Genomic DNA, 117577 nt, shown 5'->3' on the forward strand with positions numbered 1-117577 from the left:
AGGTCCATGAATAACCATAGTTTAGAGGTCCCAGGCCCTAAGGAAGCCAGACTATCCTCCACCAGGGCCAGGGCCTTTTCAGTGATGGCTCCGACCTGGTGGAATGCTCTGTCCCATGAGACCAGGGCCCTTTAGGATTTAACTTCCTTCCACAGAGCCTGTAAGACAGAGCTATTCTGCCTGGCCTTTAATTTGAAATCAGCCTGATCTTTTATTCCCCTTCCTTCCCTCCCCCTCCCCTTTTTATGAAGATTACCCGCTCTGGGATCCCACAGCTAATTCTCCCCTGGTCTCCTCGCTGGCCCAAATAGGACTAACCCTGGTGATCATCTAATGTTTATTGGATGGATTTCCCTCCTAAATTGATTATGAATTCTGAATTTATTGTTATTCACATTTTATGCTGTTTTTGTTGCATCAATTAAGTGTTTTAAATTTGTTGTTAGCTGCCGTGAGCCCAGTTTTCTGAACTGGGAAGGGCGGCGTATAAATAAAAATTTATTATTATTATTATTAGGAAGGGGAGCAAGGTATTCTGACCATTGCACAGCCGGTGGGGTGTTTCTCCTTCCAGGCTTAAGGTCTCTTAGCAACCTCAAGGTCTTGCAAAACCCACTTTGGTTGTGGAATTCATGACCTGTGATGAAGATGATAACTTTCGTTTTGCTCTTCCTGCAGGCCTGCAGCTCAGGCTAATGGGTGGCTTAACTGGGAAGAGAAGAACAGAAGGATCTCTGAGGAGGTTTTAACTTAACTGCTAGCTGAGAAGAGAATCCAGCTCCGGTTAAGTGAGGCCAAGCAGCTTCTATAAGCGCCAGCCTTGACTCTGAAAAAAGCAAACTGAGCAATTGGGAGTTAATACTTTATTAGCAAAAACGGGATCTGCGTAGGAGTGTCAGACCTAATGAGCGCAGCAACTCATCTCCAAGAAGTCTTGCTCCCATGAAGCAATTGCTGAGACTGAAGGGCCCCACCATAGCTGTCAACTTTTTCCTTTTCTTGCGAGGAATCCTATTCGGAATAAGGGAATTTCCCTTTTAAAAAAAGAAAACATTGACAGCTATGGGCCCCACCTCCCCACGGCTGCCTGTTTCTTCTTCTCCAGGGTATTTTCCAAGCAAACCACATTGCCCACTTCTCAACCCTTTTCATACCTCTCCTAGGAGACCAGTGGGGAGGGGAGCTGGTCTCAGAAGGAGGGGGAGACACCTGTGGCTCTGCCCCATCTCTGTCTCTTGGCCTCCCTCCTCCCCTGGCCTGCTTCAGCTTCTGCCACTGAGTCTGGTCTTCTCTCTGCCACAGAGTCTCCCCGCTCACTAAGCCCTGTTGCCTCCTCAGCTTCCGACACCACCTCTTCCCCCATCTTCTCCCTCTGACCACTTACGGTCTTCCCATTGCCAATCCCTGGGCTCTGAGCCCTCTTCCCTTGGGGTTTTTCCAGCTGGTTCCTCCCACTATTCCTGTGTGTCCAACCAGTCCATGAAATATGTCAGTTTGAGTCTAATATCTACATGATGCCTAGGGAACAAATTGCGCCTTAATATCAGCAAGACAAAGGAGATGGTGTTGGACTTTCGGAGGAAGAGAGGAGAACTAGCCGCACTGTACATCAGGGAGGGCTGTGTGGAGAGTGTCTCTTCCTTTAAATTCCTAGGAGTTTATCTCAGTGAAGACCTTACTTGGAAAATCAATACAACCCAGGTGGTTAAGAAAGCCCAACAGAGGCTCCATCTCCTCAGAGTATTGCGGAAGAACGATGTTAATCAACATTTGATGATCTCCTTCTACCGGTCCACAATAGAAAGTGTCCTTTCATACTGCATCACGGTGTGGTACGCTGGTTTGACATCAACGGATAGGAAGTGCCTACAGAGTGTGGTGAATACAGCACAAGATATTATGGGCTGTCCCGTGAATCCGCTGGATGAAATAGTGGAAGAACGTTGCTCAGGAGAGTGAGGAAAATTCTCAGCCATGATTCACACCCTGGCCGGCACTTTCTTGATCTCCTGCCCTCAGGCAGAAGATATAGAAGCATGATTAGTCGCACCAACAGGGTAAAGAACAGCTTCTATCCTGGGCTGTTAGGCTGCTGAAGGAAAAGATAACAACAGGGCAACTGACTTTTGGGTTTGGTGGGTGTGCGTTAGTAAACGAGGGGAATTAAGACTTAAGAGAGCTGAGTGGGAGGTACTCGTGTAATCTCACTGTATACAAGTTGTACAAGTGACAATAAAGTATTTCATTTCATTTCCCCACTCATCAGTTCCCAGCATTTCCAGTTTGCACATTCCTTCATTTATTGTGAAAATCCTCTTGAAAATTCACTAACATCCTGTTGTGAACCTCTCCCTAATATACACATTTTTGGCAAAGCAAAATCGGAAGGCATTTCTGTACGGTTTTCTTCAGTGCTATTATTCTTGAAAAAGAGGTGCCAGAACTCACCATGAACTCTTGTTCTTTTGTAATGGAAATGACATCCACCTGAAATGTGCTGGAGCTGAGTTCTGGTGAGTTCCAGCTGAGAAAAATCCCCGGTTATTTTCGCTAACAGTTGCTAGTATGTGCATCTCTGGCAAATCAGTGCACGTTAGGTAGGCTCACTTTTAAGGCTCATCGGATCAACTTTCTTTCTCCCTCCTCCCTAGCTGGCACCTGTCTGCAAACAGGCCACAATCTCTTCCTTCCTTCCTCTGGTCCCCAGGTTGCCGGTGTCAGTGAGATCCTCCGATCTCGTAGCGGTAGATGTAGATGTAGAACCGCAGCAGCTTACAGAGGGTATTGGGGCATATCTCTTTGACTTTGCGGAAGCCCATGCCCTCGTACGTCCGATGGGCCGCCACCTGCGCCATGGAGGTGCCCAGAACCACCTCCTTGTACCCGTGTTCCTGGGCGAAGAGGAGAACCGTCCTGGTGAGAGCCTTGCCAAGCCCGTGGCCCCGGTGCGCCTTTGCCACAGACATGCGCTTCAGCTCCAGTGCCCTGCCACGCAGGGATGGGTTTTCTGGGTGGGTGGCGGCGACGATGCCCGCCACTTCGCCTCCGGCCTCTGCCACCCAGAAGCTGCAGTCTTTGGGCACCAGGTAGGTCTGGCGGATGTCCTTCATGTCCGTGGCAAGGGCCTCGTGCACATAGTCCGCCCAGAGGCGCTTTGTGAAAATCCAGCCCACGGCCAACAGGGCAGCCATGGCACCGAGGGAAAGGAGAAGGGAAGAGGTGCCCAGGTAGGTTGCGAGGAGCACGCCCAGGAGCAACAGGTGGGTCTGGGGGGAAGAGAGAACATGCCGGAAACCTGCAGGAGCATGTTCGTTGATCCCCTGGGAGAATATCGTGCGGGCGGCTTCGTAGTCCCGATCTTCATACCTGCGAATGTGGTACTCGCCCATCTTGAATTTGCCTTCCTCGTCTCCCTGGAAAACAGAACAAATGGCTTGTCAGATTTCCTGGGGTGGGACTAATTGCTCCTTTCAAGCGGATAGGGGGAGCCTCTAAATTGGCAGTCCCTCTTGGGGGCAGTGGGACTACTGTAATTCACTCTCCGCGGGGCTGCCCTTGAAGCTGTCCCAGAAACTCCAGCAGGTGCAGAATGCTGCAGCAAGGCTCCTCACGGGGTCTCTGCCATGGGAGCATATTCACCCAGTGCTTTTCCAGCTGCACTGGCTCCCGGTGGAGTACAGGGTCAGGTTTAAGGTGCTGGTTTTGACCTTTAAAGCCCTTCATGGCCTAGGACCCTCATACCTACAGGACTGCCTCTCCCGGTCTGCCCCAAGGAGGACCTTACGGTCCATAAATAGCAACACCCTAGAGGTCCCGGGCCCTAAGGAAATCAGATTAGCCTCAACCAGAGGCAGGGCCTTTTCAACACTGGCCCCGGCCTGGTGGAACGCTCTGTCTCATGAGACCAGGGCCCTGCAGGATCTGATTTCTTTCTGTAGGGCCTGTAAGACAGAGTTGTTCCACCTGGCTTTTGGATTGGAATCAACTTGATCCCCTCCCCCTCTTTCCTTTCTCCTTCTGTGATGGAACTCCTATTTGGGGACTTCCCTGGCTTTTTTCTGGCCCACATAGGACCAGTCTGGATAGTTGGCCTTGGTGAAGATTTGACGTTTTCATCCCCAAAATTTGTTTGATTTGAGTTTCTACTGAAATGAGGCTGCATTTTAATGTTGTACTAAATCTTGTTTTAAGTTGTATTTTAATCAATTGTTTCTATACCTGGTGTTAGCCGCCCTGGTCTTGGCTGGGGAGGGCGGGGTATAAATAAATATTATTATTATTATTATTATTATTATTATTATTATTATTATTGTTATTATTATTATTACCACCTAGGGGGGCAGAAAGAGACAAGGGGGACGTTGGAGGCATAAATTACTTTTTCCAATTGTATTTTATTAAGTTTCAACATTTTTAGCACAAACGGTCATAACATAATTTCATCTTTTATTTTTGTCGACTTCCCACGCATTTTCCCAGAGCTGTTGTTTCTCCCCTTCGGCTGCACCCTATTTTCGATCTACCGAATCATAACCACAATTTTATAATCTAATTACTTCTGTTGCTCATAGCTCAAATCCTGCTCACGAGTTCATTGTACTATTATAATTCTTCAAAATAGTCTGAAAAAGCAACCAATTCTTCCATAAAACACTCATCATTAGATTCTCTTAATTTTGCTGTAAATTTTGCCAGTTCTACATATCTTATTTATCCATTTTAGTTGGAACTTCTTTGTTCCATTTCTGCAAGTATAAATTCCTAGCTGCTATTCTTACATACATAAATAACTTCAACATTTTTATTTTGATGGGGGTGGGATTTCTGCCTCTATAATCCCTAACAGAAATGCTTTGGGCCGTTTTGATAAACTCATTTTAAACATCTTTTTTATCTTGTCATGTATCATGGAGGCATAAATGACTATCAGACTTTGAAAAGCTGGCATCCCTGGATCAAGTTCACCAGTTTTGTTGAACTAATTAAACTAATGAGCTTCAATTGGATTTTGAACAAAGGAAGGGTTGCCATATTTCAAAGAGTGAAAAAATCCGGACACAAGAGTTGTTGAGCTATTTTTTTTTTTTGCCCAAAGTTTTAAATGAACTTCAAAAAATTGGCAGCAAATACGACACTGCAGACATGGGTTGCCATACATCCAGATTTCCCCGGACATTTAACTGATTTCTGCCCAGACACTGCTTTCGACTGCAGTATTCTGTGTATGTCCGGGAAATTCTGGATGTATCACAACCCTAACACAGGTGCAATTAGCTGTGACAACTTTGAACTTTATTGGGTTATTCTCTTAGTGTGCTGTGCAAGCCGCTATTCAGAATAATGCTTTTGACAGGGTCGGGTGGGAGGCCACTGGGGGTGGGTTTTAGTATTCCCAAATACATTGAGAAGCACTGCTCTAAAGCCAGATATCTAAAAACAGCACACTCCTCCATCATCACCCAAAACAGACAGATACCAATAGGACAGTCTATTCTGGGAGTGGGTAGACTTTTGGGGGCTTGGGACGACCAAGACCCATGGCAAACTCTTGAGTGGAGGGCAAGTTCATGTCAAAGTAGCCCAAGTGATGAGCAAAACTGGGTAGGGCAATAACTCCAGTTCTTAAAGTTGCTTTGCTAAAGACCTTCCAATCACCTCCAGTATTTTCAATCCCTTAAAAGAAAAAGGGGGGGGGGAGAGGACACACACATTTTGGGTGGTGTCACAAAACTCATTTTTTACGGATACATTTTGGTGAGGGGGGGACCGCTAAAAAGTTTTTGGTGGGGTAGCAGTCGGAGCCTGACCCCCCTCCCTAAAAGCAAACTATTAATTTTAAAATAGATGATGGTGATTATTTGAAATGGAAACAAACTGGCGGTGCTTTGAGAGCGGTCAACAAGAAACCTTTTGACACAGCCCAGAAGGAGACCCAGAGGAGCAGTTGGTTAAATATTAAACTTTATTTACTGGCAGGGGGGGAGGTACCCAAAGTAATCTGTTGGTGGTATGCAAGACAAGAAACTAAGATGGGTAGGGAGGACACCCTTCCCCCCCCCTTCATCCCCATCAAGGTCAGATTACTCTTGCATTCCATTGCAGCTACAAGACTTTGCTCCCTACGCTCCCCCCCCCCCATTTGCCAGGATTAGGCTGGGCGGCTTTGAGTCTTCTTGTGGTTGGTTTATTGCTGGGTCATTTGCAATTCCAGAAGCTTTACCCCTTTTGTGCAGTGGAGGCCAGGCTGTGTTGCAGCCAAGTTTCTCTCGCTTGGGATGCCACAGGCATGAAACAAGGGACCCTAAGCATGCAAAGCGCGTCTCTGGTCACTGTATTGCATTTATATCTCGCCTTTTTATTAGGAGACTCGGGATTTGAACCTGAGGCCGCCTTAGGGTTTCCTACTCCTCCTACGGGCATCTGGTTGGCCACGTGGGATGCTGGCCCATAGCTGTCAACTTTCAGATTTAAAAATAAGGGACCAGCAGCCTTGAAAATAGAGGGACCCGAGTGGCGCTGTGGGTTAAACCACAGAGCCTAGGATTTGCCGATCAGAAGGTCAGCGGTTCGAATCCCCGCGATGGGGTGAGCTCCCATTCCTCGGTCCCTGCTCCTGCCAACCTAGCAGTTTGAAAGCACACCAGTGCAAGTAGATAAATAGGTACCGCTCTGGCGGGAAGGTAATCGGCGTTTCCGTGCGCTGCTCTGGTTCGCCAGAAGTGGCTTAGTCCTGCTGGCCACATGACCCGGAAGCTGTACGCCGGCTCCCTCGGCCAGGAAAGCGAGATGAGCGCCGCAACCCCAGAGTCGGCCACAACTGGACCTAATGGTCAGGGGTCCCTTTACCTTTACACTCGAAAATAAGGGATCAGTAGCCTCACTTGTCCCTACGGGACAGTCTACGGGATATCTAACAATCCAGGATAGCAGCGGGAAGCGGCGGGAAATGGCGCTGGAATAAGGGAATTTCCCGCAAAAAAGGGAAGGTTGACAGCTATGTGCTGGCCTGGTCCAGCAGTCTTTGCTTATGTGGAACACTCTCAGCCCTGATACCTCCAGTGCACACCTCTCTCTCTCTCTCTTACCTGCTGCCAGGTGTGTGAGCAGTCCTGATCGCAGGACCTCCAATCCGCCTTCTCCCTTCTCCCTTAACCTGCCTGCAGCTTGGTTTTGCAAGCTGGGCAGCTGCCAGTGAGCGATTCTCCTCCTCTTCCTCCTCCTCTGGGAGCAGCCAACCAGAAAGCAGGCTGCACGCAAGCTCAAAGCAGAGATCCAGCCTTCTCCTCCAGGCAAGCAGGGATCCTTCCCCGCACATCAGCCCCTGCAGGGTGCTCTGATGCCAGATCCCACCCACTGCACACATCACAGCAGACGCGTCATCAAGAGGATGTGGAAGTCCCTCCCTTGAAGCTTTTAAGGAGGAAAAAGCCCATCTGGGTGCCTTCGTTTGCTCAAAGCTCACAGAGGTCTGCACTGATGGTCTGTCTGTTTGCTACCTGGCCAAGCTCAAGGTGTTACAACTGTTGCAGGAATTTATGTATAGGTTGGGGGTGGGAGGGTGTTTGCCCCTCCAGCAGATATCATGCACATGAAGCCCACTACAAAATCAGCACAATCACTTTTGTGATTTGTCCCCACAAAACAATTCATCACAGTTTCTTCCTATCTACTCAAAGGGCCTTTGCTGCACAATACCAAATGTAAAAATTCACTGATCAATGTCTCTATGTACTGGCTCACAGGGAAAACTTCAGAAATTCATATAGACCTGTGAGCTCAGCTACTCAGCAGCCCCTCTGCCTGAGGGATAATCCCTGGCATCCTGATACCTGAGTGCCAGACAGGTAGCCATTCCAGAAATAACAAACCCAGATGAAGACAAAAGGGTGTGATTAACTTGGCTGGGAAACAGGGAAATGTAAATATCTCTTTTGTTACACTTGATGGGTGTTTGGTGGAGGGCAAGGGGAACCATGGGGCAGGGTCCAGGATGCTCAGATTACTTCCACCAGACCTCCCCTTTCATGATGTAACCGTGATGTATTAGTGATGTAGTTTGGGGGGGGTGTAACATGGGGATTAGCAGCTAATAAAAGTTTGGGGACTCTTTTGTTCAGGGCTTCCATCTTGTTCCACCTGGTGGCAGGTGGGAGTCCTGTCACTGTTAGTTCTGTTGGTGCAAAATGTAAGTGTATAGAAAGGAGAATTCCTGGCTGGCAAGAACAAGGTTTGGCGGAAGTATTCGCTGGTGAGAGAAGCGAGGCAGAGATTTAGAATCACAAAACATACAGCAAAATGTGGAAATATAGGCTCTTAGATCTTTAAAATACAGGTGGCGACCATTTTACTTGCGTCCGATTGATGCACATCTCTCTCTCTCTCTCTCTTACACACACACACACACACACACACACACACACAGCCTTCCCCTTGCCCTGAAACACAGTTATGACAGGAAGGCACTTGGCTCAGTGGTGGAACATCTGCATTTCATGCAAAAGGTCCCGGTGTCATCTCTAGGTAGGGCTAGGCAAGGCTCCTTTCTGAAATAATGAAGAACCCCTGCCAGTCAGTGTAGACTGTATTGAGATAAAGGGACCACATAGTAGAGGGATCAAGCTTGTTTTCTCCTGCTCTGGAGGGTAAGACTTGGACCAACGGCTTCAAGAAACCAAGAGATTCCGACTAAACATAAGGAAGAACATTCTAACAGCAAGAGCTGCTTGACAGTAGAATGGACTCCCTCTCCTTCCTTGGTTTTTAAGCAGAGGTTGGCTGGCCATCTGCAGTGGATGCTTTAGTTGAGATTCCTGCACTGCAGGGGGTTGGTCTAGATGACCCTTGGGGTCCCCTCCAACTCTACAGTTCTTGTTTCTTGCTCTTTTTCTAGAGCAACCACAAGGCTAACAGAAGTGTCTTGCTTTTTCGAGAATTCACTGCGCTCTACATGGGGCTACCTTTGAAGGCGACTACAACTAATCCAGAATGTGGCAGCTAGACTGGCGACTGGGAGCACCCGCAGGAACTATATAACACCAGTCCTAAAAGAACTACATTGGCTCCTAGTGTGTTTCCGAGCACAAACTGAAGTGTTGATGCTGACCTTTAAAGCCCTAAATGGCTTTGGCCATGTATACCTAAAAGAGCATCTCCACCCCAATCGTCCAGCCTGGACACTGAGATCCAGCTCCAAGGGCCTTCTGGTGGTTCCCTCTTTGCAAGAGATGAGGTTGCAGGGAACCAGGCAAAGGGCCTTGTCATTAGTTGCACCTGCCGTGTGGAACACCCTCTCTGCAGATGTGAAACAGATAAACAGCTATGTGATTTTTAGAAGACATCTGAAGGCAGCCCTGTTCAGAGAAGTTTTTAGTGCGTAATGTTGTACAGTGCTACCTTGGTTCTCAAATGCCTTGGTACTCAAACAACTTGGAACCCAAACACTGCAAACCCAGTAGTAAGTGTTCCGGTTTGCAAGCCTTTTTTGGAAGCCAAACGTGCTCAGTTTTGAGTGTTACACTTCTGATCTGAGTGCCACACTTCCGTTCTGTGTGTTACAGTAACCCTGACCCTAACCCTAGCGTTTTTGCTATTTATTTTGCATTTTTCTTTTTGCCTGGAACCCGGTTTTTGTTCTCTGTGGAACCCAGTTCAGCTGCTGATTGTGTGACTGCTGTACATTGTTTATTGTTTTCATTTTATGAATCAGTAGTCTTGTTAGAGAGGTTTTGGAACGGAATGGATTAAGTTTGAGAACCAAGGTACCACTGTATTGTGCTTTTACTGTTTTTTTTGTTGGAAGCCACCCAGAGTGGCTGGGGCAACCCAGTCAGATGGGCAGCATATAAATGATAAATTACTGCTATTATTGTTTTGGCAGAAAAACTTGCGAGAACATTCCCCTGTACAAATGTATCGGAGAGATTTATTCTTGGCCCTTGATTTATAGAAACAGTAGTCATAATTTTGCGACCATAATGTAGGGAACGCAAAGAAGGAAAAGCATTATCTCCTCAGGTAGGATCACATCTCAAAGGACACACCAGAGACACAGATCTCTGCCAGACAACTGCTGGAGTTATTAAGCTAGTTCAAATGAATGTAGTTAAGAGGTTATGTTCCATCTGAAAACAGCAGCATTTGGGTTGCATTGGAGAGCACGAAGAATGAATTTCCTGCACATTTAGTCGGACGCAGAGCTCAATGTGCTGTATGCCCTGAGGAAACAAACAGAAATCTTTGCATCAAGGTGATGTGATGGAAGGGCCTCTGAGGCCTGAGCCCATCCCAGAAGGCAAAAAAGAAAAGAACAAAGGCCCTTGTGACAGCAGCAATGGTCTCTTCTGGCACTCTGGCTCTTGGGCCGGTCGCTTGCCACTTGGGCCAGCAACAGTCCTCTCAAGGAACAAGGCAAAGAGCGGCTTCTGTGCAAGTTCAGAAGTGCTGAGATGAGGCCACCAGAGAAGCCCACTTTCTCCAGCAATGAAAACTCAGTCCTGTAAAGCCACACACCCCTTCCAAACCAGGACTCCCATTTTCTTACAAGCACCTTGGAAGCAAAAAGGAAAGGATCCTTCTGGAAATATTACTAGTTACGGTTTCCTTCATTACTAGAATTCTTTGAAACTTGGCTGTCAAGTGCCCTCTGCAGCAAACTGGAAAAGTCCGAAAGGAAACACCCCTTTGCTCAGCACCAGAACAAACCACTTCCAATTCTCTTGGCACCACGTAATCAACAGCACCAAATGCCCAAGGGACAAATGGGATGAAAGACCAGACCCAGGCAGACACCACCGACCACTCCTCGGTTTCCCTCCTCAGTCCACGGAGGGGATATCATAGCGATACTTGGAAACGGTGCAGTTGGCCAACCTGCCGTAGATGGTGGGCAGGACATAGTGGTGGTACATGCGGAAGCCGACGCCCTCGTACATGGCGCGGGCCTCATGCTGCACCATGAGGGTGTTCAGCACCACAGACTGGTAGCCATGCTCTCGGGCAAAGGAGATCACTGTCCTGCAGAGGGCCTTGGCAATACCAAGGCCACGATAGTCCTTCCGAACTGACATGCGCTTCAACATGAGCTCTCCCAGGTGTTCCTCAGAGGGCCTGGCACCCACAATGGCCACCACACACTCATCTGCCTCAGCCACCCAGAAACAGGAGCCCTTGTCTCCTAGGTAAGCAGCTTTGATGTCCAGCAGGTCCTCCTGCAAGCAGTGGTCGATGTACATGGACCAGATGTAGCCTAGGAGTTGCCGGCCGACGGCCAGGAGCAGGGTGACGGCCAGGATGGGCAGCAGGAGCGATTTGGAGCTGGTCAGCAGCAAGCAGAAGGTGCAGGCCAGAAGCAGGATTAGCCAGGGCTGCTTCAGCATGTGCACGCACAGGGTGGGCACATATTCGCTCATCCCTGTGGCAAACAAGTCACGCGCCGTCTCGTAGTCCTCGGGGCGGTACTCGCGGATGTGGTAACGCGCCATGGTGCACCGGCCAGAGATGGGCACCACTGGAGGAGGCAGGCTAGTGGGAGAACACTAGAATCAACAAACAGAAAGGAAAGGTTGTTACCACACAAACACACATATGAGAGAGAGATATGTGAGTGTTGGACAAGGACCTGGAAGAGAACAGCACTGGAATCCCCACTTGGCCACAAAGCTCACTGGGTGACCCTGGGAGCTGGTTGTTGCCTCTCAGCCTAACCTACCAAACAGTCAACAATCAGTCAACAATTTATTTGTATGCCTCCTTTCCAAAGTTCAAACCTTGCTCAAGGCAGCTTACAATATAAAATGTTAGTAAAGGTAAAGGGACCCATGACCATTAGGTGCAGTCATGGCCGACTCTGGGGTTGTGGCGCGCATCTCGCCTTATTGGCCGAGGGAGCCGGCGTACAGCTTCCGGGTCATGTGGCCAGCATGACTAAGCCGCTTCTGGCGAACCAGAGCAGCGCACGGAAATGCTGTTTACCTTCCCGCTGGAGCGGTACCTATTTATCTACTTGCACTTTAACGTGCGTTTGAACTACTAGGTTGGCAGGAGCAGGGACCGAGCAACTGGAGCTCACTCTGTCGTGGGGATTCAAACCGCCAACCTTCTGATCAGCAAATACTAGGCTCTGTGGTTCAACCCACAGCGCCACCGGCATCCCTAATATAAAGCATCTAGATCAGGAGTTGTCAACCTGGTCCCTACCACGCACTTAAGGATTCTAGGTGGGCTGAAGGGGGTTCTACGGCACAAGCTGAATCTTCCTTCCATCGAGCGCTGGTGGGCGGTAAGGAAATTTTACCATCAAGTAAGATGCATTAGTGGCCGGTAGGTATAAAAAGGTTGACTACCCCTGATCTAGATAGATGAATGGTCTTAATTAAGAAGTACCTCAAGCAAGTGCCAGCATTAGGGTGTGGTCCTACTGCTGGTTTTTTGTTTTGTTTTGTTGGCACAATCATCATTAGGTTATCCATGTTAATCCTGCAGTTCCCATTTGGAATAGCAACAAATCACATGAAGCTTACAGGTGAAAGATGTGCTGATAGACACCAGCTTGGGATAGCTTTAGAAGAGGACTGGACAAACTGAGGGAGCGCATAACCCCAACACTTTTTGCATTTTTTACTTTAGTCAGCTTGCTTTTAATTAATTCGCATACCGCCCTTTACCCTTAACTCTCAGGGCAGTTCGCAACATAAAAACCCATTTTTTAAAAACACACACACCACAAAACACATAACAAGAGCAAGAACAAAAAACCCCCAATAATCCCCACTTCCCCTCCCACAAACACATTTAAAAGCAGAGCTGCGTTTGTTTGTTTTTTGTGTTGTCCATTTTTTAAAATAAAAAACCTGGTTTTAATATACACATGCATTGGCTTGCTTAAAATACTGCACATCATGCACAAGGTGTGGCTAATAACTATAATGCAATAACAAACAAACAAATAAAATAGAAATAGTGATAGTAATAATAATATTATATAATGCGATTTTGGTTTTAAAGGCAGTGTAAGGTAGTCTCTGTGGGAATATATTGTATTTAATTATTGGGTATCTGAGTTTTTAGGGGGCTAACCAGGCTGGGATAGCTGGCTTGTTGGTTTTTGAATGCCTGATGTAGATTTTTTTCAGTTTTGTTTTTCTGTATGGGACAATGACAGTAAAGATTATCGTATCGTATAATAATAATAATAATAATGGCAGCAGCCAGGAAGGCTATGCTGTGTTTCCACTTTTGGAGTCGACGAAACTCCTCTGGGAATGGGAAGAGGGGGCAGCGCTGCTGTTGCTGCTGCTCTCAGGCCCTGCCTTTTGGGGGGGGGCTCCCCATTATTTTGGGGGTCCACCTGGCCGGCCACTTCGCTTCGCTGCCTGAGGGGCTCCCTCCGCCCTGACCCTCCAGGCGGCCTCCCTCGCCCACCCCCGTCGCCATAGCAACCCCCGCGGCCCCGCCGCCTCACCTTCTCCCCCGGCAGCGACGCCCCACGCCACCCTGCGCCTGGCGATGACGTCGCTTCCGGAGACGGGCCTCCCCGCACCACGTGACCTTAGGGGGCGGGGGGAAAACACCCGACCACAGAACGGCGCAGGGAGGCGGAGGCTTATAAGGAGGGGGAAGGGGAGGAGCCTCGTCTCTCCGCGCGGTGGGCGGGCTCTCCCGACTCCGCCGCCAATCAGCGCGCAATTGGGGGGGGGGAAAGGAAGGGCTCGGCCCTCTCTATGGTGGGAACCATAGAGTTTAAGAGACCTACTGTATTATATATCTTTATATATGAAGTGTGCGTATCTCTATCTATATAGATATGAACTATAAATATATCTGGAAGTATACATACAAATACCTATGAGGATTTTTTAATGTATATATAATATATGTATATTGTGTGTTTATGAATATATATATATATATATATATATGAATATATTGTTTAGTCGTATCCGACTCTTCATTACCCCAAGGACCAGAGCACACCAGAGCACGAAATATCTGGTCCACCCCATGGACCAGAGCATGAAATATATATATATATATATATATATATATATATGAAATATATAAATGCACATATAGATTTGTCTGAAATGAGCTATAAATCTATATAGAAATATATATATATATGTAATATGTATATGTGTGTGTATATGTGATATAAATAACTGAAATATATAGATTCAGATATATAGTTCGTGTGTGTGTGTGTGTGTGTATATATATATATATATATATATATATATATATAAACACACATACATACACACAATATATGTTTGTGTGTGTGTGTGTATAAATATATATATATATATATATATATATATATATATATTACAGGATTGAAAGCAAGCTGAACATGCAGCACATATCTCTCTCTCTGTGTGTGTGAATGAAGTGTGTTTGTGTGCACACAAAATCTATTTAAGTGCCTTGGCAGGAAAGCCATGACTCCAGAGTAGACCTATAGAACCTAGTGGACTTTGAGCCACAGCTGAAGGGGAACAGTTAGGGTTCCCCCCAAAAAACCCTAAAAACTGTTTGTGAATTCCCCCCCAGCCAGGCCTCGCCTTAAGCATTTTAAAACTGCATTTTCCTCTAAGACAAAAAGCATTAGCTAAGCATTCCGCCGCTTGCTGTAACTAAAAAAGATTGCAACAAGGTAGAGAACAGAGCCCATTGTCTTCTCAGGCCTTTCTCAGAGCCTTTGGCCTTGCTAAAGAACCACACTGCAACTTGCTTTCTGTCCGGGAACCATGCCAAAGCACAAGAATGAAACAACGGGAACACTCTGAAAACCCTCTCACCCCTTTCCTGGGAAAAGTCCAAAAATGGTCCTAAGACAGCTTTCTGTTCATGCTCAGAGGAACTCATGGGCAGGACTCGTGAAGAAGGGGGAGGGAACTGGAAGGGGATATAAAAACTATGTGCAATGGCTGTGAACTTCGTGCTTGTTTGTGACTTATCACACTTGCTCCTCTGCCCACCCGGGTCAAAACTCTTTCTCTGGATTTAACCCCTTGGTGTCGTTTGGCTCCTTTTGTCTCTGCTCGGGTGCAACATTTTTCCTACCCATGGTTTAAAGGGCCTAGAAAGGCTACACAGCCATGGCGAGCTCGGTGTCCCATTCATCTCAACATTCATCTGCTTCAAGAAGGAGGAAGGTTTTACTCAGGTGTTGATTTAGCAGGGCATATAGTGGGATGAAGAGCTCCCTCTTTCGCCTCCCTCAGCTCCCTCACCTGTCACCCTTAAATCCTTTCTTGTGAGGCCAAAACACCATCTTCTTCTACAACAGCAGCAAGAATACTTATTGCAAAGTATTGGAAGACACAAGATTTACCCACCCGGGAAGAATGGCAGATGAAGCTGATGGACTACATGGAACTGGCGGAAATGACTGGCAGAATCCGAGACCAGGGAGAAGAGTTGGTGGAAGAAGATTGGAAAAAATTTAAAGACTATTTACAGAAACACTGTAAAATTAATGAATGCTAGAAGGATGCTGGAATGAAGTTATATGGCTTTAGCAGAAATGTTATAAAGAATTAAGTAAAAATAGACTCTTAATAGGCTAAAGGGGAAAAAATAAGGTCAGATTGTGTTAAGATAAATTATGGGACAAAAACTGAGAAAGATGGAAATGATTTGCTGAAATAGCTAATTGAACTAGAATACAAAAAAGGGAGGTGTGAGGAGGTCGTCGAAACAAGTAAATGAAAGATAAGATATGGAAATATTGGATGCGTCTTTAATTGTTTCAGTTTTTGTTTTTGTTTCGGTAAGATAAGTAGTGTTTTCTGTTTTATATGTATTGTATTGTTTTGCTTTGTTTAACTTTTTTTCTTTTTTCTGTAATTTCTAAACTCTTAATGAACATTATTTTAAAAAAACCAAAAACAAAACACCATCTTCTTCAAGCCCTACCTTAAGGGCAGCCCTGGGCATCCTTACCTGAACTTGGCAGATTTACATCTGAGTAGACCAGCGCAGGAGGAGACTGCACAGTCATGGTATAAACTATTATTTGCATCGCTGCTCTTTGAAATATCCGGTCATTTCTGTAGTCCCCCCTCTCCCCATTCAAAGTGCTCTTAGGAGTCCTTGTTGTTTTTTGTTGTTTTTTAAAATGTATTTTTCTTAAAGATTTTATTGGTTTACAAAACTACTGTATGTGCAATGTCTCTCTCTCATTTTCCCCCCTCCAAGAAACATTTTTTACAGGTCAGTTTCATTTGTTGAGACATTAGGAAGTTTTTATGTCCGTTACTTAAGTTGCTTTTATTCTGCTTTTGTTATGTACTGAGTTGAATAGGATCCAAACTGAAGCAGTCTGATTGGTCCTAGAACAATAGGATTCAGAATGCAGCAGTCTGATTGGTCCTAGAACAATGCAGCAGTATGATTGGTTGGCAGGAACCACCCAATCCTGCTCCAGATAGAAGTGAATCCACAACCTGATTGGCTTACAGTAGAATTCCAGAATTAGCCAATCATGTGCAGCCCATTGTGTAAATAATGTATATAAAGCAGATACTGTGAGGGGACATTTATTCATTCCTCCTCACCACTATGAGCTGAATAAAGAGCATGAAATCACTTTGCGACTCTGAGTATATTTCACTGGCGACGAGGATGGGATCCCGCTGAGCTGACTGCCACACACAGCACCGCAGCACCGCCAACTGCCGCACCGCTGCCTCGCACCGTGTATCCAGGCTTCAGCTCCGGGGCACAAGGAACTCAGAATGGCAGCCAACAGCAGCTTCTCGCCATTCAACCCAGCATCTGGAGACTGGGAAGCGTACGCCTCCCGTTTCACCTTCCTCCTAGAAGCCAAAGGGGTCACCGACGAAGAAGACGCCAAGAAGAGGGCGATATTCTTCAGCGTCTGCGGAGAGGAGACGTTTGAAATTGCCCGGGCTCTCCTTGCGCCTGAAGACGTCGCTACTGTTCCATACAAAACAATAATGGAACAGCTGAAGGGGCACTTTTCGCCGCAGCCCTCAGTGGTGGCTCGTCGAAATGCCTTCTACGCAAAGCGGCAAGCCCCTGGGGAAACCATAACTGGGTTTGTGACCTCTCTCCGCCAAGCCGCCCGGTTCTGCAACTTCTCAGAGCTGGAGAACATGCTTCGTGACCGCCTCGTCGGTGGCCTGAAGGATGAGAAGCTGCAACGACGCCTCTACGCTAAGAAGGACCTAACGTTCCAGGTCGCTCTGGAGGAGGCCCTGGCAACAGAAGCTGCCGAGAGGTCGACCCAAGAGGCACGGCCGAGCCTGCCATCCCAACCGAGGGTCCACCATGAAGACCTCACCGACGACTCAGGATCCGACAGGGAGGAGGTGCACCGAGTACAGCAGCGCACTCAAGCAGCGCACAGACCACAGCTGCCTCGACGAGAAGGAGGGAACTGCGCAAGCTGCGGGGAGAGTCACGAGAGGAGGACCTGCCGTTTCCGCAACGCAGAGTGCAGGCAGTGCAGAAAATCGGGACACATCGCCCGGGTGTGTCGGGCTCGGCCCACCCGACACCAGGCATCAGATGACCAATCCAAGAGCCCCAGGTCCCGGGGCCCAACGCACCAAGGCAACTCGACGGAGCTCACGGACTTCCAGGTATACCAGTTGCCCCACCCCAACGTAGAGAAAATTTATGTAGAGGTACAGATAGAGGGGGCCCCATGCCGCATGGAGCTTGACACGGGTTCAACTCTATCCATAATCTCGGCAAGGACCTTAAGGAAACTGTGTCCCACTGGGGGTCCCAAACTCAGGCCGGCCCCATTCACCCTCCGGGACTTCCAGAAACGTAAGGTCCCCACAATGGGGGTGGGGACCTTCAGGGTGCAATACCGAGGGCGGACGCGGCAACTGGACTTGCTTGTGGTCAAGGGCCCCTACATTAGCTTACTGGGATTGGCATGGTTTGGACCACTGGGGCTAGCTGTCACCGGGGTGAACCACACTAGCTTACAAGTGGACGTGGACGCCATATGCAAGGAATTTCCAGGGGTTTTCGATGGGAAATTGGGACAGTATACGGGCCCCCCCATTGCGCTACAGCTTGACCCCGCAGTACGACCGGTCAGGCTCAAGGCCCGCCGGGTCCCGTTCGCCTTGAAACCCCGTATAGACGAGGAATTGGACCGACTCGTAGAGCAAGGAGTGCTGGAGCCGGTGCCTAATGCTCCCTGGGAAACCCCAATCGTCACACCCGTCAAGCCTAATGGTTCGGTCCGCATCTGCGCAGACTACAAATGTACCATAAACAAGGCCCTCACGGCCCACGCATACCCAGTGCCAGTGGTCAGCCATGTCCTTGCCACCCTGGCTGGGTCGAAAATTTTTGGCAAGCTGGACTTGGCCCAAGCATATCAACAGCTGCCAGTAGATGAGGCCACAGCAGAGGCACAGACGATTGTGACGCACAGAGGAGCGTTCAGGGTAAAGCGGCTGCAATTCGGTGTCAGCGTGGCACCAGGCATATTCCAGAATATAATGGACTCTCTCCTTAAAGGGATTCCTGGCGTCACCCCCTTCTTCGATGATGTGTTGATTGCCGGCCCCACACCAGAGGAGTTTGAGGACCGCCTCCGCACCGTTCTGCACCGTTTCCAGACGGCGGGTCTCAAGGTGAAGCGGGAAAAATGTCTACTAGGAGTGCCTCAGGTGGACTTTCTGGGATTTATGGTGGACGCAGAAGGGGTCCACCCGACTGGGGACAAGGTACGGGCCATTTGTGATGCCCCAGCGCCCAAGAGCAAGACTGAACTTCAGGCCTTCTTGGGACTATTGAACTTTTACCATTCCTTCCTTCCCCACAAGGCGGCGGTAGCGGAGCCCCTACACAGACTCCTGGACAAGCGGGCCCCTTGGGTGTGGGGCCAGCGCCAGGAGGCCGCATTCCAGGCAGTCAAGGACTTGCTTGTCTCAAACTCGGTCTTGGCACACTTCGACGAGAGGCTGCCGGTGGTGCTAGCATGCGACGCCTCACCCTATGGCATTGGAGCTGTCCTGGGGCACCAACTCCCGGATGGAAGAGAGGTACCGGTGGCGTACTTTTCCCAGACACTCAACACAACCGAGCGGAACTACTCGCAAATCGACAAGGAGGGTCTGGCAATCGTAAAGGGAGTAAAAAAATTCCATGATTTCTTGTACGGGCGGCCCTTCACCGTGGTGACTGACCACAAGCCGTTGCTTGGCTTGTTTGCCCCCGAAAAGCAGACCCCCCAAGTGCTGTCTCCTCGCGTCCTCAGGTGGTCAATTTTCCTTGCCAGCTACCAGTATGCACTGATTCACCGACCTGGGAAGGCGATGGGCCATGCGGACGCCCTCAGCAGGCTACCACTACCGGAAACAGGCCCTGACCCAGCACCTGCACAAGAGGTTATGAGCCTGGAGCTGCTTCCCGACCGCCCCATTCAGGCACAAGAAGTTGCACACCATTCCAAGAAAGATAGGGTCATCTCCCGGGTCCTGGACTGGGTGTGGAGGGGATGGCCCAGCAGCAGCCCCGGGCCAGAATTCGCCGGCTACACAACCCGCAAACATGAACTGTCGGCCCACAAGGGGTGCCTGTTATGGGGAAGCAGAGTCGTTGTTCCCCAGCCCCTCTGCAAAAGGGTCCTCACAGCCCTACACGAGACACATCCAGGGGTAGTAAGAATGAAGGCCCTTGCCAGGAGTTATGTGTGGTGGCCGGGGATCGATGGAGAGATAGAGGCCTGGGTCAAACACTGCCAGGCCTGCCAAGAATCCCGCCCAGATCCCCCAAGGGCCCCAGTCCAGTCCTGGGAGTCCGCCCGAGCACCATGGTCACGCCTGCATGTGGATTTCGCTGGCCCCTTTCAGGGGAAAACATTCTTCATAGTGGTGGACTCCTACACCAAATGGCTGGAAGTCGCACTGGTACCGTCCACTTCCACGTCCGCAGCCATCCGGGTACTACGCAGGCTGTTTGCAACCCACGGGCTCCCTGACACTCTCGTCTCAGACAACGGGACTGCATTTACGTCAGGAGAATTCCAAACCTTCACAGCGCAGAACGCCATCCGCCACATCCGTTCGGCGCCGTTCCACCCTGCCACCAATGGCCAAGCAGAACGCATGGTGCGGACCACCAAGGACACCCTTCGCCGCATGACGCAAGGGGACTGGGAGTACCGCCTTGCCACATTCCTTCTAGCACAGCACAGCACCCCCAGCTCAACGACTGGCCGGAGCCCCGCTGAACTACTAATGGGTCGGCGCCTTGCAATCAGATTGGACCGCCTTCACCCCGATAGAGCTCAGGATGAGGTAGTGGTGGGGGAAGGCAGGAACCCCCGGACCTTCGAGGCCCAGGACCCAGTGTACGCAAAGAATTTTGGGGCAGGCCCAGCATGGGTACCCGCCACAATCACCAGGGTCACTGGCCCCGTGTCGTACGAGGTGCTAACGGATGGGGGGCAATGCTGGCGCCGCCACTGCGACCAGATACGGCGACGATTCCCGGGAGAAAACCAGGAGGAGGACAGGTCAGAGGAGTCCCAAGGGAACAGCGGGGCAGTGAGGCCCATAGAGCAGGAGGGGCCAGCAGGAGAGGCAGAATCAGTAAATACAGAGAGGACCCGTGAGGCCGAAAGGACACCGGAACCAGAACCACGACTGAGCGAGCCGGTTGCACCAGACCAAACAGCCGCATCACAGCCAGCATCCTTGGAACACGAGCCAGAACCCGGAGCCCGGACCAGGGAACACCCCAGGCCACAACGCACACGTAGGCCGCCGGCATACCTTGAGGACTATGAATGCGACCTCCCGGGCAGGACTGGAACTTAGAGGGGAGGGGTGTTATGTACTGAGTTGAATAGGATCCAAACTGAAGCAGTCTGATTGGTCCTAGAACAATAGGATTCAGAATGCAGCAGTCTGATTGGTCCTAGAACAATGCAGCAGTATGATTGGTTGGCAGGAACCACCCAATCCTGCTCCAGATAGAAGTGAATCCACAACCTGATTGGCTTACAGTAGAATTCCAGAATTAGCCAATCATGTGCAGCCCATTGTGTAAATAATGTATATAAAGCAGATACTGTGAGGGGACATTTATTCATTCCTCCTCACCACTATGAGCTGAATAAAGAGCATGAAATCACTTTGCGACTCTGAGTATATTTCAGCTTTTAAAAAGAAAAAAGAAAAAGAAAAAGGGGGGAAAAGCCAAATGTGGAGAAGACCAACTGCGGAAAAGAATGAAAGCTTGGAGAAAGGATTGCAGTTTGGAGAAGACTTAAGCAGCAGGAATCCCCAGAGGCTCTTCCTTCTGTCAGGCATCACATTTCCCCCAGTTTTGCTTGTTGTAAGGACCCCTAGCCTGAGTCTCTTGCATGTGTGAATATCCCCCATCCTTGGTTTGTGTGTGCATTGGGGTTAATCCTGCCAGGTAGAATAATTCCTTCACTCCAGCTTCTATTCCACTTTTGCAGGGTGGCTCTTCATTAGAGAGAAAACGGCCTTGATGTCGCATTTGGTTGGGAAACATTGTTTCAAGCTATTAATTTTGATCCAGTTTTTAAAATCCTGGTATCCTTGTATTTGCTTATGCAAAGAAAAGATCCTGCACTGCGTGTCTCAGGCCTGATCGATCAACTTTGGCAGACGCAGCAAGGCTGTTGTTTGAAGAGAAAGTAAGCAGAGAAGCAACTCCACACAAGGCAGGCTTTGGAAGGTTAAATAGCAAAAGGTTTATTTGGTAACGCTCTGTCGGAATGCCACTTGACTCGCAAGGGCACGTCAATGCCAGCATTTTCGTTTTAAACAGTTCTCTCAAAGTGAGGCTCCACTTTCCCAAATGCCCCTGCGAGGCAAGGACAACCACCCACCCACCCACCAGCCTGGGGAAACCAAGGCTATGGACCACAGCATGTTCTGGTCAGGGCCTGCCTGTCAAGAGCCAGCGTCACATGCCATTGGTTTGCCTGGGTGTCGAGGAAATACCCATCCATCTGCAGCCCTTGTATGCAAGAAAATGACTCAGGTGATAGAGAAAATTCTCAGGGAGAAATATCCATTGTTCAAGGCACAACCTGCCTGCATCCTTCACTTTCCTAAGTTTGTCTATGGGGGCCGCCATTTTCAAGGGTTGCCCAACTGAGTTGCTGAGCAGAGATGAGTCGGAAGGCTTGGTGGTTTCTGTTTCGAAACATAGAATGATAGAATTGTAGAGTTGGAAGGGACCATTAGAGTCATCTAGTCCAACCCCCTGAAATGCAGGAATCTTTTGCCCAACATGAGGCTTGAACCCATGACCCTGAGATTAAGGGTCTCATGCCCTACCAACTGGGCTTTGAAGACACTTGAACTCAGGATGCAAGGAAGAAACATGCTAAGAGGAAGGCACACTTGGCAAATCCACACTGTGATCAACTCCTGCCCGGAAACCTATGTCCCCACTGTGGAAGGATGTGTGGATCAGAATTGGCCTCCACAGTCACTTACGGACTCATTGTTAAAACCATGTTTATGGAAGACAATCTTACTTGGCTACGAGTGATTGCCAAAGAAGAAGAAGAAGAAATTTTGGGGCTGGCGGTCCTTTAGTCTTGATTACCTATGTCAGCTTTCCTCAACTTAGTGCCCTCCAGACTCCAGCTCCCATCTTCTTCCCAAAGTTCAGGGATGGTGGGAGTTGCAACCCAAAACATCTGGAAGGCAACAAGGTTGAGGAAGGCTGTTCTTGAAGGGAAGCCAGCACTGTTTGTGTGAATCTGGTCCTTAGAAGGAAGACAACGCCCTCAGCAGCAAGGCACCCACTGAACTCAGAAGCTAGGAGCCCAGATAACAACATTTATTTATTGTGGCGCTGGGCTATCAAGAAACCATTTTGTTAGCACCAATGTGGTGAACCTTTCGCCCTCCAGACATTGATGAACCACAACTCCCATCAGCCCCAGGAAGCAGAGCCAGTGACCAGGGATGATGGGAGTTGTAGTGCAGTAACATGAGGAGGTTCCCCATTCCTGAGTTCAGGGATGTTCTTGATGGATTTCATCATTTTATTAAGGGGTGTCCTTGTGGGGTTTTCTCTTGCTTGCCGTTTTTGGATCCCTTGACTAGCTTGTCAGTCCTTGAGAGTGTTCCTGCCCTTTTAAGAGTTATATGGAAGGAAGTTTTCTTTCCTGGGATAGGTGAGGCTTTACCCAGAAGAATGCTGCAGTCATGGAAGAAGCCACAGCTAATGGCCTGACTTCCTCCATGTCCATCATAAAGGGACAGCAGCTCTCTAAAGTTCTGGTCCTATTGATGGGATTTATCCCCACCCCTATGTTCAGCTTTCCTTCAACTGACACCAACTCCTGACAAATCATGGAAAATCCACATGCAGGTTAGTCCTTTGGTAACTCAATTCATACACTAAATATTGGCTGATAATCAAGAGGAAGGAAAAACTGACTTGCTCGCCTCTGGGCAGATGGCATTGCTTTGAACCGTGATTTCATGTGACTTCAGGACTCAGCCAGAACCATTTTTTTCAGTGTCAGGGTTTGACCCTGGGACATGTGAAGGAATGAGGAATGAGTGTTTCTTTGTGCATGAGCAGAGTGCTGAATGGCTACAACCAGCCTCTGCACATCTGAGCTTAAAGGGAACGGCTTCCAGGAGAGGCATGTACAGGTGCGCTTAAACCAAAATTCAGCACCATTTCTGACATGTTCATAATAAGTAGAACTTAAAAATATACAGATCTTGATGAGTGCCAAGATGGCAAACATTGTGCCGAAACAATGATGACGATGATAATATTGTCACAATTGCTTGAGGGGCTGGGAACAAATTCTGGAGCTGATTTATATCTAATTTCCCCAAAGGCCCAGAAATCACAAGATAGTTTGAAGGCCAACGGCATGGAGGTCTGTGTCTAGAAACTCAAAACCTTCAGGCTTAAGAAAGAATCCACTAAGATCAGAAGAAGGCGGCAATGGGAGTCTGAGAAGCAGCTTTCCGTCCAGGAAGAGGTTGGAGACAGTCAAAGGGTCCCCCTCACTGAGCCCGTTTCTGGGACCGCAGTTTGTGCAGCCGCAGCTGGCGAAGGCGCAAGGCGAGATCCTTGGGGACCTTGCCCCCTTTGGCCAGGATCTCCCTCAGCCGTTGCTTGGGTGTCTTTGTCAGGCGGAATTCACACAGGGTGGGGTTGTCCTCGTAAGAGACGCGGCAACTCCGGGTGACGGAATGGTAGCCCTCAGCAGCAGCAGTGACCTCGTACTCACCAGGGTTTAGCAGGCGCCAGTAGTCCCCGTCAAAAGCTAATGGGGTGAGAAGAAAAGGGGAGTTAAGGGAAGCATTGAGCTTCAGGTGGATAAGGCGGTGGTTCCCAATTTTTTTGGACAACCCCCATCCCCTTCCATAAACTCATCCCCAGTGCCCCTGTGGGATGTAGCATCACTGAAGCAGTCAAATATAACATTCCCTGCTTGCCCAGAGTGGACACACAGGGGAATGTTGCTCCAGCCAGAAGGACTTCCTGTCACGCCTGGTCTGGAGCATCCTCCCTCTGTCTGTGACCGCATAGATTGGCGTGACCCTGGCAGGCCCTATAAAAGGGCCAGTCATGCAGCCATCTTCCTCTTGACTCTCTTGATCCCATCTCTTCTTGATGCCTTTTGCTGTCTGCTGGCTCTCAGCCAGGAGCACATGGGCTCATCCTTCACAGAGGATGAACCCACGCTTTTCTCTGTAACTGTAACTACAAGCTAAAGCCTGCCTTCAGGACCATACTGTGAACTGAATGTAAATAAACCTTATCATTACTCTTAAAAGAAGACTGTTGTGTCATTATTGTTTTTAAGATTGAACTAAAGGGGACGCGGGTGGCGCTGTGGGTTAAACCACAGAGCCTAGGACTTGCCGATCAGAAGGTTGGCGGTTTGAATCCCCGCAATGGGGTGAGCTCCCATTGCTCGGTCCCTGCTCCTGCCAACCTAGCAGTTCGAAAGCACGCCAGTGCAGGTAGATAAATAGGTACCGCTCTGGCGGGAAGGTAAACGGCGTTTCCGTGCACTGCTCTGGTTCGCCAGAAGTGGCTTAGTCATGCTGGCCACATGACCCAGAAGCTGTACACCAGCTCCCTCGGCCAGTAAAGCGAGATGAGCGCCGCAACCCCAGAGTCGGCCACGACTGGACCTAATGGTTAGGGGTCCCTTTACCTTTAAAGGGGATTGACCAGAAACAAGCCAATCTGGACAAACCAAACTGGATTGCTTAACTTAAATGATTCTCATGAATCCATCAACTAGCTTCCAGCAATGTGCAAAGGCATCTGCCCTGCTACAAGCTCTCTACTGTGAGTGAGGAAGGATAGTATTTAATCAATATATCTTCTCCTACTATCCTCAACATTTCCTCACTGGCCCAGGCATGACCAAAGTCCGTTTCAGGGGCCTAATCTGGTCGGTTTTATCTTGCCCCTGTGGCAATTTATTTCCTGTAGTAAAATCCTAAAAAAGCCCTCAACAACTTCAATCCTAAAAAAAGCTCAACAAAAAAAGCTTTGGTTGGCCCTCGCGGCCCTTCTCTTCATCAAATCTGGCCCTCTTTGAAAAAAGTTTGGACACCACCGCATGAGAAGCATTATCCAGAATAGCAGTTTGCACGACCCACTAAAGAAGATAATAGCACAATAAAATTCAAAAGAGTAACAATTAATTGCACATTTCTGCAAAAGCCATTTACTGTAATACTATTTCATTTGACTGCTTGGAACACCCTAAGGGAGTCCACCTCTCGAACCTTGATATGCAACTAGAGCTGGAAGGAACATAGGAAGCCAACTCATCATTGAATTTTAGAGCTGGAAGAGACCCCAAGGGTCATCTAGCTGAACCCCCTGAACCAGACCTTTGCTCCATTCAGCTCAGTACAGTCTGCACTGACTGGCAGCAGCTCTCCAAGGTTTCAGGCCAAGGACATTTCCTGCCCTAGTTGGAGATGCTGTTGAGGATTGAACCTTCTGAATGCCAAACAGGTGCTCTACCACAGCTACAGCCCTTAACCAAGGAATCCATCAGTTTTGGTCCTCTCATTTTCTCATCCCTCCCCCTGCCCCCCATTTTAGATTCTGTTCTCCACATTTCTGCAGCGATTTGCAAATTTTTTAAATCATGGAAATTCTTGTGCATTTCAATGCAAATTTCTCCCAATAAGAGCATTTGAGAGCCAGTGTGGTGTAGTGGTTAAGAGCGGTAGTCTCGTAATCTGGGGAACCGGGTTCGCGTCTCCGCTCCTCCACATGCAGCTGCTGGGTGACCTTGGGCCAGTCACAGAGAAGTCTCTCAGCCCCACTTACCTCACAGAGTGTTTGTTGTGGGGGAGGAAGGGAAAGGAGATTGTTAGCCGCTTTGAGACTCCTTAAAGGGAGTGAAAGGCAGGATATCAAATCCAAACTCTTCTTCTTCTTCTACGCAGTTTTGACTAACGTGCACCTTTTTGAAAGCAGTTTCTCGTAATGTTGTACATTTTTGTATGCTCATTTCACTAATGTACTCATTTTTTTGCACACTTTCTCCTGTCACTTGCATTTCTGTAAGCATCCTTTGGTTGGAGAGGTTGCATGGCACATTTCGGCTAAGTGCGGGTTTCAAAGGATGTTTTACTATACGATATGATATCTTTATTGTCATTGTCCCATACAGAACAATGAAATTGAAAAACCTACATAAGACATTCAAAAACCCCTAAAAACTCTGAAACCCCATTTTAAAATACAATATACAACCATAGAGACTCCTTATACTGCGTTTAAAACCAGAATTGCATTTGGATAGAAACTGTTTCTCAGGCGGCTAGTCCTAGCCTTTATAACCCTGTACCTTCTTCCAGAAGGCAGAAGCTGGGAGATCATTTCCGGGGTGCGCACTATCCTGCACTATCTCTGCAGCTTTCATATGACACCTGGAAGCATAGATTTGATCCAAGGTGGGAAGAGTGCACCCAATTATTCTCTCTGCAGTCTTTACAACCCTGGACAGCATTGTTTTTTCCCGACGGTGCAGCTCCCAAACCACACACACAGACCATAAGTTAATACACTCTCAACAGTACAATGGTAAAATGCCATCACCAGGTCCTTTTAGAGATTGTTTTTCCTCGTGCTGTTTCATAGAGTGAGATTTGGGTGGATCTGCCTTCAGATGTGAACTGTACCTGTCCGAATATCATGGTTGATGCCATCCACCGAAATGATGGCGTCCGCGATGCCCTGCTCCGTGTCTTTGTCTCGGACGATGCCTTTGATGCCCCTTCGGGTCTGTAACGAGACGCCTGGTTAGCACCACATCTACTGAAAGGACCTGGCCTTTGAGACTGAGCAACCCATGTGCCCAGCAGCAAAGCGCAAAGAAAGAAATCAATGGGGCGCCACCTGGTCCTGCCTTCCCCCGTGGGAGACGCCTTCTTCTTACCTGCTCCATGTAGACCAGCAAGGACTCCTTGTTGTTCTCCCATTCCCGGGGCAGCTCCGACTCGTGTGGGAACTTGTCACAGGACAATTCGATGGTGATCTCAAAGCAGTTGGTGTGAAGGTAACTGAAGTCGTTCATACCTGCAGGTGGAAAGATGCAAGGCCAGAGGGCTTTTTTAATTTTTATTTTACTAACATATAAAACACATACATATACATTTAAACAATACACATACACAACACACTACCTTATTTTCATAACATAAAACATACCTACATTACTCTATATAATACCTACCTATACTGTACATCTCAACATACCTACACACCTACCCTTCACGGAAACCCACCAAGTGACTTGACTTCCAGCCGTTCTTGTTACGCTACTTTATTTTTCTAACTAGCTTAAACACATTTCATTATTTCTTCAATCTCTTCTTCTATCTTGACTTTACTCTCCTTTCAAAGTGTTGGTGCTGACCTTTAAAGCCCTAAACGGCCTCGGTCCAGTATATCTGAAGGAGCGTCTCCACCCCCACCGTTCTGCCTGGACACTGAGGTCCAGCTCCGAGAGCCTTCTGGCGGTTCCCTCGCTGCGAGAAGCCAAGTTACAGGGAACCAGAGGGAGGGCCTTCTCGGTAGTGGCACCTGCCCTGTGGAACGCCCTCCCACCAGATGTCAAAGAGAACAACAACTACCAGACTTTTAGAAGACATCTGAAGGTAGCCCTGTTTAGGGAAGCTTTTAATGTTTGATGTATTACAGTATTTTAATATTTTTTGGAAGCCGCCCAGAGTGGCTGGGGACGCCCAGCCAGATGGGCGGGGTATAAATAATAAATTATTATTATTATTATTATTATTATTATTATTATTATTTCACTTTAATCATTTTCTGGATTCACTCAATATCTGTAAGAAATTCTACTTTTCCCACATAAATTTTGATGTATCCCATAAAGATAGCCCACTCCTTATTCACTTTTTGTACCATATCTCCTCTTATCCTCCCTGTTAGTTTGGCAATATGGAAGTATAAGGAAGCATTAACTGAAATATGGCACACTGGTGTCCACAAACAATCCCATCCCACTGGGGACAGTGGGGTTCTGAGATAACATATGGGATCCTTGCCCCAAATCCACTCACTTCCAGGCACCGTGTGCCAGTTCGCCCCGTTGATGATGTTGCCTTCCCTCATGAAGTCATCGTAGTGGCAGAGGCGCCGGTCGTCGTCCACCATGGCCAAGTTGGAGGTGGCGTAGACTGTTGCCAGCCACCGGAAGACAGCGTCGTCAGCTGTGGGCGTCAGCTCCTGGGCCTTCCAGTAGGTGCGCGTCATGTCGAAGGGGTAGGTGACCACCAGCTCCCCTCCATGCAGGTTGGCGCTGAGCATGAAAGGGTAGCGCTGCATCCAGTTGATGACTGCCCGAGTCTCTGGGGCCACCTGTTGCGGCAGAAACAGGGTTAGTATGCTTGGCGCTGTGGGTTAAACCACAGAGCCTAAGACTTGCCGATCAGAAGGTCGGCGGTTCGAATCCCTGCGACGGAGTGAGCTCCCGTTGCTCGGTCCCTGCTCCTGCCCACCTAGCAGTTCTAAAGCATGTCAAAGTACAAGTAGATAAATAGGTACCACTCCGGCGGGAAGGTAAATGGCATTTCCGTGCGCTGCTCTGGTTCACCAGAAGCGGCTTAGTCATGCTGGCCACATGACCCGGAAGCTGTACACGGGCTCCCTCGGCCAATAAAGCGAAATGAGCGCCGCAACCCCAGAGCCGGCCACGACTGGACCTAATGGTCAGGGGTCCCTTTACCTTTACCTTTTACTTCATGTTGCGTCCACTTCAGGTTGCATTTTTTGGGGTTGCGGACTGCCAAAACCTGGAAGTACCAGAACGGGTTACTTCCGGGTTTTGGCAGTCGCGCATGTGCAGAAACACTAAATCACGCTTTGCGCAGAAGCACCGAATCGCAAGGCGCAGGTTTCGAATGCTGCCGGTTGTGAACATGCACCCCGCCCGGATCACGTTCACAACCCGAGCATCCACTGTACGTCCCTGGTTACAGGTAGCCCAGTCACGGGGATTCAGGCATGGCGTTTGCAACTGCGCCGATGCTGCTTGTGCACGATGGGGTTTCATGCCTGAGGAGCGGTGCAAGGATGGCCCTACTATGAGGCAGAGTGAAGCAGCTGCCTCGGGCGGCAGATGCTGAAGTGCAGGGAGGAGATGGAGACAGGAGTGCCCTGTACCCCCTTTGCTTTTCTGCTGAAGAATACAATGAAATTAATGAACTCTTTCAGAAGACCATGGAAGGTTCTGTAATCCACAGACTCCAAAGGATTCAGAATCCTTCTCTCTGGCAAGTCTTCCAGTGGTTCGTACAGAGGAACCTTGGTTGTCAAATGTACAGTGGTACCTCTGGATGCGAATGGGATCCGTTCCGGAGCCCCATTCGCATCCTGAGTAGAACGTAATACGCGTCTGCACGTGCGTGGGTCGCGTTTTGCCGCTTCCGCGCATGCGCGTGACGTCATTTTGAGCGGATAGGAAGTTCCTACAGAGGGTGGTGAATACAGCACAAGATATTATGGGCTGTCCCATGAATCCACTGGATGAAATAGCGGAAGAACGTTGCCTCAGGAGAGTGAGGAAAATTCTCAGGGATGATTCACACCCGGCCGGCACTTTCTTGATCTCCTGCCCTTGGGCAGAAGATATAGAAGCATGATTAGTCGCACCAACAGGGTAGAGAACAGCTTCTATCCGTGGGCTGTTAGGTGGCTGAATGAAAAGATGAAAACAACAGGGCAACTGACTTTCGGGTTTGGTGGGTGTGCGTCAGTAAACAAGGGGAATTAAGACTAAGAGAGCTGAGTGGGAGGTACTCGTGTAATCTCACTGTATACAAGTTGTACAAGTGACAATAAAGTATTTCAATATTTCAATTTCTGTATGTGAGAAGACGCCATCTTGCCCTTCACCTCTGGCAATGAAATCTCTTGAGCCGGCCCTGCCGCTGAAGGCTTGCAGAAGGCACGCAGACTGATGTGGGGCAGATGTGAGCTGTGCTGGCCTTAAATATGACGCCAACCAGGACTCATCTGCCCATACCCGGGGGTCAGAGGGATGGGGGCAGATCCGTGATGAGGCTCACCGTGGCATTGGGGAAAGTGTAATACTCTGGGATGGGGATGTAGTGGTTGGGGAACTTGTGTGGCACCATCTCGTTGTCCTCTGCATCCCACAGGGCCGTGTTGAGGTCAGCAAAGTTGTGGTTGAGGTCGAAGCCTTCGTATGTCCACCGGCCCATCGCCCAACCGGAGAGCTCAGAGCCCTATGCAGAAGGAAGGGAAGAACATCAGGGCATGGCTTTGCGTGATAACCCCTTTCTGCCTTCTCTACTCAGTTTCTAGGGATACGGGTGGCGCTGTGGTCTAAACCACCGAAGAAGAAGAGTTTGGATTTGATATCCCGCTTTATCACTACCCGAAGGAGTCTCAAAGCGGCTCACATTCTCCTTTCCCTTCCTCCCCCACAACAAACACTCTGTGAGGTGAGTGGGGCTGAGAGACTTCAGAGAAGTGTGACTAGCCCAAGGTCACCCAGCAGCTGCATGTGGAGGAGCGTGGACGCGAACCCGGTTCACCAGATTATGAGCCTACCGCTCTTAACCACTACACCACACTGGCACACCGAGCCTCCTGGGCTTGCCGATCAGAAGGTCGGCGGTTCGAATCCCTGTGACGGGGTGAGCTCCCGTTGCTCGGTCCCTGCTCCTGCCAACCTAGCCATTCGAAAGCACGCCAGTGCAAGTAGATAAATAGGTACCGCTGTGGCGGGAAGGTAACCTTCCCACTGGAGCGGTACCTACTTAACTACTTGCACCTATTTATCTACTTGCACTTTGACGTGCTTTCGAACTGCTAGGTGGGCAGGAGCAGGGACCGAGCAACGGGAGCTCACCCCGTCGCGGGGATTCGAACTACCGACCTTCTGATCGGCAAGTCCTAGGCTCTGTGGTTTAACCCACAGTGCCACCCGCGTCCCACCTTCCGTCTTAGCCAGGTTTTAAACTGCCCCGCACCTGACATCCCAGATGCCCTTGGAGCACCAGTGCAGAGACCCAGAGGTCAAGCTGACTGAGAGAGGCACATCTACCATCATGCCGCACCCATAGGTTGACCATAGCATTTTCTTGCACTCTCCTGCCAACATCCCTGCGCCAGTGCCTCTGCGCCACCCACCAGTTTGTAGGCCGTCTCGTAGCCGTCCGGGTTCATGGAGGGCAGCAGGTGGATTCGGGTCTCGGTGACCAGGCGTACGATGCGAGGGTTGCCCTGCTTGTACTCGTGGCAGAGGTATTCCATCAGGTTAAGTAGCAGCTCCCGGCCCAGAGCCTCGTTGCCGTGCATGCCAGCGACGTAGCGGAACTCGGGCTCCCCTGGAGAAGAGCGCAAGAGAGCATGTCAAGAAGGCTTTCCAGAAGGGGATATTGAAATCAGAAGAGAGCGGGTTGTGATGCCTTTCCAGGAAGGTATACTGAATTGAGAAGAGCTTTCCCCCATCCCCCCAGATTTTATTAAAGTTTGAAAAAGGGTATTCAAAAGGTTGGGATCGAAGGGTGCACGGCTGTTGTGTCCGCCTCATGCCACCCTGTCACAACGGGCTGGAAGTGCGCCCTGAGGAGGTACAGTGCACGCTTGGGTTGCGAATGTGATCCGTGCAGGAGGCACGTTCTCAATCCGCAGCATTCACAACCTGCAGCGGCGCGTCTGTGCATGCGTGGGTTGCGATTCGGCGCTTCTGCACATGCGCAAAGCACGATTTAGTGCTTCTGCGCATGCGCGACTGCTGAAACCCGGAAGTAACCTGTTCCGGTACTTCCGGGTTTCGGCGGGTCTGTAACCCGAAAAAACGCAACCTGAAGCATCTGTAACCCAAGGTATGACTGTATATGGGCAATCTTTCTGGAAGATATTTGTATTTTGTGGTGTTAGTGATCTGACATGGTTATCCTTCCTTTCCCCTATCTTTTATTAAGCTCTTTGACGGCATCAGAACAGCCTCTAACGTCCTAATCTGTTGGAAGGGATAGTGATGAGTACCTTTGATGTTGGACATTGTTTTGAGAAAGTGAGGCATTGGGAGAAGGTGGTTAATGAATAATCTGCACGGAGCTAGTGATCTGCAAGCCACACAGGTTTGCTATCTGAGGTCCAGCTCCGAGGGCCTTCTGGCGGTTCCCTCACTGCGAGAAGCAAGTTACAGGGAACCAGGCAGAGGGCCTTCTCGGTGGTGGCACCAGCCCTAGTGGAACGCCCTCCCACCAGATGTCAAAGAGAACAACAACTACCAGACTTTTAGAAGACATCTGAAGGCAGCCCTGTTTAGGGAAGCTTTTAATGTTTAATGTTCTTGTTGTTTAGTCGTGTCCAACTCTTCGTGACTCCATGGACCAGAGCACGCCAGGCACTCCTGTCTTCCACTGCCTCCCGCAGTTTGGTCAAACTCATGCTGGTAGTTTCGAGAACACTGTCCAACCATCTCGTCCTCTGTCGTCCCCTTCTCCTTGTGCCCTCCATCTTTCCCAACATCAGGGTCTTTTCCAGGGAGTCTTCTCTCCTCATGAGGTGGCCAAAGTCTTGGAGCCTCAGCTTCAGGATCTGTCCTTCCAGGGAGCACTCAGGGCTGATTTCCTTCAGAATGGAGAGGTTTGATCTTCTTGCAGTCCATGGGACTCTCAAGAGTCTCCTCCAACACCATAATTCAAAAGCATCAATTTTTAATTCTTAATGTTTAATTGACTATTGTATTTTAATACTCTGTTGGAAGCCACCCAGAGTGGCTGGGGAAACACAGCCAGATGGGCGGGGCGGGGTGTAAATAATAAATTTGAAGGGTGTATGCCTGTTATGTCCTCCTCATGCTACCCAGCTGGTGCCCCCCCGATAAATGTGCCCAGGGCCATCGCTCCAGCAGCGCCCCAAGATACACCCCTGCCTTGAAGTAGCAGACAAGTCAGATAAGAGTGGCAGATCAGGATGCTTGCAAAGGCTTGTCTGAACACAGAGTCATTCTAAGCTGCTATGAAATTGGCTTGGATGAGGCTCAACTCCTTCACTCACCAACTTCATGCTGCCCGGGATTGTCAGAAATCTCCATGACGTACATTTTCAGTCCTAGGTAGCTCTTCCCGATGCTGTATACCCGGGTGATGTTGGGACAGGCGTCGTTCACCTTCTTCATCAGCTGCGCGGGGGAAAATGTCACATGTCATTCTCCCAGTTCTGGTCGCCGCCATCAAGGCCAGCACAAGACATTTTGCTGCCTGAGGCAAAGGGCGAAATGGCGCCAACAATGGCCCACACCCATTCCACATACTGTAATGGATTGCCACGGTGCCGGATTTAGGATGGGGCAGGCAATTACCCCGAACAGGGCACCAGTCCAACAGGGTGCATAATTATAACGATAATACGGCAAAAGTATCGTTAGCCCAGAAATGGAAACAAGAAGAAATCCCGATGAAAGAAGAATGGCAGACGAAATTAATGGACTATGCAGAATTGGACAAAATGACAGGAAGGATTCAAAACCTGCGGGACCAGAGATTTACAGAAGATTGGAAGAAGTATAGGAATTATTTGAAGAGCAACTGTAATCAACAAATTACGCTAGGAGGACTACAAGAAGTTTTGTAAGGAGAAATATACGAAGTGTTACAAAGTAGAAAAAGATAGAGATATTGGTTATGAGTTTGAAATGTAATAGGGAAAATAAGAAATGCATACTAAGAGATTAGACTGGAAAATTTTCAGACCAGACTGATGGAAGTCAAAAAAACTGAGTAAGATGTAAAAGTATGTTTAATTACTGTTGAAAACGATATGTAAAAAAACTAATAAAAATTTATATAATAATAAAAAAACATAATTTTAATGATAATAATACCTACCTTTATACAGGTACCTACTCAAAGTTAGGCCCCTGGTCAGACAAGTGATTGGGTTGTAGCTTCCAGATCAAGTTAGGGGGAACCAAGCAGAGGGCCTTCTCGTTAGTGGCACCTGCCCTGTGGAACGCCCTCCCATCAGATGTCAAGGAAATAAACAACTATCTGACTTTTAGAAGACATCTGAAGGCAGCCCTGCATTGGGAAGCTTTTAATGTTTAATGTATTGCAGTATTTTAATATTTTTTGGAAGCCGCCCAGAGTGGCTGGGGAAGCCCAGCCAGATGGGCGGGGTATAAATAATAAATTATTATTATTATTATTATTATTATAAGTATATGGGAAGCCCCACACAGAGTGCATTGCAAGCTTTTCACAGCCCTAGAGATGTTTCTTTCTCTGCGTCTTGCAACCCACCTTCCTCATGTCCTTGTAGTTGTGGTGCCTGAAGTCCAATTTGTCTGTGGTCACAGGCGCCGCGTCCCACGAGTAGATGTTGTTGGGGTCTGGAAAGACAAGAGGGAGAAGGATGACAAAGCTTTGGGTAACACATTTCACTGGCTGCCAAGCTGTTTTGGCGACAGGGCGGGGGCAACTAGAGCGGTTGGTTGGATGGCAGGAAGAAAGCACTTTTTGGTAAAGTGAGCAACTCGGCCCCAACCAACCAATACAGACATAGCCAGGTCCCAGGACATAGGGGGGAAATTGGTTGCCTTTGCTTTTCGAGGCGATCCTCACTTGCTTTTCCTAAACAAATATGCAAAGCAATCAAAGAGCTATCTTTAACTCTGAAAACTCTGTTCATTCCTCCTCTTGCTCTGGGCACCATAAGGATGTAAGAAGAGGCTGCTGGATCAGACCAACGTCCCATCCAGTCCAGCGTCCTGTTCTCACAGTGGCCAGCCAGATGCCTGTGGCAACCCATAAGAAGGATTCAAATGCTGCTGCCTCTAGCTGTGGAGGGCAGAGCGTACAGTGGTACCTCAGGTTAAGAACTTAATTGGTTCTGGAAGTCCGTTCTTAACCTGAAATTGTTCTTAACCTGAAGCACCACTTTAGTTAATGGAGCCTCCTGCTGCTGCCGCACTGCTGCTGTGCGATTTCTGTTCTCATCCTGAAGCAAAGTTCTTAACCTGAAGCACTATTTCTGGGTTAGTGGAGTCTGTAACCTGAAGCGTATGTAACCTGAGGTACCACTGTAGTTACTGTGGCTAGCAGCCTTTGATAGCCCTCTCCTCTGTGAATTTCTCTACTTCTCTTTTAAAGCCATCTAATTCAGAAAACAGCAGCTAGACTGGTGACTGGGAGCGGCCGCCAAGACCATATAACACCGGTCCTGAAAGACCTACATTGGCTCCCAGTACGTTTCCGAGCACAATTCAAAGTGCTGACTTTTAAAGCCCTAAATGGCCTTGGGCCAGTATACCTGAAGGAGCGTCTCCACCCCCATCGTTCAGCCCAGACACTGAGGTCCGGCTCCAAGCCTGGAGCCAGGAATGCCCACGAGATTCGAACCCAGGACCCTCACCTGGCACTATGCAACCCAGGACCTCCAGCCTCAGGCAGATGGTCCCATTCTCAAACCACGTTTGGGGGTTGATGCGGATGTATCGGGCCACCACTGAAGTGGGGAAGAGGCCGAGGACCGGTGTCTCGGGGTCCTTGTTTCCGGCGAAGACCTAGAGCGGGTGAGAGAGAGGGAGTCATTTTGAGGCTACCCATCCAGCAAAATAGAATCATAGCATTGTAGAGTTGGAAGGGATCCCGAGGGTCATCTAGTCCAACCCCCCGCAATGAAGGAATCTCAAGCATCCCTGACAGATGGCCACCCAACCTTTGCTTAAAAGCCTCCAAGGAAGGAGAGTCTGGACAGCTCTTGCTGTCAGAAAGTTCTTCCTGATGTTTAGTTGGAATCTCCTTCCTTGTAACTTGAAGCCATGGGTTCGAGTCCTACCCTCCAGGGCTGGAGAAAACAAACTTGCTCCATCTTCCATATGACAGCCCTTCAGATATTTGATGATGCCTCTCATATCTCCTCTCAGTCTCCTCTTTTCACTGGCTCCCAGTGGAGTACAGGGTCAGGTTTAAGGTGCTGGTTTTGACCTTTAAAGCCCTATGTGGCCTAGGACCCACGTACCTACGGGACTGCCTCTCCTGGTATGCACTGTGGAGGATCTTAAGGTCCACAAATAACAACACTTTGGAGGTCCCGAGCCTCAAGGAGGTTAGATTGGTCTCAACTAGGGCCAGGGCCTTTTCAGCACTAGCCCCAACGTGGTGGAACCCTCTGTCACAAGAGACTAGGGCCCTGCGGGACTTGACATCTTTCCACAGGGTCTGCAAGACGGAGCTGTTCTGCCTGGCCTTTGGTTTGGACTCAGTCTGACCCTTCTGTTTCCCTCCCCTTATGGTTTTGATCTATGGGCTACTTTCAAAATGAGGCTGCATCTTAAATTGTTTTTTTTTACCTGTCTTTTAAATTGGGCTTGTTTTCCTTTTACTCCCACCCTCCTTCCCCCTATTATGTTTTTACTGTGATTTTATTGGTGTTAGCCGCCCTGAGCCCGACTCTGGCTGGGGAGGGTGGGGTATAAATAAATTATTTTATTATTATTATTATTATTATTATTATTATTATTATTTTCCAGGTTAAACATACCCAACTCCTTCAACCATTCCTCATAAGGCTTGGTTTCAAGCCCCTTGATCATCTTGGTTGCCCTCCTCTGTACACATTCCAGCTTCTGAATATTCTCCTTAAATTGTGGTGCCCAGAACTGGACACAGGACTCCAGGTGTGGTCTGACCAGGGCAGAATAGAGTGGGACTATTCCTTCCCTTGATCTCATTTTCTTCTTCTTTTAATTGCAATGGGAGCTGCAATACTCAGAATCCCATAACCTGTCCAGATTCTGGCACTTCTTCTTCAAGGCTGGCAATGCACACATTCCCGTGTTCACATAACCTGATCTGAGGTTGAATCCTGACAAGACAGAAGGAGTGTTCTTGGGGGAACAGGAGGGCAGGTGTGGAGGACTCCCTGGTCCTGAATGGGGTAACTGTGCCCCTGAAGGACCAGGTGCGCACCGTGGGAGTCATTCTGGACTCACAGCTGTCCATGGGGGCGCAGGTCAATTCTGTGTCCTTGACAGCTGTCTACCAGCTCCATCTGGTGCACAGGCTGAGACCCTCCCTGCCCGCAGACTGTGTCGCCAGAGTGGTGCATGCTCTGGTTATCTTCCGCTTGGACTACTGCAATGCGCTCCATGTGAAGGTGACCCAGAAACTACAATTAATCCAGAAAGGGGCGGCTAGACTGGTGACTGGGAGTGGCCGCTGAGACCATATAACACTGATCTTGAAAGACCCACATTGGCTCCCAGTATGTTTCCGAGCACAATTCAAAGTGTTGGTGCTGACATTTAAAGCCCTAAACAGCCTTGGCCCAGTATACCTGAAGGAGCGTCTCTACCCCCATCGTTCTGAGGTCCAGCTCCGAGGGCCTTTTGGCGGTTCCCTCACTGCGAGACGCCAAGTTACAAGGAACCAGGCAGAGGGCCGTCTCGGTGGTGGCACCCGCCCTATGGAACACCCTCCCACCAGATGTCAAAGAGAAAAACAACTACCAAACTTTTAGAAGACATCTGAAGGCAGCCCTGTTTAGGGAAGCTTTTAATGTTTAATAGCTTATTGCATTTTAGTGTTCTGTTGGAAGCCACCCAGAGTGGCTGTGGAAACCCAGCCAGATGGGCCGGGTATAAATAATAAATTATTATTATTATTATTGATCTGGACACTACACTTCTGTTGATGCAACCTAGAATAGCATTAGGTTTTTTTTGTTGCTGCATCACACAGTGGACTCATGTTAAGCCTGTGGTCCGACGAAGACCCCTAGAAATTAAGCAACGAGTCTGGATCTCTGGAACAGCTTTGTAGTTCAACACAGCTGGAGGGCACCAGGTCAGGGAAAGCAGCAATGTGTGATCGTATCTTGAACCCGGGACCTTGTGCATGCAAGGGGAGGTGCTCCTGCACATTTCCAGGGCTTCAGCCAGGTGTCCCTGTATTTCAGCATTTCCTACACTGACTGGCAGCAGCTCTCCAAGATTTTGGGCAGGACTCTCTCTGCCGAAGATGCCAGTGGGGAATGAACTTGAGATGTTCCGCATGCCAAGCGGATGTTCTGCCGCTGAGCTACTGATCCCTCCCTAAAGGGAGGCAGTGAGGCCCCTGGTTTCCTTTGGCAAAAGGGCACAGAGGCCCTTGATTTCCCTTTGGTTGGCTTGGCACATCCTCCTGGCACAAGACCCAGGTTTGGATCTCTGCTGCTGCCCTGGTGCCAAGACCCAGCTCAGTCAAACTATTGTTCATTTGCTTCTTAAGGAAGGAGGGTAGCTCTTAATGCTGAAAAGGCCACGTGGAACACTTCAGGTTATGTGTACACGGCGATGTGTGCATTGCCAGCCTTGCAGAAGAAGTGCCAGAATTTGGACAGGGTAAGGGATTCTGAGAATCGCAGCTCCCACTGCAATTATAAGGAGAAGAAAAGGAGTTTCTATCCCGTATGACCTCCAAGGAAAGCTTGACAAAGTTCAGGCAGTGCCCTGAGGGCATCTTGGTTAGAAAGAAAAGACATAGAACTGGAAGCAACCATGAGGGTCATCTAGTCCAACCCGCTGCAATGTGGGACTCTTGTCCAACTTGGGACTTGAACCCACGACTTTAAGAGTCTCATGCTGTACTATTAAAACAGCACACAAGAACTAAGATAGCAAGCAAGCAAGCAAGCAAGCAGATCCTTAACTCAGAGCCCCACCAATTTAATCAACCAAAGCTTTTGAGTTGATTAATCTACTGATTCAGACTCACAGCTTTTCTGGCTTGGGATTTAGGTTTTCTCAAGGCTGCCTGCTCCTAGGCCAGTCTGCCGATTTATGAGGGTTGTAATCTATAAAGCCCATTCTTTGGCTGCTCACTGCTCTCTGCAGTTAAAGTGGGTGATGGTGGCTGAGAGCCAGGTCTTCTTTGTGGTGGCACCCAAACTCTTGGATACTCAACTGATACCAGAGAAACTGGCATCGTAAGTCCAGCCAATCGAAGAGCCCGGCACCCCAGGTCCAGCCAATTAGAGACCCTGGCATCACCAAGTCCAGCCAATCAGAGAGAACCAGGGATTCTAGGCCCAGGCAATCGGAGAGCCTGGCATCTCATCCAGGACCCCTGAGGACCCGAGTGGACTCACCATCTCCTCACTCCCATTCATGCACGGCTGCCAGCTGTGAGTGTCGTTGCTGAACTGGATCTTATATGACGTCACCCAGTCATATCTGGGGGAAGAAAAGCAGACTGAACAGGCGAATGCACAAAGGTAAATCAATTAGGGGCTGGGAAATCTAATGAACCCCTAGGAATCCCTTTCAGCCCATGGTCCACATTCGCTCATGGGGAAACATCCCGGGGCTTACGTCCAAATGGAGTTCAGGCCTTGTGTGATGACCCCGGTGAAACGGGTCGGCTGCCAGGCATCCACCTCCAGCCATTGGTTCTTGTTTTCATGCCCAGCGCACCAGCCGCCGTCGTAGAAATCGCCATCGTTGATGCCGGACTAGAACAGAGGAAAGCAGAGAGGACTTGGGGTTTTGGCTGAGGATGCAGGACACAAAGGAGTCGTCTGCTGAGAGCAGAGATTGGGTTCTGGTAGCTGCATTGGCAGGGAGGGTGCATGTGTGACAGAGGCCAGCCATACAATTGCAACAACACATTTAGTGGCACCACTGGAACTGAGAGGCGCACTCCGGGTTCCTCTGCAATCTTGCAAGCAATGTTGCAAATGCACACTGTGTTGCGAGCCAGGATGCTCTAGACTGGTGCAATATTCCTGGGTTACCCTGAGTCATCCCATGGGTTCATCTGGCCTGGCATCATCTATAAGTAGCCAAACAATTAAACCCCTGTGTTGCAAACAATTAGCAGTAATATCCAAGGCAACACCATGACCAAGTACAACAATGCAATATCAATATAAACTCTTTATATAATCTATACGGAACATTGAGCAATATGAAAAACCAAATAAACAGAAATCTTATAAATCTCTGAAAGTCACAAAATGTGCACTCTTGATGGATTCTCTTGAAAACATAGAACCAAATAAATATAAGTCTTATAAGTTTTTGGAAGTCTTTGTAGACTATGCAAGTCTCTGAAAGAAGCAATGGGTCAGATTCTTATCTGATGAAAACAAGCTGTAAAGCTTTGTTTTATGACGTCCAACACTGCCGAAGTGGTCCGCAAAGAGATGTAGTGAACAGTGATTCCAGATATACCAACTGTTTCGTAGAATTCTTCTTCAGCACAGCAGAAGGATTCAGAAATGCTTCATAAATCCGTCTATGCTATGGAGCAGTGGTCATAAAATTATGTAACCACTTGGGTCATCGTATTGCCTTGGATGTTACTGATAATTGTTTGCAACACAGGGGTTTAATTGTTTGGCATCATCTATGGCAGTGGTCCCCAAACTTTCTCGGGCCACCGCCCCCTTGGTTCCACAAACTCATCCCCAGTGCCCCCAACCCTATAAAAAGCATTATTCAAAACTGCAGTACACACAACACACTAAGGAAAATAACACCAGGGATCCGTGGGAAGCTCGGAAGCAGGACCCAAAACAGTGGCATAGCATTGTTTGCTGGCACCTGGGGTGGATGCACAAGCACCGGGCAGGGAGGGGCATCAGTCCATCCCTCTCTGCCAATGTGGCCCCACCCCCACGGGAGCAAAGCAGAGCCATGCTGGGAGAGATCATCAGGGGGTTTGGGTTGGGTGTTCATCAATATGCAGATGATACCCAGCTCTACCTCTCTTTCAAATCAGAACCAGTGAAGGCAGTGAAGGTCCTGTGTGAGTGTCTGGAGGCGGTTGGAGGATGGATGGCAGCTAACAGATTGAGGTTGACAAGACAGAAGTCCTCTTTTGGGGGGACAGGAGGCAGGCGGGTGTGGAGGACTCCCTGGTCCTGAATGGGGTAACTGTGCCCCTGAAGGACCAGGTGCGCAGCCTGGGAGTCATTCTGGACTCACAGCTGTCCACGGAGGTGCAGGTCCATTCTGTGTCCAGGGCAGCTGTTTACCAGCTCCATTTGGTACACAGGCTGAGCCCCTACCTGGCCACAGACTGTCTCGCCAGAGTGGTGCATGCTCTGGTTATCTCCCGCTTGGGCTACTGCAATGCACTCTACATGAGGCTACCTTTGAAGGTGACCCGGAAACTACAACTAATCCAGAATGCGGCAGCTAGACTGGTGACTGGGAGCGGCCGCCGAGACCACATAACACCAATCTTGAAAGACCTACATTGGCTCCCAGTACGGTTCTGAGCACAATTCAAAATGTTGGTGCTGACCTTTAAAGCCCTAAACGGCCTCTGCCCAGTATACCTGAAGGAGCGTCTCCACCCCTATCGTTCTGCCCAGACACTGAGATCCAGCGCCGAGGGCCTTCTGGCGGTTCCCTCGCTGCGAGAAGCGAAGTTACAGGGAACCAGGCAGAGGGCCTTCTCTGTAGTGGCACCCACCCTGTGGAACACCCTCCCATCAGATGTCAAAGAGAAAAACAACTACCAGATTTTTAGAAGACATCTGAAGGCAGCCCTGTTTAGGGAAGCTTTTAATGTTTAACGGACTACTGTATTTTAATACTTTGTTGGAAGCTGCCCAGAGTGGCTGGGGAAACCCAGCCAGATGGGCGGGGTATAAATAATAAATTCTGTTCTATTCTATTCTATTTTTCCTGCCTGCCTGCCTGCACAAGAGGAAGCCCGGCTGGCCGACACGGCCCTTGGTGGGTGGGAGGGAGCACCAGGTGTGTGTGGGCACCTGGTTTGTGCCCGCTCAAAAATTGTGCGCCCGGGGCATGCTACACCCCTGTCCCAAACACAAGAGCAACTCTGCCCTCCTGCGATCAGTGATGTCACAAGCCAGAGTCCTGCACCCAGCCCACCTTGATCTTCCCCAACTGCTCCTCCTGTTGGTGGGTGAGGGCACTGCAAGCTGTGTGCGTTTACCTGTATGTTGAGTCTCCCACGATGGGGTCCGAGGCCCATTCGCTTGTAGCTAGAAGCCCGGAGCTGGAAGTCTTTCACCCTCAGAGACTCGAGGCCCAGCGGGGGGCATTCTGGTTAGAAATGGGAGAGGAAGAGGAGGAGGAGAGTGAGATGGGGGGGGGGGGGAATCAACAAGATTCTTGAGATATGAGGATTTCCCCCAATGACCCCCCACTTTGCTGGTGCCTGCTAGATGCCAAACATATCTTGGGAACGGTGGTCTGTTGGTGGTGCTGGGAATGGTAACTCTGTGAAGGGTTCTCCACAGTTCCCAGGATTCTTTGCGGGAGGGCATTGATGTGCTATAAATGTTTGGTGTGTCGTCTTCTTCTTCTTTGGCGATCACTCATAGCCGAGAAAGACTTTCTTCCATAGAGTATTGTTAGACCAGAAATGGAAGTAAGAAGAAATTCCGACAAAAGAAGAATGGCAGACGAAATTAATGGGCTATGCAGAATTGGACAAAATGACAGGAAGGATTCAAAACCTGTGGGACCAGAGATTTACAGAAGATTGGAAGAAGTATATGAATTATTTGAAGAGCAACTGCAATCAACAAATTACACTAGTAGGAATTCAAGAAGTTTTGTAAGGAGAAAAAAATACGAAGTGTTACAAAGTAGAAAAACAGAGATATTGGTTATGAGTTTGAAATGTAATAGGGAAAATAAGAAATGCATACTAAGAGATTAGATTGGAAAGTTTTCAGACAGGACTGATGGAAGCCAAAAAAATTGAATAAGATGTAAAAGTATGTTTAATTACTGTTGAAAATAATATGTTAAAAAACTAATAAAAATTTGTGTGTGTGTGCGTGTATTGTCTTCCATAAACATGGTCTTAACAGTGAGTCTGTAAGTGACTGTGGTGGCCAATTCTGGATCCACACGTCCTTCCACAGTGGGGACATAGGTTTTCGGGCGGGAGTTGATCACGGTGAGGGTTTGCCAAATGTGCCTTCCTCTTAGCGCATTTCTCCCTTTCGTCCTGAGTTCGAGTGTCTTCAAAACCCATGACACCTTTGGTAAAGGCCGTTCTCCAATTGGAGCGCTCACAGGCCAGTGTCTGAAATTGGTACAGAGGATGTCTCTCCATGGGGAAGAGAAAGAAGTTGAAATCCAAGCCCATGCGAAAGAAATTGAGCAGAGGGGTTTGCTCCTGCCTGTCTCTGTGGGAGCCTGCAATTGTAAGGGGCCGCCGAAACCGCACTGCTGTTTCTTCTACGAGTCTCTTGGATGAGTCAAAAGCACCAGAGCACAGCCTAGGCTTAAGCTGATGAGAAGTCTGACCGCACTCTTTGAAAGTGGGTCTCTCCCCCCTCCTTGCGCTTCTCCACAGCAGCCAGGAGATTATTGTGCAGAACAAGCAGACTGAAGCAATCAAGAGGCATGTGGGGGCCAGGATTTGGGGTGTGAGTGTGCATGGATGTGTTATAGAAAAAACCCTCTCCTTTTCCCTTATGGGTTATCCAAGAGCCCCTACAGAGTCCTTAAGTGGGTTCTCTATTGGTAGGAGAAAATAACAGAGGCCAACCAGAGAATATCGAGAAGCAAAGCAGCTAGGAAGCCTGATCTTTATTAAACTGTTGCAAGGGTCCCCCGCTTACCCCACTCAGGGAGGGAGGAGAGGAACCCCAAACAATGGTGTGCAAGCCCTTATATAGACTTTTGAAACTGCCCACCCTGTAGCCCAAGACCACCCCCTCAAAACATCATGCATGCATCACAGAAGGAGGCGGTCTACAGCAGAAATCCTGCCTGCCAGGATACCTGATAATGGTCACTGATTGCATTACCTGGGCAGCCTGGCCAAGATGCTAAATACACCCTTGAGACAGGATTTGTGAGCAAAAAGACAATGGGAAGGCTTTCCACATTTGCCTCCCCATTTGCAGTGGTGTCCAAACTTTTTTTAAAGAGGGCCAGATTTGATGAAGTGAAGGGCCGTGAGGGCAGACCAAAGGGCTGACGAAAGTTATTAACCTGTTTTTAGGATTGCAGTCGTTGAACTTTTTTTTAATGATTTTACACCAAAGTTGTTGAGCTGAAGTTGTTGAGGGATTGTTGTAGTTGTTTAGTCGTTGACCTGTGATCTCAGGATCCTTGTCCTCTACCAGGGATTTCAGACACTGAAATTCGGATTCATTTGGAGATTTTTGCATATCAGGGGTAATAAATACCGAGCGTATATCCCCGTAGAAACGGCAGAACAAGGCATGAGAGACAGTTTCTACCTCCATCAAGCCTCGGGGGCAGACTCATTCTGCATATGGTTTAGCCTCAAATCTGCCCTGCAATAAGGCAGATAGCAGCACGTAGAATCTAGCAAGGGCAAATGACCGTCTGTATTTAGGTATTTGTAATTTTGACAAATAATTTGCTGGGGTAAATCCTCTCCCATTATCTTTTATTGCTGGGTGTTTATTCATCTCGCTCACATGGCACTTTTAAAAGCTATACTAACTTTTATTATTATTCTATTTCACCTCTCACTGGTGTTTTCTCCAAACTGAAAAGCCTCAAAATGCTGAAACTTTCCCCCTTTTCTGAAACTCTTCCAAATGCCAAAACCGGAGGGGAAATAGGTTCACGCACCCCTCTCTCCTCCCCCATTCCCAGTCTGCCTCTGACACCGATAAAATGAAATCCAAATTCTGCCGCGCAGTCTGCGCTCGGAGCCAATTGTGCAGTCAGCTGACCTTTCCAGCTGGCAAGGAATCCTGCACCCTGAGCAGCCCAGTCACATGAGCAGATGTTCCTTGGGCAAAGCCATGCACAGCTCTGGGTGTTGCGCAACTCTTAAAGGCGCAGGAGCCTTGTCGTCCATCTGTCCCCGCATCTGCTATAGGAATTCTAAGGTCTCATATATATAATTCATATGTTCATAAAGTTACAAGGCAAACACATACATAAGTATATAAACCACGTGTCTGAAATAGTACAGGAGAGCAATCCTGAAGCTATTTTGACTCTTCCAGTGACTTCAAATATTCATCTGCAGCAGGCATATCCAAAGTCTGTTTTGGGGGCCTTCTTTATGGTCCAGCTCTCACTTCCATACATCACTACTGGGAAAACCATAGCTTTAACTATACGGACCTTTGTTGGCAAGGTGATGTCTTAAAAAGGAGAGACATCACCTTGCCAACAAAGGTCCGTACAGTGGTACCTCAGGTTACATACGCTTCAGGTTACATACGCTTCAGGTTACATACGCTTCAGGTTACAGACTCCGCTAACCCAGAAATAGTGCTTCAGGTTAAGGACTTTGCTTCAGGATGACAGGATGAGAACAGAAATCGGGCTCCGGCGCAGCAGCAGCAGGAGGCCCCATTAGCTAAAGTGGTGCTTCAGGTTAACAACAGTTTCAGGTTAAGTACAGACCTCCGGAACGAATTAAGTAATTAACCTGAGGTACCACTGTATAGTTAAAGCTATGGTTTTCCCAGTAGTGATGTATGGAAGTGAGAGCTGGACCATCAAGAAGGCTGATCGCCAAAGAATTGATGCTTTTCAATTCTGGTGCTGGAGGAGACTCTTGAGAGTCCCATGGACTGCAAGAAGATCAAACCTCTCCATTCTGAAGGAAATCAGCCCTGAGTGCTCACTGGAAGGACAGATCCTGAAGCTGAGGCTCCAAGACTTTGGCCACCTCATGAGAAGAGAAGACTCCCTGGAAAAGACCCTGGTGTTGGGAAAGATGGAGGGCACAAGGAGAAGGGGATGACAGAGGACGAGATGGTTGGACAGTGTTCTCGAAGCTACAAACATGAGTCTGACCAAACTGCGGGAGGCAGTGGAAGACAGGAGTGCCTGGCGTGCTCTGGTCCATGGGGTCACAAAGAGTCGGACACGACTAAACGACTAAAGAACAACAACAAATTTCTACCCTGACATGGGTGTCTTGGGATTGTGTGAATGGTCCCTTTTCTCTTTGCTCCAAGCTCAACAAGAACCCTTCCCCTTTCCTGGCCAACTTGGCATGTGCACATCTACAGAGGCGATGCCAGGGAGCAGGGAGGGTGCATTCCCTGCCAGTGTTTCGCCTGGCACGGCCAAACACACATGAGCTCTCAATGCCAAACGAAGCCTCCAAACCTCCCCGAGGCAAAGAATAACAGAGGTGGCTTTCCAAGGATAACTTGAGGGAGCCTGAGCCGGCCGGCCTCTAAAACTTAGGAAATCCAAAGCCATCTTTATGTAAGAAGTTTTAAAGTCAGGGCGAATGCACTTGCCAGAGTGCCTTAAAGGGACGGCTGCTGTTTTCTATGGATGTGTGTTGAGTGTGTTCAGGTGGGAGTCTGTTTGCCTGACCTATATGCGCAAGATTTGTGTTGTGTGAGGTTCTGGGCTCCACCAACAAGCCGCAGCCGTTGGCCTTGTGGCTGCTCTGGAAAAAGGGCTAGAAACTATGTTGCAGGAATTTATGTATAGGTTGGGGGTGGGAGGGTGTTTGCCCCTCCAGCAGATATCATGCACATGCAGCCCACTACCAAAATCAGCACAATCGCTTTTTTGACTTTTGTGATTTGTCCCCACAAAACACTTCATCACAATTTCTTCCTATCTGTTCAAAGGGCCTCTGCTGCACAATACCAAATGTAAGAATTCACTGATAAATGTATCTATGTACTGGCTTACAGGGAAAACTTCAGAAATTCATATAGACCTGTGAGCTCAGCTACTCAGCAGCCCCTCTGCCTGAGTGATAATCCCTGGCATCCTGATACCTGAGTTCCAGACATAACAAACATTCCAGAAATAACAAACCCAGATGAAGACAAAAGGGTGTGATTAATTTGGCTGGGAAACAGGGAAATGTAAATATCTTTTTTGTTACACTTGATGGGTGTTTGGTGGAGGGCAAGGAGAACCATGGGGCAGGGTCCAGGATGCTCAGATTACTGCCACCAGGCCTCCCCTTTCATGATGTAACCATGATGTATTAGTGATGTAGTTTGGGGGGGGGGGTGTAACATGGGGATTAAGGTAAAGGGACCCCTGACCATTAGGTCCAGTCGTGACCGACTCTGGCGTACAGCTTCCGAGTCATGTGGCCAGCATGACTAAGCTGCTTCTGGCGAACCAGAGCAGCGCATGGAAACGCTGTTTACCTTCCTGCCGGAGAGGTACATATTTATCTACTTGCACTTTGACGTGCTTTCGAACTGTTAAGTTGGCAGGAGCAGGGACCGAGCAACAGGAGCTCACCCCGTGGCGGGGATTCGAACCGCCGACCTTCTGATCGGCAAGTCCTAGGCTCTGTGGTTTAACCCACAGCGCCACCCGTGTCCCAACATGGGGATTAGCAGCTAATAAAAGTTTGGGGGCTCTTTTGTTCGGGGCTTCCATCTTGTTCCACCTGGTGGCAGGTGGGAGTCCTGTGGCGACAGTCTTCAATAAAGGCCAAGCCTACTGGCTGCTGTTTTGCTCTGGTATTCCTGGCTGGTGTCCTTGTTTTTTGTCCAATGGAGCCCTCAGTTTTCTCCGCTAACAATCTAGTCTAACCCCCTGCAATACAGGAATCCCAACTAAAGCATCCATGGCAGATGGCTTACCTGAGGCTTCTTTGGCAGCTCTTTCCTGGGGGGAAAGTTTGACTTTCTTCTTCACGACCTTCTTCTTCACAACCTTCTTCACAACTGGAGAAAGACAAAGCCATACGTTTTTGTTTGTTTAGTTGCTGTTTTATGCTGTTTTTAAGTCGCATTTTAATCAATGTTTTATATTTGCTGTTAGCTGCCCTGAGCCCAGTTTTTAAACCAGGAAGGGTGTGGTATAAATAATATTTATTTATATTATTATTATTATTATTATTATTATTATTTCAAAATATTTATGCACCGCTTCATTGTAGAAAAAGAAGAAAAAAGACAGAAACCATCTGTTAGAACAGTTTACAAAAAAAAAAAAAAGATAAAACGACATTATCAATAAGAAGAAAAATAAGAGCAGCAATTTAAGTTGAAATAACAACGGGCTAAAAAGAGTTTAAAACTCACACCGACTTTTTAAACATCTGGACTGGTTTGCTGAAGCAAGGATGTCTTTAGCAGGCACCAAAAAGAATACAGTGAAGGTACCTGCCTGATATCAAGTGGCAGGGAGTTCCCAGGTGTAGGTGCTGCCACACTTTAAAGTATCGAATTCTTGCCAATGTGGAATGGTAGGAAGTGCCACCTTTTGGAGATTGGAATGGCACTTTGGGCACATGCTGGGCACAGCAATCACACAGGTAAACTGGCCCTAGGTTGTTAAGGGCTTCATATACAGTGGTAGCCATTTGTTTGAATCCCACCCTCTGGAGAAGGAGGAAATAAGCTTGTTCCCTCTTCCATGTGACAGCTCTTCAGATATTTGATGCCTCTCCTAACTCCTCCCAGTCTCATCTATTCCAGGCTAAACATCTCCAACTCCCTCAATTATTCCTCCTAAGGCTTGGTTTCCAGACCCTTGATCATCTTGGTTGCCCTCCTTTACACGCCTTCCAGCTTGTCAATATCCTTCTTAAATTGTGGCGCCCAGAACTGGACACAGGACTCCAGGTGTGGTCTGAGCAAGGCAGAATAGAGCGGGACTATTCCTTCCCTTGATCTGGACATTACACTTCTGTTGATGCAACCTAGAATAACATTAGCTTTTTTTGTTGCTGCATCACACTGTGGACTCATGTTAAGCCTGTGGTCCGACTAAGACCCTGAGAAACTGAGCAATGAGTCTGGTTCTCTGGAACAGCTTTGTAGTTCGACACAGCTGGAGGGCACCAGGTCAGTGAAAGCAGCAATGTGTGATCATATCTTGAACCCGGGACCTTGTGCATGCAAGGGGAGGTGCTCTCGCATATTTCCAGGGCTTCAGTCAGGACTCCTGTAATTCAGCATTTCCTACACTGACTGGCAGCGGCTCTCCTGGACACAGTATTCCAGGTGGGGTCTGACCAAGGCAGGATAGAGTGGGACTATTGCTGGACCATAAAGAAGGCTGAGCGCTGAAGAATTGATGCTTTTGAATTATGGTGCTGGAGGAGACTCTTGAGAGTCCCATGGGGACGACAGAGAACGAGATGGTTGGACAGTGTTCTTGAAGCTACTAACATGAGTTTGACCAAACTGCGGGAGGCAGTGGAAGACAGGAGTGCCTGGTGTGCTCTGGTCCAGGGGGTCACAAAGAGTCGGACACGACCAAATGACTTGACAACAAACAACAACATTAGTTCCCTTGATCTGGACCCTAAACTTCTGTTGATGCTGTCTAGAATACCATTAGCTTTTTTTGCTGCTGCATCACACAGCTGACTCATGTTTAGCTTGTGGTCTACTAAAACCCCTCAATCCTTGTCCCATGTCCTGCCGTCAAGCCAGGAGTGTCCGTCCCCCCCAAAATAGACTATATATTTTTGCAGCTGATTCTTCCTGCGTAAGTGTGGAACCTTGAAATCCTGTGCAGGAAGTTTTCCCCCTTGCATGCATGCGAATGAAAAGGGTTTCCTTTCTTACTTTGGCAAAACCTTCCCTCCCACACCCCCAGCAGCCTTGCAGCCCCACGCTGTGGAACAGGATGCAGGAGGCCCCCACAAACAGTGCCTGCTCTGTGCAAGCTCAGCTCTCTGGCTCAGCTCCATCAGATCCAGCCGCGTTCCTTCAACCAACCCCCTTCGGAGAGGCGAAGCGAAGCGAGGAAGCCAGCTTGCATCCGCAGCACCAGGCGCGGCGTGGGAGCCTGGAGCGGAGAAAGCCAACCAGCCAGCCAGCTCTCAGGCAGGGAAGAAAGCCTTTCGAGGAATGCAGGCTCCCTTCTGTGACACAGTTGGTCAGTTAGTTACCCAAAAAACCACGCACCCACTGTTCCGTGGGGCCGCAATGGCGCAAAAACGTGGTTACAAAGCACGGATCCACATGGATCCTCAGGATTATTGCATTGGGTTACCCCAAACTCACCGTCAAATCACATATCATGTCTGTGGCCACAGCATGAACCACAAAAATCATACATCCACTGTTTCATTCAGAATATTTTTGTTCTTGTTTTCCTCCTCTAAAAACTAGGTGCGTCTTATGGTCAGGTGTGTCTTATGGAGCGAAAAATACGTAAGTATTTTTATTTATTTATTTGATTTGGGGAAGGCAGCTGCCCCCCCCCCCCGCTCCTGGCTACGCCCATGTCTGTTTTGCATATGAAAAAAAATATTTAGGGTCATATATATGGGATCAAGTCAGAAACCGGGATGGCTTCTGTAATTCCTGGAAAATGGGGGCACTTGGAGGGTACGTTAGTGGTAGATCATTTGCTCTGCATGCAGAAGGTGCCAGGTTCAATGCCCAGCATCTTCCTGTCTGAAAAACCACTGCCAGTCAGTGTAGACATTATTGGGCTAGATAGGCCAATGGTTCAGTGTAAGGCAGCTTCCAGGCGTGGAGAGTAGCAGCTGCTACATCAGAAGGCTCCTTGTGGCAGCTTCACCTTCTGTTCTCATGCCAAGCTTGCAAATGCAGAGTCAGCAGAAGGGTGGCATCCCCTGGCACCGCGATGCCTGCAGCTCTTGGCGGCCTGCCACGACCCCCCTCCTAGCACTGCCAGGAATTGCAAAGTAGGCAGCAGGTAGGTCGGCTCGAAACACTGCAAAGCCACCTGCGGTTTGTGCAAAGGAGCCCCACATAACACGGAGACCCCTTGCGTAACACCATAAAGGCATGCCGGTCATGCCAATACATTAGCATCGTTGGTGAGGCTCATTTGACAACACCGAAAAATGAGGGCTTTGGTGCAATTGACCCAGTCCTGTGGAACTCTCTGCCACTGGAGATTCAGTGGGCAACTTCTGCGCCCAATTTTAAACACTATTGAAAGAGCTTCTGTTCCTCCAGGCAATTCAGAAGACATCCTTCCCCAGTGGTGAATTTAATGTTTGTTTATAACTCTTCAATATACGGCATGGCTTATGGCTTTTTTTTCCACGGAAGAGCGGTCTGTAAATATTCTTGTAAATATAGATGAATGAAGTGCAAACGGTGTCACAGAGGTCCATAAAGCGCAGGACACGCGGAAACGGTTAGCGGTTGAACGCAAATATATGTGAATGACGCTGCAAAACAACACACCCCAGTGTGGTTACACTGCAAAACAAACCACACGGCACGTGCCATGACCCAGAACTGCAAAATGCCCAACTCAGGTCTGCAAAACTCAACACTGGTTTTGCACACCACAATTCCTTCCCAGTAGCAAAGTACCATCCAGACAACACGCTGACCACCACAACAAGCCACACGCTAACAACGCAAAGCTCTCATCATGTGAGGAACTCTTTATATAAAGAAACTTCTGGTCAGTTATTGTGATGACTGAATCCATTATGTTCCATGTTCCATGTTTGTGGTATACAAGAATCTGGTATGTAAATCTATTGTTTAATGTTTATGTTATGTTACTTAGTTTTGCATAAAATTACATTACATTATGTTCGTTTATATAATCCAGAGTATGCACAGCCGATGAAGCCATTTGGGCGAAACAAGGAATTATCCTGGAATCCTTGTCTTATTTTCTGCATGTGCCATACTTTCAAGTTTTTCATCTGATACCTACTTACAAGGAATGCTAGAATTCTCAAAAGCATCGACAAGTGGAGCTCTACAAGATTGATATAAGCATTCCACCTCGTGGTTATTGCTAATATAAGAACTGAATAGACTGCATCTCCTGATCAATCCGCTGGAATATGTTCTGCTCATATGATAATTTGGTCTATGGAATTACATATTGTGACATGATATGTTGAATTGTTTCTTGAAATAGAGGTTATACTGTTACATACAGCCTGTTACTTTGTGTGTGTCATTACCAGAACTGGAACTATTTGCGTCAAATGGCAGCACGTTCCGTACTCAAAATAAATAAGTAAATGGGATTGCCTAGCGCTGCACAATGTAAGCCTCCCAACGCCTCACCCTCGCATGATTGACGTCCAGCCCTGCAGAACTTGCGCATGAGGCCCCCCAAGGATGGCAAAACATCCAGAGGTCACTGCATTCCCCCCCCCCCAGCACAATGCACACCACAACAATCCACACACACACACACCCAGAGTGGTAATCATACAGTTGGAAGGGACCCGAGGGTCATCTAACTCAACCCCCTGCAATGCAGGAATCTTTTGCTCAACGTGGACTCGAACCCACAACCCTGAGATTAAGAATCTCCTGCTCTACCGACTGAGCCATCTCATCTGAAGTACACACACACAGTCATTTGCTTCACACTTTTGACAGTGGGACGGACTACCTCTGAAGGTGGCAAACTCTCCTTCACCGGAGGTTTTTGAACAAGAGATGAGATGGCCATCTGGCAGGGATTCTTTGATTCCTGCACTGTAAGATGTTCCTTCCAACTCTACAATTCTATGGTTCTGCGCCTCTTAATTGTTCTCCTGTGGCACTGGTGTGACAAGCTGTACAGCTAGTATCTCTGGCCTGAACCCTGTGTAGAAATTAATTCTCGCAGGGGGTTATACTAGAGAATCCTTGGGGGTCCGCCCCCCCCCCCCCAGCTCTACAGTTCTAGGAAGTTGTTTCCCAACACGGAGCTCAACACAGGTAAATTCTAACCTGCGAACGACCCTACCCTTGCATTTGCAAGGAGATCATCTGACACGGCCAGGGGGACTCTTTCTGACACCCAAACAGCCATTCACACGTTCTCTGGGCTCCTCCCGGATGTTGTGGCAGAGTGATGATAATTCCAGAAAGCTGGATTCTAACCAGCTTTTCATTTTCCTTGCTGGGGGCGGCTCACCAACAAAGACCAGTTACATAAATCTCCCAGAGGAATCTCTGCACCCTCAAACTGTCCGCTGGACTTTGAGAAAACACCCGTGTCTTTGCAAAATCCTTGCAGTGGCACGGACCATCGCCTGACTTTCCCCTCTTCCAAACCTTGCACCCAACAAACTTCTCTCCGCATCCACAATCTCCCTTTCAGAAAGACCCCCCTCCTGTGCGTAAAGAGGCAATGAATACCCGTACCTTTCTTCCCAAGAACCGGCTTCTCCGTGGCCACCGTGGTCTTCTTGGCTTGGCTGGTGGTAGCAAAGGGCGCTTCCTTGCCCTGACTGCCAGCTGTGACTGTGGTCCTGAGGTTAGCGGACGAGGTGAGCTCCGGGCGGGCTGTCCCCCTCACCTGCTTGCTCCTGGAGGGCACAGGTGATGTGGAAGGTGCCCTGGAGAGCGCTGCTGTCACCTGGCTTGCTGCGGTGGGGCTCTTGCTGGGCTTCCGTTGCAGGAGGGTGGGGGCGACCGTGCGGGGGGCCCCATCCACCACGCTGGGGGCCCAGGCTGCCAGACAGATGGCGAGGAGAGGCAGAGAGAAACGGAGCATTTTCCCCTCTGCAAACTAAACACTTCCCAGACTTATAATCTCCAAACTCTGTCTCTCCTTCTCTCTTTTGATGCTGCTCCCCGCTTTCCCTTTTGTCAGATTACCTCCCCCTCTGCACATTCCTTTTTATTTCCATACATGTACCGCATTGTCAGGAATAGCCGGGACCCGCAAAAAGCCCTCGGCACTCCACGCCCCCTCCTCCCCCTCGGCGCCTCCAAACTTTCCAATTCACCCGGGCTTGGCATTCCTCTCTGGAGTTCCTCCTTCATGCAACGGTGTAGTTAAGACTATGGAACTGGCTCCCACAAGAGGCCACCAACTGATGGCCACCAACTTGGAAAGAGGATTAGACAGATTCATGGAGGAAAAGACTGACAATCCAGGATGACTCTCCTCTGCCCTGCACAGTTATTATTAAAGATTATCTTGATTTACAAATGTGTGCAAAGTCTCTCTCTCGTATTTCCCCCCCATGTAACATTTTTACAAGTCAGTTTCATTTGTTGAGACATTGGTAAGAAAAGGGGGAAAGAGGTGGTTTGTTGTTTAGTCATTTAGTTGTGTCCAACTCTTTGTGACCCCCTGGACCTGAGCACGCCAGGCACTCCTGTCTTCCACTGCCTCCTGCAGTTTGGTCAAACTCATGTTTGTAGCTTCGAGAACACTGTCCAACCATCTCGTCCTCTGTCGTCCCCTTCTCCTTGTGCCCTCCATCTTTCCCAACATTAGGGTCTTTTCCAGGTAGTCTTCTCTTCTCATGAGGTGGCCAAAGTCTTGGAGCCTCAGCTTCAGGATCTGTCCTTCCAGTGAGCACTCAGGGCTGATTTCCTTCAGAATGGAGAGGTTTGATCTTCTTGCAGTCCATGGGACTCTCAAGAGTCTCCTCCAGCACCAGAATTCAAAAGCATCAATTCTTTGGCGATCAGCCTTCTTTATGGTCCAGCTCTCACTTCCATACATCTCTACTGGGGAAACCATAGCTTTAACTATACGGGCCTGCTTCTGTTAAGGAAGCCTTAATACTGGGAAAACCATAGCTTTAGAAAGAGGTGGAGTGGGGGGGGGGGAGATGGGTCGGGTGGCGATGTTTCTATTTTACTTACTATATGTAGGGTTTGGTGTCAGTGTTGCTTGTGCAGGTTCTTTGCTATTCACTTGTGTTCCTTTGGTGGTGAGAGAGGTTGGGGTTGGCCTAGGGTGTGGTTATTCATTTGTGGTTGGCTGTGATGGTCTTTGTTTTCATGTGTGAGTGGGATGGGTGTGTGTTTTGGATCAGGTTAGCCATAATGATTTGTATGCTGTTGGTGGATTCTTGTCATTGTCTTGTTGGGCTGTGTATGTGATGAAGGGGAGCCATACCGGGGTGAAGGCGTCTTCTTCTGTTTGTCCCCGTGTCAGTTTCAGTTTATTGGTTAATTTTTCTAGTAAGGCTGTTTCCCATACTATTTGGTACCATTGGTCCATGCTTCCTCCTGACAGGTCTCTCCAGTGTTTGGCTATGATGCTTCTGGCTGCTGAGAGTAGGGGGGTTATTGTCTTGTAAGATGTTTAATAAGGCCAATTCTGGGATGATTTCTAATACTTGCTTGGTTATTTTACTTATTTCTCATATGGTTGTTGTCCAGAATAGTTGGATTTTGGGGCACTCCCACCACATGTGGAGGTATGTGCCTGTAGAGGTGCACCCTCTCCAGCATTTTGGTGCGGTTCCTGGCGTATTAGTGCTAGTTTTATTGGTGTTAGGTACCACCTGTAGATGAGTTTCAGAGTGAGTTCTTTTCTTTTCAGTGATATGGATTTAAAGGGGGGTTTAGACCGTATTCTGGTCCATTGAGTGGGGTTAATCTCATAGCCTATGTCATCCTCCCATTCTTTTTTGATTCCGTCTAGGGAGTTTGTGGGATTTTGGAGTAGTATTTTGTATATTGCGGATACCATCCTTCTACCATGTTGGAGGCAGCAGTGCTTCTGAGTGGCAGTTGCTGGAAACAGCGGGAGGCGAGAGATGCTTTTGTGCTTGCAGGTTTCTCAGAAGAGGCATCTGGTTACAGTGGCGTAGTGGGAGGGACAGGGGGGACATGGCCCCGGGCGCAAAATTCTGAGGGGGCGCAGCAATGCGCCTCCAAGCATGTTTCTGTGGGGATACCTGTCAGGGGGCAGTTGGAGCTCATCAATCTGGGAAGGGAGCCCATCTAGGAGAAGGAAAACTCTGACCCTAAACCTCTACTGCCTTGTGGCTAACCTTTCATGGGAGGAAACCCCAAAGGAACAATCTGTACCCAGTGCCTTGTGGGATATCTTCGGCAGAAGGAAAGGCTAAACCCTACACAAATCCGGAGTCCCTAAGACGCTCGGATGGTGCCTTGTACGCCTCCTTGTATCGTATCGTAAAACCTTTTATTGGCATCACATACAACATCCAAAACAAATCAGTACAGAATTACCACTTCCCCAGAGGCACAAAACATCTGCTAAAAGAAAGGAGGCAGAGCAGTCTATCGTCACATCTCTTGGTCTCCAGGGAGATCAGATGTCTGCAGCGTATTTCGACCACAAAAAACCAAATAGAGATATTTAGCCACTAACTTGGTGAGCTCCTGATCATTCCCCAGTAATAGAAAATGTATGACCTCCGACTCTGGTTTCCATTTGGGGATACAGAGTTGATCTAGAAATTGCTGGCGGAGATCAGCATATAGTTTACAACTGAGAAGCATATGTGTGAGGGTTTCCACCAGGTGGTCTTCACCTGGGCAAGTTCTTTCTCCTTCCACCCTGCCTGAGAACCTTTCCCAAAGGAGGTTTGATGGATTTGAATTAAACCTGGCCAGCAAAAATGCCCTTCTTTCTTGAGAGTTAAGCAGAGGTTCAAGGTAATTGTGGTTAGTTTCATGTGCTCAAGAAAGTTGAAAATAAAGTGGGGAACATGTTTTCTCTGCTGCTACTGTTAGTTCTTGGCGTTCAATGTCCCACAACCTAGTTTTTATCATAGCCTTGGCAGATGGAGGGACATCGATTGCAAAAGTTCCACTGACAGCCCGAGTTGCTGTACCTTCTTGTTAAACTGTTGTAGCCCTGAGGAAAGAAAGGGGTGTAACAAAACTTTGCTGAGGAGAGGATCTTTATCTGATGTAAGGCAGATGTTTAACCAGCATAGAAGAAATCTCGCCTAGGCAACAGTCTTTACCTTGTGTTGACCTCCCTCTAGACACAAGGCCATATGCTTCCTTCTGGCTACCCCGGCAGCCAAGCTGGTGACCAACATATTGTTTTGCTTTCCTTCAGACGGTGCCTTCTCTGCAGTGGCTCCTCACTGTGGATGCTCTCTCCAGGGAGGTTCAGCTGGGGCCTTCAAAAATGCACCAGGCAAAAATGTTCCAAAGGTTTGGTTGATATCCAATGCCCTTTTAAATATGTTTGTGGGAGAGGGGAACTATCGGTTTGTTTTTGTTTTATGATGCATTTTATGTTCTTATTTTGCATTTCCCCCCCTGTCGTGGGCTATCCTGTGAACTTTGGATGAAGGGCAGCACACCAATTAAAACAAACAAACAAACAAACACATTCATACCTCATGTTGTGTCCGCTTCAGGTTGCGTTTTTTTGGGTTGCGGACTGTACCGGAATGGGTTACTTCCGGGTTTTGGCAGTTGCGCATGCTCAGAAGCGCTAAATCGCACTTTGCACATGCACAGAAGTGCCGAATCACAACCCACGCATGCGGGAGACGCGGGTTGCGAATGCTGCGGGTTGTAAGTGTGCATCCTGCACAGATCACGTTCGCAACCCGAGCGTCCACTGCAGACAATACTGCCTATGATTGTGTAGTTTACATCTCACTGTACTACAATTCCCAGCACCCTCAACAAACTGCAACCAACTCCCAGGATTCATTGGGGGCAAGTCATGTGCTTGCAATGTAAGGCATATACAGTACACAGCTACAGCTTCCAAGCCTGTCCACCTCACTTCCTGTTCAAACCAGCAGATGGTGACAAAGAGGAAGCATCTTCTTCTTCCAAGGAATTCTCACTTCTTGTTCTTCCAAGGAATTCTCACTTCTTCGGGGAAGGACTTTCCTATCTGACAGTGTGAACATGGAAAGCCTCTTAAAAAGCAAGCTGTAAAATAAGGACCATGCCTCTGGCGACTTATGGGGCGTTTGGAAAATGAGGTCATCTTAGGTCTGTCTCGGCTCCAGGAACAGATCTGGGTTATTGGGTTCTTTGTGCTCTTATTAAGGGTTTTCTTTTAGCTCTGCGGTTTTAGCTGTTAAAGGGATTGAGCCAGTTCTTAAGAACTGGAAGATTGTCTCAAGTTGACTTGCTAGAAAAGAAAATTGTAGGGGAATTCTGGAACTTTTTGAGATTCAGGAAGGAAGACGGTGTGGTGAGAGGGAAATGCTAAAATATTCTGCGTTGCATAAGGGGAGAGAAAAGGATATTGTTTTGCATGGTGAAGGGAGGGCAAGGAAACAGGAAGGCTCAACACCAAATGACTTCCAGATGCCTCTTCTGTTATCTGCTTGGAGGAGAGCGGAAATAACCCTCTCCTTGCTGCATATCTGCCCTGAAACCATATCCCAACTCTGTGATAGCTAAAATCTGAGTCCTCCTTGGTGATCAGCAATGTAGATTCATTCACCACCCAGCGAATCCTTCACAAGTTAGGAACTCAGGAAGCTCCCTTATAAACAAGCAGAGAATCAGTTCATTTAGCTCCATGTTGTCTAAACTGACTGGCAGCCCTTCTCCAACGTTCCAGGCATGAGTCCCACCAAGTCCTACCTGGAGATCCATTGGGCATTGAACCTGGCACTTTCTGGTAGGGAATCACAGAATCATAGAACTGTAGAGTTATGTGATAGGAATTTTATGGTTTTAGATATATGGCAACGTTCATAACCACACGTACATAGATCAACACAGGAAGACCAATCTGGAACCATTTTGATTCCTAAACTGACCAAATCCTGGAAAAGCCTCCCCATTGTCTCTTTCCTCACAAATCCTGTCTCAAGGATATGTCTGTTTGAATAAGGTGTGAGCCTGTGACCTGGCCCAGGAAAATAAGTATTTTACCACTACAAAAGAATGGCCAGGCTCCCCAGGAAATCCAATCGGGTGACCTGCTAGACAGGAGATAAACAACAACAGGAGAAAAACAATATTTAAATTTCTGTGATGTAGGGGGATGTATCTGAGGGGTGGTCTTGGGTTGCACCCCTTCTGTGATGTATGCATAATGTTTCTGGGGGTGGTCCTGATCTGGAGAATGGGAATTTCAAAAGTCTTTATAAGGCCTTGCAGGCCATTGTTCTGGGTCCTCTTCCTCTCCTGCGTGTGAGGGGAGTACCCTGTTGCAACAGATCAATAAAGATCAAGCTTACTAGCTGCTTTGCTTCTCAATATTCTCTGGTTGGCCTCTGTTATTTTCTCCTACCAATAGGGAACCTATGTAAGGACTCTATATGGGCTCTTGGATACCCCATAAGGGAAAAGGGCATATTTTTATTTACAACAGATGGCGACCACGCACGAAGGGACTTTTGGTTACCCGGATTCTGGAAACGAGGAAGGACTGGTTATCCAGCGCGCACCAGGCAGTTTGCCAGGAGGAATAACCAGTCTTCCATCGGTCCCAGGGTCTGGAAATAACTGGAGTTTCAGCGGGGCTAACCAGAGGAAGCAACGCTTGATCAGGCCGGCCTTAAACAACCAGTCAAGACATCGTGGGATCACCAGGAACAGCGCATGCGGAAGTGAGTATTAAGTAGGAAACACGGGTAGTGGGTTGGGGTCTCTAAACCACAGCAACCAAAATTCTTTAATTCTTCCTTTTCCCTTCAAATCTAAAATTTCTACTTTTTTCCTCATCTAAAAATTGCCTTCTCCTTTCTGTCCCCTCGATCTCAACACCAGCCCTAGCCCTTCGGAGTATGCCCAGGCAAAAGTTGTGTGTGACTTCTTTCATTTCCCTTCTACAGTCTATATGCCGACCTATTCCTTCGGAGTTTTGCCCAGAAAAAGGTCGTGCTTTTTCTTCTGTACTGAAAACTATAATTCCCAGGTGCAGCCGCACCTCTGCCATGGCGATCTTTGTTAGAGATGACCTGTGAGCAGAGAAAGCAAGGGCACCTGATTCCTTTCCTTCTTTGTCATTTCTGAGTCCCAATCTGGCACTGCGCTACGCAAGCGTCCAGTAGGGAACTCTCAGGTTAGATTGTAAGAGGCAGGAGGTTGCTGTGGGCTCCCTGGCTGAGTAATGACCAAAGGGGGGAGGTTTGAGATCGCTGACCGCACTGTTAGCTTAGTAGCCAGGAAAGGCCAACAGCTGTACCAGCCTAGTAAGTCAGGCCAGACGAACGGCGGTGTGTCACAGTACTAATTCTCGGAGTTGTCCAAATTGAGTGTACTGTGGGTTATTTATTGTGTTTCCTGAAAAGTGGGGATAAAACCCCGACTGCAGTATAAAAGCAAAAGCTAGCGCTATTAAAAATTCTTAAAATGGGTGCACCTCAATCAAAAGAAATGAACCCGCAGACTCCTGATGGGAAAGAAGCCCAGTTGGTGCTTAATTCCCACCTGGACTCTGACAGTCCCCTTCAATTTGTGTTTAAGAAACGTTTTTCCAGTGTTTAAATTGTACTTAGGTAACATCCAGCAGCTGCTTAACTTAAATGTTTGTTATTTGAGAGAGGCTCCAAAAGAGTTTTCCTCCCAAGTGGTAGAATCTTGTATACGTGCTTGTTCCAGTCTATTCTGGGAATGTGAAGTTAACCCAATGTTTCTGCTGCAAAAGCCTAGTTGAGCCAACTGCTCTCTCAAGCTAAAATGCAGTGTATGTATTTCATTAAGCATATGCCTATGAAAGTAAGGTGTTCCTTCTAAGAAAAATATGTGAGTCCAGTTTTAACTTTGATTTGGTTGGACAGAAGAGTTATTGTAAGGCATTGTATTACATTGATATCAGTCTCTATAAGACTTCCTGACCTCTTTTCTTAGAAAATACCCCCCCCCCCCTTGTTTCATTCTGTCTCTTTCAGGTTTTTTTTCCCTTCTCCTTATTCTGTGCCAGGTACATTTACTCCCGAGTAAGCTTCCTTTAAAGGAAACTGCAAGGGGGGGGGGGCATAGATTAGGCTTAGTATTCCTCTGCAAGTTCAGGAAAAATTGTTCACTTTTGTATTCCTTTTAAATCAAATCTATGGCTGATTTAATTATTTGTGAGTGGTTATATCAATTGAATTAACTATGCTTTATAAAAGATTCGCTCCCTATCTTAGGAAAAATGTTCACTTCAATCTTCCTTTAAAGATCATTTCTATAGGAACTTGCACTCTCTAGTCTAAGGAAGTAAACTCTCACTCAAACTAGCTTCAAGATCTGCTAAAAGGGTTCTGTATAAAGTTGGGTACTTTTATTTTCCTCTTCCTTAGTACATGATAGGCGCATGGCTTGTGATAGGCGCATGGCTTGTGATCTCTTCCCCAGTTGTGTCTGTGTACATAAGTATGTGTGTGTTTCTGGTAGTACAAATCTTGCTATGAACCCTGTATTTTAGGGTTGGACTAGATGACCCCAGGTCCCTTTCAACTTTCCCAATTTGTAGCTGATGTGTTGAAATTCAGCCCAGATTTGCTCTTTGTTTTTTAAAAGGTGTGAGGTGAAGCCATGATGTTTGAAGCAGAACTGGTGATATCAGGCATTTAAGTGATTACAGTGTTTATCGTTTTGTCTATTATTTACAAAAATCAGACTTAAAGGTCTACTCAAAGTTTAAGCACATACAAATGAATAATCAAGTAGAATTAGCCTTGACCAATCCTGTAAATAAAGGGCAGGAAAATATTGTCTGCAAATGGTAAGGCTGAAATGACTGAGAATGTTAAAAAAATCCTATGAATTCTGATTCTGGCCATTTTTACTCATAAATAAGAGAGCGGTTGATTGTTCCGCGAATGACCAGATAAAATGACCAATAATGATAGCCCTTTCCTGTACATAAAGGAAGCACTCCTTTTGCTTGGGCTGAAATTGCTAGCTTTAGTGAATACTTAAATTGCTGAGTTTCTCTTTTTTGTTTTAAAATCTAACCCTATTTTTAAAATCTACTCCTTACCTTTCCCTTCCTTATTCTAATTGAGCCAAAAGATGCAACATTTTCAATGGTATAAAAGGTTTGCTGAGACATGAACTCTGCACATGCACAGAGGCTAGATCAGCTTACAAAAAAGAGAGAGCGAGAGAAAGGAGGGGGGGGGGAGAGAGAAGGTTTGGAGAGCGTGAAACCTATACAAATTTCCTTATGTAAAACTTGGAACCATTGAGGGAAATCGCCCTTAATGTGTTTTGCTCCAGGGGCTACTTAAGACAAAAGAGTTAAGTACTGGACATGCCAAATTCTTTTCACAGGTAAATATCAAAGCACTCCCACTGTGAGTTCCTCTCTTGAGTAGTTTCTCCTCCCCCCATGCCCCCCCCCATGGGATTTAAATTTTATAAGTTTTTTTTTGGTGTGTGTGTGTATATGCCTATGCATTTTAGGAACAGCATTTCCTGACAGACCTCTCACATGAAATAATTTTCCCTTTTAACAGAGTGTCCTTTCTTTTCTCCCACAGCACAAATGATAATGAGGGGATGCAAACAGTGATTTAAATACTCTATAAAAAGTAATTGCATTTGTTTTTCTTTTTGTCTTTCTTCCCTTAAAGCCAAACAGTCACTTTCTTTCTGTTCAGCAAAAGAAGTCTGAATCCCTGCTATAGTAGTGACTTCCCTCTATCTCTTTGTGGCTTTGACATTTTTTTTAGGTTACAAATAATCTGTTTTTCTTTATCAAGTTCGTTTTATCAGTTCTTCCATTATATATATGAAATTAATCGAAGCACAACCAAACATTGTTTGTGGAATGGTATTTGTTTACCTTTTTGCCTGAGCATTTCTTAATTCTGTCATTTTGGCTAGTGCAAGGTACTTGCACAACTTTAAATTGCCATTCATTTTTCTTGGTATTAACTCATTTCCCAGTATTCCGCTATTAACATTACAGCCGATGTTGTCACATCAAGAAACACTCTTTTATTTTCATTTGGGATGTTAGAATGCCAAAACAGATTACTTCAGGTTACTTCAGGTTGCTTATTAATTGTGTGTCTTAGCATTTATTTATTTTTGGTTCCTCATAGCTCATTTTGTGTGTGTGTGTTTTACCTTGGGGACATGTTCATCACATGTTGAAAGTCAGTTTCATGAAGTTCTTTTATCAGATAGCACATGGTGAATTTTAAGTTTCCCCCCCATTGTTTTCCCATTTTTTTTTTAGTCCAGTAGTAATCTGTGTGGTTTTGATAATATCTTTGTACTATTTAATAATGGTTCTTTTCTTAATCTGATGTCTTTGTGTCAAGTCCGTTTTCATCTAACTGGTAATCTAATTTTTTGCTTTCTTTTAATTTTTAACCTTTCTTGTATTTTTTACAGTTCTCTTTCTCTACATGTGGAGTAAGTTTTTATTAAGTGAAGGAAAGCAAACAAACTTAGCAGATAATAACAGTAATTATATGGAAATGTGATAATGAATAAAATGTTTAATCCACTAAGATTGTTATTATTTGCAGCTTCCCATAGAAACTGGAGGACATCCTTTTTGCCTTTTGCCCCTTCCTTGTCTAACTGTGTTTTTAAGTCGCCCCAAAAACCCTGCCCCTTACAGGATATCACTTCTACAGATGTGCAATGATGAAAAGCAGCAACAACCCCTCAACTCAGTTCTTCGCCATCACAAGACCTGCAACACCAGAGTTTTCAAAGTGCCCACAGCTATCTCTTTCAAAGGATATAGACTGATGGGGGAGTGGGGCTGACAAAGGGGGGAGGACTTGAATTGCAAGGACATTTTCTCACTTTTGAAACTCAAGCCTCTGTGCTCCAGGATTCAAAAGATACATACGTAAAAGATCACAATTGTGTCAAGATATGCAACTGATATTTAATTAGTTTGTTTTGTATTATGTGTTATTATGTAAGAATGTTGAAATGTGTCTGACAGTGTGATTTCCACAAAGGGGGCAATTTTTGTGTGTAATTGTTTTTATGTTTAATGTCTTATTGCTTACACACCAATGGAGAATTCTCATGCATTTTATACTTTCTAATAGCTCACACTATTGTGTAGTCCAATGTTTAGCTCAATTTATAACCACATTTCATTGTTCCACCTGGCACTCTGCCAACTTTCCCTATCCATTTTAAAATGTGTTAAACCTCGTTTTGCCAAGGACAAGCTTCTGGATCCATAAAACACCAGGTACATGAAGGTGCAAATGCTTTGGTTTAGCAGGAATGATCCCTTATAGAGTTAAATTGACTTATTTGGACAAAGTGCCCTTTTAAGAATGGTTTTCTTTTAACAGATTGGTTTGAAAAGTTGAACCATGGGGCAAGATAAATTCAAATTGGACTCAGTTTGAATTGGGCAAGTGTATCCAGGCTGCAATTAGCTTTTTGGTCCTTTAAGTGCAAGTGAGCAACTTCCCATGAGTGCAAGACCACAGCCTATAATAAAATCTCATAGAAAGGCCAAGGCCAAGGCATCTCCCTCACGAGATGCCCAAACCTGTGCCAGCTATGGTGAATGCCAGGCGACATGGTTAATTGAAAGCCCTGAGGGGATTCAACAGACAGGATGTGTTGCTGTAGCACTATGCCGGTGTGAGACCACAGAAGAGCTAGCTTGACACCTGAGAACACACAAAAATGGCGAAGGACAAAACACCAACTGCATTTTTCAGTCATTAGTGGACCTTCCTGCTAGGTGTAAAGCATAGAACACTATTGAGTAAATGGTCTGTCCCAAAGTGTTAGAATGCCACAAGTAATTTAGTAGCAAAACACATGTGTTATTTTTATATGATATATTTATACAAAGACATCCATTTACAACATATGATGTTATTATTTGTGGGGCAAAAATTTTTAAGAAAAATTCTAGCCCCAAAGGGGGGAATAATGTGATAGGAATTTTATGGTTTTAGATATATGGCAACGTTCATAACCACACGTACATAGATCAACACAGGAAGACCAATCTGGAACCATTTTGATTCCTAAACTGACCAAATCCTGGAAAAGCCTCCCCATTGTCTCTTTCCTCACAAATCCTGTCTCAAGGATATGTCTGTTTGAATAAGGTGTGAGCCTGTGACCTGGCCCAGGAAATAAGTATTTTACCACTACAAAAGAATGGCCAGGCTCCCCAGGAAATCCAATCGGGTGACCTGCTAGACAGGAGATAAACAACAACAGGAGAAAAACAATATTTAAATTTCTGTGATGTAGGGGGATGTATCTGAGGGGTGGTCTTGGGTTGCACCCCTTCTGTGATGTATGCATAATGTTTCTGGGGGTGGTCCTGATCTGGAGAATGGGAATTTCAAAAGTCTTTATAAGGCCTTGCAGGCCATTGTTCTGGGTCCTCTTCCTCTCCTGCGTGTGAGGGGAGTACCCTGTTGCAACAGATCAATAAAGATCAAGCTTACTAGCTGCTTTGCTTCTCAATATTCTCTGGTTGGCCTCTGTTATTTTCTCCTACCAATAGGGAACCTATGTAAGGACTCTATATGGGCTCTTGGATACCCCATAAGGGAAAAGGGCATATTTTTATTTACAACAGTTGAAAGGGACCCCGAGGGTCATCCATTCCAACCCCCTGCAAAACAGGAATCTCAACTAAAGCATCCCTGACAGATGACCATCCAACCTCTGCTTAAAAACCTCCAAGGAAGGAGAGCCCACAACCTTCCGAGAGAGACCATTCCCCTGCTGAACAGCTCTTACTGTAAAAAAGTTCTTCCTGATGTTTAGTTAGAATCTCCTCTCTTGTAACTTGAAGCCATGGGTTCGAGTCCTACCCTCTAGAGCAGGAGAAAACAAGCTTGCTCCATCTTCCATATGACAGCCCTTCAGATATTTGAAGACGCCTCTCATATCTCCACTCAGTCTCTTTTCCAGACTAAACATTCCCAGCTCCTTCAACCGTTCCTCATAAGGCTTGGTTTCCTTGATCATCTTGGTTGCCCTCCTTTACACACCTTCCAGCTTGTCAATATCCTTCTTAAATTGTGGCGCCCAGAACTGGACACAGGACTCCAGGTATGGTTTGACCAAGGCAGAATAAAGTGGGACTATTCCTTCCCTTGATCTGGACACTAAACTTCTGTTGATGCAACCTAGAATAACATTAGCTTTTTTTGTTGATGTATCACACTGTGGACTCATGTTAAGCCTGTGGTCCGACTAAGACCCCTGGATCCTTTTCACATGTACTACTGGCCAGCCAGGTATCCCCATGTTATTTTTGTGCATCTGATTCTTCCTGCCTAAGTGTGGAACCTGTTGAAATTCGTTTTGTCACTTAGTCTCCTCTTTTCCAGTTTTCCCCAGCCCCACCAGGAGATGCTGGGGATGAACCTAGGACCTTCTGTATGCAAAGCAGATGTTCTACCCTTCCCCTTAGCTGAACTTTTCTGCTCTAATTTTCATAGGACGCAGGACCATCCAATGAACAGGAGGAAATCCAGGATAAGTTTTTTCCCCATTGCTAAAAGGTCCAGTCCCCAGAGATGAAAGGAAACTGTGTGGTTTTTTTCCTTTTGTTTCCCCACAAATAAATCCTATTAAGTTAGACCAAATCTCCAAGCTTCCAGATGAATGCAGGAGACTCTCTAACAGATTTTAAACAGTCAACTTCAAACAAAGGAACTGCAAAGGAAGAAGGCAAATTGTAACCGCTGAATTGCAATTCCTCAAGTGGTACAATGCCATCAACTGTGAACTGAATCTGAATCTGAACAAAAACAAAGATTTTTTGTTTTCTTTTCATCGTTCAGGAAGAATTATCGCCCAATCTTTGGGAATGCCCACTGTTAATAATTATCATTATGTTCTCTCTGCATTTCATTTCCTTCACACTGTTCAGAATCACTGCCCCCCCGTTTATAAATATTCCCGTAACTCAATCATTTGAGAAAGCCGACTGTAATCCACGAAAACTTTTGCCGCAACAAACAAAGTTTTTAAAGCGCTGCAAGACTCAAAGATGTTTTGTTTTACCTTTCAGTTATGAAACCTACCATTTGCATGCTCTGCTTTCACAGTACTCCAGGCAACACACAAACCAGGATCGGCCAAGCTGTAATGATCTGTGGGGAGACCCACCACCAAGGAATGTTGATGCCCCAACCACAGGGATGTCTGTAACAGCAATGGGCATCCTAGCGTAGCATTAACATTCTCCTGACCTCCTAGAATCATAGAATTGTAGAGTTGGAAGGGACCATGAAGGCCGTCTAGTCCAAACCCCTGCGATGCAGGAATCTTTTGACCCAACAGCTGAATCTCTGCTGCTTACCAGGAGGGACAATGGCTTACCAGGAGGTCAGCATGGTGCAAATGCGTCCCTGCAGCTAATCCATTGCTTCAGCACCGCACTGATCTCCTTGCCAACTTGCGCCTCTCGTTCCTGGTAAGCGGCAGCGACTTGGTGGTCAGGAGGTCAACTGAGCATTGCTGCCACTTGTAGTTTTGTTCCCCAGGTAGGCAGGAGAACAATGGACCTTGGAGGGAGGAGAAGGTGTGGTTTCAGGCTACAGATTGTTCTCCATAAGCTTAGACCAAACATCCTGGTTGCTTCAGCAAGGTCCTCCTCCTCCTCCTTGTCTATATTTGACACTGCCACCCCAACCTCCCCATCCTCTTTATTTGACCCATGATCAAATCTAGCTGCTCAGGTTCAGCAGAGTTTGATAAGGTGAAAGGGGTACAAAGGAAGGTGGCCAAGATGATCAAAGGTCTGGGAACCAAGCCTTCTGAGAAATGGTTCAAGGAGTTGGGTATGTTTAGCCTGGAGAAGCTATGGTTTTCCCAGTACAGTGGTACCTCGGGTTAAGAACTTAATTCTCGAGGTCCGTTCTTAACCTGAAACTGTTCTTAACCTGAAGCACCACTTTAGCTAATGGGGCCTCCCGTTGCTGCTGCGCCACTGGAGCACGATTTCTGTTCTCATCCTAAAGCAAAGTTCTTAAGCCAAGGTACTATTTCTGGGTTAGCGGAGTCTGTAATCTGAAGTGTCTGTAACCTGAAGCGTCTGTAACCTGAGGTGCCACAGTAGTGATGTATGGAAGTGAGAGCTGGACCATAAAGAAGGCTAATCACTGAAGAATTGATGCTTTTGAATTCTGGTGCTGGAGGAGACTCTTGAGAGTCCCATGGACTGCAAGAAGATCAAACCTATCCATTCTGAAGGAAATCAGCCCTGAGTGCTCACTGGAAGGACAGATCCTGAAGCTGAGGCTCCAATACAAGCAAAAGGAGAAGGGGACGACAGAGGGCGAGAAGGTTGGACGGTGTTCTTGAAGCTACCAACATGAGTTTGACCAAGCTGCGGGAGGCAGTGGAAGACAGGAGTGCCTGGTGTGCTCTGGTCCATGGGGTCATGAAGAGTCGGACACGACTAAATGACTAAACAACAACAACAAAAGCCTGGAGAAGAGGAGACTGAGAGATCTTCAAATATCTAAAGGGCTGTCACATGCTGGATGCAGCAAGCTTGTTTTCTCCTGCTCTGGAGAGTAGGACTTGAACCCATGGCTTCAGGTTACAAGAGAGGAGATTCAAACTAAACATCAGGAAGGACTTTAGGACAGTAAGAGCTGTTTGCCAGTGGAGCAGACTCCCACAAGAGGTGGTGGACTCTCCTTCCTTGGAGGTTTGTAAGCAGAGGTTGGATGGCCATCTGTCATGGATGCTTTGGTTGTGTTGCCTTTGCAGGGAGTTGAACTAGATGACCCTCGGGGTCCCTTCCAACTCTATCATTCTATGAGGGTTTGCCTAAGTGGCAAATGAACAGCTGTCTGAAAGACCATTAGTTTGCAGGAGAGCTGCAAACTGTTTCTTGGAAAGTGCTTTGTTTAGATTTGACAAGCTCAGCTCTTGGCTGAAGTGCCAAACTGAGTCATCTTGAGAATGCCAGACTGAAGCCAGAAGAAACAACCACAACAACACGCAGAACAAAATAAAGGGACGATGACAAGGATCGATCCCAAACTCCGCAAAGTTCAGCCAGTTTGAAGCTGTCAGTTTTTATGAAGCTCTGATTTGATCTTCTGAGAATTTATGGGTCATCTCTTCCTCCTTGTGGCCAATTTCACTGCTGAATTTGCCAAAGTGTTTAGTCATTCTGCTTTAGCTTGAGAGGCACGGCGTTCCTACTCTAGATTCTATCAGCTCACCCAGTAAATCGTATGCACTTTTGCTTCCTTCCTAGTCCACAACCAAAGGAGATTAGACCTGGACCACTGTCTTTTTATTTGCACATCTCAAAATCCCTTTGTCTTAGAATAATAGAAGCATCTATGACAGATGGTCTCTGCTTTAAAACTTCCAAGGAAGGAGAGTCTACAACCTCCTGAGGGCATCCGTTCCCCTGTCAAAAACCTATTACCATCAGAAGGTTCTTCCTCATGTTCAGCTGGAATCCCATTTCGTGTAACTTGAAGCCATGGGTTCGAGTCCTACCCTCCAGAGCAGGAGAAAACAAGCTTGTTCCTCCTTCCATGCGACAACCTTTGAGATATTTGAAGATGGCTATCATATCTCCTCTCCAGGCTAAACATACCCAGCTCCTTCAATCACTCCTCATAAGGCTTAATTTCCAGACCCTTGATCATCTTGGTCGCCCTCCTCTGCACATGTTCCAGCTTATCAAGATCCTTCTTAAATTGGACACAGTATGTGAGAGCTGGACCATAAAGAAGGCTGATCGCCGAAGAATGGATGCTTTTGAATTCTGGTGCTGGAGGAGACTCTTGAGAGTCCCATGGACTGCAAGAAGATCAAACCAATCCAGTCTGAAGGAAATCAGCCCTGAGTGCTCACTGGAAGGACAGATCCTGAAGCTGAGGCTCCAATACTTTGGCCACCTCATGAGAAGAGAAGACTCCCTGGAAAAGACCCTGATGTTGGGAAAGATGGAGGGCACAAGGAGAAGGGGACGACAGAGGACGAGATGGTTGGACAGTGTCCTCGAAGCTACCAGCATGAGATTGACCAAACTGCGGGAGGCAGTGGAAGACAGGAGGGCCTGGCGTGCTCTGGTCCATGGTGTCACGAAGAGGGGTCACTACTGGGAAAACCATAGCTTTGACTATATGAACCTTTGTTGGCAAGGTGATGTCTCTGCTTTTTAAGATGCTGTCTAAGTTTGTCATTGCTTTTCTCCCAAGAAGCAGGCGTCTTTTAATTTCGTGACTGCTGTCACCATCTGCAGTGATCACGGAGCCCAAGAAAGTCAAATCTCTCACTGCCTCCATTTCTTCCCCTTCTATTTGCCAGGAAGTGATGGGCCCAGTGGCCATGATCTTCGTTTTTTTGACATTGAACTTCAAACCATATTTTGCGCTCTCCTCTTTCACCTTCATTAAAAGGTTCTTTAATTCCTCCACATTTTTGCCATCAAGGTTGTGTCATCTGCATATCTGAGGTTGTTGATATTTCTTCCAGCAATCTTAATTATGGCTTGGGATTCATCCAGCCCAGCCTTTTGCATGATGAATTCTGCATTTAAGTTAAATAAGCAGGGAGACAATATACAGCCTTGTCGGCCTCCGTCCTCTGTTGCAGCTCCCCCTCTTGCCCCAAATATTAAGCCACAACATCTGGGAAGCTTGTTCTCAGCTGCAAAACATGATCTTCAGTAAGTTGTGCAGAATTAAGATGACTCAGGACATACTGGGAATTTAGGTTTGCACAATTATAAAGCACCCTGTCACATGGGGCAGGCATTGCCAACCTGGTGTCGTCCAGATGTTGTGGAACTACAACTCCCATCAGTCCTAGCCAGTTCTGCTAAATAGTCAAGGACCATGGGATCTTGAGGTCAGCCATATCTGGTGGCCAGCAGGCTCCCTAGCTTCCTTTTAGAGGTTAAACCCTTTAAAATTGGGTCTGGAGAGGAAGCCATGTTCAATGCAGCTGCTGCTCAAAAGTTGATCTGAGTTATTCACCCTCCGTAATAGGAACCAGATGCGATTTCCCACAGGGATTATTCAGCCTCAAGCACAATAGGTCAATTCCTTGCTCTTGGATCCTGTCCAGGATTCCCAGCCTTTAGCAAAGTCATCTACAGCCTCTTAGTGCTTCAGATGGACTTCCCTCCTGAAACTAACTTTCTGGATCTTGGGAAATTTCCTAAGGGTTTCGTGGTTTGTCCTAGATAGCTGCAGGACAGGAGGAAATTCAAATTTGGGGATAGGCGCAAGTCAATAGGTATTCGATGTTTGGACTTCTCTTATTATAAAACTCTGAAGCATAATAGATGGGCTTTGCTGCTGCTTTAGATGGCACAGGGGTCTTACTGGGGTGTAGGGAGTGCCCCCCTTCATCTTCAATACCCGGCAACCTGTCACGATCCCTTGTCCACAGCAAACGTGCGCCACCTGACAGTTGCGTGTTCTGTCCTGGCCATTTTAGACACGTGAAGACCTGGAATCTATTTCTGGGTACGAGAATGTACCTCTGAAACACACAGAATAATAATAGAACAGCAGTGCTTTTGAGCATGTGCAGAGTGCAAATCTTTGCCTGCTAAGCAACAAGCCTCTCTCTCTCAGGGCTGGGGGAAACCACTAGCCAGAGAGTGGTAATAATAGACCCAGAATCTACTTTTGGGTACTAAGGCATCATTCTGAAGGACATGGAATAACAATAAAGCAGTGCTTCTGGGGAAGTGCAAAGTGAAGATTCTAAGACCCTGCGATAAGGAGGAATGAGGGAGAAATTTGGTTTGATTTGATTTTTACACAAAGCTACCCAATTCAGTTTCCAAACCACGCGTGAACTGAAACACAGCTGTCCGTTAAACCTGCCCGTTTCTGAATTTGTTGAAGCTGTTCTCCCACACCAAATAAAGCACACACAAAAATCTCTCTGTATTAGGAGAAAGCGTGCATAAAAATGCACATATTAGCGACACCAACGTATAAAATGCATTATATTGGGGAAACTCTTGCAAAAATGTGTACATCTGGCAAATCGTCACGAGGATTTCTTTGTATGTAAATTTTTTTTGCAGAAACGGGGAGAACTGAACTCAAGCCTGGAAAAAGTGAGAAACCAAGAGGAAATGGAATCGGCGGAGACACCCCCTTCCCTAGTCCCAGGGTTAGGGGAAAACAGCAGCCAGAGAGCCCAGATTCCAAGTTGACTCTTGACCCTCTGCTCCTCATTAACTTTCTGACCACTCTACTGATGCTGGCTGTTGGCTTCTTTTACCGCCTTGGCCTCTGGCCAGTTCCAGCGATTAGAGAACTTCTGAGTGCCCCTTGGAGGACGTCCAGCCTGGCAACCATCACAGCACCACAAGTGTGTTGAGTGGCATCCGAGGCCACAGGGCCCTCTCCAAAACAAACACGTTGGCAGGAGGCTCGGTGACCACAGGGTGTCTTGCCCAGGGAAGACTTGCCAGCCTGGACTCTTCCATTCAGAGGCACCCAGGGGACCACCGGCTGTTGCCATAGCAAGTTTGGAGAGGAAGAGATCAAAGGGGGGATCATGCAGTGGGTGTGATTCTGATGGCTGAAGGATGCCCTGGCAAGCTTTCGCATCCCACCAAGTTCTTTTGCACCGTGCAGAAACATATTCAACAGAACTGTGTGGTTTTTAATTTTAATTTTAATTTTTATTGGAAATTTTATTTACAACATAACATAAACCCCCACCCCCCCAGTACAGAAATACAATAAGCATAACATACAACAATACAAACAACCAAATAAAAAACTTCCTTTATCCTGTACCTGGCTTCCTTATTTACTTCTTATAAGCTGTTTCCTTTATGAATAATTATGAAGATTTTTCTAATTATAACTTAAATATCCACAAAGTCTCCTGCAGACATTAGTTGAAACAAGTCCAGGTATGTATTTTAGGGTACTGTTTTGTGAAGTATTCTCTACATTTCCCCCGTGCTTTTTGAAACTCTTGTCTAGTGTGATCTCTAATTGCCTCTGTTAATCTAGGCAGTTCAATATACTCTAACAGTTTGTCTTGCCATTCCTTTTTTGTTGGCACAGTTTCTTTTTTTCAGTTTTTAGCAATTAGGATCCTTGCCGCTCCTGTGGCATAGAGGAATATTTTCTTATCTTCTCTTGCTATACCTATGTCTGTTATCCCTAGTAGAAAAACTTCTGTATTTTTCATAAAGTTATACTTAAACATTTTTTTAAGCTTAGAACTGTGTGGTTTTTGATCAGATTTTGAGCATCGTTTTTACTCCATCTCCCTCTCTCTGCAGTCTCCTCTGCCTCTCATGCTCCTCTCCGAATCTCTCCAAACAACTGTCTTCAAACAGAAGCCCATACCCACCAACATTCCTCCAATGAAAATGAGGACATCCTGGAGAAGGCAGGGTCCAAAGGAAAGCAGAACAATACAATGGGCACCAGCTTGGCTGCAGGAGTTGCCAGAAGGAGGCGTACAAGGCGCCACTCAGGGACTCTGGATTTGTGTGGTGACTCCTCCTGAGACTCTTCTTCTCCTGAAGATATCCTGGGTGATTGCTGTGGGATGTGAAACACAAGAGTAGTCAAGTACAACATTCCTAGAGTGAACATGTTTACACATGGGGAGGAATGTTTGTCCAGCCATGGAAGGAATGTTTGTTTCCTTCTGGGCTGGGACAGACTTTCTCTGCATGTGACTAGAGGTGGGCGTGGCCTCACCTGTGCAGGTAACGACAAAAGCACAGGGCAGGACAGTCACCTCTCTCTTTTTGACTACATGCATTGAAGAAGCAACATCTGCTTAGCCAAAGATGCTCTCTTGGCCAAGAGAGGACAAAGGGACTGTCTCCTTATGAGATAGTTTCCAAGTGTATGTTACTTTTCTAAGATAAGTCTGCCTTCTGGGATCCGATTGTGAACAGAATGTGAGTAAACTCATTTTATACTTTTATAGAAGACTGTGTTGTCTCTTATCTTTTATGAGGGAATAAGGGAAAAATACCAGAACAGTTATTATAGAGGCTTTAGCGAGCCTGAGCAAATGCATCCGCTGTGAGTTTAAAAAAGGGGAATGTTACTCTGCTAAATTGTGACCTTGTTAACGCGAGTTGGAAAGGCTATAATCAGACAATATATCCTTCTCCTGCATCCCTGAACATTCCCAGAATTGCCCAGAGCGAAGCCTCCAGAGGGCCACCATTGAGGCTCCCAGCCTGGGTGTGCCAAACTGGGTCTTTGACCAGAGTAAAATAAAGCTTCGTTTCCGCCCTGTGCAAAGCAAAGGAGGTTTAGGATCAGAGTTTTGCTTCTCCTAGCAAAACACCCCCTGACACGAACACTTTCAGAGAAAGAAAAAAGATTTGGGGGATTGTCCTGCATCACAGGCTGAGCCAGGGACGTTCTTCCTGAGTCCAAACCAAACCTGTCTTTTTAAGGACAGAAGTGGAGATGCGTTGCCCATGATGCAATTCCTCCAGTTTATGACATCAGAGGCAGACTCCCCACCCAATGCAGTCATGTTTCAAGGGGAAGGTTCACAGAACAGGCAGCCCCTGCCAGGGAATCCTGGGTGTGGCTGATGCTCAGCTTGGCTTGTTTATGCCAAATCTGGTCTTATTGCGGGGTCTTTTCTGCTCTATGAAGCCCGGAAGGTGGAGAGGGGTGCAAATGCTGAACTATCTTCTGCTCAAAGCAACCCAGTGCATTATCTCTCTGGGAGTCACCCAGAACCTGCTCTGGCACCCTTAAAATAAAGGCAACAAAACCTAAGGAAAGGAGGGGGTGATGAAGGAGTGGGCATGAGGCCAACTTGGCGGTGCAGGAGTTAAGGAAGGCACAGAGAAGATGCCCGGTTTCTGAAGGAGGTAAGCCCTGGGTGCTAGGCAGGCCCACAGATCCTAACTGCAAATATTTTAGAGCAAGCTGCAGCTAGCAGGCGGAGAGTCAAAAGCACTCTGCATGTGTTTAGATGCCCTCTTTGTATTTGTTGTTGTTGTTTAGTTGTTTAGTCGTGTCCGACTCTTCGTGGCCCCATGGACCAGAGCATGCCAGGCACTCCTGTCTTCCACTGCCTTTCGCAGTTTGGTCAAACTCATGCTGGTAGCTTCGAGAACACTGTCCCACCATCTCATCCTCTGTCGTCCCCTTCTCCTTGTGCCCTCCGTCTTTCCCAGCATCAGGGTCTTTTCCAGGGAGTCTTCTCTTCTCATGAGGTAGCCAAAGTCTTGGAGCCTCAGCTTCAGGATCTGTCCTTCCAGTGAGCACTCAGGGCTGATTCCCTTCAGAATGGAGAGGTTTGATCTTCTTGCAGTCCATGGGACTCTCAAGAGTCTCCTCCAGCACCAGAATTCAAAAGCATCAATTCTTCAGCGATCAGCCTTCTTTATGGTCCAGCTCTCACTTCCATATACCACTACTGGGGAAACCATAGCTTTAGATGCTCTCTTACTAATTTATCTCGCAAAATTTATATGCCGCTTAGTTGTAAATAAAAATAAAATAAAAACCTTAAAGCGGTTTAAAAAAAGAAAGAAAGATCAAAGAATAAGACAGGTTTGGTGCGATGGGTTAGTGCTGTTAACCAGAAGGTTGGTGGTTTAAGCCTATGAGAAGTAAAACACTGGTTCCTAAGATTTAAAATCCCAGGACCTTTTAAAATAAATTCTGGGTAAAATTGGTGAAACAGCAATATGTTATTGAGAATATACACTTTCAAGTGGGTGACCCGAAAAAGCAGGCACACCCAATTTAATCAAAACATGAATATTTATTCCCTGTCTCCAAGCGCAATAAATAAGAGCAACATTTATTCTGAAAAGGCAATCAAAAAGCAACATAAATTATTCCTCTCAGAGCCCAACCTGGGACAGCTCTGAGCAGGTTTCCTGCATTTCAGGGGGCTGGACTAGATTACTCTTAGGGCCCCATCCAACTCTACAACCCTATGAATAAAACTATCAATAAGAAAAATCGACAGCAATAATCTAAAACAGTCGAAAAGGTGAAATATCAGCAGACTAGAAATAGATCACAACTCACAGCACCAACTTTCTTAACTTCTGGGTAGGCTGGTTTAAACAAAAGGGCTTTTTGCAGGTGCTGAAATGAGTACAGCCAAGGCACCTGCCTGATTTCGATAGGCAGGGAGTTCCTGTGGGAATGTTGTGTAAAGTAGGAGAGGATACATTGATTAAATGTTATCTTTCCTCACTCACGCTAGTGAGTCATGTAGCAGAGCAGATTCCCCTCAATATAGCAGGAAGCTAGCTTGCAGGTTCGTTTGAATCTCTTTAGTTAAGCAATCCAGTCTGGCTTGCCCAGGTTGGATTATTCCTGGTAAATCCCCTTTTGATTCTTATATTCTTGTAAAGAAGCTGGTAAAATGCGGTCTTGACTATGCTACCACTCAGTGGATTTGTAACTGGCTGACTGACCGAACCCAAAGGGTGCTCATCAATGGTTCCTCTTCATCCTGGAGAAGAGTGACTAGTGGGGTGCCACAGGGTTCTGTCTTGGGCCCGGTCTTATTCAACATCTTTATCAACAACTTGGATGATGGACTCAAGGGCATCCTGATCAAATTTGCAGATGACACCATACTGGGAGGGGTGGCTAACACTCCAGAGGACAGGATCACACTTCAAAACGACCTTGACAGATTAGAGAACTGGGCCAAAACAAACAAGATGAATTTTAACAGGGAGAAATGTAAAGTATTGCACTTGGGCAAAAAAAATGAGAGGCACAAATACAAGATGGGTGACACCTGGCTTGAGAGCAGTACATGTGAAAAGGATCTAGGAGTCTTGGTTGACCACAAACTTGACATGAGCCAACAGTGTGACGCGGCAGCTAAAAAAGCCAATGCAATTCTGGGCTGCATCAATAGGAGTATAGCATCTAGATCAAGGGAAGTAATAGTGCCACTGTATTCTGCTCTGGTCAGACCTCACCTGGAGTACTGTGTCCAGTTCTGAGGAACGGCTAAGGGAGCTGGGCATGTTTAGCCTGGAGAAGAGGAGGTTAAGGGGTGATATGATAGCCATGTTCAAATATATAAAAGGATGTCACATAGAGGAGGGAGAAAGGTTGTTTTCTGCTGCTCCAGAGAAGCGGACACGGAGCAATGGATCCAAACTACAAGAAAGAAGATTCCACCTAAACATTAAGAAGAACTTCCTGACAGTAAGAGCTGTTCGACAGTGGAATTTGCTGCCAAGGAGTGTGGTGGAGTCTCCTTCTTTGGAGGTCTTTAAGCAGAGGCTTGACAACCATATGTCAGGAGTGCTCTGATGGTGTTTCCTGCTTGGCAGGGGGTTGGACTCGATGGCCCTTGTGGTCTCTTCCAACTCTATGATTCTATGATTCTATGATCCCTCTCAAAAGAATAAAGACACAGCAGTCTTTCTTTGAAAGTAACAAGAAGTTTCCTTATATTTAGTTCCAGTATGATCCCTGAAGGCAGGCTTTGGCTTGTTCAGTGGCACCTTGGGTTAATAATAATAATAATAATAATAATAATAATAATAATAATAATAATTTATTTATACCCCGCCCTTCTGGCTGGGTTTCCCCGGCTACTCTGGGCGGCTTCCAACTGAATATTAAAAACAATACAGCATCACAGACGCTTCAGGTTACAGACGCTTCAGGTTACAGACTCCACTAACCCATAGTTAAGACCTCGGGTTAAGAACTTTGCTTCAGGATGAGAACAGAAATCACGCGGTGGCAGCAGCAGGAGGCCCCATTAGCTAAAGTGGTATCTCAGGTTAAGAACAGCTTCAGGTTAAGAACAGACCTCCAGAACGAATTAAGTTCTTAACCCGAGGTACCACTGTATTCAGCTTGAAGTGTGGGGATTTGGGAGCAGGTGGCAGGATGCTATGTGCATGCCAGGAAGGAAATGATGAGAATTCTGCCCAGATACGGGCTGAAAACTGCAACTTGTGCATGCATCCTGCAAGGGCTGGGTGAGGGTCCAAAGCTCTCCGAGGCAGACTGGTGGGCAGTGTGATTGTGATAGGAATTTTTTTTTTTCCCCTTTCAAATAATTTTTAATTAAAGTTTTTAAACAAAGAAAACAGAAAAACAACACACAAAAAACAATACAAAACTTAACAATGAAAACATAAAACATAACAATTAAAAACAAACTCTCTTTTCCATTTCCAATTTTAAATTACTTATTTTCTGGACTTCCTCATACCTCCCTCTTTTGTATTCCGATTCACCTTATTTGTCCAGCAGTTTCTTTTCCACTTTTTTATCCCAATCTTTAATTTAATAAAATGTTAAAATATATAACTTCAACTTTTTTAAACCTAATCCTTACTCTTAATGTCATATAGCTTTAAATTTTTCCCTTTTATTATCAAATTTCCATTTCTTTAGACATTTTTAATCTTAATCTTTAATCTTAATCTATCCTTAACTTTAACCTGTACAGCTGGAAACCACTTATTTTCAATCCAACATCACTCTAACATTCCTTAATTTTGCAGTGTTTCTGAAGATAGTCTTTGAATTTCTTCCAATCTTCCTCCATCAACTCTTCTCCCTGGTCACGGATTCTGCCAGTCATTTCCGCTAATTCCATATAGTCCATAAATTTCATCTGCCATTCCTCCAGCGTGGGAAGTTCTTGTGTCTTCCAATACTTTGCGATAAGTATTCTTGCTGCTGTTGTTGCATACATAAAGAAAGTTCTATCCTTTTTTAACACCATTTGGCCCACTATGCCCAGGAGAAAGGCCTCTGGTTTCTTGGGGAAGGTATACTTAAATACCTTTTTTAATTCATTATATATCATTTCCCAGAAAGCCTTAATCTTTGGGCACGTCCACCAAAGGTGAAAAAATGTACCTTCAGTTTCTTTACATTTCCAACATTTGTTATCGGGCAAGTGATAGATTTTCGCAAGCTTGACTGGGGTTATGTACCACCTGTATATCATTTTCATAATATTCTCTCTTAAGGCATTACATGCCGTAAATTTCATACCTGTGGTCCATAACTGTTCCCAGTCAGCAAACATAATATTATGTCCAATGTCCTGTGCCCATTTAATCATAGCCGATTTTACCGTTTCATCCTGAGTATTCCGTTTCAGCAGCAAGTTATACATTCTTGACAAATTCTTAATTTTGGGTTCTAACAATTCTGTTTCTAATTTGGATCTTTCCACCTGGAAGCCAATTTTCCTGTCCAATTTAAATGCCTCCATTATCTGATAATAATGAAGCCAGTCTCGCACTTTGTTTTTTAGCTTTTCAAAACTCTGCAATTTCAGTCTATCTCCGTCTTGTTCCAAAATTTCCCAATATTTCGGCCATTTGACCTCCATATTGACCTTTTTCAAGGCTTTCGCTTCCATTGGTGACAGCCACCTTGGGGTTTTGTTTTCTAACAAATCCTTATATCTTAACCAAACATTAAATAGCGCTTTCCTGACAATGTGGTTTTTAAATGCTTTATGTGCTTTGACCTTATCATACCATAAATATGCATGCCATCCAAATACATTATTGAAACCTTCCAAGTCCAAAATGTTAGTGTTTTCAAGAAGTAGCCATTCTTTCAACCAGCAAAAGGCTGCTGATTCATAGTAAAGTTTAAGGTCTGGCAGGGCAAATCCACCTCTTTCCTTTGCATCTGTTAGTATTTTAAATTTTATTCTAGGCTTCTTGCCCTGCCAGACAAATTTAGAGATATCTTTCTGCCACCTCTTGAAACAATCCATTTTGTCCACGATCTGCAAAGTTTGAAACAAGAACAACATTCTAGGCAATACATTCATTTTTATCGCAGCAATACGGCCTAGCAGTGAAAGCTTCAAATTTGACCAAATTTCTAAATCTTTTTTCACTTCTGACCAACATTTTTCATAATTATCTTTAAATAAATTCCCATTTTTTGCTGTCATGTTAATCCCCAGGTATTTAACTTTCTTAACCACTGTTAGACCTGTCTCATTCTGAAACCTCTCTTTTTCAAACGGTGTTAAATTTTTCTCTAGAACCTTGGTTTTTGACTTGTTCAATTTAAATCCTGCCACTTGACCAAATTCTTGAATCAGTTCTAAAACCCTTTTTGTACTAGATTCTGGCTCCTGTAACGTCAATACTAAGTCATCTGCAAATGCTCTCAATTTATAATGTTTAATTCCGACCTGTATACCTTTAACCATCTGGTCCCTTCTAATCATATTCAGCAGAACCTCCAGGACCGAAATAAAAAGAAGTGGGGAAATTGGGCAACCTTGTCATGTCCCTTTTTCAATTTTAAGTTCTTCCATCACAACATTATTTACAATTAGTTTAGCCTTTTGTTCTGAATAAATTGCACTTATACCATTCTCAAAACCTTGGCCTACCCCCATACCCTGAAGATTCTTCTTCATAAAATTCCAAGAAATATTGTCAAAGGCTTTCTCCGCGTCTACAAATATCAACACTGCTTTAGTATTAATATTCACTTCTAATTTTTCCAGGATATCAATTATATTCCTCAAATTATCAGACAAATGTCTTCCTGGGAGAAAGCCCGCTTGGTCTTTATGAATCTCTTCCAACAGCACTTTTTTAAATCTCTTCGCCAAAATATCTGCAAAAATTTTATAATCCACATTGAGTAATGATATAGGGCGGTAGTTCTTAAGTTGTGTCTTTTCAGTCTCAGTTTTTGGTACAAGTGTAATATACGCTTCTTTCCACGACTCTGGTGCCCTCTTCCCCTCCATAATTTCGTTACAGACCTCTTTCAATGGTTGAATTAACCATTCTTTTAAAGATCTATAGTATCTAGAGGTCAAGCCGTCTGGTCCTGGAGATTTACCCAGTTGCATATTTTGAATGGCACCTTCTATTTCCTGTTCAGTTATTCTGTCGTTCAAAATTAGTCTCTTTTCTTGAGATATTTTTTGTAATCCATTTGTTTTCAAAAATTGGTCTAAGTCTGTTTCTTTCACTGGCCCTTGAGTATATAGTCTTTTAAAATACTTCTGGAAACAACTTCTAATCTCTGCAGGGTTCTGTATATTCCTTCCTTCCACTTCTAGATTCGTAATCGTATTTAATTTTTGTCTCTTTTTCATTTGCCATGCCAACAATTTACCACATTTATTAGCCGATTCAAAAGTCTTTTGTCTCATTTGTTTAATCTTCCATTCTATTTCCTGATTCATTATTTTCATATATTGTACTTGATATAACTTTAACTCTCTCAAAATCTCTTGAGATTTGGGATTTACTCGCAGTCTTTTTTCACATTCATTCATTTTATTCATAATTTTATCCTTCTTTTCATTTTGAGTTTTTTTCTTTATCGCATTCTGTTGTATTAGGAACCCTCTCATAACAGCTTTACTTGCGTCCCAGATTACTCTTTTCTCCACGTTGGAACTGAGATTTATCTCGAAGTAATCTCTTAGAATTTTGAGGTCTTAGATATATGTTAAATGTTCATAAGTGTACCAACCAAGCACAGGAAGGCCGACCTGAAACCATTTTGATTCCCAAACTGAGCAAATGTTTTCTCTGCAAGGTCAAAGTGGGAAACCTCCCCATTGTCTCTTTCCTCACAAATCCTGTCTTAAGGACACATTTAAGATATGAATAGGGCATGAGCCTGACTCTGTGAGGTTGGTGAGCCAAAAGGGAAGAAATAGAGCTTCCACGTTCAGGGGCAGTCTACCCCTGAATACCAGGAGTGTGTGTGTGTTGGGACATACCATTTTCTCCTTCGCCTCAGGCACCAAGATTTCTTGAGCCAGCCCTGACTGCTGTGATCCAGGGGTCTTTCTTCCCAGACTCCTGGTCTTCCTGCTCCTCCTGCGGTGTTATGCCCAGAGCCTGAGGCGCCATCGCAGGCTTCTCACTCCAGCCTCCTCCCTGATCTCTCCACCTCCAGGGACGCCCCGACACCTTGGGAGAAGCTGCCACCTGCCGCCTTCCCTGCCATGGACCTATTCGCCCGCTTTGAGGAGTTCCTGGACATCGTGGTGTGCTTGGGCTTCCTCTACTTCCTCTCCTACAGCTCCCTCTTCCTCTTCTACTTTCTCCTCCTCGTGCCTTTGGCCTTCATCTTTGAGGGAGAGGAGACATTGAGAGCAGCAACCTCCTTCCTGCAATCTCCAGCTCAATAAAGGGTGAATTTGAATACATGGCGCTTTGGGAAATGTGAGTTGCCGAGTCTGTAGTGCTGTCTGTCTAAAGCCGTCCAGCGGAGGCTGCTCCATGAGGGTGAATGGGGAAGGGTCTGGCGGCTGGCAGGTTAAGTTTGGTGGGTCAGGGAAATAGCCTGGTCCCATCTATCTTATTGCTTTATTATTCATTTCATTAAAAAAAATGCTTGATTGCAAATATATGTACAACTAAAAGTTTTCTCCACCAGTGAGCGCCATCATTATTACAAGTATAAAAGCTAAAGTTAAAGGGACCCCTGACCATTAGGTCCAGTCGTGGCCGACTCTGGGGTTGCGGCGCTCATCTCACTTTATTGGCCAAGGGAGCCGGCGTACAGCTTCTGGGTCATGTGGCCAGCATGACTAAGCTGCTTCTGGCGAACCAGAGCAGAGCATGGAAACGCCGTTTACCTTCCCGCTGGAGTGGTACCTATTTATCTACTTGCACTTTGAGGTACTTTCGAACTGCTAGGTTGGCAGGAGAAGGGACCGAGCAACAGGAGCTCACCCCATCGCGGGGACCTTTTGATCGGCAAGCCCTAGGCTCAGTGGTTTAACCCACATCACCACCCGCGTCCCTAATTACAAGTATACATTCTATAAAATCATAAATGAACCAGGCGTTTGCTTATACCGGTGAGACTGAGCGACTGTGTGCCTCAATATTTGTATAAGAAATGAAATTGTGCCACGCAGCCAAATAGCACTCATTTGAACTCTTCACTTCAGATACTTTTAGTTTATGAGAGACCTTTTCAAGGAGCGAAATCTGGCAAACGCTGAAGTACAAGCAGTCCAGATTACTGAGATTGAAAGTTTTCCAGGATTTGGTAATGGAGCCCTCTTCAGAGGCGAGAGAGAAGTTCTTCATTTTTCAGGTCCTTAGGAATATATAAGCAGAACCTGCTGGAGCAAGCCAAGGACCCTTCTAGGCCAGCATCCTGTTTTCACAGTGGCCAAATACCCCTAAGAACCTAGGAATCCAGATAGACTGATTTGGACCTGGAGGTTCCATTAAAAGAGCCTGGCTGTTAGGTCAGGCCAAGGGCCCATCTAAGTCCAGCATCCTCTTCTCACAGCAGCCGCCCAGGTGCCTGTGGGAAACAGGTAAGCAGGGTCCAAAAACAAGAGGCTTCTTCTCTCCTGTGGTTTCCAGCAATTGGTATCTGGAAGCATTTGCTGCTGTGGAGGCAGAAGATAGGCCTCTTGGCTAGCAGACATCAATAGACTTCTCCTCCATGAATTTGTCCAAGATTCTTTTAAAGCCATCTATGTTCGTAGCCATCATTGGCTCCTGTGTCTGTGTTACTGAAGGGGAAGGAAAAGAAGCTCTTCGGCCCCTTAGTGCTTTATTATTATTACAAAACAATTTCAACATAACAAAATTTCAAAACATATCATCTTCATTATTTCCCACCTCCCCAATGAACCCTCGCCTCACAAGACTTCTCTCAGCTCCTCTCTCTGATTTCTCAACACATTTTGTTCTCTGCATACTATAAAATTGTATAAATCCTTATATTATCTGTCTACTATATTAGGTAAAGGTAAAGGGACCCCTGACCATTAGGTCCAGTCATGGCTGACTCTGGGGTTGCGGCGCTCATCTCGCTTTATTGGCCGAGGGAGCCGGCGTACAGCTTCCGGTTCATGTGGCCAGCATGACTAAGCTGCTTCTGGTGAACCAGAGCAGTGCACGGAAACGGCGTTTACCTTCCTGACGGAGCGGTACCTATTTATCTACTTGCACTTTTTTCGAACTGCTAGGTTGGCAGGAGCTGGGACCAAGCAAACGGGAGCTCACCCCGTCGCGGGGATTTGAACCGCCAACCTTCTGATCGGCAAGTCCTAGGCTCTGTGGTTTAGACCACAGCGCCACCAAAAGGTGGGGGGTATGAATATATATATATAATAAGAGGAGAAGTGTCTGTGGGTTTTGTGAGCTGCTTGTGAAGGATCCATGGGCAGGTTTTTTTAAATGAGCAATGTATCTGCTGATCCAAAATGCAAACAGACAGAATGTGTGGTCCCTGTGCAAAGGAGTGGGAGACCAGCAGACAACCCACTTTCCATATGTAAGAGGGGCATTTGCTAGTTTCCCATTCCAATGCACCAAACGGATTTGGAAAATGTGGGATTTCAGGACCTTTCGCCTAGTGATACAGATGAAACACCCCTGGAAAATAGCCTGCGTTTGCTTGAACCTTGCAAAACTGGTTTCTCCCAAGTCTGATCATGGGGGGAAGAAAATGTACCTGGTGCCCAAGACAGAGTGAATCCACTTTTACAGAAGCTTGACAGCTCTAATTAAGGATTTGTGGGGTTTGGGTTTTTTTTGTTCTTTGTGCTTTCCCCCCTTATGGACACAAGATGGCAACAGAGCTGCATGCGTCTTCCACATTTCAGCCCAGTTCAACGTATCCTTTTAACCATCTGAAGGTGGCACTAGACACATTGCTGGTGTTTTGCAGAAGGAATTTAACTGTATATATGAACTTCAGATCTGTGCAATTAAAGTGGATTCAAGCAAATCCACTTTTTATTTACCTGCTTCGAAAAAGCAGACTTGTAGTTTGGAAAGTGATAGATCAATGTATTGATGTCACGGACTGGTTAGACACAGGGGGTGGGCGTGGGCATAGACATAGACACCAGCTAGGGAACCCCCAAGGGAAGAAGGCTCAGAGCCAGGGGACTGGTGGTGGGATGACAATGGTCAGAGGGAGAAGAGGGAGCAGAATGGGAAGTGGAGGTGTCGGAAGCTGAAGAGGCAACAAGGTTTAGTGAGCAGGAAGAGGCTGTGGCAGAGAGCAGTCCAGAAGCAGGGGCAGAAGCAGAGGCTAAAGAGGAGGGGGGCCAAGACGCAAAGTGGAGGCAGGCTGCTGAGGGTTGCAATATGTCCTCTTTTTCCAGGACTCATCCTCTTTTAGAGGATTAAAATTTCTCTCCGGGCGGATTTATAAAATTTGGCAAAATGTCCAGGTTGTTTTGTTTTGTTTTGTTTACAGTAACCCAAGAAAAATTGTCTAGTGCATTAGACTCAGATCTAAGGCACCCGGCTAAGCTAGTCTGCAGCAGAGAATCACAACAGAGCAACATCTTAAAGCATCTCCATCCTGTAAAAATCCCTTCTCTTGTGGCTGAAGTCAAAGGATGCTGGCTCAGTTACAAGATCTTCGAGGAGGAGTCTGGGAGGGCAAGAGTTAACACCCCCCTGCCCTTAAAGAGAGCCCATATGTACATGTTAAACAGTTTAATAAATTGTTCTGTGCACACTTATTTTCACCAAGGTACTTTCATGTGGCAAGTGAAGGAGCAAAATGTATTATTATTATTATTTTGTTGTTGAAAGTTAAGAACATTGCTACCAGCAATACATCACAGCTTCTATAGCCTACATATAGCAGGGGTATTTAAAATGAGAGTCGTCATCCATAGTTAAAAGTAGAAGTCGGCAAATGTGTCCTCTTTTTTGCTCTTCAAAATATGGCAGCCCTATGAGCTGAAGAAGCCAGGGGGTCTTCCCCCTCCTGCGGCGACCAGCTCCACTCCCCACTGGTCTCCCAGAACCCAAAGAGGTATGAAGAGGGCGGAGCAAAGATGGACAAGATAAAGGAGCCTCAGATTGTTTGGGAAGGGACTGGGGTAAGATCTGATGGGAAGTGTTGCTGCGCTAACTAATCTTGAGCTGTTTTGTTTCTTTGAATAAAGAGTCATCTTCACTGACACCTTGTGAATTATTGTTGACCGGGGACTCAGCTACATTAGTAAAGAAATGACGATCTGAATGCGCTATAAACATGCAACACCAGATGGCACAAGTGAGCAGGAAATTTTTATACACAATTCCTGATAGGTTCCCCCCTCTTTTGTTATAACGATCTAATTTCTGACTTATTTATAGTGGGGTCCCCCCCCGTGTGTAGATCAACCCCTGATTCCAACCCCCACCTTGACAATTGAAAAGTGTGGGATGAAGGAATGGTTATCCGTGAAATGTGTCAACAGATCGCAAGCCAACAAGGAGGAATGGTTGTTGTTATATAACACCTCCATAAACACATCAGGAAGAAGGCTAAATAAAGACGAAACGTAGTCTAATATCAGTGTTAGCTTGTGCAAGCTTCCTGGGTTTTGTGCAAATGTGATAGAGAAAGCTTTGCTGTGGATTTCAATCAGTTTTCAGTCTATCAGTGTTTTAATTTTTAAAAAGTTTTCCATTATTGTTGATTTTTCTTACTATGGATAATTGTACATTATTTTCTCCTCTTTTGGGGGGGGGGTAAACCACTGCAAGGTTTTAGTTTTTACAATCCAGCAGCACATAGATGGTATAGAACAGACAAATAAATAAGTATGTTTGCTTGATTTTCTGCAAGCCGCACTGAAAGGCCAGAGGAGCTGCGGTCAGACCAAAAAGTGACCACGCTTGCCTTTTATGCAGATGAGCCTAGCTGGTTCTGTTTGTGACCTCAGTGGGATGGATTGCTGAGGGGAGCAGCCAGGCAGCAGCCCAGCGGTCAGAAGGGGAGCGTGGTTGGGGGTTGGTGGGGTGGGGGAAAGAGAGCAGGGGCACAGAACCATCTTTAGTGCCGGAAATAATGTGAGTGTCCAGCTGAATGGCCAAAATCTGCACGGACTGGGAGGTGAGCCTTGGAGGTGATGAGGAGCCATCCTTCTGAAGTCCTTCTTTGAAACACGTAGCCTCCAGGTGGGCAGGATCATAGAATCATTGTAGAGTTGGAAGGGACCTTGAGGGTCATCTAGTCCAACCCGCTGCAATCTCAGGAATCTCAGCTAAAGCACCCCTGACAGATGGCCGCTCAACCTCTGCTTAGAAACCTCCCCATAACCCCCCAAAGGGAGTCTATTCCGCTGTTGAGCAGCTCTTACCGTCAGAAAGTTATTCCTGGTGTTTAGTTAGAATCGCCTTTCTGATAACTTGAATTGGTTCAGATCCTGCCCTCTGGAGCAGAGGAACACAAGCTTGCTCCATCTTCCATGTGACGGCCCTTTAGATATTTGAAGATGGCTATCATATCTCCCAAGGACGTGGGTGGTGCTGTGGGTTAAACCACAGAGCCTAGGACTTGCCGATCAGAAGGTCGGTGGTTCGAATCCCCGTGACGGGGTGAGTTCCTGTTGCTCGGTCCCTGCTCCTGCCAACCTAGCAGTTCGAAAGCACACCTGTGCAAGTAGATAAATAGGTACCGCTCCAGCGGGAAGGTAAACGGCGTTTCTGTGCGCTGCTCTGGTTTTCCAGAAGCGGCTTAGTCATGCTGGCCACATGACCCGGAAGCTGTACGCCGGCTCCCTCGGCCAATGAAGCGAGATGAGCGCCGCAACCCCAGAGTCGGTCACAACTGGACCTAATGGTCAGGGGTCCCTTTACCTTTATCATATCTCCCTCTCAGTCTCCTCTTCTCCAGGCTAAACATGCCCAACTCCTTCAACCATTCCTCATAAGGCTTAGTTTCCAGACCCTTGATCTTATTGGTTGCCCTCCTCTGCACACGTTCCAGCTTGTCAATATCCTCCTCAAATTGTGGTGCCCAGAACTGGGCACAGTATTCCAGGCGGTGGCTGAGCAAGGCAGAAAATAGTGTATTATTCCCTTGATCTGGACACTAGACTTCTGTTGATGCAGCCTAGAATAGCATTAGCTTTTTTTTTGCTGCTGCATCACCCTGTTGACTCAAGTTAAGCTTGTGGTCCACCAAGACCCCTAGATCCTTTTCACATATGCTGCTAGTAAGGCAGGTGTTCCCCATCTTATATTTGTTCAGCTGGTTCTTCCTGCCTAAGTGCAGAACCTGACACAACAATTAACACGAGAACATCCTTAGCAGGGGTAGGATTTGACTCAATATTCGGTGGCAGTCACTGTTGGCAATAGAAAGGCTGATCCCAAACTCTCAACAAAAACTAAGCATGCAACTTAATCCATGAGCTAGTGAAGACTGAGTTAGCTTGGCAGGATAACTGGCGCTGGTATAGTAAATTTTGATGTGCACGCAGGAGCTTATCCTGACAGCCTCCCTAGGCCTTGCCCCAAGTAAAGGTAAAGGGACCCCTGACCGTTAGGTCTAGTCGTGGCCGACTCTGGGGTTGCAGCGCTCATCTCGCTTTATTGACCAAGGGAGCCAGAATACAGCTTCTGGGTCATGTGGCCAGCATGACTAAGCCACTTCTGGCAAACCAGAGCGGCACACAGAAACGCTGTTTACCTTCCAGCCACTGCGGTACCTATTGATCTACTTGCACTTTGATGTGCTTGTGAACTGCTAGGGTGGCAGGAGCAGGGACCGAGCAACGGAAACCCCCCCCCCCCATCGTGGGGATTCGAACCACCGACCTTCTGATCGGCAAGTCCTAGGCTCTGTGGTTTAACCCACAGCGCCACCCGCGTCCCAAAGGAGAGTTTAAAAATGCTGACCCAAATCCCGCCCCCTGCTGCAAAGAGCCCATGGCACAATAGCTGATTTATCAGGGTTAGCATCACTGCAACTTTATGCAGCGTGTCTGAGAGTAAGTTCCATTAAACTCACTGGTCTCAGCTTCTGCCTGCCTAGGGTCCACTTGGAAAACACATTGAGCTTTCCCCAAAGATCTTCAGTCAGCTGAAATGCACACTCTAAGCTGTTAGTGTGAAGCGGGGACCCCATCAAAGGAAAGGAAAGACGCTGCCAGCCTCTGATTCCCTTCCTGCTAATTTTTGTATCCATGCCTGATGACCAATACCTTAGGGTGGAGTTGTTGATCACACCTGAACAATACATTTAACCCCCCCAAGAATCCTGGGAACTGTAGTTTGTGAAGGGTGCTAGAAACCCCAAACTACAGTTCCCAGGAACCTTTGAGTGACACCACGTGCTTTAACAGATGTGACCTCTGGTTCCCTATGGCTTAAATGCATAGCTTGCAACTACCAGGATTATTGTGGGCCCGATTCTGTGGAATGCCCTCCAGATCTTCCCCGTTGAATGTTGGGTGTTTGATGAGGACTTTTTTTTAGTTCAGCAGGCATTTTGGGGACATTCTTTTATTCTTATTTACATAACTTAAGCTTTCACCTGTGGTTTGGGTTCCTTTAAAACATCATTATTAGTTGACTGATGAATTGCTTTTATTGATTGTTCTGCAAACCGCTTTGTGACCATTTATGGTGAAAACGAAAAGCAGTCCAGCAAATAATAAATGATAATAATGCTAATCATCTGCCACAACTTAAAGCCTCAACGTCACCTCCATCACCTGTAAAGGGAGTCCAGCAATTGCCCTATAGATGACATCGTCACGCCTTCTTTCAAAAGGGCTGTGCTCCCAGGGGTGGAAAGATCAGTTCATTTTGGTTCTCTCAGTTTCTCAATTTTCAAATTTTACATGCAGCTCTCCACATTCCTGCAGCAACCTGAGTTCTTTTTTTAATTCTCTTGAAAATTATTCAGCATTCTAGTGCAATTTTCTGCAGATAAACAAATTTTTGTATGCAATTTTGGCTACAGTACACTCTTCCTCAAGCAATTTCTCCTAACGGAATGCAATTTTGTACAGTACTTTCCTGAATATGTTCATTTTCATGAACGCTTTTACCTAATGTTTGGATTTTTGATTTTTTTTTGCAAACGTTGGATAACTGCCTTGCAAAATTCAGATAAGTACGAACTTGAGTGAATGGCTGTATTCTGCTCCCCACCTTGTTTCAGAAAGTGGAAATTTGATTGATCACTTGCACTTAACCTCCAGAGCACCACTGGCAGGATTTTTGCCTTGCAGGGAGTTGGGTCCCTTCCAACGTTACAGTTTTATGATAAGTCCTGACCTGATGGCCCCTCATTGGCTCCCTCTCTCATTCCTGCTTCTGCTTCCATGCAGGTAACACCACGATGCTTCTGCAGCCTCTTTCCAACCCTCCCCATGCCCAGGGAGCGGGCGATGCAGTCCTCCAAGCAGGCTCCTTCCCCAAACTTGAGCGGCTCCTGAACGTTCTCCTGCTCCTGGCGGCTCTTCACTTCCTCATCCAGACGGCCATTTATTTCTCCTGCCTCTTCCTCATCCTGCCCATGGGGTTTGTCGTCTCCAACGTCATCTCTGGGTAAGTTGGAAGGGGAAGAGGGAGGTGAGCGTCTTGCCAAATGCAAGGCAGTTCTTTTAAGAACTTTCTGGTGGCAAGAGTTGTTGGGCAGTGGGACAGACGAGTTGGAAGGGAGGCCCAGGGAGGCCCTAGTCCAACCCCTGCTATACAGAATTCTCAACTAAAGAGCCCCAGACAGATGGTCATAAAACCTCCAAGGAAGGAGAGTCCACCATCTTCTGTGCTCGTCTGTCCCACTGCCCAACAACTCTTGCCACTAGAAAGTTTCTCCTAATGTTCAGTCGGAATCTGCAATCTTGTCATTTGAATCAAGTGTTTTGGGGCCTCCCCTCTGGAGCAGCAGAAAACTAGCTTGCTCCATCCTTCATGTGGCAGACCTTTTGATATCTGAAGACGGCTCTCAGATTTCCTCTCACTCTCCTCTGTGGGAATGTTCAGGGAGGCAGGAGAGGATATATTGTTTAATAATATCCTTCCTAACTTGCGTTAGCAAGTCCCTTTACTTAGCAGAGTGCATTCCCCTTTTAAACACACAGCGGTTAGCTTGTTGCAAGCTTGTTTAAGCTTCTCAGTATAGGATTCCTGGTAATCCCCCTTTCTCTCCCTTAAAAGAATAGACACGACACAATCTTGTGTAAAGTATTATAAAAGAAGTTTACTCACACATTTAGTTCACAGATGGACCCCTGAAGGCAGACTCAGTTACAGACATATACATACATGTGAGTCAATCCCATCTGGAGATAGTTTCTTTTTCCTCTGTTGGCTGAACGCTGAAAGCCAACAGAGCATCTCTAGCTAAAAAGAGCTGTTGCTTGTCCTTTTCGTTACCTAGACAGGTAAGGTCACGCCCACCTCTAGTCACATGCAAGAGGAAGTATGTCCCAGTCAGGAGGAAACAGGAAGTTTTCTACTCACTGGAGCAGACATTCCTCTGCAAGTCCACTCTAGGAAAACAAGGAATGTTGTACTTGACTGCTATCTATGTATTACATCCCACATCCTCTTCTCCAAGCTAAACATACCCAACTCCTGTGATCATTCCTCCAAAGGCTTGGTTTCTAGACCTTTGATCATCTTGGTCTCCCTCCTCTGCACACCTTCCAGCCTGTCAACATCCTTGTTAAATTGTGGTGCCCAGAACGTGACCCAGTAGAAAGCAGACTTAGAGCAAAGTCCATTCCCCAGAGCTTAACTGACAGCAGAAACTTGCTGCTGCAAGATGTGGAGACTGAAAAGGACGAGTGGACTGCATTAGACCACCTCTAGTTTCCTTTCTGTCCCCTCTCCCCCTGGTACATCCACATTCGGCACATCCTTGAAGCTCGCATGTCCCTGCCAGTTTATTTCATTTTTGTTGCATTTTCATTTTCATTTACAAACTTGCACTCTTCGATATGCCTTAGAGACCTGCCTTGTGTAGGGATGTGAACGGATGCTGGGAGAAGATTTATTTATTAGCTCTTATCCTTCCTTCTTCACATTTGTGAGTTCAGTAGAGTGCCATTCCTTTGCAGCTTAAAAGGAAGCTTAGATAGGCTAGTCTTTTAGTTTAAGTAATCCAGGATGCTTTAAGGCAGATTGGATTCTCCTGGTGTTTCCTCCCTTTTCCTCCTCTTAAAACAACAGCCACACAAACAGTCTTGTAAAAGGTAAAACAATAACATTCACTCAAAGTTTCTGCTGCAGAATAACAGATACAGCAGCTTTGTTCTGGCAGGCTTAAAATGGTAATTCAGTTACAAAGACATGCTTAAAGGTAAAGGTAAAGGGACCCCTGACCATCTGATCGGCAAGTCCTAGGCTCTGTGGTTTAACCCACAGCGCCACCCACGTCCCTACAAAAGACATGCTTAGGTCTAGTTTAAGATGGAGTTTCTGAGCTGTAGCTCAGACTTAGCAGTTGCTCTCACATTTCTACCTTGGTGATGACAGGAAGAGTAAAAGAGGATGTGCTCAGGAAGGGAAGGACAATATACCTTCCTTGTGTCAGGGCACAGTGGGAGTGCTCTCACAGTGGGAGTGCTCTCACAAAGTTCTCTCTAGCAAACTTACAGGAAAACTCTGTGAGCTTCAGCATCTCTCATGTGCCTATCTAGCAAACGCGCATTGTTGGTTTGACTGCATTTTAAATATCCCACACCTTGAAAAGGTAAAGGTAAAGGGACCCCTGACCATTAGGTCCAGTCGTGGCCGACTCTGGGGTTGCGGCGCGCATCTCGCTTTACTGGCCGAGGGAGCCGGCGTACAGCTTCCGGGTCATGTGGCCAGCAAGACTAAGCCGCTTCTGGCGAACCAGAGCAGCGCACGGAAACGCCGATTACCTTCCCGCTGGAGCGGTACCTACTTATCTACTTGCACTTTGACATGCTTTCGAACTGCTAGGTTGGCAGGAGCAGGGACCGAGCAATGGGAGCTCACCCCGTCGTGGGGATTCGAACCGCTGACCTTCTGATCGGCAAGCCCTAAGCTCTGTGGTTTAACCCGCAGCACCACCCACGCCACGCCCACACCTTGAACCACTCCATTATTTCAGAGTGGGTCTCTTTTGCTTCCAGCCACCTTGCAAATAGTCCCACTTGCTTCTCCCTTCTGTCCTCAGGGCAAACACCATAATGGGCGCTGCATCTTCCGAGAACCTGAGGACGGGGCATGCCTTGTGCCAGGGGGCCGCGGGGGAGAGAGCCCAGCAGACGTCCTTCCACCTTTACGTCCAGGGGATTGAGGATCTGGTGATGTCCTTGGCGGTCGCTTACTTCCTGGTCCGTGTTGGGCTGATCTTCTGCAACCTCGTCTTCATCCTGCCCTTGATCTTCTTCCTCAGTGAAAGGAGCTGCTCTTGAGAGGAGCAACCACGAATAAAGGGAGAGCTTGGAAACATTGGTCCTGTGTAGAGTCGCTCTTTGGCAGGTGGGCCGGGCTGTTGTGCTGGGAATGGAGAGGCTCAAGTCCATAGGCCAGATGCTATTGTTTAGGCTTTTAGTCATGTCCGACTCTTCGTGACCCCCAGGACCAGAGCACGCCAGGCACTCCTGTCTTCCACTGCCTCCTGCAGTTTGGTCAAACTGTTGTCTTTGTCCATGGAGTTTTCTTGGCAGGGATACTGGAGTGGCTTGCCGGTTCCTGCTCCAGGTGGATCATGTTTGGTCTAAAATCTCCACTATGACCTTTCCATCTTGGGTGGCCCTGCATGGCATAGCTCATAGCTTCTCTAAGTTATTCAAGCCCCTTCGCCACAGCAAGGCAGTGATCCATGGAGGGGATGGGCCAGATGAGGCCCCCCAAAAACCTTTGCACCTGGCCCATGGGACTCTCCAAAGGTCACACCCTCTTGCCAGTCCTTCACCATGCCCCCTTGAGTGAATTTTCCTGTCTGGAACTGTCTAAGAGCCCTCTGGCAGTAAATCACACTGTTCAAAGTTGGAGTTAACTTATGGTTACCAGATTTTTTCCAATGAATCTGGGGACACCTTTTTTTTTTTAAAAAAAAAACTGAGTAGCAACAGGGAGTCAGTATAGTGGTACCTTGGGTTAAGAACTTAATTCGTTCCGGAGGTCCATTCTTAACCTGAAACTGTTCTTAATCTAAAGCACCACTTTAGCTAATGGGGCCTCCTGCTGCTGCTGTGCCGCTGCTGCACAATTTCTGTTCTCATCCTAAAGTTCTTAACCCAAGGTACTATTTCTGGGTTAGCGGAGTCGGTAACCTGAAGCATCTGTAACCTGAGGTACCACTGTAGTGCGGATGGTGAGGCAAAAGACCCTGGGCCCAAGCACACATGCATTTTGTATAAAGGTGCAAAGCCCTTCTTTCACACCCTGTGAAACATAAATGCGCAGAGTTTATAAAAAACTGGGCACTGCCCGTCCGCCGTGACTCCTGAGCCTCCCCCAATCTCCTGCCCCCTTCCTCCTTTATTTTAACTGATCAGGGGAGGCTCAGGAGTCACGGGCGGGTGGCTATTGCCCAGTTTTTTAAAAACTCTGCGCATTTATGTTTCACAGGGTGTGAAAGAAAGGCTTTGCACCTTGCCTGACAGAGAAACCATGTGTCTTGCACCCCCCTGGGCAGCGCCTGCCTGCCAGTGACCCCCGAGCCTTCCCCGATCTGTCAAAACAAAGGGGGAAGGGGGCAGGAGATCGACAGTGGCGGTGGGAGTGAGCAGCTCCTGAAGCCAGCCAGAGCCAACTGCGCTACCAGGCTGGCTCCGGGCTGCTGAGGCTGCCACTGCCATGTTTCCTGGGGACAGATTTGCAAATCTGGGGACTGTCCCCGGGAACTGGGGACGTCTGGTAACCCTAAGTTAACTCTTTACAGTGGTACCTTGGGTTACAGACGCTTCAGGTTACAGAGGCTTCAGGTTACAGACTCCGCTAACCCAGAAATAATACCTTGGGTTAAGAACTTTGCTTCAGGATGAGAACAGAAATCGTGCGGTGGCAGCGGGAGGCCCCATTAGCTAACGTGGTGCTTCAGGTTAAGAACAGTTTCAGGTTAAGAATGGACCTCCAGAACGAATTAAGTTCTTAACTCGAGGTACCACTGTATTAGCAAAAAACAGGATCTCTGCAGACTTGGTTGAGTGTCAGGCCTAATGAGCGCAGCCGTTCATCCCCAGCAGGTCTTGTCCCACGAACCTGAAAGTCCTCGCCTGCCAACAGCTGCCTAGGTCTCCTCTTCTCCAGAGCTTTCCCCAAGCATTCAGAGACTGCGCCTGTGTGCAGCCTGCTCCTGCTCTTCCTGTTTCAGCCCTCTTCTGGTCCTGGGGACAAGTGGAGAGTGGAGCTTGTCTCGGCAGGAGGGGGAGACACCCATGACTCTGCCCTATCTCTGCCTCTTGGTCTCCCTCCTCTCCTGCTTCAGCTTCTGCCACTGAGTCTGGTCTTCTCTCTGCCACAGACTCTCCCAGCTCACTAAGCCCTGTTGCCTCCTCAGCTTCCGATGCCTCCTCACCCCAATCTTCTCCCTCTGACCTCTCATCGTCCCACCACCAACCTCCAGGTTCTGAGCCTTCTTCCCTTGGGGGTTCCTCAGCTAGTGCCTCCCACTGCTCCTCTGCATTCAGCCAGTCCATGACAGTTTCTATATTCCTCTGTTCATCTTGCCCAGTAAGATAAAGGTAAAGGGACCCCTGACCATTAGGTCCAGTCATGACCGACTCTGGGGTTGCAGTGCTCATCTCGCTTTAATGGCTGAGGGAGCCAGCGTACAGCTTCCGGGTCATGTGGCCAGCATGACTAAGCCGCTTCTGGTGAACCAGAGCAGTGCACAGAAATGCCATTTATCTTCCCGCCAGAATGGTACCTATTTATGTACTTGCACTTTGCCGTGCTTTCGAACTGCTAGGTGGGCAGGAGCAGGGACCGAGCAACGGGAGCTCACCCCGTTGCGAGGATTTGAACCACCAACCTTCTGATTGGAAGTCCTAGGCTCTGTGGTTTAACCCACAGCTTCACCCGCATCCCAGTACCTGACCCCTAATGTGGTGCCTATGAGCAACACAGTGCCCTCAGGCACCTGCAAGGCCTGCTTCTAATTTTAAAAAATGGTGTTCTTTGGTTTGTTTTATTGACTGAGGGCAGGGCTTCTTCTCAGCCAGAACTCAGTTCTGGCACCTCTCAGGTGGGCGCCACTGCCATTATAAGAGAACAAGAGAGGTGTTGCTGGTGAGTTCTGGCACCTCTTTTTCTAGAACTATAGCACTAGTCACCTTTTTGGGGGTGGGGATATTGCCTGCTCTTTGTTTGCTTGTGGGTTCTTTTGGGTTGCATTTGTAGGTAGCCATCAATAGCTCTCTCCTCCATGAAGAAGCATTGAATTGTCCACTGTGAGGAACTTTGTTAGCTCAAAAATGGAAAGTACCAGAGTTACCAACAATAGAGGAGTGGCAGACGAAGATGGTTGATTATGCGGAACTAGCAAAACTGCCATGTAGAATCCGAAATCAGGAGGAAGCAAAATTCCAAAAAGACCGGAGTAAATTTATGGAGTACATAAATAATAACTGTAGAAATTTGAAGACTCTGGCAGGACTGAAATAAATCTTACGATGTAGATAGGACTGGATACAATAAGAAACGGTGGAAAAGTAACTGACATAAGAAAACCTGTTGAAGGGAGGGAAGGAAGTCAATGCTCAGCAGAGTGTGGGGAAAGAATGTGGGTAAACGATTGTTGAATTTTACTGTATTTTGTTTGTTTGTATTAAATGAAACACAAATAAAAAGCATTTTTTTAAAAAAAAGAATTGTCCATTGTGAGAACTGGATGGACTAGATGGGCCACTGGCCTGATCCTGCAGGCTCTTTTCGTGTTCTCAAGACCGAATGTACTCCTTCTGCTGTGTATGTGCCACTAAGGTCTGTTCCTGTTGCACCTGCTGCTAGCAGCACAGAAGCATTTGCGCTCATGTTCTGAGCTTCCCAGAGGCACCTGCAGGACCCAGGCTCTCTGCTTAGAGTGACTCTTAGCTTCCAATTGGTTGCCTGTTTGATGACCTCACAGGTGGGTGGCGGCTTTGTCCTATGCTTCACAATGGGAGCTCCCGGGGCAGGTGCGGTCCAGGGTCTCCCGCCAAGCAATGGTGCCTTGACCAAGATGCTGCAGCCGCTGGACTCCTGGAGCTCTCTCCGGGCCACAGGTTAGCTGCAGACTGCAGGCTAAGAGGTTTGGAGCCTGGAGGTCAGAGGACAGCCTTCTGGGTGGGAATCTGGCACCGGGAAAGTCAGCAGAGCTGCCAGGTAGCACACTGCGGCTTCCACCCAAGGATGTGGATTGTTGCATGCCTACCTAATCTTTGAAAGGTGAGCAACTTCCGGGGTTCCAGCAGTTACTCAGGGTTCTGTTTCCTTGGAATGAAGGTCAGCGGAGACGGTAGATTTAGGATACATGGTTTTATTTTCATGTACAGACAACCTGGGCGTAAGATGGAGAGGCTCTAACATGGGACTGAAACTGCCTTGGTCGCGCTGGTCGATGATCTCCGGCGGGCTAGGGACAAAGGTGAGAGCTGTTTCCTACTCTGCTGGATCTCTCAACGGTGTTTGATACCACTGACCATAACATCCTTCTGGACTGTCTAGAGGGGCTGGGAGCTGGAGGCACTGTCATACAGTGGTTCCGTTCCTTCCTCCTGGGCCGTGTTCAGAAAGTGGTGGTGGGGGATGAGTGTTCAGACCCCTGGGCTCTCACTTATGGGGTGCCTCAGGGTTCCATCCTCTCCCCCATGATTTTTAATATCTACATGCTGCCGCTGGGAGAGATCATCAGGGGCTTTGGGCTGGGTGTCCATCAATATGTGGATGATACCCAGCTCTACCTCTCTTTCAAATCAGAACCAGTGAAGGCGGTGAAGGTCCTATGTGAGTGCCTGGAGGCGGTTGGAGGATGGATGGCGGCTAACAGATTGAGGTTGAATCCTGACAAGTACTGTTTTTGGGGAACAGGAGGTGGGCAGGTGTGGAGGACTCTCTGGTCCTGAATGGGGCAACTGTGCCCCTGAAGGACCAGGTGCGCAGCCTGGGAGCCATTTTGGACTCACAGCTGTCCATGGAGGCGCAGGTCAATTCTGTGTCCAGGGCAGCTGTTTACCAGCTCCATCTGGTACGCAGGCTGAGATCCTATCTGCCTGCGGACTGCCTCGCCAGAGTGGTGCATGCTCTGGTTATCTTCCGCTTGGACTACTGCAATGCGCTCTGTGTGGGGCTACCTTTGAAGGTGACCCAGAAACTACAACTAATCCAGAATGCGGCAGCTAGACTGGTGACTGGGAGCGGCCGCCAAGACCACATAACACCGGTCTTGAAAGACCTACATTGGCTCCCAGTACGTTTCTGAGCACATCTGGTGGGAGAGCCTTCTCGGTGGTGGCACCCGCCCTCTCACCAGATGTCAAAGAGAACAACAACTACCAGGCTTTTAGATGACATCTGAAGGCAGCCCTGTTTAGGGAAGTTTTTAATGTCTGATGCTGTATTGCTTTTTAATATTCCGTTGGAAGCCGCCCAGAGTGGCTGGGGAAACCCAACCAGATGGGCAGGGTATAAATAAATTATTATTATTATTATTATTATTATTATTATTATTATTAAACACAGATCTTGCTTCTCCATTAGTCACAGCTGTGGATCCAGCACAGAGCAAGGAGGTCTCTGTGTATCCAGCTTCCAACCAGCTCAGCTGTCACACACCACACCTGGCTATTCTTCTCCTGGGATTTCCATCTGCAATCATGTCGACTAACATGCCAATGTGGGGAGGGGTGATTTTCAGCAGGACTGGTGGGTGAGAGAGGAGAGAATCTTATGCATTTCTTTCTACTACAACTTTGATGAAAACCACCCCATCCCAAGACGTAGTCCTATTGAAAACCATCTCTTTCCCTCCCTATGCTATGCCTGCCATTCATTCTTTTGAAAATCTTGTGCAATTGCAGGTTGGACCTCCAAGTCCAAACTAGGGGTACAACAAAACTGGAAGGGTGAGGGGGTTCCTTCAAAAACAGAATGGCTGAACAAATTGGTAGAATTTGCTGAATTGGCTCAAATGACAAACAGGCTGAGAGGTAATGTTAACCAAAAATTTATTCAAAAATGGGACATGTTCAAGAACTACTTTAAAAAAAATATACCATATTTTTCACACTATAGGACGCACTTTCCCCCCTCCAAAAATTAAGGGGAAATGTGTGTGCGTCCTATGGAGCAAATGCAGGCTCCTTGGCTTCAGCGATAGCAACACAAAGCCTCCGAAGTGCAGAGGGAGCGCTCCCTCTGTGCTCCGGAGGCTTTGCGTTGCTTTCGCTGAAGCCTGGAGTGTGAGAGGGGTTCTCCAGGCTTCAGGGATAGCCGCCTGAAGCCTTTGGAGTGCACTGGGAACTTGCACTGCGCTCCGAAGGCTTCGGGTTCCTTTTGCTGAAGCCGGGAGAGCAAGACTCTCCCGGCTTCAGCAGAGAGGGAGAGGTGCGCAGTGCCCCTTCAGCAAAGCGGGAGGAGAAATGGAAGGGGCTCCATTTCTCCTGCTGCTTCGCTGAAGGGGCGCTGAGCAGAGAGGGGATAATTTTTTTTCCTGTTCTCCCCCTCCTATGGTCCGGTGCATCCTATGGTCCGGTGCGTAGAGTGGAAAATACGGTAACAGTTGTGTGGCTTCTTTGACAGCACATGAATGATTTCTGTTTACATGAATGAAAAGGTTCTAAAATTTAGTAAGGAACTTTAAGATAGTATAATTAGTATAATGTTAAGTTTTGTACAACAGGAAAGTAGAAAAGGTAAAAGCATTGGGGGTGGGAAGTCTCATGTGTATATATGTAGGTGAAATATACTCAGAGTCGCAAAGTGATTTCATGCTCTTTATTCAGCTCATAGTGGTGAGGAGGAATGAGTGAATGTCCCCTCAAAGTATCTGCTTTATATACATTATTTATACAATGGGCTGCACATGATTGGCTAATTCCGGAATTCTACTGTAAGCCAATCAGGTTGTGGATTCACTTCTATCTGGAGCATGATTGGGTGGTTCCTGCCAACCAATCATACTGCTGCATTGTTCTAGGACCAATCAGACTGCTGCATTCTGAATCCTATTGTTCTAGGACCAATCAGACTGCTGCATTTTGGATCCTATTGTTCTAGGACCAATCAGACTGCTGCAGTTTGGATCCTATTCAACTCAGTACATAACAGTAGGAGTGTATGGTGAATTGTATTTTGAATTGACACTGTTTTGTAATCCCCCCCAAAAGACCATATATAATTATAGTGGTACCTCTGGATGCGAACGGGATCCGTTCCGGAGCCCTGTTCGAATCCTGAAGCAAATGTAACAATGCGACTGCACGTCTGCGTGTGTGGCGGGTCATGTTTAGCCGCTTCCACGCATGCACATGATGTCATTTTGAGCGTCTGTGCATGCGCGAGCAGCGAAACCCAGAAGTAACATGTCCGTTACTTCCGGGTCGTCGCGGAGCGCAACCCAAAAATATTCTTGCCAAAGCTACTTCAACCCGAGGTATGACTGTATATTATCTTATCAAGTAAATTCAATAAAAAATTAAAAGCAACCCCCCCCCCCAAAAAAAACAAACTATGGATGCACACTTTGATTGACTAAATCAATCAGCCTGAGGCTTTCAGCCTGAGAAAAGCTATGCTGGCAGGGGGCTTATGAGAGTTGTAGTTTAAAACATGGCTGTGCTAGCCAGGACTCATGGAAGTTGTAGTCTAAAACATTCCTGTGTTGCAGGAGTTGGACTAGATGGCCCTTGGGCCAATTGTATTCTGTGGTTCTATATGGCTGTGCTGGCCAGGTCTCATGGGAGTTGTAGTCCAGCACATGGCTGTGCCGGTGTGGGGCTGATGGGTGCTGTAGTCCAAAGCATGGCCAGCTGGCAGGGGTTGATGGGAGTTGTAGTCCAAAACAATCCAGAGCAGCGGTTCTCAACCTGTGGGTCCCCAGATGTTGTTGGACTACAACTCCCATCATCCCTGAGCTCTGGCCTTGCTAGCTAGGGGTGATGGGAGTTGTAGTCCAACAACATCTGGAGACCCAGAGGTTGAGAACCGCTGATCCAGAGGATACCAGGCTAGGGAAAGCTGCCTCCATCCAGTTCACCCATGGTTCCTCTTCCCCATTCATTTCCAGGGAATGCATGCCCCCCCAGCCCTGTGGACCATGGTGCTGCCTAGCAGAGGAAGAGCCTAGCGGAAGACCCCAGCCATGTGCGTGGCCACCTTTGTGATAGTGCTCTCAACCACTTACTACTTCTTGATGACCGACCGGTTCCATTCTGAGCTAATTGCCTCCACCCGGTTCCTTGGCCCCTTGGCTGCCCCGCTCCTTGATGTGCTGCGCATCACCTCCGACCTAGGGCGCCACATCGTCTACTTATTCATGTCTGGTGCCCTTGCCTTGCTGCTCTCTACGATCTCCTCGTGGGTGCAGGAAAAGGTGCTCGAGGAGACCAAGAACGTGGGCTTTTCCTTAGGGTCGTGAAATCAGCAGGGCTTGGAAACAGCCCTGTTGCAAAACAAGACAATGTGGGAGCTTTCTATTTGCCCCTAAACACTGCAATAAACATGCCTCCCCCTGCATGGTGTTCTTCTAGCGTTAAGTCTTGGGTTTTAACTCCTTTGACAGCTAGGAAGACCCTAGCAATTCGCATCTCCACTGTGGGTGGGTGGAAGATATTTAGCAGAGACAAAAGCTGGGGCTGCTAAAACGCCAAACAGCTCAGGGTGAAAAGGGATTTTGCCAGGAAAACCTGCTCTATAATGTTGAATTGGAACTAATCAATCACTTGGGTTTCCCATGGATTGCCGTTTGTTCCGATTTAGCAGTAAAGAGCAGGTCTTCATGCTCTGGGGCAAAAAAGAAAAAAGAAGAAGTGCTTGGACAGGGAGCTTTAAAGCACAGAGCCCAAGACTCCTTCATTTCAGGGTCCTGGATTTGAGACCTATGTTGGGCAAAAAAATTCTGCATTGCAGGGGGTTGGTATAGATGACCCTCATGGCCCCTCCCAAATCTACAATTCTATGATCTGTGCCTAGAAACACAGCAAAAAAGCACATCTGAATGAGCCCTGAAGACAGCTTTCTCTGGTCCTTTGTTGGTTTAGCGTTGCACCCCTTTGCCCAAGGGGTTGGTATTTATTTATTTTTTAATTCCCATTACTAAAATTAGTCATGATGATTCAGGAGCAGATTAGTATTGGGTTTTTTGGGGTGGCTCCCCGCCCCCCCCAAAAACCCTTCCCACTCAGAATCTTGGCTGAGTTTTCTGGCCAGAGCTGAATGAGATCCTAACCACTGCCACCACCCCATGGACCACAAGAGAGACATACCCATGGAGACAGTTCCCAGTTCCCATCTGGACCGCTAGGCTAGCCACATTAGGGTCTAGTTGGCTGTATGATGGAAGACCTCTGTGGGAGATTCTATTCCAGTAGTCACCCCATGATGACTTTATGAAGGTTGACCTCTACTTCTTTTTCCATTGTACTTTTCTGGAGGAGGGTCGTAGGGCATTAGGTTCAATATTTGGCATCTTCAGGTGGGGCTGGAGACGTCCCCCATCTGAAACTCTGGGAAGCTCAGAACCTGGTCAACGGAGGAAAAATCTGAATGAGAGAGTGGGGTCCAGTCTTTTCCAGGGTGGCCACCAGTCCCCAGCCAAAAGTTGAGGGCTTGCAGGGCTGCCATTACCCAGCCAGCTGGGTTTGTGACATCAGCAGTCAAGAAACAGAGTGCCCTCCCCAGGACAGCCACTCCCATTAGGCCGGGATGTGGTGTGGGAGACATCTCTGCCCAATGAATGGGTCAATAATTCAGACACGAGGACGGGCCTGGGGGTAACATCTGATGCTGAGCTCAGCCTAGAAGGGAGGTAAGTTGGGGCATTCCTGCCATGGGAGCCTGAAGATCATACCATGGATCCCATTGCTCATTTTTACCCCCGGTATTATGAAGGGGCAAGGTCCATTCATCCCAGCATCGTGTTCTCACCAGATGCCCCAATGGGAAGCCTGCAAGCAACACACGAGTGAAAGAGCACCCTCCATTAGTGTCCAACAACTGGTATTTAGTGCTCAATCAGAGCAAATGTCAGTTTGAATTTTTTCTGGATTGCCATTTGCTCTGATTGAGCTTTAAAGAGCAGACTTTCATGGAGAATGCTACAGAGCAAAAAAATAAAGGGCACTTGCACACAGGGCTTTAAAGCATAGACTATGCCTGTAAAGGGGGCATGGGTGGCACTGTGGTCTAAACCACAGAGCCTAGGACTTGCCGATCGGAAGGTCGGCTGTTCGAATCCCCGCGACGGGGTGAGCTCCCGTTGCTCGGTCCCTGCTCCTGCCAACCTAGCAGTTCGAAAGCACTTCAAAATGCAAGTAGATAAAGAGGTACCACTCCAGCAGGAAGGTAAATGGCGTTTCCGTGCGCTGCTGAGGTTCGCCAGAAGTGGCTTAGTCATGCTGGCCACATGACCCGGAAGCTGTACACCGGCTCCCTCGGCCAATAAAACGAGATGAGCGCCGCAACCCCAGAGTCGGTCACGACTGGACCTCCCTTTACCTTTACCTTTATGCCTGTAAAGAGCAGTGTGGATAAACCCTAACTTGGGATCCCGGTGTCTAAAATTAGTCGTTCTTGCTGTTATTAACAAGTCAGGGCAAATCCACATGGGGAGTCCTGCTGATTCCCTGTAAAGCATGCATGTACATGTGTGTGTCTAGATGTGTCGTAAAGTGCATTATGGGTGCATAGGAGGAAGGTGCCAAACTCTCACACGTTTCTCCATCTTTCAAACACCTCCTTTCTCTTTGAGTAGTCATGAAGTCTCAGTGGGAGAACATAAGAAGAGTCCAGCTGTTTGATCAGGCCAACAGCCTCTTCTCACAATGGCCAACCGGGTGCCTCTTCTGGGAAATTTGCAAGCAGGATTTGAGCCTAAGAGCCTTCTCCCCTCCTGTAGTTTCTGGCAACTGGTGCTCAGAAGTACTGCTGCCTCGGGCAGTGAGTTCTAGTGTCATGAAGGGGGGAGGAAAACCTTTCTCAGTCTGCTTCCTCCGTGCCACGCAGAATTTTATAAACTTCTATCACGTTGCCTCTTAAATCCCCCTTTCTCTATTCTAAAAAGTCCCAAACGTTGCAACCTTTCTTCATCAGGGAGTCTCTCCATCCCCTTGATCATTTTTGTCACTCTTTTCTGAACCTTCTCCAACTCTGCAATGTCCTTTCTGAGGTGAGACAGCCAGAACTTGTGCACAGTACTGCAAATGTGGTCATGCTGTAGATTTGCACAATGGCGTTATGTGTGATGGCCTGGGACTCAGGCTCAGACTCTGAACCAGAGGAGTCTCAATCCGCACTGGATCCTTTGCCCCAGGCATCATCTGAACCAAGTCTGGGTCCTGATCCCGAAGAGCCCCAGTCTGCACAGGTTCTCCTGCAACAAACACCAGCTGGGCCAAGTCAGGGGCCTGAGCCTGCCCTGGCTCCAGATGTGGGGATTACCTCCTTGCCTTCAGCTGGGCCATCACTTACAGCTGCTCCACTACCAGTTGGGTCAGGAGAGGCTGAGGCGGCCCCTGGGTCTAGTAACCCACCAGTGTCTCCTGAGCTGCAGAGACTAAGGTCTGAGAGGAGGAGAGACCTGAGTACTCGCAGGAGGAGTCCTCGCCTTCGGGTGAGACAGGGAGGTGAGTCACCGGGGGATCAGGACCAGCCATTACCCCAACAAAGATAAAAGGCTGTCGGACCCCACCCCAGGTTGCGGGAGCAACATTGCTGTTTGTTAGAACCTGCCTGAGACCCTGTGCCTGACCCACCCTGGTTTTCTGCCTTGACCCTGTCGGACTGACTCTTCGCGGAACCCTTGGATTTGGGACCAGACCTGGACCGCATTGCTCGGGTTTACCCCCGGGCCCAGCACATTATGATCCCGGCAGTTTTTGTTTTCAGTTCTTTTCCTAAGGATCCGTAGCATGGAATTTGCCTTTTTGACAGACTAAAAAGTCTGAAATGCTGCAACCTTTCTTCATATGGGTGTCACTTCCCTTATGGTCTGCCTAGTTTAGCATCCTGTTCCCATGATGGTCAACCAGCTGCCTCTAGGAAGTCCACAAGTAGGGCGTGCGCCAAATCAATCAGTATGAGCTGTCCAGCAATGGAATGGACTCCCTTGGGAGGTTGTGGACTCCTTCATTAGAGGTTTTTAAGAAGAGTTTGGTTGGCCATCTGCCACACACAATCTAGTTGAGATCCTTGCATTGCAGGGGGTTGGACTAGATGACCCTCAGGGTCCCTTCCAACTCTTCTACAATTCTACAAAATCTTCTCCCATCTGCGGTCCCCAGCAGCTGGTGTTCAGAGACCAATTTCCTCCAACCCTAGAGATAGTATCTAGCCATCATGACTAGGAGCCCTTGGCAGCCATAGAAAATATGACTGCTTTTGGGTGGGTTGGGTAAGGTTAGGTTCCAGAACTGTGGCTGGATCTAGAGACATTAAAAAAACCGTTTCAGGAAAACGCGTTGTAAACTTCATTATGGGAAATCAAGTTGGTGGAAGACGGGACTCCACGGCGCCATCTGGTGTCACAGTGTTATAACGCATTTAAAACGCTATTTCTTTACTTATGTAGCTGAGTCCTATGAGCTGGAAAAGATCCGGTGCTTTAACCCACTTTAATTGGGTAAACCTAAATTTCCCCTGCATCCTTGAACCCCTCCTACAGAACAGCGCCAGTCCAGACACACCCTTATTCCCAGGTAATATAATATCCCGGCAGTAGCTTAAAACAGTGCCAACACTGCGTATATTAAATCCAGCAGTTATCAAAACATGACTTTAAAATAGCAGCAGTTTTAAGCGCAGAGCAATAAAACATTAATTAAAAGCAGCTTGGAGCAGAGAAGTCTTCAGGGCACATTAAAAAAAACTGACAAGAGAAAGAACCAGATTCACCGGCTTAGGAGTGCTAGAAGATGTCAACTAAATGAGACTGTTTCCTGCCACCCTAATACCCAAGAGATGAGAGACTCCATGGGTTCCAGGCATTTATTCAGGGTTCTGTTTCCTTGGAATGACGAAGACTGTGGTGTCTTTAGAATATATGGCTTTATTCACACATATCCACAAGGACGTGTTCTATGGGAGCTTTCTTCAGGCACCAGGCTGGTTGGCAGACCAATTCTTCATTACAACGGTGTCTGCGAAGGTGGCATGAAGGCTGGCAGTGTTAACCTTGCCATGAGGGAATCCCTTGCAGACAACCGCAGTCCCTGCAGTGACCAGTCAGGTGACCAGAGGAGGCATGACCTCTGGGAGGCGTGCAGAGAAAAGAAACGACATAGTACATCTGCAGCAGCACAATTGGATGCCTTCATCTGCCCCAGCTGCGACAAAACATGTCTCTCCCAGAATCTTTTTATATGCAACAGCCGCCGCAAGGTTATTGACTGCAAAAAACTGGAAATCAGAAGAAGTACCAACATTGAAAGATTGGCAACATAATTTTTTTGAAATGATTGAATTAGCAAAAATGACGGCAACAATTAGAACGCAATCTAATCAAAATCTCAAACAGGAATGGAAATGTGTAGAAGAACACATGACCAAAAGATGCTCCAACATGAATTTACTGATATGTATAGACTGATTTCACAAAGTTAAGTTGAGCTAAACAGATATATAAGAATGAATGTTTAATTATTAAGATACAAAATTACAATCTCAATAATAAAGTTACAAAATAGTAACAAGGAAGTCATGTATGGGTGGAGGGAAGACACAGGGCAAGAAATAAGAAATGGATAAATGTTGGTACATAATGAAATGTGAAAATGTGAATTTACGAATATAATGTACAGGTATATGTATCAGGTATATGTATCACTATGTGAAGAGTTCATATATGTATTGCAACATTAATAATAAATAAAACAACAACAACAACAACAACAAAATGTCTCTCCCATATCAGTTTCTACAGCCACAGCAGGGGCTGTAACTCTCCAATGATTTGACTTTACCCCCAAAGGTACGCTCCCTTGTCTCCCGAGACAGACAGGTGCCAAGAACAATGCATAGATGGAAGATCAGCACTCATACCACACTGGTCAAAGTTCTCCTACCTAGCAGGTACGAAAGTCGGAAGGTTGGCAATTCGAATCGGTGCGACGGGGTGAGCTCCCATTGCTTTGTCCCAGCTTCTGCCAACCTAGCAGTTTGAAAGCACACCAGTGAAAGTAGATAAAAAGGTAAATGGCGTTTCCGTGTGCTCTGGTTTCCGTCACGGTGTTCCATTGCACCAGAAGTGGTTTAATCATGCTGGCCACATGACCCGGAAAGCCGTCTGTGGACAAATGCTGGCTCCCTTGACCTGAAAAATGAGATGAGTGTCGCACCCCATAGTCACCTTTGATTGGACCTAACCGTCCAGGGGTCATTTACCTTATACCAGGGGTCAGCAAACTTTTTCAGCAGGGGGCCGGTCCACTGACCCTCAGACCTTGTGGGGGGCCAGGTTATATTTTGAAAAAATATATATGAATGAATTCCTATGCCGCACAAATAACCCAGAGATGCATTTTAAATAAAAGCACACATTCTACTCATGTAAAAACACCAGGCAGGCGCCACAAATAACCCAGAGATGTATTTTAAATAAAAGGACACATTCTACTCATGTAAAAACACGCTGATTCCCGGACTGTCTGCGGGCTGGATTGAGAAGGTGATTGGGCTGGATCCAGCCCCCAGGCCTTAGTTTGCCTACCCATGCCTTATAGCATTTACCGTATTTTTCGCTCTATAAGACACACTTTCCCCCTCCTAAAAAGTAAGGGGAAATTTGTGTGCGTCTTATGGAGCGAATGCAGGCGGGAGGCTCTGCTCAGCGCTCCCTTTAAAGAGCCGTGTGGAGCGTGTGTGCAGCTCTTTGGGGCTTTTCCCCGAGGAGGGAAAAGGGCTGCCCTTCTCCTCCTTGGGGAAAAGTCCCCAACAGCCACACACACACTCTGCACGCTCTTTAAAGGGAGCGCGGCTCTTGGGGGAACCTTAGCTGTGAGCAGCCTCTCCCGGGCAGGGGATGAAGGTTCCCTTTCCCCGGGAGAGGCTGCCCGCGGCTAAGCCAGAAGCCAGGACAGCGAGCGGAATCGATTCCGCTGGCTGTCTTGGCTTATGCCATAGCCACGCGCAGCCTCTCCTGGCCGGGGAGGCTGCGTGCGGCCAAACAGGAAGCCAGGACAGCCAGCGGGATTGCTGCGCTGCGATCCCTCTGGCTGTTCTAGCTTCTGGCTTAGCCGTACAAAGCCTCCTCAGGGGAGCGGGAGCCTTCATCCTCCATCTTCACTCAGGAGGCTTTGCGGGGCTATCCCTGAAGCCAGGAGAGCAAGCGGGATCAGTGCGCACCAATCCCTCTTGCCCTCCTGGCTTAAGCGAAAGCAAGCCTACTAGCTTTCCTCCCCCAAGAGCAAAAGTCAGGGATAGCCACACAGAGCCTCCGCAGGGCGCACTGATCCCGCTTGCTCTCCTGGCTTCAGGGATAGCCCCGCAAAGCCTCCTGAGTGAAGATGGAGGAGCACTCCCTCTTAGCTCAGGATGCTTTGCGTTGCTTTCTTATTTCTTGTTTTCCTCCCCTAAAAACTAGGTGCGTCTTGTTGTCCGGTGTGTCTAATAGAGCGAAAAATACAGTACTTTACTCAGTGGTTTCCCCCCCTAAAAATAACGTTTAGGGGTACTCTCATCTTGACTCAAGAAAACCACAATTTTATAGTTCAAATCGGGGGAAATAAATACAGTAAATGGACAAAAGTACAAAGATTCACAAAATGTTTAGGGGTATGTGTACCCCTGCGTTCCCCCAAAGAAAGCACTGACCTTACCTTGCAGCTAGGTGATGGAGTGGAAGAAAGACCCACCAATCAGCCTTGGAGGGGGCATCATCACTTAGCTGAAGCCCTTGCAAACTGACTCATTATTTTGGGATGCTGATGAGGACACTTTTATGGCCAGCTAATGTCACTGACGAGGGCAGTAACCTCCATCAGATTCCAACCCTCTCAGGGCACAAGACCCCAAGAACTGGGAGGGACTCGGGACATCACCCAGACTGACCCCCCCCAAACCCACAACCATGAAGATTTTAAAATTTATTCTAAGTAAAGCAAGGAAACTATGCCCCTTCCTGTTTTGTTGGACCACATTTCCCATCATCCTTGACCACTGGCCATGTGACCTGAGGCTCATGGGAGCTAAAGTGTTTCCAACAAGATCTGGAGAGCCACGGATTTAAAGGATCTCCCTCCTTCGAAATTGCCAAGGGCGCGGGGACAGAGACGAAAAGGGCTTTTAGTCCCCAAAGCACTAGAATAATCTTCCATAAGAAATAGAAATGCAATAAAATTGATTAAACTTGTTAAAAGAAGGGGCCAAAACAAGCAATTAGGACCATCCAGGAACAGAATTGAAAACAGAACTGCCAATATAATGCTGTTATGCAAATCTCTGGTGCGGTTGCATTTGGGATTCTGGTTGCGTCGCCTCAAAACTGATATTGCAGAGTTGGGAGAAGGTTCAGAAAAGGGCAGCCAAACTGATCGAGGGGATGGAGCAACTCTGCTATATGAGGAAAGGTTGTAGCTTTGGGAACTTTTTCGTTTATAGAAAAGGTGAGTCAGAAGAGACATGATACAAATTTATAAAATTATACACGGATAGCGAAGAGTTTCTCCCTCTCTTGTAACAACAGGATTTGTGGACACCCCCAAAGAAGGTGAAGAACTACCGACGAAAGAAGAATGGAGGATGAAGTTGATGGACTATGCAGAATTAGATAAATTAACAGGGAGGATTCGAAACCTGCGGGATCAGAGATTCTTAGAGGACTGGAGTAAACATATGAACTATTTGAAAAGTAATTGCGACGAACAGATTACGCTAGTAGGACTGCAAGAAGTTTTGTAAGGTGGATAATCTGAAATATTACAAGAAAGACTATGGAAAGAATTATTAGTTAAGGACAATTAAATGCAATATAGAAATTAAGAAATGCAGAATAAGTGATAAAGAACGGAAAACCATCAGAGGTGTTGACGGAAGTCTAAAACATTGTATAAGATGAGAAGATATGTTGTATGACTGTTGGAACTGATATGTTAAAAAATCAATAAAAATGTATATATAAAAAAAGAAGTTGAATGCTGGAAGATTTGGGACAGATAAAAGAAAGGACTTATTCATGAGGCACAAAGTTAAACTATGGAACTCCTTGCCACTGGAGGCAGTGATGGCCACCAAGTTGGGTGGTTTCAAAAGAGGATTTGACAAATTGGTGGCTATCAATTGGCTACTAGCCAGGGTGGCTATGCTCTGTCTCCACAATCGGAGGCAGAAATGCTTCCAGACATCAGTTTCTGGAAACCACAGGAGGGGAGAGGGCTCTCGTGCTAGGATCTGGTCGGCCACTGTGAGAACAGGACGCTGGACTAGATAGGCCTGCTCCCACATGCTCTTATGTTCTCATCTTCTTATGATCCCTGTGGAAGGTCTGCTGAATTGGATACAAACCTTTTGTTTCCATAGATGGATTGCCACCACCAGAAAGACACTCTTTCCAGTCTCCACCTGCCCCAGCTCAGAAAGCAGATGTTGTCTCGTCAGGGAGATCTGGGGAGAGGAGATTCCCAGTTGCCTGCCTCCTCTCTCGGTATCTTTGAAACAGCTCAGTGAACACGTAAAAAAGAGGGTTTTGTGTTAGCTGTTTTTCTGAGCCACGCAGAGTGATGCAGCGGTTCCACCCTCGAAGCCTTAGTGATGAAGTAGATTCCACACACAAGACTCTTTGCTTGCAGGGTGCCAACTATTAACGAGCAGTTTTATTTATGCATGTCAAGTCCAATGCAACGCAATTCTCTCCCTTGAGCCCAAGAGAGGGTTTTCTTGCTTCCAAAACTCCTTCGCAGCAACGCATAAGTTACAAGATTTTGCAGCTGTTGCAGAGGTTTTCCTCTCTCCCCCCCCATGTACAATTTATTATTTACAGAATGCATCTTCTAACCGATACAGTACAAATACTGACATTTTGTGCCTCCCCAGGGGGATCGCCATGGCTCGCCAGAAGCCCTCGCAACCTCAGCCGTCGGAGCTGTCGCCGGTGCAGCCGACTCCTGGCTGCAAAGTGGTGGCGCCGCCCACTGCGTGCAGCGGGTTCCTGGGGTCCTTCCTCAACGGCGTCAAGATGGTCCTGAGCATCATCTTGTTCCTGGGCCTCTGCGCCTTCACGGCCTACGTTGCCTTGCTCTGCACCGCCCTGCTGTTTGCGGCCGTCCAGGTCCTCTTCAGCACCCTCATCCCGTCAGCTCTCCTCATCCTGCAGTTCCTGCTCTCCGCCATGCTGCTCCTTTTCTGCCTGCAGTGGATGAGCGAGATCTTGTCACAGCAGTTCCACGTCCATGACCCGGTTTTGTGAGATCTTCGGGGAATACAAGCACCAAGGAGGACTGGGCTTGGCTTGGCTGTTTTTCTTCCTGAGGCGGAGTGGGGTGAGGGGTGCAAGTCTGGAGTGTGTGCGTGTGTGACCCTCCAGTCCAGAGGTGGCCAACATTTTCTCTGTTAAGGGCCTTATTCCCTCAGTGGCAGGGTGGGTAAGAGCAACAAGTCAACAAGAACTCTCCCTCCCTCCCTCCCTCCCTCCTTCCTTCCTTCCTTCCTTCCTTCCTTCCTTCCTTCCTTCCTCTCTCTCTCTCTCTCTCTCTCTCTCTCTCTCTCTCTCTCTCTCTCTCCTTTCTTCCTTTCTCCTTCCTTCCTTCCTTCCTTCCTTCCTTCCTTCCTTCCTTCCTTCCCCATCTCTCTCTCCCACTGCTTCTATCTCTTTCTGCCACCCAGGGGTGCCAACTTGGATAAAACATTGGGGTGGGGGCAGGTGAACCCCACATCGCACAATCGATCACATGATGCAGCACATGAGACCATTTGAATGGCAATGGCCATCAATTGGGGGGGGCTGTCCCCCTCAAATATTTTATGGGGGGCAAAGTGGTGTCTCCTCCCCTCCCTGTAGTGGATTTGGGACCCCAGAGCTCCCCCAAAGAGGGGGAAGCTGGAAAGTGAAATTAACAAGGTCATCCACTTCAAAACTGCAGAGATGAGCTCTCTGGTTTCCCTGGGGTGACCCTCTTAAGCATCACCAAACGTGCAGGAGAGATGTAGAGGACCCAAAGAAATCCCTAAAATGCACATATGCTAATAGATACCTATAGCTCCAAATGTCAACATAATTAAATAGAAATCCCACAAGGCCTTGCCATGGTGGGGAACAGGACCCAGGTGCTTAGCTTCCTCTAGGTGTTAACCATGGAAAAGTGATTTCATTTTTTTTTTTTTATAAAATATTTATTGAAGTTTAAACATTACAGAAAAACAGAAGCAAAACAAAAGAAACAAAAAAGAGCAATAAACAATTACAAAACCTCAAAAACAAAAATAAATTCAAAAATACAAAACATCAACAGTACAAAAAGAAAAAGCAAAAAGCAAAAGCATTGACAAAAAAAAAGAGCAAAACCCAAAAAAGGACAAACAAACATACAAAAGAACCACATATTTTCATATCCTTATCTTTCATTTGCTTATTTCCTCGACTTCCTCACACCTCCTTTTTTTGTATTCTAGTTCAATTAAATATTCCAGCAAGTCCTTTCCCTCTTTCACAAATTTAGTTCCATAGTTTAACTTAACACAATTTTAGACTTAAATTTACCTCTTTATCCAATGTCAATCTATTCATACTTAATTCTTTATAATATTTCTGCTAAAGTCATATAACTTCTTTCCAGCATCTTTCTAACATTCATTAATTTTGAAATATTTCTGTAAATAAGCTTTGAATTTTTTCCAATCTTCTTCCACCGACTCTTCTCCCTGGTCTCGGATTCTGCCAGTCATTTCCGCCAATTCCATGTAATCCATCAGCTTCATCTGCCATTCTTCCCTGGTAGGTAGATCTTGTGTCTTCCAGTGCTTTGCAATGAGTATTCTTGCTGCTGTTGTAGCATACATGAAAAAACCTCTGTCCTTCTTTGGCACCAACTGGCCCACCATGCCCAGGAGAAAGGCCTCTGGTTTCTTTAAGAAGGTATATTTAAATACCTTTTTCATTTCATTATAGATCATCTCCCAGAATGCCTTAATCTTTGGGCATGTCCACCAAAGGTGAAAGAAAGTACCTTCAGTTTCATTGCATTTCCAACATTTATTATCAGGTAAATGATACATTTTTGCAAGCTTGACTGGTGTTATGTACCACCTGTAAATCATTTTCATTAAATTCTCTTTTAAGGCATTACATGCCGTAAACTTCATACCAGTTAACCATGGAAAAGTGATTTCAAGTGCGTGCCCCCATTGGCTCTGCCTTCTGGGTCTTCATTGTTTTCTCTTTTTTTCTTTAAAAATCATTTTTATTAGTTTTCCAATAAAAGCATCCAATTAACAAATCCATCAAATCACAATCCTGTTAAAAATAATAAAATAAAAAACAGCCAAATCACAATCCAAATTATTAATTATTAATCATGATAATAGATAATAGATAAAAGATGATAATAAATAGGTTTCTTAATGAGGCTTGGCATAGAAAACAATTGTAGGTATAGAAAAGTAGAAAAAGGAACATACCAATCACCTCCGTAAATCCAAACACCATGATGAGAATCTCTTTGAAGTCCGAGCTTAAACACCAGGGACTATGCAATTCTGCAGATTTTTTCTCAGTCTTCTTCGGTCCAGACTATGTCTGTTTATTGTCCAAATCTAATTATTTTATCAAACAGATATTTCCGGCTTGTGAGAGTGACTTCGGAGAGTTCCAGCCATACTGTGCTCTGGGAACCAGCGTCCTGCTGCTTGCACCTTGGTGCCAGCTGACAATCTCAGATGGTCTGCGGGTTTACGAGACAGACCTCCCCCACCCTGGGGAGTCTGCCAGGGCTAATTACCCCCATGTTGTTGTTTAGTCGTTTAGTCGTGCCCGACTCTTTGTGACCCCATGGACCAGAGCACGACAGCACTCCTGTCTTCCACTGCCTCCCACAGTTTGGTCAAACTCATGCTGGTCGCTTCGAGAACACTGTCCAACCATCTCTGTCGTCCCCTTCTCCTTGTGCCCTCCATCTTTCCCAACATCAGGGTCTTTTCCAGGGAGTCTTCTCTTCTCATGAGGTGGCCAAAGTCTTGGAGCCTCAGCTTCAGGATCTGTCCTTCCAGTGAGCACTCAGGGCTGATTTCCTTCAGACTGGATAGGTTTGATCTTCTTGCAGTCCATGGGACTCTCAAGAGTCTCCTCCAGCACCAGAATTCAAAAGCATCAATTCTTCGGCGATCAGCCTTCTTTATGGTCCAGCTCTCACTTCCATACATCACTACTGGGAAAACCATAGCTTTAACTATACGGACCTTTGTTGGCAAGGTGATGTCTCTGCTTTTTAAGATGCTGCCTAGGTTTGTCATTGCTTTTGTCCCAAGAAGCAGGCGTCTTTTAATTTTGTGGCTGCTGTCACCATCTGCAGTGATCATGGAGCCCAAGAAAGTAAAATCTCTAACTGCCTCCATTTCTTCCCCTTCTATTTGCCAGGAGGTGATGGGCTCAGTGGCCATGATCTTAGTTTTTTTGATGTTGAGCTTCAGACCATATTTTGCGCTCTCCTCTTTCACCCTGAATTACTGCCACGGCTGAGGTCCGATTGTGTGGGAGTCAGCCATTTCTCACCACCGGAAACAGGAAGCCAGTGGGTCTACATTGTTTTCAAACTTGTTTCAGGGTGGACAACCATTCCACTGGAGCACCTGTGGAGAACTTTTGGTTTTCTGGATATCGCTGAACTACAACTCCCATGATCCCTGGTTCTTGGCTTCCTGGGGCTGATGGGAGTTGTCATTCAGGGATATCTGGAGGGCCAGAGGCACCCCACACCTGAATGAGAAGATTCCTTTAGAACAGGGGACCGTTGTCTGTAATGCACCATTCCTGCGCACCACCTCACTCAAAGCAGATGTGGAATGTCTTACCTGAGTGACAACCTTTCTCCTGGCTGATTGAAAGCATCTTCTTTTTCAAAAACCAAGTCAGGGGAGCACTTCCAAAAGTAGATCATGCCTCACAATGGTACTGGTTGCACAATCCCTGTCCCACGCCCATAACATTTTAAATATATTGCTTGCTGCTATTTTTCTTTAATATCTTTTTTTGGGGGGAAAAGAATCACTGCTGACTCTGTTAAGCATGGAAATGCTGGTTTCTTCCACTCTGCAATGCACAACATCACACGAGTGACCCAAAGGCAGTAATAATACGAATATTTATATATATATTTCATTTATTTATTACATTTGCAACCTCACCCAGCCTCCCAAAGGACAAACTGGTGATAAAACAATAAATGCATTTTGAAAGCTAGCCTAGTACAGCTGAAGCCCGGGAAAGAGCTCAGCTTTAATGATGGCTCTTTGGAGAGGAAGGTCTTCAGTCGTTGCTGAAACGGCAACAGTGATGCTGCCTGCCTGATATTCAAGTGGAGAGGAGTTCCAAAGGGTTCGTGCCAAGACACCAAATGCGCAATCTCTACATTGCAGGGGACTGGTCTCCTGATAAGGTGGCATCAGCAGATGGCTCTCACCTTCAATTTGGGCATGTTAGGGGTGAGATGATATTTTACGTATTCAGCTTCCATGCTTCATATGGCTTACAGTGGTACCTTGGTTCTCAAACACCTTGGTACTCAAGCAACTTGGAACCCAAACAATGCAAAATCAGAAGTAAGTGTTCCGGTTTGCGAACTTTTTTCGGAAGCCGAACGTGCTCCGTTTTGGGTGTTACGCTTCCAATTTGAGTGCCACACTTCCGTTTTGAGTGTTACACTGAGGTCTGTCTGTTTTTGCTATTTATTTTGCATTTTTACAGTGGTACCTGTGGTTGCGAACAGGATCCGTTCTGGAGCCCCGTTCGCAATCTGAGCAGAACGCAACCCGTGTCTGCGCGGGTTGCGATTCGCCGCTTCTGCGCATGCGCGTGATGCCATTTTGAGTGTCTGCGCATGCGCGAGTGGTGAAACCCGGAATTAACCCTTTACGGTACTTCCGGGTCGCCATGGGACGCAACCTGAAAATGCTCAACCTGAAGCAAACACAACATGAGGTATGACTGTATTTTCGTGGCTCTTTTATGTTTTGTTTTTTTGTGACTGTATGAAACCCAGTTCAGCTACTGATTGGTTGGTTGTATGACTGCAGTACATTGTTCATTGCTTTCATTTTATGGATCCATGGTCTTGTCAGATAGTAAAATCCATGTTAAATTGCTGTTTTAGGGGTTGCTTTCAAAAGTCTGGAATGGATTAATCCATTTTGCATTACTTTCTATGGGAAAGTGCGCCTTGGTTTTGGAATGCTTTGGTTTGGGAACGGACTTCCGGAATGGATTAAGTTTTGAGAACCAAGGTACCACTGTGCACTAAAATCAGTACACTGGACCTATCCTGTGTTATGTACTGAGTTGAATAGGATCCAAAAGGCAGCAGTCTGATTGGTCCACAGGAGCCACCCAATCCAGCTCCAGGTGGAAGTGAATCCACAACCTGATTGGCCTACAGGTGAATCCCAGAATTAGCCAATCACGTGGGGCCCATTGTGTAAATAATGTATATAAAGCAGACATTCTGGGGGAACTTCCATGAGCTGAATAAAGAGCATAAAATCCACTCTCGACTTTGAGTATATTTCATCCTGGTAGCCAGAGGTGCCAGCTTGCAAGGGCGATGGGTGGGTGGGTGGCAATGTTGCACACATAACATTGAGAGGAGCGGGGTGGAGCCAAGGTTTCAGAGACGTGGTTGAATCAGATGTCGGGGAAGAGTCTGACATGGGAGATGAGAGAATGCAATCACAGTTAGAGCAAGAATGGGTTAGTTTGGCCCCGCTTTCTCCAGAGTTCCCAGCTGCAGACAGACAAGCAGCCTCAGAAGGGGAGGAAACAGACAGCCTTGAGGGGCTTGCTATGCAACCAGAAGGGAGGCAGCATGTGGAGAACTCCTCATCTGAGAGTGGAGGAGAAGTCCACCGCCCCTCTCCTCGCTCTAGGAGGGCTGAAAGGGTTAAATTACAACAGAAGTGCAAAAGAGAAGAAGACAGGGTGTTGGCACTCTCCGTGTTGCAGCAGGGGTGGAGATTCAGAGTGAGCAACTCGTGACCAAACGGTGGGTGGCCTGGTGCTGCTCGCTGCGTGTAAATTGTAAATAAACGTACCATAAAACTGCCAGAGGCTCATTAGTTCTTGTTGGCCTTGCTCGTGTTGGCCTGAGATCCGGACACAAACATGGCGGCTGCATGGCTTCAATGGCTGGTGACTTCACCACCACCTCTTGGCACTGTCTCTTTCCCCTCCAAGCCAGAGGAGAAGGAGCCAGCCACCAGACCTGGGCTCCAGTCGGCTCCTTGCTTCACCTCCGTGCTCCCCCCCCATAAATGTTTTTATTAGCAATTTCAACATAACAACATATCAAAACATATCATATTAATTATTTTCTCCCCTTCCCCCCCAAACCCTCCCTCCCCTCCTCTAAAGACTTTCCTCAGCTCCTCTCTCTGATTTCTCAGCACATATTATTCTCTGCATACTGTAACATTGTATAAATCTTTACGTTATCTGTCTACCATGTTATCAATCAACAAATTTGTGTCTGTTTATTCAAAACCTGCCAAGGAGTCCAATTCATTTTTTTGTCTTTTTAAGTAACTTGTGAAAAGTTCCCATTCTGCTTTAAAGTCACAGCTGTCCTTATCTCACAGTTTGTATGTCAGTTTAGCCAATTCTGTGTAGTT

General features: G+C 47.0%; 5 protein-coding genes and 2 long non-coding RNA genes across 8 annotated transcripts; 4 read left to right on the forward strand and 3 right to left on the reverse strand.

The window, feature by feature from the left end:
• Nucleotides 1–2184: 2184 nt before the first annotated feature.
• Nucleotides 2185–7330, reverse strand: LOC308485390 (N-acetyltransferase family 8 member 3-like). The gene is made up of 2 exons (XM_081021256.1): nt 7086–7330; nt 2185–3413 (listed from the first exon to the last, which is right to left on the reverse strand). Exon 2 carries the CDS (start codon nt 3387–3389, stop codon nt 2718–2720), a length of 672 nt encoding a protein of 223 aa, XP_080877382.1. The 5' UTR covers nt 3390–3413; nt 7086–7330; the 3' UTR covers nt 2185–2717.
• A 2570-nt stretch (nt 7331–9900) lies between these two features.
• Nucleotides 9901–13559, reverse strand: LOC308485394 (putative N-acetyltransferase camello). Its single transcript, XM_081021262.1, has 2 exons — nt 13460–13559; nt 9901–11534 (listed from the first exon to the last, which is right to left on the reverse strand). The coding sequence occupies exon 2, from the start codon at nt 11478–11480 to the stop codon at nt 10815–10817; it is 666 nt and encodes a 221-aa protein (XP_080877388.1). The 5' UTR covers nt 11481–11534; nt 13460–13559; the 3' UTR covers nt 9901–10814.
• An 8135-nt stretch (nt 13560–21694) lies between these two features.
• LOC308485231 (putative carboxypeptidase X1) lies at nt 21695–53967 on the reverse strand. Its single transcript, XM_081020786.1, has 14 exons — nt 53509–53967; nt 48046–48129; nt 42450–42559; nt 39851–39990; nt 39628–39712; nt 35911–36061; nt 34800–34888; nt 33556–33679; nt 31675–31871; nt 30585–30764; nt 28578–28875; nt 27431–27570; nt 27174–27276; nt 21695–24277 (listed from the first exon to the last, which is right to left on the reverse strand). The coding sequence occupies exons 1-14, from the start codon at nt 53858–53860 to the stop codon at nt 24015–24017; spliced, it is 2316 nt and encodes a 771-aa protein (XP_080876912.1). The 5' UTR covers nt 53861–53967; the 3' UTR covers nt 21695–24014.
• Nucleotides 53968–74425: 20458 nt separating this feature from the next.
• On the forward strand, nt 74426–85130 carry LOC308485439. The gene is made up of 4 exons (XR_013990493.1): nt 74426–74788; nt 81834–82102; nt 83875–83992; nt 85116–85130. It is a non-coding gene; the product is annotated as an uncharacterized lncRNA (long non-coding RNA).
• Nucleotides 85131–86631: 1501 nt separating this feature from the next.
• Nucleotides 86632–93084, forward strand: LOC308485410 (uncharacterized protein). The gene is made up of 3 exons (XM_081021289.1): nt 86632–86753; nt 89983–90202; nt 92805–93084. Exons 2-3 carry the CDS (start codon nt 89994–89996, stop codon nt 93043–93045), a joined length of 450 nt encoding a protein of 149 aa, XP_080877415.1. The 5' UTR covers nt 86632–86753; nt 89983–89993; the 3' UTR covers nt 93046–93084.
• Nucleotides 93085–96741: 3657 nt separating this feature from the next.
• Nucleotides 96742–101291, forward strand: LOC308485438. 2 transcript variants are annotated; one of them, XR_013990491.1, is made up of 3 exons: nt 96742–97006; nt 97114–97205; nt 100845–101291. It is a non-coding gene; the product is annotated as an uncharacterized lncRNA (long non-coding RNA). The 2 variants fall into 2 exon arrangements; XR_013990492.1 differs by lacking the exon at nt 97114–97205.
• A 1139-nt stretch (nt 101292–102430) lies between these two features.
• Nucleotides 102431–111204, forward strand: LOC308485949 (uncharacterized protein). The gene is made up of 2 exons (XM_081022173.1): nt 102431–102584; nt 110801–111204. The coding sequence occupies exon 2, from the start codon at nt 110811–110813 to the stop codon at nt 111171–111173; it is 363 nt and encodes a 120-aa protein (XP_080878299.1). The 5' UTR covers nt 102431–102584; nt 110801–110810; the 3' UTR covers nt 111174–111204.
• The last annotated feature ends 6373 nt before the right edge of the window (nt 111205–117577 follow it).

The sequence above is a fragment of the Podarcis pityusensis genome, assembly GCF_964106645.2.
Source record: "Podarcis pityusensis genome assembly, chromosome: 9".
Lineage (NCBI taxonomy): Eukaryota > Metazoa > Chordata > Lepidosauria > Squamata > Lacertidae > Podarcis > Podarcis pityusensis.

What these genes read in the sequence shown, in the direction of transcription:
- LOC308485390 (XM_081021256.1), bottom strand. Translation starts at nt 3,389, where the DNA reads ATGGGCGAGTACCACATTCGCAGGTATGAAGATCGGGACTACGAAGCC.
- LOC308485231 (XM_081020786.1), bottom strand. Translation starts at nt 53,860, where the DNA reads ATGCTCCGTTTCTCTCTGCCTCTCCTCGCCATCTGTCTGGCAGCCTGG. An exon ending in AGCTGCCAAAGAAGCCTCAG is followed by an intron (nt 42,560 to 48,045) that starts GTAAGCCATCTG and finishes ATTTCTAACCAG; the next exon opens with AATGCCCCCCGCTGGGCCTC. An exon ending in TGCTGGTCTACATGGAGCAG is followed by an intron (nt 27,277 to 27,430) that starts GTAAGAAGAAGG and finishes GTCTCGTTACAG; the next exon opens with ACCCGAAGGGGCATCAAAGG.
- LOC308485394 (XM_081021262.1), bottom strand. Translation starts at nt 11,480, where the DNA reads ATGGCGCGTTACCACATCCGCGAGTACCGCCCCGAGGACTACGAGACG.
- LOC308485949 (XM_081022173.1), top strand. Translation starts at nt 110,811, where the DNA reads ATGGCTCGCCAGAAGCCCTCGCAACCTCAGCCGTCGGAGCTGTCGCCG.
- LOC308485410 (XM_081021289.1), top strand. Translation starts at nt 89,994, where the DNA reads ATGCTTCTGCAGCCTCTTTCCAACCCTCCCCATGCCCAGGGAGCGGGC. An exon ending in GTCTCCAACGTCATCTCTGG is followed by an intron (nt 90,203 to 92,804) that starts GTAAGTTGGAAG and finishes TTCTGTCCTCAG; the next exon opens with GGCAAACACCATAATGGGCG.